This window comes from Ranitomeya imitator, chromosome 6 (genome assembly GCF_032444005.1).
Source record: "Ranitomeya imitator isolate aRanImi1 chromosome 6, aRanImi1.pri, whole genome shotgun sequence".
Classification (NCBI taxonomy): domain Eukaryota; kingdom Metazoa; phylum Chordata; class Amphibia; order Anura; family Dendrobatidae; genus Ranitomeya; species Ranitomeya imitator.
The window spans coordinates 149365251-149509429 of record NC_091287.1 but is presented as its reverse complement, the minus strand read 5'-3'; positions in this window follow the sequence as shown (position 1 = coordinate 149509429).

Sequence of the window (144179 nt, the reverse complement as noted above, 5' to 3'; positions counted from 1 at the left end):
AAGGAGGGGAGTGAGAGTCGAGGATATGCACTGTGCATGCCCATGGTTCCAAGGCCCGCAGTGGGATTACGTTAGATGAGACTGCGAGGTGGGATCTGGAGCAGCGTGGACGCACAGGCACTGACAGCCTGACACCAAATTATGTCAGAAGACAGGCAGCGCTAATTGGGCATGGCCAAGGGCTAACAGAACAGCGCAGGCTCCGTGGCAGCTTAAAACAACGCTGAGGAGGCAGCGCACGGCATCAAGGGGATAGGAATGACAGCTGTGCTGTGTCCCATTACGAAGGAAATTCGCACCTCCGGAACGGTTTAACGGTATAAAGGGACACATTTTTAGTGTTTACTTCGGTGTTTGCAAGGAGCATAATTAAAAGAGCAACCTTTTCCTTTTGCATCCTTAGTGCTGCACAACATGGCTCTTTCAGCTACAAACGTCTTGGGGGGGGGGGGGTTAAAGGTTTCCTTTCAACTTGCTCCAATCAGGCTTCGGCCTACACTCTGTTCCTCTGCTCCTCCTGCTGTCCCTGGGCTCTAACACCGCCAGTTGGTGCCTGGAAGTGCTGTGTGCACAGTCAACAGTCGCTCCTCTGTTATTGGGGTTCAGTAACGTCAGCTGATCCCCAGCTGTGTGTGCGGCAATACCTCCAATCTGCTCCTCCTGCTGTCCCTGGGCTCTAACACCGCCAGTTGGTGCCTGGAAGTGCTGTGTGCACAGTCAACAGTCGCTCCTCTGTTATTGGGGTTCAGTAACGTCAGCTGATCCCCAGCTGTGTATCCGGCAACGTGTCATGCGACCGCCACGCTGGCACAACTAAAATGTAAGGGGACCTGTCCCCCCCCCCCCCTAGGCGTTTGTTACTGAAAGAGCCACCATGTGCAGCACTAATACTGCACAAGGGAAAGGTCGCTCTTGAAATTATGCTCCTTGCAAACGCTGAACTACACACTCATGTAATGTGTCCCCTCACACCGTCCAACCGTCCCGGAGGTGGGACTTTCCTTTGTAATGTGACGCAGCACAGCCGTCATTGCTACCCCCTTGGCACCGTGCGCTGCCTCCTTAGCGTTGTTTGATTCCGTCATGGACCCTGCGCTGTTATGTTATCCCTTGGCCATGCACAGTTTGCGCTGCCCGTCCTCTGACATCATTTGTTGTCGTCCTGGCTGCGCCTGTGCGTCCACGCTGCCCGAAATCACACCTCGCAGTGTCGTCTAATGTGATCCCACAGTGGGCCTGGTATCCATGGCCATGCGCAGTGCATATACTAGCCTCTCACTCCCCTTCTTCACGCTTCTTCAGACTAGGCGGCGTCAGCTGATCCCTAATAGCATGCCACGGCCGTGACGCCGCACAGTCTGAAGAAGCAGGAAGGAGGTGAGTGAGAGGCGATGATATGCACTGCGCATGCCCATGGATCCCTGGCCCGCAGTGGGACTACATTAGATGACACTGCAAGGTTGGATCTCGGGCAGCTTGGACGCACAGGCACTGCCAGCCTGACACCTACATGATGTCAGAAGACGGGCACCGCTAACTGTGCATGGCCAAGGGATAACATTACAGTGCGGGCTCCGTGACAGAACCAAACAACGTTGAGGAGGTGGTGCCCGGCACCAAGGGGGTTGGAATGACGGCTGTGCTGTGTCACATTACAAAGGAAAGTCCCACTTCCGGGATGGTTTGACGGTGTGAGGGGACACATTATATGAGTGTGTACTTCAGCGTTTGCAAGGAGCATAATTTTCGGAGCCACCATTTTCCATGTGCAGTATTACTGCTGTACAAGATGGCTCTTTCAGCAACAAATGCCTGGGGGGGGGGGTTAAAGGTTCCCTTTCAACTTGCTCCACTGCAGGCTTCGGCCTACACTCTGCTCCTCTTTGATTCCCTGGGTTTCAACACTGTCAGTTGCCACCTGGAAGTGTTGTCTACACAGAAAAAAACACTAGGTGATGTGTCAGTGGGGTTCAGCACCGCCAGCTGTTCCCCTGCTGTGTAGTCGGCAACGTGTCCAGCACAAGCCACGCTGGCACAACAGAACAAAAGCTGCCACCAGTGCAGGCTTCGGCCTACACTCTGCTCCTCTCCTCCTCCTGCTGACCCTGGGCTCAAACACCGCTAGTTTTTGCCCGGAAGTGCTAGCTGCACAGAGAAAAACACCAGCCAATGTGTTAGTGGGGTTCAGCAACGCCAGCTGTTCCCCTGCTGTGTAGCCGGCAACGTGACCTGCAAACGCCATGCAGGCACAGGAACTGAAATTAAAAGGGAACCTGGCCCCACCCCCCAGGTGTTTCTATGTATAACAGCCACCTAGTACAGCAGTACTGCTGCATTTGTACAAGGTGGCTGACTTTTTCTCCTTGCCCACGTGGAACTCAACACGTACAAAATGTGTCTCATTGAGACCATTCCACTGTCCCTGAGGTGTGACTTTCCTTTGTAATGATACGCAGCACCCCCCTTGGTAGCGTTTCCCGTCTTTTGTCATCATGGTTAGCTGGCTGCGCCTGTGCATCCGCCCTGCTAGAAACAACGCCCCTCGTTGTCATATTTATTTTGTCAGCGAGGGTGTGGTTTATGGGCACGAGCAGTGCATATGTTCGCCTGTCTTAACTCATCTCCTTCCGCCTTCTTCAGACTGTGCGGCCTCCTGGCCGTGGTAGGCGATAAGGGATCAGCTGAGGCCGCCCAGTCTGGAGCAGGTGTAAGGACATGTGTAAGCGGCAAACCTATTTACTGCACAAGGCCACGAATCCCAGCCACGCAGTGTGATTTTTTGAAAACACACTGTGGGTCTGGGATTCATGTCCATCGCTAACCGCAACGGCCGACATGAAATGAGGTCAGAAGACAGGAAGCGCTCACAGCGCATGGCCAAGGGATCACAATAGCGCAGACTCCTGTACAGCAAATAACAACGCTCAGGAATCTGCGCCCAGTACCTAGGTGCAAATTTTGACACCTGTGCTGCGTCTCGTTAAAAAGACAAGTCACGCCTCCACAACTGTTTGACAGTATAATGGGCTAAATAGTGTACGTGTTTTAGTCAGCGTGTGCAAGGAGCAAAACAAATAGAGCAACCTTTTACTTGTGCAGCATTAATGCTGCACAAGGTGTGGCTCTTGTACCTTGCAACACCTGAGGGGGGGGTTAAAGGTAACCTTTGAAATTGGTTCAACTAGGCTTCGGCCTACACTCTGCTCCTCTACTCCTCCTGCTGACCCTGGGCTCAAACACCGCTAGTTTTTGCCCGGAAATGCTAGCTGCACAGAGAAAAACACCAGCCAATGTGTTAGTGGGGTTCAGCACCGCCAGCTGTTCCCCTGCTGTGTAGTCGGCAACGTGTCCAGCACAAGCCACGCTGGCACAACAGAACAAGAGCTGCCACCAGTGCAGGCTTCGTCCTACACTTTGCTCCTCTCCTCCTCCTCCTGCTGACCCTGGGCTCTAACACCGCTAGTTTTTGCCCGGACATGCAATCTGCACAGAGAAAAACACCAGTCAATGTGTCAGTGGGGTTCAGCAACGCCAGCTGTTCCCCTGCTGTGTAGCTTGCAACGTGACCTGCAAACGCCACGCAGGCACATGAACTGAAATTGAAGGGAGCCTGCCCCCCACCCCCCCAGGTGTTTCTATGTATAACAGCCACCTTGTACAGCAGTACTGCTGCATTTGTACAAGGTGGCTGACTTTTTCTCCTTGCACACGTGGAACTCAACAAGTACAAAATGTGTCTCATTACAGACCATTACAATGTCCCTGAGGTGTGACTTTCCTTTTTAATGACACGCAGCACCCCCATTGTTAGCGCTGCCCGTCTCCTGACATCATTGGTTGGCTGGCTGTGCCTGTGCGTCCCCCCTGCCCGACACAACGCCCCCCGTTGTCTCATATATTTTGACTGCGAGGGTGTGATTGATGGGCACGAGCAGTGCATATGTTCCCCTGTTTTCACTCCCCTCCTTCCGCCTTCTTCTGACTGTGCGGCCTCATGGCCGCGGCATGCGATAAGGGATCAGCTGAGGCCGCCCAGTCTGAAGCAGGTGTAAGGACATGTGTGAGCGGCGAACATATTTACTGCACAAGGCCACGAATCCCAGCACCGCAGTGTGACTTTAGGAAAAGCCACTGTGGGTCTGGGATTTATGGCCATCGTTAACCGCACCGGCCAACATGAAATGAGGTCATGAGACGGCCGGCACTAACAGGGTATTGCCAAGGGATAACACAAGAGCGCAGTTTCCTGTACTGCAAATAACAACGGTAAGGAATCTGCGCACAGCACCTAGGTGTAAATTTGTACACCTGTGCTGCGTCTCCTTAAAAAGACTAGTAGTCACGCCTCCACTACTGTTTGACAGTATAATGGGCTAAATAGTGTACGTGTTTAATTCAGCGTGTGCAAGGAGCAAAATTAAATAGAGCAACCTTTGACTTGTGCATCATTAATGCTGTTCAAGGTGTGGCTCTTGTACCTTGCAACACCTGAGGGGGGGGTTAAAGGTAACCTTTGAAATTGGTTCAACTAGGCTTCGGCCTACACTCTGCTCCTCTACTCCTCCTGCTGACCCTGGGCTCAAACACCGCTAGTTTTTGCCCGGAAATGCTAGCTGCACAGAGAAAAACACCAGCCAATGTGTTAGTGGGGTTCAGCACCGCCAGCTGTTCCCCTGCTGTGTAGTCGGCAACGTGTCCAGCACAAGCCACGCTGGCACAACAGAACAAAAGCTGCCACCAGTGCAGGCTTCGGCCTACACTTTGCTCCTCTCCTCCTCCTGCTGACCCTGGGCTCAAACAACGCCAGTTTCTGCCCGGACATGCTAGCTGCACAGAGAAAAACACCAGCCAATGTGTTAGTGGGGTTCAGCACCGCCAGCTGTTCCCCTGCTGTGCAGCTTGCAACGTGACCTGCAAACGCCACGCAGGCACATGAACTGAAATTGAAGGGAGCCTGGCCCCCACCCCCAGGTGTTTCTATGTATAACAGCCACCTTGTACAGCAGTACTGCTGCATTTGTACAAGGTGGCTGATGTTTTCTCCTTGCCCACGTGGAACTCAACACGTACAAAATGTGTCTCTTTGAGACCATTCCACTGTCCCTGAGGTGTGACTTTCCTTTCTAATGATACGCAGCACCCCCCTTGGTAGCGCTTCCCGTCTTCTGACATCATTGGTTGGCTACTTGCGCCTGTTCGTCCGCCCTGCCTGAATAAAATGCTCCTCGTTGTCTTAATTATTTTGACTGCGAGGGTGTGATTGATGGGCACGAGCAGTGCATATCTTCGCCTGTCTTAACTCATCTCCTTCCGCCTTCTTCAGACTGTGCAGCCTCATGGCCGCGGCATGCGAGAAGGGATCAGCAGAGGCCGCCCAGTCTGAAGCAGGTGTAAGGACGTGTGTGAGCGGCCAAAATATTTACTGCTCAAGGCCACGAATCCCAGCACCGCAGTGTGGCTTTATGAAAAGACACTGTGGGTCTGGGATTTATGGCCATCGTTAACCGCACCGGCCAACATGAAATGAGGTCATAAGATGGGCAGCGCTAACAGGGCATTGCCAAGGGATAACACAAGAGCGCAGACTCCTGTACAGCAAATAACAACGCTCAGGAAGCTGCGCCAAGCACCAAGGCGTTATTTTGGACACCTGTGCTGCGTCTCATCAAAAAACCAAGTCACGCATCCACTACAGTTTGACTGTAGAATGGGGTAAATTGTGTATGTCTTTCATTCAGCGTGTGCAAGTAGACAAATTAATAGAGCAACCTTTCACTTGTGCAGCATTAATACTGCACAAGGTGTGTCTCTTGTACTTTGTAACACCTGAGGGGGGGGTTAAAGGTTTCCTTTGAAATTGGTTCAACTAGGCTTCGGCCTACACTCTGCTCCTCTCCTCCTCCTCCTGCTTCAACACGGGCTCTAACATCGCTAGTTTTTGCCCGCAAGTGCTAGCTGCACAGAGAAAAACACACGCCATTGTGTTAGTGGGGTTCAGCAACGCCAGCTGTTCCCCCAGTGTGTAGCCGGCAAAGTGTCCTGCAAACGCAACGCAGACACAAAGCTGCCTCCAGTGCAGGCTTCGGCCTACACTCATCTCCCCCTGCTTACCCTTTGCTCCAACACCGCTAGTTGGGGCTCTAGGAAGACAATCTTTAATAGGCAAGGCAACGCATCCGGGTTCCAGCACCGCCAGCTGGTTCTCGGCAGTGTTCTTGTCACAGGTACTCCCTCGTGCCAAGCCTGGTTTCAGCACCGTCAGCTGTTTCCGGGTTGTGTCAACTTCACTGAGACGCCTATGCTTGCCCCGTCGTGGGGCGGTCGAGTTAGCCAACTCCAGGGTGCCTCCAGTTTAGGAGCTTCCTATGTGGGCTGCGTGAACTGGTAGTCAAGGCTGGTTCTGTAGTGCCAGTAGGCCCAGCTCCCCCTGTAGGACTGTTGGGGTTCGGTAACTGCGGCTGCCTCGCGGCCTAGCTGTTCTCTCCTCTCCTGTGGGCCTTGGGGTCCACCACCTGGTTCCAGCACCGTCAGCTGGTTCCGGGCCGAGCCTTTGGCTTAGGTGCCTCCTCCTGGGTATCCGAGTTCCGCCAACGCCAGGCGGTCCTTGGTAGTGCTTTTAAGCGCGGGCACCTACAGCTTAGTAACCGGGTTCCAGCACCGTCAGCTGGTCCTCGGTCGTGCCATTGGCTCTTGCACACTGGGGCAACGCATCCGGGTTCCAGCACCGCCAGCTGGTTCTCGGCAGTGTTCTTGTCACAGGTACTCCCTCGTGCCAAGCCTGGTTTCAGCACCGTCAGCTGTTTCCGGGTTGTGTCAACTTCACTGAGACGCCTATGCTTGCCCCGTCGTGGGGCGGTCGAGTTAGCCAACTCCAGGGTGCCTCCAGTTTAGGAGCTTCCTATGTGGGCTGCGTGAACTGGTAGTCAAGGCTGGTTCTGTAGTGCCAGTAGGCCCAGCTCCCCCTGTAGGACTGTTGGGGTTCGGTAACTGCGGCTGCCTCGCGGCCTAGCTGTTCTCTCCTCTCCTGTGGGCCTTGGGGTCCACCACCTGGTTCCAGCACCGTCAGCTGGTTCCGGGCCGAGCCTTTGGCTTAGGTGCCTCCTCCTGGGTATCCGAGTTCCGCCAACGCCAGGCGGTCCTTGGTAGTGCTTTTAAGCGCGGGCACCTACAGCTTAGCAACCGGGTTCCAGCACCGTCAGCTGGTCCTCGGTCGTGCCATTGGCTCTTGCACACTGGGGCAACGCATCCGGGTTCCAGCACCGCCAGCTGGTTCTCGGCAGTGTTCTTGTCACAGGTACTCCCTCGTGCCAAGCCTGGTTTCAGCACCGTCAGCTGTTTCCGGGTTGTGTCAACTTCACTGAGACGCCTATGCTTGCCCCGTCGTGGGGCGGTCGAGTTAGCCAACTCCAGGGTGCCTCCAGTTTAGGAGCTTCCTATGTGGGCTGCGTGAACTGGTAGTCAAGGCTGGTTCTGTAGTGCCAGTAGGCCCAGCTCCCCCTGTAGGACTGTTGGGGTTCGGTAACTGCGGCTGCCTCGCGGCCTAGCTGTTCTCTCCTCTCCTGTGGGCCTTGGGGTCCACCACCTGGTTCCAGCACCGTCAGCTGGTTCCGGGCCGAGCCTTTGGCTTAGGTGCCTCCTCCTGGGTATCCGAGTTCCGCCAACGCCAGGCGGTCCTTGGTAGTGCTTTTAAGCGCGGGCACCTACAGCTTAGTAACCGGGTTCCAGCACCGTCAGCTGGTCCTCGGTCGTGCCATTGGCTCTTGCACACTGGGGCAACGCATCCGGGTTCCAGCACCGCCAGCTGGTTCTCGGCAGTGTTCTTGTCACAGGTACTCCCTCGTGCCAAGCCTGGTTTCAGCACCGTCAGCTGTTTCCGGGTTGTGTCAACTTCACTGAGACGCCTATGCTTGCCCCGTCGTGGGGCGGTCGAGTTAGCCAACTCCAGGGTGCCTCCAGTTTAGGAGCTTCCTATGTGGGCTGCGTGAACTGGTAGTCAAGGCTGGTTCTGTAGTGCCAGTAGGCCCAGCTCCCCCTGTAGGACTGTTGGGGTTCGGTAACTGCGGCTGCCTCGCGGCCTAGCTGTTCTCTCCTCTCCTGTGGGCCTTGGGGTCCACCACCTGGTTCCAGCACCGTCAGCTGGTTCTCGGCAGTGTCTTTTGCTCTTGTACCTTCTGCTCCCCATCCTGGTTCCAGTACCGTCAGCTGGTTCCGGGCAGAGCCTTTGGCTTAGGTGCCTCCTTCTGGGTATCCAAGTTCCACCAATGTCAGGTGGTCCTTGGTAGTGCTTTCAGGCACGGGTACCTCCTGCTTAGTAACCGGGTTCCAGTAACGTCAGCTGGTCCTTGGTAGTTCCATTGGCTCTTGGACATTCGGCTACCCATCCGGGTTCCAGTACCGTCAGCTGGTTCTCGGCAGTGTCTTTTGCTCTTGTACCTTCTGCTCCCCATCCTGGTTCCAGTAACGTCATCTGGTTCCGGGCAGAGCCTTTGGCTTAGGTGCCTCCTTCTGGGTATCCGAGTTCCGCCAACGTCAGGCGGTCCTTGGTAGTGCTTTTTAGCACGGGTACCTCCTGCTTAGTAACCGGGTTCCAGTAACGTCAGCTGGTCCTCGGTAGTTCCATAGGCTCTTGAACCTTCGGGTAGCCATCCGAGTTCCAGTTCCATCAGCTGGTTCTTGGCATTTTCTCAGCCTTCTTGTACCTTCTGCTACATTTCCAAGTTGAAGACCCTAACGTCGACAACCCGGAAGACCACCCCGATGACGACGACCCGGAAGACCACCCCGATGACGACGACGACGACGACGGCGGAGACGACGACGGCTGAGACGACGACGGCGGAGATGACGACACTGGAGACGAAGACCCTGGAGACGACAACATGGAAGACCGAGAAGCAGAAGAACAAGAGGCTGCAGAACAAAGAGCAGAAGAACATTAAGCATAAGACTTAATATCAGAGCAAAAGATATTATCTAAATTATATGCAGAAGAAGACTAAGCAGTGTATGGGGGTGAGTCCGTTCCTCCTCGTGGTGCCCCTGGATAAAGCCTGATGCTGCAGGCCAAACTGAACGCGGACAAATGTAACTTTTGTGACTGGCAGAACGGAAGGTGTAATCTTCCAACTTTTATAGATAACAACTACGGGAATGCCTGTCACAAATGAGAATATGATGAAGAAGTAGAATAGGAAGAATAATAACAGTGGAATAAAAAGAATATGTAGAATAGGAAGAATAATAATAGTTGAAGAAAATGAATATGAAGAATGTAATAAAAAAAAAAAATAGGTAGAAGATGAAGAAGAAGATGAATAAGGTGAAGAAGTTGATGTCAAGGATGCTGATGATGATGAAGATGAAAGTGTGGGAAAAGAAAAAAAAAAAAGAAAAAAAAGAAGGGGAAGGGCGTGGAATAGTGAAACATCAATATCTGACAAAATAAAAAAAATTTACATACTCAATATCTTTTTCAATCCGAACGTCTTTAAAAAAAAAAAAAAAACATGCTATTCTATTTGATTGGACTAATCCTCATTGCCTTTAATGTCTCCGCCACCTCCCCCATACATCCTACATTATTCTTAGTTGTTTTCCTTCAGGTAGAATGAACCTACAAGGAAAGAAAGGGTTTATTTTAATTCCGATATTTTGGTCCCATTGACTTGCATTGGGATCGGGTATCGGTATCGGCGATATCCGATATTTTTTGAATATCGGCCGATCCAAACCGATACCGATACTTTCCGATATCGGAAGGTATCGCTCAACACTAGTGATGAGCGAACGTGCTTGCCACTACTCGTTACTCACCCGAGTATCAGTGTACTCGGCAAGCACCGAGCATTTCCAGGATTATTCGGCGGTAACTGGTGTCTCCACCCACCATTTTTGGTGAGCTTTAGAGACCCAATCACGCTGCAGGGATTGTCTGCCAGGCCATGAAACGCCGCAGTCCTCTTTGTTGTGGTCGTGCAGTAATTGGCTTGGCTGCACAGCATCATCACGAGTATAAGAGACCTGATGCCACCCTGCTCGCCGCATTCTGCTCCGGACTTAGCTAGTGTAGGGAGAGCTGCTGCCGTGATTGGGTCAGAATCGTGGTTTTAATAGTTAGTGTAGGTCTGTAACTGTTATTTCCACAACTCCTGAGAAACCGACTGTCCTTTTTAGGGCTAATTCGTGAGTTCCGAGATTGCAGCGCTAAGTAGGCAGGGCACAGCATAGTCACATCAGTGCAAGGCCTACAGCCACTGTATTTGCGTGCAAAGCTCCCACTGCATCCCTCCCATAGCTCCATAACTGTCTGCTGCTGCTTATTTACTATATACCTAGTTGAAGTTTTCATTTTTTTTTTTCTTTTTTTAAAACATTCACCCCCCAAAAAAAAAAAATTACAGTCTGTTATGTCAGACTGAGTCCTGGTGCATCTGTAGAAAAATCATAGTTTGGCCGGCATATGAAAATCATAGTTTGGCCGGCGTATGAAAATACGGTCCATTTTTTACGGCTGTAGTATGCAGAAATGTTCCCAAAATAGTGATCCATATGTCATCCGTAGGCAGGGTGTGGCAGCGTATTTTGCGCATGTCATCCTCCGTATGTAATCCGTATTGCATCCTTACAGCGAGAGTTTCTCGCCGGCTTGCAAAACTGACATTCAATGGATCCATGGGCTCAAATATTCGTTAAAACATATATACAGTCTCTGTCTCTGTCTCTCTCTCTTTCTCTATATATATATACTGTATATACTGTATTTTCTGGTGTATAAGACGACCCCAACTTTTCCATATAAAATATGGAATTTGGGATATACCCGCCGTATAAGACGGAGGTCATCTTATACGCCCAGTCATCTTATACGGCGTGTGCGGTGCATATGGTTCCCAGGGTCTGGAGGAGAAAAGACTCTCCTTCAGGCCCCGGGATCCATATTTATGTAAAAAATAAAGAATAAAAATTAAAAATATGGATATACTCACCCTCTGACGGCCCCTGGCTCTGAGCGTTGCAAGCAGCAACCTCCGTTCCTAAGAATGCATTGAGCGCAGGACCTGCGATAACGTCGCGGTTGCGTGACCGATCGCGTAACCGCAACGTCATCACAGTTCATACGCTCAATGCATTCTTAGGAACGGAGGCTGCAGCTTGCAACGCTGAGAGCCAGGGGCTGTCAGAGGGTGAGTATATCCATAATTTTTATTCTTTATTTTTTACATGAATATGGATCCCAGGGCCTGAAGGAGAGTCTCCTCTCCTTCAGACCCTGGGAACCATCCAGGATCGCTCCCTGCACACGCCGTACCCGGCGTATAAGACAAAAGTCGGGGGTGACTTTTGAGACGATTTTCAGGGGTTAAAAAGTCATCTTATATGCCGGAAAATACGATATATGTATATTTCATACAGCGCTAGATAGCAGAAAAGCCGGTAATTCAATTGCCGGCTTTTGCTATCTCCTTCCCAAACCCGACATGATATGAGACATGATACAGTAAACCATTTCATATCCCTTATTTTTTTACATATTCCTCATTAGTAACGTTACAAGTGTATGTGTGTAAAATATGGGGGATCTAGCTGTTAAAATAAAGGGTTAAATCATGAAAAAAATTGGCGTGGGCTCCTGCGCAATTTTCTCCACCAGAGTGGGAAAGCCAGTGACTGAGGGCAGATATTAATAGTCTAGAGAGGAACCATGGATATTGCCCCCCCCCCTCCCCGGCTAAAAACATCTGCCTCCAGCCACCCCAGAAAGGCACATCTGTAAGATGTGCCTATTCTGGTACTTAGCCTCTCTCTTTCCACTCCCATGTAGTGGTGGGATATGGAGTAATAAGGGGTTAATGTCACCTTGCTATTTTAAGGTGTCATAAAGCCAGGTTAATAATGGAGAGGCGTCAATAAGACACCTATCCATTATTAATCCAATAATAAAACACACACTCATTAGGAAAAAAAGTATTTTATTAAAATAAAGACACAGGGTGTTGTAATAGTTTATTATACTCTCAATCCAATTGAAGAACCTTGTCACCTGAAACAAAGTTAAAATAAAAAAACAACAATATCCCATACCTTTCGTCATTCAGTCTTGTCCCATGATGTAAATCAATCTGTAGGGGCTAACTAATTTTACAAGCAGGAGCCTGCTAATGCAGCCACCCCTGCCTGTAAAAACCCGGGGAATGAATGGAAAGCAGGGGAACGTAGCTACCTAGACTGGAGGTGCTGCGCCCACTGCTGGCATAACCTCAGATGAACTCGAGCGTGAGAAAATATTCAGAAAAATTCCCACGCTCGAGTTCATCTAAGGTTATGCCAGCAGGGGGCGCCACTGTTTTTTTTTTTTTTTTTTTGTTTTAAATTCACCAAAAAACAAAAAAGGCCTCATATATCGTCGTGCTCCAAGTTTGAGCATTTTAGGCCGGTGTTCCACTGTTTTTGCTGTCTGTGACTGTTAGGGCTGGCGGAACGCACCGTGTATATTTAGATATTATTATTGGTGCGTTCGCAGCCTGGGGTCCACCGTGCAGGAGACCAACCTGCTGCTAGCAAATGGTGGCACAATATGGCGGTAGAAGCGAACTCTGTTACTTCACAGAGTCGAACAGAAGGGAAAACGCTGTGCCCTGTTAGGGTCACAGGGGAACACAGCTGCCTAACAGAGCAAAAGCAATCAGTGGTCAGGGAGTAGCAAGCAAACAAACACCTCCTCTCCGGTGAAGCCGGAATTCTAATGGCTTTACGTCAGCCCTGAATTCAAAATACAAACTCCTCACCGGAGGTGCCGGTATTCTAGTGGCTTATTTCAGCTGGACCCTGACCACAAGCAGACAAGACTGCTGGGTAGCTGAAGCTCATAACATAAGCTGATAGTAGCGCATGGCCGTGCGGCCATGCAAACCTTTTATAGCTGCAGCAACTTCAGGACCTTCCTAGAGGACCGATGGGAGCTGCTACAGTACCTGAGCAACTTCAGTACCTTCCTAGAGGACCATTGGGAGCTGCCACAGTACCTGAGCATGTGACCCCCGACCTCCAATGAGAGGTCTTACATCGGGCATGCTCAGAACCGGAAAAGCAGGACTTAGTCCCAGAGACGTCTGCTCGCCGCTGACCAGCACTGGCGATAATGGCTGAGACTGGAAAGGCAGCAGTAACCATCCACACAGTATCAGGCTGAGCCAGATGCTGGGACCGACATCTCTGCTGAGCGCTGAGCAGGCTCCACTGCGGCTGGAGAAGAATGCGAGACCGCAGCGGAGATGGTTTGAGATTCCCCCTATTGCAGAGGTGGGAACTCGACCCCTAACATTACCCCCCTCCTAAGGCCCCCCTTGGGCCTCGCTACGCTCGAAAGCAGCAATGAGCTGCGGAGCTTGATTGTGCTCAGCAGGCTCCCAGGACCTGTCCTCTGGGCCATAAACCTTCCAGTCCACCAAATAGATTTTTTTTGCCACGTACCACCTTGCACTCCAAAATAGCGTTCACCTCATAATCGTCCATAGACAAACCCGATGTCCCGGCAGATGACTCGAAAACAGGGACATGTATTCGGGCTTCAAGATGGACACATGAAAGGTGTCATGAAAAGGCCAGACCGTAGACCACAGGGTTAACCTGTTCGAGGACCTTGAAGGGACCCAAGTAGCGAGGTGCAAACTCAGTGGACTCAACTCGCAGCCTAATGTCACGGGCGGGGAGCCACACCAAGTCACCAGGAGCAAAGGTCGGAGCGGGGTGCCGATGTGCATCGGCGGAGGACCTCATTCTCTCCTTGGAGGCCCGAATGGCATCCTGAGTGCGATCCTAAATGTCCCGTGCCTCCACAGCCCAGTCTGCCACCCTGGAGTCGGCAGAAGACACGGGCATGGGCACAGGGACACGTGGATGCTGGCCGTAATTTAGGAAGAATGGAGTCTGACTGGTGGAGTCGGCTATGGCGTTGTTAAGAGCAAACTCCGCCCACAGTAGCAAGGATGCCCAGTCATTCTGCCTGGCAGAAACAAAATGTCATAAATATGTGACCAGGGTCTGGTTGGCCCTCTCAACCAACCCATTCATCTCGGAATGATATGCCGAGGAGAGATTCAACTCAATACTGAGTAGACGACAAAGCTCTCTCTAGAATTGAGACGCAAAGTGGGGACTCCGGTCACTGACAATTTTGTCCAGAATACCGTATAGGCGAAAGATATACTTGATGAACAACGCCAGACGCCAGAGGCCGTGCAGAAGGTAGCCGTGGAAGAGGTACCAAGTGCACCATTTTGGTCAGTAATCACCCAGATAATGGCGCAGCTACGAGACTTGGGTAAGCCCACCACAAAATCCATCCTGACCATATCCCAGGGCCTGTCCGCCACCGACAGGGGGTAAAGCAATCCAGCTGGCCATTGCCAAGGAGACTTGTTCTTGGCGCAAGAGACACACGCCCAAACATAGTTTGCAACGTCACGAGCCATATGAGGCCACCAGTATGTCCTTGCCAGTAGCTCAGATGTCCTTTTGGACCCAAAATGTCCACCCACCCTGGATGAGTGAGCCCAAGAGAGAACCTCCGGATGCAGACTGGATGGTACAAAAGTCTTGCCCGAAGGCACAGACTCTAGCGAAACCGGGGCCACAGTTCTCAGGCTGTTGGTGGGGACAGTAAGCCGAGGCTCCTCTTCCTCCTCATCAGATGATACAACGGAGCGAGAGAGAGTGTTGGCACAAATGTTCTTCTCCCCGGAAAGAAAATGGAGGGTGAAATGAAACCGGGAGAAGAACAAGGACCATCTGGCCTGGTGAGAATTTAACCGCTGGGCTGTCTGCAAGTACACCAAATTCTTGTGGTCTATGAAGACTTGGAAGGGAAAACAAGCCCCTGCAAGAGACGTCTCCACTCTGAGAATGCCATCTTCATTAGGGTTGAGCGAAACGGATCGGACAAATTAAGAAATCGCCGACTTTCGGCAAAGTCAGGTTTCATGAAACCCGACCCGATCCTAGTGTGGGATCGGCCATGAGGTCGGCCATCTTCACGCCAAAGTTGCGTTTCGTATGACACTTTCAGTGCCATTTTTCAGCCAATGAAGGAGGACGCAGAGTGTGGGCAGCGTCATGACATACGTCTCGGTCCCCACCATTTTAGAGAAGGGATGACAGTGATTGGCTTGCTTTCTGCGGCGTCACAGGAGCTATAAAGGGGCACACACGCCGACTGCCATCTTACTTCTTCCGATCGTAGCATAGGGAGAGGTTGCCGCAGCTTCATCAGAAGAAGGGATATAGTTAGGGAGGGAAAATTAGCCCCCGAAACTGCTTGTGCTGTAGCGATTTCCACTGTCCAACACCACCGTTTGTTTGCAGGGACAGTGGACGCTATATTTTTGTGCATCAGCTCTGTAGCTTATTAGGCTGCCTTATAAGGCTCCCTGATAGCTGCATTGCTGTTTGCACGCCGCTGTGCAAACCAACTGCTTTTTTAAAAGCAAAAATCCTGTTGCTCCTTTCTGCACAGTTATCTTGTTTATTTGTCCACACTTTTGCGTGCAGCAGTGCTTTTTATTTCTGTCATACTGTTCCTGCGATTATTGTAGGGAGATTGAAATTGTACAGTCCTTGTATTTTTTCATATATCTTCCAGCCACTTTCTGCCACTTAGATTGCATTGTTTTATACACTGGGCCTGAGTTTTGGGTCAGTCTCCCCAAAAAAAGGGAGTTTCAAATTCTCACAAAGTGGATCTACTGCAGTCCTGTTAGTTTGGTGTATGTCAGCCAGCCACTTTCTGCCACGTAGATTGCGTTGTTTTTTTACACTGTGCCTGAGTTTTGGGTCAGTCTCCCCAAAAAAAGGGAGTTTCAAATTCTTACAAAGTGGATCTACTGCAATCCTGTTCGTTTGGTGTATGTCAGCCAGCCACTTTCTGCCACTTAGATTGCATTGTTTTATACACTGGGCCTGATTTTTGGGTCAGTCTCCCCCCAAAAAAGGGAGTTTCAAATTCTCACAAAGTGGATCTACTGCAGTCCTGTTAGTTTGGTGTATGTCAGTCAGCCACTTTCTGCCACTTAGATTGTGTTGTTTTTTTACATTGTGCCTGAGTTTTGGATCAGTCTCCCCAAAAAAAGGGAGTTTCAAATTCTCACAAAGTGGATCTACTGCAGTCCTGTTAGTTTGGTGTATGTCAGCCAGCCACTTTCTGCCACTTAGATTGCATTGTTTTATACACTGGGCCTCATTTTTTGGGTCAGTCTCCCCCCAAAAAAGGGAGTTTCAAATTCTCACAAAGTGGATATACTGCATTCCTGTTAGTTTGGTGTATGTCAGCCAGCCACTTTCTGTCACCTAGATTGCGTTGTTTTATGCACAGGGCCTGAGTTTTTGCTCAGTCTCCCCCCCCCCCCCCAAAAAAAAAGGAAGATTCAAATTCTCAACAAGTTTATATACACCTTCTACCTTGTTTTACAGTACCATATAACGGTTGTTATTTTGGTTAGATTTTCCAAAAAATTAGAAGTCTTGTGGAAGAGGCCATGGGCGGTGGTTGCCAGCTGGTACTGATGGTGGTGGTGGTGCATCTGGTGGTAGTGGCAAAAGCACAATAGCACCTAAGGCTGGAGGTGTTGAGCCAGCCTCTAGCTCTTTCGCCTCCTCTTCAGAAAGTTCCAAATATAAAAGTAGCGAGACGTCAGTGGTTGCCGGTTCCCGGTCAGGAACAAGACGTTTCCTTGTGTCCTTCACCCAAACCAAAAGTGAAGGATGCTTCAGATGACACTACAGGTTACTCCATGGAGCTCTTTACACATACCGTGCCTGGGTTAGAAAGGGAAATTGTTAACTGCCCATTACAAGATGAATCGGACATGGAGTGCACTGATGCACAGCCACAGCTAGATTATAATGCTGTTCCATTGACTCAGATCACTACATTGCCTTCACAGTGTACTGAGCCAGAATCTGACACTGATGAGACTATGGTGCCCCGTCCCAAACGCTATAGCACCTTACACAGTGACACAGAGGAAGGTGCACATGACATTGAAGAGGAGGTGATAGATGACCCAGTTGTTGACCCAGATTGGCAGCCATTGGGGGAAGAGGGTGCCGCTGCCAGTAGCTCAGAAGCGGAGAAGGATAATCCGCAGCAGCCATCTACAATGCAACAGCTGTCATCTGGCAGGCCCGTATCAAGCCAAAAACGTTTTTCAAAAACAAAAACAGTTTTAGGACAGCGTAGCCATCCGGTGAAAGTAGCACAGCGTGCAGTGCCTGAAAAGGTATTCCATAGTAGGAAGTGTGCAGTGTGGGAACCAAGATCCGAATGATCAGTCCGTTATCTGTAAGAAATGCTCAAAGACCTTTAGCAGAGGGAAGAATCTTCAAAATTTAAATACAATGTGCATGCTTAGACATTTAACCAGCATGCACTTGCAAGCCTGGACTAACTACCAAATGTCTTGTACCGTTGGTGCACCTGCTCAGAATGAAGGTAGTCAGCAACGCTACATTGCTTCCCTCACTGTTAGCCCACCAGTTAGGATACCACCAGCAGCAAATGTGGAGGCATCGTCGCAATGCCAAAGCAGTCAAGGAATTACAACGTTATTGGTAGGAAACACTGTATGTAGGCCAACATCGAGAATACCATCACCAACCCTCTCTCAATCCGCCATGTCCACTACCACCACCACCGCTGGTTCCACCATATGCACCTCTCCAGTCCAGCTCACCCTACAAGAGACTCTCATTAGGAAAAGAAAGTACTCATCCTCTCATCCGTGTACACAGGGTTTGAACGCCCACATTGCTAGACTAATCTCATTAGAGATGATGCCCTACCGGTTGGTTGAAAGCAAAGCTTTCAAAGCCCTGATGGCCTACGCAGTACCACGCAATGACCTACCCAGTCTACACTTCTTTGCGAGAAAAGCCATCCCAGCCCTCCACCAGCATATCAAAGACCGCATTGTCCATGCACTGAGGGAATCAGTCAGTAGAAAGGTGCACCTCACAACAGATGCATGGACCAGTAGGCCTGGCCAGGGACGTTACGTGCCCATCACGGTGCACTGGGTTAATGTGGTGGATGCAGGGTCCACAGGGGACAGCCATAGTGGGACAGTTCTACCTAGCCCACGGTCTATGAAACAGTTGGCTGTAGGTGTTCGCAACCCCTCCTCCTCCTCCTCCTCCTCCAGAAGCGAAAGCTCGTCCATAGAGCGCAGTCGCATGACCACTCCATCCGCAGGTGTCAGTGTTGCACACAAGGTGTCCCATTATCGAACAGCTAGTGGTAAGCGTCAGCAGGCTGTGTTACAAATGAAGTGTTTGGGCGACAACAGACACACCGTGAAAGTACTGGACGAGTGCTTGCAGCAACAAACTCAGTCATGGCTGGGCAGTGTACATCTTGAGGCAGGCAAGGTAGTCAGTGATAACGGAAGGAATTTTATGGCTGCCATAGCCCTTTCAGAACATAAACACATACCTTCCCTGGCTCACACCTTGAACCTGGTGGTGCAGTGCTTCATCAAAAATTATCCGGAGTTACCAGCCCTGCTCCTGAAGATGCGAAGACTTTGCTCGCACATCCTCCGGTCGCCCGTACACTCCAGCCGTATGCTGAACCATCAGCGATCGCTGAATCTTCCCCAGCACCACCTAATAATCGACGTTGCAACAAGGTGGAACTCCACACTGCACATGGTTCAGAGGCTGTGCGAACAGAGGCATGCTGTGATTAATTTGTGGGAGGATGCACATACACGGGCAGGCAGTTGGATGGCAGACATGGAGTTGTCTGGTGTGCAGTTGTCGAAGCTCCAAGACCTCCAAGTCCTTCAGTGTTTTGAGGAATGCACATGGCTGGTAAGTGCAGACGTCGCAATCATAAGCATGAGCATCCCACTAAGGCGTCTGCTGATGCAAAGTTTGACGCACATTAAGGAGCTGGCGTCTGCAGCCAAGGAGGAGGAAAGCCTTGATGACAGTCAGCCATTGTCTGCTCAGGGAACTCTCCTCGACGAGTTGGCGGACAAAGAGGAGGAGGAGGAGGATGACGGGGATGAATATTTATGGGAGGAGGATGCTTCTCAGGGGACAATAGAAACTGATGCCATTGCAAGGTCAGGCACAGGTTTTTTGCGGGACACAAGTGATGTTGATTTGCAAAAAAGTGCTCCTCAACCCAGCACAAGCAGTGAATTGACACCTGGAACAGTGGCCCACATGGCTGAGTATGCCTTGCGTATCATAAAAAGGGACCCCCGCATTATCAAAATGATGACTGATGATGATTACTGGTTGGCCTGCCTCCTGGATCCACGATATAAAGGAAAATTACAAAATATCATGCCACATGAGAACTTGAGCAAATATTGGCTACTAAAAAAGTAACTCTTGTAGACCGTTTGGTTCAGGCATTGCCAGCACACAGCGGCGGTGATGGTTCTCACACGAGCCGTAGGGGGCAACATGGCAGAGATATTAGAGATGCACAAATTTGAAGTGGCGTTGGACAGAGGGGTTTTATGACCAGGTTGTGGAGTGATTTTGCAATGACCGCTGACACGACAGGTAATGCTGCATCGATTCAAAGTGACAGGAGACAGCATTTGTCCAGTATGGTTACAAACTACTTTTCCTCCCTTATCGATGATCTCCCCCACAGGTCATTCCCCTTTGATTACTGGGCATTTAAAATAGACACCTCTCCTGAATTGGCAGAATATGCATTATAGGAACTCGCTTGCCCTGCTTCTAGTGTGTTATCAGAAAGAGTCTTCATTGCTGCTGGTTCAATACTGACCGAAAATAGGACACGTCTGGCTACCCAGAATGTTAATGATCTAACCTTCATTAAAATGAACCAATCATGGAATTCAAAATATTTTGCCCCACCTTCTCCTGCTGACACGTAGCTTGCCTGAAAAATGTCTTGCTTTTGGCCTCCTCTTACTGACTTCCCCAATTCTTCCATTTGCAGCTGCTGAATGTCCACCATAGGCCATTTTTATACCTCCCTAAATGGGCTGACTCCCCCCACAGGGCCGTGGTCACCACCTGGCGCAAGCACCCGTGCGAGTGCCGTTTGCCTGGACAGGTGGGTGCGCCCACTCTTGGGTGACGGCACTGGCATAGGGTCCCTTGTAGTACAATGAAGTGTCTCTGATGGTGGTGGTGCACAACCAACGTCAGACACACCGTCGTAATATAAGGGGCCCTGTGCCAGTACCGCCGCCCACGAGAGAGTGTTCCCCCCAGCTCGAACAGTGCTCTACCACTTGCAATACTTACCTCTCCCTGCTCCACCACTGTGTAGTCTGTGCTGTTAAATCCTTCAATGGCACTGCCAATACAAATTTGTTGAAATGATAGATGATAGTTAAAATATACAGGGGCCCTAGCCTCCATTTAGACCAGTTAATACTTTGCGCCTACTACCACTCTCTGCTTCTCAGCAGAGGAGCCCACCCCAGTACCTAGCTATGCCACCTGTTTAATCCTGTTACCAATTTTGAACTGCTTTTAGCCTACTTTTGTATTTTGGGCCTACTAACTGTGTCTGCGCCACTCATTACAATTGTCCTCCACTTAACAAAGCTATGCCGCCTGTTTAGTCCTGTTACCAATTTTGAACTGCATTTAGCCAACTTTTTTATTTTGGGCCTACTAACTGTGTCTGCGCCACTCATTACAGTTGTCCTCCACCGAACAAAGCAATGCTGCCTGTTTAGTCCTGTTACCAATTTTGAATTGCTTTTAGCCTACTTTTCTATTTGGGCCTACTACCTGTGTCTGCACCACTCATTACAGTTGTCCTCCACTGAACAAAGCAATGCCGCATGTTTAGTTTTGTTACCAATTTTGAACTGCATTTAGCCTACTTTTTTATTTTGGGCCTACTAACTGTGTCTGCGCCACTCGTTACAATTGTCCTCCACTGAACAAAGCAATGCCGCCTGTTTAGTCCTGTTACCAATTTTGAACTGCTTTTAGCCTACTTTTTTATTTTGGGCCTATATCTGTGCTTCCTCCTCATCCTGCCCATTGCCCAGCCACTGCTTGATGAGTCTGCTGGTACATTGACCCAGACCACTACATTCCCCTTGCACTCTACACAGCCAGAATCTGACCCTGCTGAAAGTCAGGTTCCCCTTCCCGCACACTAGGGTTGAGCGAAATGGGTCGAAAATTTTCAAAAGTCGCCGACTTTTGGCAAGGTCGGGTTTCATGAAACCCGACCCGACCCCTGTGTGGGGTCGGCCATGAAGTCGGCGATCTTTTGAATCTAGAATCGGAATTCCGATACCGATTCCAGATATGTTTAAGATATCGGGAATTGGTATCGGAATTCAGATTTAAGTGTAAAATAAAGAATTAAAATAAAAAATATCGCAATACTTACCCTCTGACGCGCCCTGGTACTAACCGGGAACCTTCCTTCATTAGAATCAGCCTTCCAGGACCTTGCGGTGATGTCGCGGTGACGTCGCGGCTTGTGATTGGCCGCGCGGCCGCCCATGTGACCGCTCGCGCGACCAATCACAAGCCGCGACGTCACCGAAGGTCCTGGAAGGGCTGATTCTTAGGAAGGAAGGCTGCCGGAAAGAAGCAGGGCGCGTCCGAGGGTGAGTATATACCTAATAGGAATATACTCACCCTCGGACGCGCCCTGCTTCTTTCCGGCAGCCTTCCTTCCTAAGAATCAGCCCTTCCAGGACCTTCGGTGACGTCGCGGTGATGTCGCGGCTTGTGATTGGTCGCTCGAGCGGTCACATGGGCGGCCGCGCGGCCAATCACAAGCCGCGATGTCACCGCGACGTCACCGCAAGGTCCTGGAAGGCTGATTCTAAGGAAGGAAGGTTCCCGGTTAGTACCAGGGCGCGTCAGAGGGTAAGTATTGCGATATTTTTTATTTTAATTCTTTATTTTACACTAAAATATGGATCGCAGGGCCTGAAGGAGAGTTTCCGCTCCTTCAGACCCTGGGAACCATGGAAACCCAATGCACTGCATTGGGTTTCAGCTTTCGTCCGACCCCGACTTTTTTATAGGATCGGCCGATTTCACTCGACCCGACTTTTGAAAAAGTCGGGTTTCGTGAAACCCGACCCGATCCTATAAAAGTAAAGGTCGCTCAACCCTACCGCACACTATACCTTACACGGGGACAAAGAGGAAGGTGCAGATGAAAGTGCAGGTTCCTTCATCAGGTAGGGGGGCATACTCGTTGGAACTGGCACAGGGCCCCTCATAGTATGCAAAAGTGTCTCTGCCAGTGGGAGGCGCCACCTGCAGTCAAACACACTGCCGTACTATGAGGGGCCCTGTGCCAGTGCCAACTAGTGGGCCCCCCCTGCTTGCTTAGGATCACAGCACTTGCAAAGTTGAAATACTTACCTCTCCCTGCTCCACTGCTGTGACGTATTCCGCGTTTCCTGGGCCCACGAAAATCTTGAGCCAGCCCTACCCCCCCACAACTTTAGCCAAATGACCCCCTGTTTTCAATGCCTAACTATTCATATAAGGTAAATTAAGATTGACAAGCTTAAGAAATGCGAATTGATGTTTTTGGCATTAAAATGGGCACTGTAGGTGTTTTCCTGTCCTCCACTCACTGCCGACTTTGATTCCCCATTGACTTGCGACTTTTCGCAATAATCGGCCGATTTCAACCGACCCGTCTTTTGAGAAAGTCGGGTTTTGCAAAACCCGACTCGATCCTAAAAAAGTAAAAGTCGCTCAACTCTAGTGAGGAGGTAGAGTTATATGTTTCGAAATCTTAACCTCGCTCCTAGAACGAGGTCTGTCATTCTGCCCTGACTCTCCTTTGAATGTGTTTAACCTTTATCTTGATCTTAATGATTTTATGCAAAAACTTACGGTGCAACGACATTTTTTGTTAGAGGGTGATAAATGTACAAAAAATTCCACAATTGAAGATTCTTCTCTTGAACCGGACCAGTTTTTACATGTTGCCCCTAAAAATGCTAACAGTAAATTTTATCCTATTCACCACAAAGGGTCGCATCTAGAAACATTCCAGCAACTCATACTCAAGGAAATTCGTTCTTTACCCTTGACTAGACAATATAATACAAACTTGAGTAGTGGTGAGAATAAGGGGATTATTATAAAAAATGCAGATAAAGGGGGTGGGGTAGTAATAATGAATAGGGGGGCCTATATCACAGAAGCCCTCAGATTTTTGAGCGACACAGACTATTATTTAAAACTTGACCGTGATATCTCTATTGATATATTTGTTGAATATAATACACTCATTAAAGCAGCCCACTCCCTCGGGATTTTGAACAAAAAAGAGTTTAAATTTCTTAATATTTCACGATTTAAAACCCCGTTCTTTTATTTTTTACCCAAAATCCATAAAAATCCGATTAATCCACCTGGTCGTCCAATTATTGCTGGGATTGGCTCAATCACCAGTAATCTTTCTCACTATGTGGATTTGTTTTTGCAGAAGTATGTTGCGGCTTTAGACTCTCATCTTAAAGATTCATCCCACTTGATTGATTTGATTTTACAACTACCACCGATTCCTAACTGTTTTTTTGATTACTATGGACGTTCAAGCCCTTTATACCAACATCCCTCATGATAAGGGTATTGAGGCAGTCTATGAATTTCTTTTAAACGATTATTCTTTTCCTTCCCAGCAGAAAGACTTTTTGATAAATGCCATTCTATTTGTACTCGAAAATAATGTTTTTTCCTTTGAACAAACCTTCTACCGTCAGGTCAAAGGCTGCGCGATGGAGATGAGATTCGCCCCCATTTATGCAAATTTATTTATGGGGCGTTAGAGTCCATCCTCATTGCGCAGCCAGGCCTGACATCTGGGAAATTACATAGTTACATAGTTACTAAGGTTGAAGGAAGACTATAAGTCCATCTAGTTCAACCCATAGCCTAACCTAACATGCCCTAACATGTTGATCCAGAGGAAGGCCAAAATATCACATGTGGCAAAGACTAAGCTCAACATTGGGGAAAAAAATTCCTTCCCGACTCCACATACGGCAATCAGACTAGTTTCCTGGATCAACGCCCTATCGAGGAATCTAGTATATATACCCTGTAACATTATACTTTTCCAGAAAGGTATCCAGTCCCCTCTTAAATTTAAGTAATGAATCACTCATTACAACATCATACGGCAGAGAGTTCCATAGTCTCACTGCTCTTACAGTAAAGAACCCGTGTCTGGTATTATGCTTAAACCTTCTTTCCTCCAGACGGAGAGGATGCCCCCTTGTGCCTGTCTCAGGTCTATGATTAAAAAGATCATCAGAAAGGTCTTTGTACTATCCCCTCATATATTTATACATTAAAATAAGATCACCCCTTAGTCTTCGTTTTTCCAAACTAAATAGCCCCGAGTGTAATAACCTATCTTGGTATTGCAGACCCCCCATTCCTCTAATAACCTTGGCCGCTCTTCTCTGCACCCGCTCTAGTTCAGCTGTGTCTTTCTTATACACCTGAGACCAGAACTGTGCACAGTATTCTAAGTGTGGTCGAACTAGTGACTTGTATAGAGGTAAAATTATGTTCTCCTCATGAGCATCTATGCCTCTTTTAATGCATCCCATTATTTTATTTGCCTTTGTAGCAGCTGCCTGACACTGGCCCCTGAATATGAGTTTGTCATCCACCAATACACCCAGGTCTTTTTCATTGACGGTTTTGCCCAGAGTTTTAGAATTAAGCACATAGTTATACATCTTATTACTTCTACCCAAGTGCATGACCTTACATTTATCCCCATTAAAGCTCATTTGCCATTTATCAGCCCAAGCTTCTAGTTTACATAAATCATCCTGTAATATAAAATTGGCCTCCTCTGTATTGATTGCCCTGCAGAGTTTAGTGTCATCTGCAAATATTGAAATTCTACTCTGAATGCCCCCTACAAGGTCATTAATAAATATGTTAAAAAGAAGAGGGCCCAATACTGACCCCTGTGGTACCCCACTGCTATCCGCTACCCAGTCCGAGTGTGCTCCATTAATAACCACCCTTTGTTTCCTATCCCTGAGCCAGCTCTCAACCCACTTGCACATATTTTCCCCTATCCCCATTATTCTCATTTTATGTATCAACCTTTTGTGTGGCACCGCATCAAAAGCTTTTGAAAAGTCCATATACACTACATCCACTGGGTTTCCTTGGTCCAATCCGGAACTTACCTCTTCATAGAAACCAGTATAGATACTCCAGTATAGCATCTATTATAATGCCCTCCAGAATTTTACCCACAGTAGAGGTTAAGCTTACTGGCCTATAATTTCCGAGTTCAGTTTTTGTCCCCTTTTTGAATATTGGCACCACATTTGCTATACGCCAGTCCCGTGGTACAGACCCTGTTATTTAGTCTTTAAAGATTAAAAATAATGGTCTATCAATGACTGTACTTAATTCCTGCAGTACTCGAGGGTGTATCCCATCCGGGCCCGGAGATTTGTCAATTTTAGTGATTTTTAGACGACGCCGCACTTCCTGCTGGGTTAAGCAGTTGACATTTAATTGGGAATTTATATCACTAGTCATTTTGTCTGCCATGGGATTTTCTTGTGTAAATACTGATGAAAAAACGTCATTTAGCATATTGGCTTTTTCCTCATCCTCATCCACCATTTCACCCAGACTATTTTTAAGGGGGCCAACACTATCATTTTTTAGTTTCTTACTTTTTATGTAGTTAAAGAATATTTTAAGATTATTTTTACTCTCTCTGATTTTTTTACCGACGTTTTATACAGTTAGGTCCATATATATTTGAACAGAGACAACATTTTCCTAATTTTGGTTATAGACATTACCACAATGAATTTTAAACAAAACAATTCAGATGCAGTTGAAGTTCAGACTTTCAGCTTTCATTTGAGGGTATCCATATTAAAATTGGATGAAGGGTTTAGGAGTTTCAGCTCGTTAACATGTGCCACCCTGTTTTTAAAGGGACCAAAAGTAATTGGACAATTGACTCCAAGGTTATTTCATGGACAGGTGTGGGCGATCCCTTTGTTATGTCATTCTCAATTAAGCAGATAAAAGGCCTGGAGTTGATTTGAGGTGTGGTGCTTGCATTTGGAAGGTTTTGCTGTGAAGTAAACATGAGGTCAAAGGAGCTCTCCATGCAGGTGAAACAAGCCATCCTTAAGCTGCGAAAACAAAAAAAACCATCCAAAAAATTGCTACAATATTAGGAGTAGCAAAATCTACAGTTTGGTACATCCTGAGAAAGAAAGGAAGCACTGGTGAACTCATCAATGCAAAAAGACCTGGGCGCCCACGGAAGAGAACAGTGGTGGATGATCGCAGATAATTTCCATGGTGAAGAGAAACCCCTTCACAACAGCCAACCAAGTGAACCACACTCTCCAGGAGGTAGGCGAATCAATATCCAAATATACCATAAAGAGAAGACTGCATGAAAGTAAATACAGAGGGTTCACTGCACGGTGCAAGTCACTCAAAAGCATCAAGAATAAAAAGGCTAGACTGGATTTTGCTAAAAAAACATCTAAAAAAGCCAGCACAGTTCTGGAAGAACATTTTTTGGACAGATGAAACCAAGATCAACCTCTACCAGAATGATGGAAAGAGAAAAGTATGGGGAAGGCGTGGTACAGCTCATGATCCAAAGCATACCACATCATCTGTAAAACACGGCGGAGGCAGTGTGATGGCTTGGGCATGCATGGCTGCCAGTGGCACTGGGTCACTAGTGTTTATTGATGATGTGACCCAGGACAGAAGCAGCCGAATGAATTCTGAGGTATTCAGAGCCATACTGTGTGCTCAAATCCAGCCAAATGCAGCAAAACTGATTGTCCATCTGTAGTATGAAACGACGACCAATGACCCAAAACATAAAGCCAAAGCAACCCAGGAGTTTATTAAAGCAAAGAAGTGGAATATTCTTGAATGGCCAAGTCAGTCACCTGATCTCAACCCAATTGAGCATGCATTTCACTTGTTAAAGACTAAACTTCAGACAGAAACGCCCACAAACAAATAGCAACTGAAAACCACCGCAGTGAAGGCCTGGCAGAGCATCAAAAAGGAGGTAACGCAGCATCTGGTGATGTCCATGAGTTCAAGACTTCAGGCAGTCATTGCTAACAAAGGGTTTTCTACAAAGTACTAGAAATGAACATTTTATTTAAAATTATTTAATCTGTCTAATTACTTTTGGCCCCTTTAAAAACAGGGTGGCACATGTTAAGGAGCTGAAACTCCTAAACGCTTCATCCAATTTTAATGTGGGTACCCTCAAATGAAAGCTGAAAGTCTGAACTTCAACTGCATCTGAATTGTTTTGCTTAAAATTCATTGTGGTAATGTCTATAACCAAAATTAGAAAAATGTTGTCTCTGTCCAAATATATATGGACCTAACTGTAGATGACCTGTTTTGTATGTGGTCCTCCACGGAGGAGGAAGCGTCGGAGTTTATTTCTAATCTTAATAAGAACATGTGGCGGTTAAAATTTACAGCTAATATCTCAAATGTTTCCATCCAATTTCTAGGTCTTGTGGTTCATGTCGATGCATCCGGCTGCTTTTCTACTACGACCCATTTTTAAGAAGTAGATGTAAACAGTTATCTTAGCTTTGATAGTGGCCATCTGCCTAAAGGTACCTTCACACTGAACGATATCGCTAGCGATCCGTGACGTTGCAGCATCCTGGCTAGCGATATCGTTCAGTTTGACACGCAGCAGCGATCAGGATCCTGTAGTGATGTCGATGGTCGCTGCAGAAAGTCCAGAACTTTATTTCGTCGCTGGACCTCCTGCAGACATCGCTGAATCAGCGTGTGTGACCCTGATTCAGCGATGTCTTCACTGGTAACCAAGGTAAACATCGGGTTACTAAGAGCAGGGCCGCGCTTAGTAACCAGATGATTACCCTGGTTACCAGCGTAAAAGTTAAAAAAAACAAACACTACATACTTACCTTCGCTGTCTGTCCCCGACGCTCTGCTTCTCTGCACTGGCTGTGAGCGCCGGCCAGCCGTAAAGCACAGCGGTGACGTCACAGCTCTGCTTTCCGGCCGCTGTGCTCACAGTCAATGCAGGAAAGCAGAGCGCCGGGGACAGACAGCGAAGGTAAGTATGTAGTGTTTGGTTTTTTTACTTTTACGATGGTAAAAGTAACCCGATGTTTACCCTGGTTACCAGCATCGTTGGTCGCTGGAGAACTGTCTGTGTGACAGCTCTCCAGCGGCCAAACAGCGACGCTGCAGCGATTGACATCGTTGTCAGTATCGCTGCAGCGTCGCTTAGGCTACTTTCACACTAGCGTTAACTGCAATACGTTAAAATGCGTCGTTTTGCCGAAAAAACGCATGCAGCAAAATATTTTGCTGCATGCGTTTTTTCCCCATAGACTTGTATTGGCGACGCATTGCGACGAATTGGCATTCGTCGGTATACGTCTTTCGACTGATGCGTCGAAAAGAGGCGACACGTCGTCTGGAAAAACGTAGATTGTAACGTTTTTTGGCTCCGACAATAAAACGTGTCTCGGCGCATCCGTCGGCATGCGTCTTTTGCTACAATGAAAGTCTATGAGCGACGGATGCGTCGAGACACGTCGTACGACGCAATGCAGCGCTGCAATACGTTTTTTTCTACTGAGCATGCTCAGAAACAGGATTTTTTATCTAATTGGCCAGACATCCCCAAATCTATATAAACCTGGTCTGGGCCTTCAACCCCCACATATGCCAGCAAGACCCAGAGAAAGAAGAAGCCTCCAGCCAGCCGGACACCAAGACCCCAGCCAGAAACCAAGACCCCAGCCTGGACACAAAGACCCCAGCCAGAAACCAAGACCCCAGCCTGGACACGAAGACCCCAGCCTGGTCACCAAGACCCCAGCCTGGACACCAAGACCCCAGCCTGGCAGCAAGACCCCAGCCTGGCAGCAAGACCCCAGCCGGACACCAAGACCTCAGCCGGGCAGCAAGACCCCAGCCGGACACCAAGACCCCAGCCTGGACACCAAGACCCCAGCCTGGCAGCAAGACCTCAGCCGGGCAGCAAGACCTCAGCCGGACACCAAGACCCCAGCCTGGCAGCAAGGACCAGACACACTCCAACAGTGTGAGTATATTGCCATTTTTGTGTGTGTGTGTGTGTGTGTGTGTGTGTGCGCGCATTTGTGTATGCCGTACTTACTACAGCAACAGCTTTTAAAACCTGAATCCAACCTGAGGCCTGCCGTCGTCCTGCAACAGCCAGTGCCCGGCTACAGTCCAGATCTACCCTGAGGCCTGCCACTGTGAAGACATCAAGCTCCAGCCGGAGGACTGATGGCCGTGTGTGTGTGTGTGTGTGTGTGTGTGTATTTTTGTACTGCTGTGTGCTTTTGTATGTATGTGTTCATGTGCCTGCACCTTATTATGCCTTCGTCAATATTACGCCTGTTCATGTGTTATGCTTGCGTTACGATTCTGCTTGCAGGTATGTTTGTGTGCGTCTTGTTGGTTGCATGTGCATTTGTCAATGCTATATTGGTTAATGTTGATTTTTGATGTATTTACTAAAGGTACCGTCACACTGAGCGACGCTGCAGCGATACCGACAACGATCCGGATCGCTGCAGCGCCGCTGTTTGGTCGCTGGAGAGCTGTCACACAGACAGCTCTCCAGCGACGAACTATGCCGGTAACCAGGGTAAACATCGGGTTAAGCACAGGGCTGCGCTTAGTAACCCGATGTTTACCCTGGTTACCATCCTAAAAGTAAAAAAAACAAACGCTTCATAGTTACCTTCCGCTGTCTGTCCCCGGTGCTCTGCTTCTCTGCTCTTGCTGTGAGCACAGCTGCCGGAAAGCAGAGCGGTGACGTCACTGCTCTGCTTTCCGGCCGCTGTGCTCACAGTGAGTGCAGGAAAGCACAGCGCCGAGGACAGACAGCGGAAGGGAAGTATGTTTGTTTGTTTTTTTGTTTTTTTTTACTTTTACGCTGGTAACCAGGGTAAATATCGGGTTACTAAGCGTGGCCCTGCGCTTAGTAACCCGATGTTTACCCTAGTTACCAGCGAACACATCGCTGAATTGGCGTCACACACGGCGATTCAGCGATGTCTGCAGGAAGTCCAGTGACGAAATAAAGTGCTGGACTTTCTGCAGCGACCAACGACATCACAGCAGGATCCTGATCGCTGCTGTGTGTCAAACTGAACGATATCGCTAGCCAGGACGCTGCAACGTCACGGATCGCTAGCGATATCGTTCAGTGTGACGGTACCTTTAGTATAGTGGTTTGTGCAGCATGTGGTTTTGTTTTTTTTTTTAATTGGATGTATTATTGCAAAGCCTATTGGTCTGCAGCTTGTGGTTAGAATGTGTGAGTGTTTTTTTTTTTAAAAAGTGTTGATTTTTTTAATTAACTGTTGAAACCATTCCCAGTTGATGTACTTGTATTTAAAATAAAGAGCATTTCTGCTCCATTGTGATTTAAAAAAAAAAACAAAACCAAAAAAAAAATTATTAATAAAATGTTTATTAAAAAATTGTCCGTAGTATAATTTCATAAAGGTAAATTTAAAACAGGTGTATGTACCAATGGTTACACATGCAAGACACAGTGGGTTGAGGGCTCACTTTTTACTAAAGGTTATCCTTTGAAAGGTTTTTTGGGGGAGGTAATTTTTTTTTTTTTAAATAACTGAAAAATATTTTTAAAGGTGTCTCACTTTTAAAACATTTCTTTTTTTTTGGGACATGGAAAAGAATGGTATAACGTGCACCTGTTTTTGGGTTTTGTTGTTCACCTATTTCTCACATTTTAACAGGGTGTTTATTGGTAAACATTACCTATTTCTGCGGTGGTCTAACTATAAATCCATTATACTTATTATACCGCCCGTAGCCACCAGGACCGCATCAAGAAATTCTTAAAAGTAAGTTTTGAAGACCCCAAATCTGCTACTTCAATGTGTAGAGCAGATTGCAAGTGTCTTTTAACTTACAGACCCACCAGGACCACAGCTACCAGGACCACAGCTACCAGGACCACAGCCACCTGGACCACAGCCACCTGGACCGCATCAAGAAATTCTTAAAAGTAAGTTTTGAAGACCCCAAATCTGCTACTTCAATGTGTAGAGCAGATTGCAAGTCTCTTTTAACTTACAGACCCACCAGGACCAAAGCTACCAGGACCACAGCTACCACGACCACAGCTACCACGACCACAGCTACCAGGTACAAAATGTCCTCTTCTGACAGCCCTCCTCCACAGCAACAGCGCATATCGGTAAGTAAATATTTTTTTTTTTATTTTTTTATTTAAATTTACATCTTTTTTTTCACTACATGCATTTATTATGTTTAAACAGGAATCAGAATCCGATGAGGAGCTGTCAGAAGGGACCGAGACGGGTGGAGACATGCAAGTGGAGGAGGAACCAAGTGTAAGTAGTGGTGAAACACTTGCTTCACACATCACACTGCACCATACACAAAACATAAGTTCATATATAACGTAACACAGAAAACATATTCATACATTAAAGCTAATTTTTTTTATCCTTTATTTCAGTCTCCTGCTGCTGCTGCTGCTGCTGAACTTCCAGCACAGCATGAAGGTTCTCCCAGGCGCTCCCAGAGTCGGCGGAATCGACGCCGCGGTCGGCCATCAGTGAGTTGGTTTTTTGGGGGGCTTCGATTGGTAATTATTTTGTTTCAGTCTACTAATTTTTAGTTTTATTTTTTTTTTTCTCACAGGCTTCACAGTGTGCTCCCGAAGAAGATTCGGACATTGAGATCGAAGCCCTCATCAAGGAGGTCCGAGAGCGGGAGCCGCTGTGGAACATGGCTGACCGAAGGCATGCTGATACCAGTGTCACCCTTCGGCTCTGGTTGGAAGTATGCCGAAACATCTTTCCGAGGTGGTAGGACCTTCTTCCACAGCAGCAGAGCAAACTATGTAAGTATTCACTTTTCAGTGATGTTTAGAGCTGAATGTAATGTCTTGTATTTACCTTTTTTTTTTTTCTTCATTCCTGTCTTCACAGGTTGCAAGGTTAGGAAGCGGTGGCGGTCACTGAGGGATCGTTTTAAAAGAGAATTTAACCAGGAGATGCAGGCCCCGAGTGGCTCAGCAGGAAGGAAGAAGAGGAGGTACAGATACGGCCCTGCCCTCTCCTTCCTGAGGCAAACCATGCTGAGTAGAGTGTAAGTATTCATAAATAACGAAAAATGTCGGGAGCACTACCAATAGACACAAAAATATATATATATATATATATATATATCAAATAGGGTGCTACGCAATGCATGAAAAATATAGCTACCAAACAAAAAAGAGGAAAGACATTGCATAAAAAGCATGCACACCTATATATATGAATAATATACAGTTTTATTAGAAAAACCAGCACATATAGAACATAAAAACATTTAAAAACATATCCAATAAGGATCAGAAAAATACAACACACCAACCACTTATATAAAGATCCACAACATAATGCAATTAAACGATGTAAATCTAAATGAGTCAAATATCCGCTGTGGTAAATAATCAGACCAAAAACTCCTAATAGCATAAGGGCGTCCCCAGAGCTATCGTGGAACCAAGGTAAATGGAATCAAAAACCTGAGATAACACCTAATCAATACAGACCAGCAGAGGGGGAGATAGTCTGAAAGGCAATGAATATATGCCCTGCAGCTAACACTAATTTATATAAAGACAGTAACTGAAACGTGAGATAACCCAGAATAGCAAAGAAAATTCACCCATGCAAAAATAACTAGGTAAAGAAGCATGGAGAAAAAAATCAGGTCTGCTCACCAGTTACATAAACGGAAGCCACAGTAATGATGTGCCCATAGCTACCATGGAAGTAAACCCCATGCTGGCAGGTCTGAACGAAATAAGTAGGAAGATGTGGGAGAATCCCACGCGTATCGCTGCGCTTGGCAGCTTCGTCAGGGAGCATAATTCCCCTAGTATATGACCGCTATATATAGCGGTATTAAAGATCCTATGTGTTACCGGTGTGTAATCCAGACGACCGGACCGGAAGTAGCAGGAAACCAGGAGGCGCAGGCGCAGTCGTATGCAGGAGCCAGGTAGCAGTGCGCATGATCCAAAAGTAAGGATCCAAGCGATATAGAAATATGCGCTCCCTAACGGCACTGCCGAGAGCAGACAAGGCGCAGGCGCAATAGCCTGCAGAAGTCTAACCGCAGTGCTTACAATCCAAAATATAGGATCCTGGCAGCACCAGGAGGCATGTCAAAGCCCTCCCCACCAAGAGGCAATAAGTACTACATTTGCCAAACAAGCCACATGAAAGCAGAGGGGGAATGCGTATGCGCCAAAAGATAAAAAAACGCGCAAAAGCGCAATGTGCAGCCGCACAAGGAGCCCAAAGGCAGAAAAACTATAAATCCGACGCATAAATAACGAAACCCACGAATAGTAAATAGTAGATGGATAATAATCCACCAAATCTAATAGAAATGAGTAGATGAATGTAAAATAAAGAGAATAAACCTGCAACCAAAAGAGAAAACCATGCACAATATTATTACAATACCTACGTCAAAGTAACATATATAGTGCTAACAGAAAATAAATGACAAATAATAAATGAATGAAACAACCGAATAAACACAAAATACGGGAATATAAAAAATAAACTATTACTAAATAATCAACAGAAAAATACTAAACAAAAAAATAATAAAATAATAATATATATGTAAATATTGACAAAAAATAATAATAATAACGAAAAAGCAATTTGTAAACAAAACACATATATAATGCACATATGAGTCCAAACAACCGTAATGTCAAAAGTTCATATATCAAAGTCCCATCAGGTAATAGGGCATACGTAACTCCGTTCCATGTATTGAAATATAGTGGGAGACCCACCGATGAGGAGCCAGCAGAATGTTCCATAAAACATTAAAGTTAATTTCCTTTTCCGGAAACAATTCACCAGGTCTCAAAGTCTCCAGATTTCACCAGTTCATGTATAAAAGTCCCAACAGGTGATAGGGCATATAGGACAGGTGATAGATAGCATATATCGCTCTGTTCCATTGTATGAGATATAATGAGAAACACACAGGTACAGAGCCAGCGGGATGTTCCATTTAAAGTTTATTTCCTCTTCCGAAATTACTACAATCACAATGTCTCCAATCATGAGAGAGGTACCCCTCATATCCCATAATGTCCGAAGCCAATCCCGGGATTGACATAAATATAACAAAAATCCCCCCAGACCAATAGGGTAGTTGTTCAACCCAGGAAACCAGTGTAAAGGAGTTCCTCGTTCAAACCAAGGGGTGAAAGGGTTTTTAGACGAAAAATCCAACGAGCCTCATGTTGCAGCAACCATTTATGCCGATCCCCACCCCTTTCGTTATACATAATCCTCTGCAGACCAAAAAATTGGGTGTTCTTAGATTTTCCTCCATGCACTTTCAGATAATGTGCTGCAATCGGGGTTAAGACTTTACCCTTTTTCCTATCAGAGTGAGCCAGATGAATTGTTGATAGATGTTTTTGCGCTCGTTTCCGTAATTGTTGCGAAGTCTGACCGACATATACCTTGTGACATGGACAAATAATAGCATAGATCACATAACTGGTTTTACAGTTGATGTATTGGTGAAGTCTATGGTCACAGTTGTCTGAGGGATTATGAAAGACATCTTTGGTGGGGGGCATATGGGGGCAGATGGTACAGTCTCCGCAGGGAAACGAGCCCCTCAGTCGGAGCCCCCGATTTAAACTAACAACAGGTCGTGAAAAATGACTTCTGGTGAGTATATCACGCAGACTAGGTGCTCTCTTTGCAGTCATTAAAGGCTTAGAACTGACACAGGCCACAGTCTGGGCATCGGATGTTAAGATATTCCAATTGTCACTCAGGATATGTCTCACCTGATTCCAATTTGTACTGTACTCCGTGATAAACCTGATGGTAGAGTCTTGTAGTCGAGGACGTGACTCCAACAAAGAGGCTTGGTCCGATGCCTGGGCTCGTTGGAAAGCCTGAGAGATGACACTCCGAGGATATCCCCGCTGCTGAAACCTTGAGGTAAGATCCCTAGATTGCTGTCTGAAACTTTCATCAGTGGTGCAGTTCCGACGAGCCCGAAGGAACTGTCCTGTTGGAATTCCGCTTCGGGTATGCTGGGGGTGAAAGCTCTGATACTGCAGCAAATTATTCGTGGCCGTAGGCTTACAAAATAAATCCGTAATCAGTCTATCGCCCTCCGTAGAAAGCCGAAGATCAAGAAACACTGCTGAAACCGGAGAACACGAATGAGTAAGAAAGATATTGAATACATTGTTATTAAGCTCCCCAAGAAATTGTAGACAAGATGCCTCAGAACCAGTCCATATAAAAAAAGACATCGTCTAAGAAGCGATGCCAATGCTTGACATAGTCATGAAATGCCTTTGACCGAAAGACCACCGTTTCCTCCCACCATCCAAGAAAAATATTTGCATAGGCAGGCGCACAACGTGCGCCCATGGCCACGCCCGAAACCTGTTTGTAGAAGGTCCTATCAAACAGAAAATAGTTGTGGTGTAAGACAAAACTCAAAAGATCCACAATAAAAGAATCATGCAGGTGATCTGTGCCACCCAAACGATCGAGGAAAAAAGAAAGCGCCTGAATACCATGGGCATGACTTATATTAGAGTATAGCGATTCAACATCGCAAGTAATTAATAACTCCTGACCTGTAAGGGTAATGTCTCGACAAACACAAATAAAATCAGCCGTATCCTTAATAAAGGAAGGTAAGGAGGACGCTATAGGCTGTAAGAAAAAAATCAATATATGTACATGCCCGTTCACAAATACTACCAATACTTGATACAATAGGCCTGCCAGGTGGTTTGCAGGTGTTCTTATGCACCTTTGGTAAAAGGTAAAAGGTGGGAATTATGGGGTTTTCCACCAACATGAATTTCTTTTCATTAGTGGAAATAGTACCCATAGCCGCAGCCTGATGAATGAGCCTATGAAGTTTAGATACAAAAACTTCAGTGGGATCTGAGGGCAATTTGACATAAAAGTTAGAATTATTAAGCTGCCTATTAGCCTCTTCAAGATAAAGGTGGGTGGGCCAAAGTACCACATTCCCACCTTTATCTGCCTCCCGGATGATAAAGGAGCTGTTGTTTTTCAAGGCAGCCAGTGCCTTTCTTTCCTCAAAGGAAAGATTGTGAGTATTACCAATAGGTACAGGAAGCCGCAAAATATCCCTTTTGACAGACTCAAAGAAAAATTTAACTGCAGGGACCAATGAGAAGGATGGTGCAGTAGAGGATTTATTCCTAAGTGGGAAATGCTTCCTACCTGATGAGGTAACATTTTCATCCAGTAGATCAATCAGATCTTGAAGTACTTGTTGATCTCCATAAGCCGAAGCTTGAAATGCATCTGGTTGTTGATGAATAACCTGCAACACCACCTTTCTACAAAACAAATAAAGATCTTTAATAAGGTCAAACTTATCTGTAGTCTGGGTGGGTGAGAAGGACAAACCTCTCTGTAATACCGATTGCTCAGCTGGTGAAAGAACATAGTCAGATAAGTTAATAATTTGCAAAGTGGATGGATGTACCTGTGTGGATCCCATATATAGAGTGTAAGTATTCAACATCCCAGTAAGAACCTGTCTAATCACAAAACTTTTGTTTCAGTCCGGGCTTTTCCATATCAATATATTAATTGTTTTTGTTTTTTCTTTCACAGCACCTACTCCAGCCACCGTGCGCCTGCATCTACCTCTGCGCCCTCTGAAGCGATCCCTCCTGAGTCCGCCACCGGGGACCACGTCGGTAGGCCCCACACCTATCACCCCTCTGTCCCCTCCACTTCATCCACCTCAACCACTGGAGCGCAGCCTTCAATACTCGCATCTGATGGTCAACAGATAGCGTTCCCTTTACCCCACCCCTCTGACCCTGCCACCTCTACACCACCGTTAGGTTCGTGGCGGCAGCGTCAGAGGGGTCAGGAAAGGAGCTATGCTCCTGAGTTCTTGCATCTAAATGCAGGCTTCCAAAATTCTTTTAAAATTTTGGGAGAACAAGTGACTGCTGGTTTCAGCATGGTGCAATCACGCATGAGTGAAAACCACCATGAAATCAGCAGTCGCTTGGATAGGCTGCATTTAGATGTAAGTCAAGCTCCAGCAAATCTTTTTTTTCAGTCCATGCTCAGGAGCATGGAAAAGCTTTCTTTTGATCAGCAGATGCGGGTAATGAATAGCTGCCATAACGCTCTTCTGAAGGTCATCAACGAACCACAATCTACCCCCACACCTCCCCACACATCCCAGTCCCAATTTCAACACCATGCCCCCCAATATCACCGCCAGTCCCAATATCAACATCAGTCCCAATATCAACATCAGTACCAATACCCAACCCGGCCCACAACCCAAATGTATTCCCCCGTGTTTTCATCTTCCTTGCCCAGCTTTCCTTCCCCAGGAAGTTTTCCACCTACCCCAACACAACCCCCCTCTGGTCAGCCTCCTGCTTTTCACCCCCCTTCCACTGCAGACCAAACAGGTAGGGTTTCCCCAATCCCACCTACCGACGTGGTCCAACCTTCCAGCCCCTCCTCCCATAGTTACTCCACCCGACACTACCAAGACCTGTAAACTTTTGTATTTTCCTTGTTATTACAAAATTATATTTTGACAAGAAAAAAATTTTTTTTTTGAAAATTACAAAAAAAAAAGAAGGCTTGAAATAAAAATATTTCTGGTTTACAATCTACTGTGTGTGTGTGTTGATTCATTAAGGTTAATATTAAAGGGAACCTGTCACCCCGTTTTTTGAGATTGAGATATAAATACTGTTAAATAGGGCCTGTGCTGTGCGTTACTATGGTGTATGTAGTGTACCCTGATTCCCCATGTATGCCGAGAAATACATTACCAAAGTCGGCGTTTTCGCCTGTCAATCAGGCTGGTCTGGTCAGGTGGGCGTGTTCACAGCGTTCTTTTCTTCCCCAGGTTTCCGTTGGTGGCGTAGTGGTGTGCGCATGTCCAAGGTCCGGATTCCCTGTGCCCACGTGAAGACACAGCGCGCGATCTGCGCTGTCATTCCTTTCATCGGTGCGGGCGGCCATCTTCCTGGGGCCGCGCGTGCGCAGATGTAGTGCTCTGCTGCACGGGGCTTCAGGAAAATGGCCGCGGGATGCCGCGCGTGCGCAGAAGAGATCGCGGCGGCCATTTTCCCAAAGCCGAGATGCAAACTCGGCTTTGGGAAAATGGCCGCCGCGATCTCTTCTGCGCACGCGCGGCATCCCGCGGCCATTTTCCTGAAGCCCCGTGCAGCAGAGCACTACATCTGCGCACGCGCGGCCCCAGGAAGATGGCCGCCCGCACCGATGAAAGGAATGACAGCGCAGATCGCGCGCTGTGTCTTCACGTGGGCACAGGGAATCCGGACCTTGGACATGCGCACACCACTACGCCACCAACGGAAACCTGGGGAAGAAAAGAACGCTGTGAACACGCCCACCTGACCAGACCAGCCTGATTGACAGGCGAAAACGCCGACTTTGGTAATGTATTTCTCGGCATACATGGGGAATCAGGGTACACTACATACACCATAGTAACGCACAGCACAGGCCCTATTTAACAGTATTTATATCTCAATCTCAAAAAACGGGGTGACAGGTTCCCTTTAAAGGTTAAGTGAAAAGAAACACCAGACGTTTTAAAGGTATAACAAAATTGTTTTATATTAGCAAGCAAACCACACTTTGTGGATTTTTTTTTTTTTGGTTGCTACAAACACAATTTTGACAAACAACAAAAGCCAAGAAAAACATGTCACACAATCATGTCTTGCCATGGAATCCGCCCAACAGGTGACAAAAAATAATCCGCAAACTGGTCCCTCATCATAGTAACAGAACTGGTGGAGCGAACAGAGGCACTGCGGTAATCCCACAAGGATGTCTCCAATTGTTCGTCATCCAAGGTAACGGGCTCCTTTGAAATGACAAAATTATGGAGCACCACACATGCCTTGACAACATCGTCTACAGTTTTTGTTTCCAGTTTTATTGCCGTCAGCAGAACTCTCCACTTTGCCATCAATATACCGAAAGAGCACTCTACCACTCTTCTTGCTCTGGTAAGACGGTAAATAAATACCCGCTTGGTACGGTGTAATTCACGGCTGCTGTATGGTTTCAGTAGGTGCGGCGACAGTTGAAAGGCTTCATCACCTACACACACATATGGCATGGCTGGTTCACTTGTTCCTGGGAGCGGTCTTGCTGGCGGGAAATTGTATGTATCTCCATACAGGCAGCGACCCATCAGAGAGTTTTTAAACACTTGTGAGTCGTTGGACCGGCCATACGCTCCTATGTCCACAGCAAGGAATCGGCAGTTGGCGTCAGCAATAGCCATGAGTACAATGGAGAAGTATTTTTTATAGTTATAGTACTCTGATCCTGTTCCTGCCGGTTTAGCAATCCTTATGTGTTTGCCGTCCACGGCACCAACACAATTTGGGAAATTGCAAATTCTCTCAAATTGTTTGGAACTTCTCAACCAGATTTCCATTGTTGGTTGTGGGATATACTCCGGCTGTAAAGTGTCCCAAATCGCACGACATGTGTCCTTCACAATTCCGCCAATAGTGGAAATCCCCAGCCTGAATTGGAAATGGAGTGAAGTCAAAGACTCACCCGTGGCTAGGAAGCTGCAGAAAAAAAAAAAAAAAGTAAAAAAAAAAAATTGCACAGACCATCAACCAAAAAAAACCAGTGGAATGGCCTCAAACAAACCAAAAAATTACATGCTGCAGAAAATGCTGCGCAATGTGTCAGCGCAGTTTTCTCTGCAGCATTTAATAACATTCAATATGAGCAATGACACAAGAAAAAAAAACCAGTGGAATGGCCTCAAACAAACCAAAAAATTACATGCTGCAGAAAATGCGTCGCAATGTGTCAGTGCAGTTTTCTCTGCAGCATTTAATAACATTCAATATGAGCAATCACATAAAAAAAAAAGATGCTTACCGCAGTGTCACCAGGAGCCGCTCCGCCGGTGTGATGGCAAGCCTCATCCTTGTGTCCTGCCTTTGGATGACATCCTCTAGTTTTCCAACCAAATAATCGAAATGTTCCATCCTCATCCGTACATAATTGTAGAATTTCAGTGGGTTGCACCGCAACTCCAGATAGAGAGTGGACTGGACACCCCTGGTCATCCGCAGCTCATTGATTGGATGTATCCAGAATCGTCGCACTCTCCGTTGCATCCTCCGTCTTTCTGCTGCCGCCTCCTTCTCCCGCACTATGATATCCAGGCAATTCGTCTCAAATATAACTTCAGTAACCAAACTCGAAATCCTCCCAAGTACACCATCCATCCTTGCCACTAAACTAAAACCCTCAAAGATGGGCTGTAAATACAGTCAGTATATAGATTTCCCTTAGTTTCCAGTAGCCAATCAAATTTTGGTGCCTCCCATTTTAACAACGTTAAACATTCGTAAAAACGGATGCAACGGATGGTAAAAATGTATGCAACGTATGCAACGCATCCAGCGTTTCAACGCAACCGTTTATCGGATTTGCGACGTATCCGTCGAAATGCTGTATGCGTTGCATACGTTTTGCAGTATTTAGACGCATCCGTTTTTTCGGGAAATAGACGTTTTTGTGACGGTTTGCAGTTAACGCTAGTGTGAAAGTAGCCTTAGTGTGAAGGTACCTTAAGTGGATCCAGAATGTCCCCTATGGACAATACTGGCGAATACGCAAACATTGCAAATATGACTCTGATTTTCTTAAGGAGGCTAAAATTTTGGATCATAGGTTCCATCAGAGAGGGTATCCAAAGAAACTTATTAAGGACGCTTGTTTGAGAGCCAAATCCCTTACCCATAAGGATTGTATCAACAGCATCAAAGCGAAAGCCACAGAGTCATCCTCCACTAAGATGTCATTTAGTAGGTGGAGTTTTATCACCACCTTTAATCAATCCCATGGAATTGTTAGCAAACTACTGTCAAAATATTGGTTTATTCTTAAAGGGGATCCAGTACTTTTGAAACATATACCTCCTCACCATATAACAATATTCCGTAAGAATCGAATCTTAGGCAATAGGATTGCACCCAGTAATACTACATTAGCTCCATTATACTTAGGTCCTCAGTTACCTTCTAACTATGGTTGCTTTGCATGCGGGAATCCTAAGTGCCTTTGCTGTGCTTCCATATTAAATGGAGCACGGGAATTTAAATCAAATACAACAGGCACCCTTTATAAAATTCACTCAACTGTTAACTGTCAGTGTACTTACGTAGTCTACCTGATCGAGTGCGGTTGCAGTCTACAATATGTGGGCCGCACCATACAAACGATGCACGCCAGATTGAATAAACATCGACAGAACATAAAAAATGGTTTCTTATTACACAGTCTGTCCAAACACTTCTTGCTAATGCACCAAAAAAAATTGGAAATCTTTGAAATGAATAATTATTGATCACATATCCGGTAATGTGGCAGATCGGTTCAGTAGCCTAATAAAAAAACAAAGTTTCTGGATATTCAAACTGGGTACTGTCATGCAGCAGCAGTGCAGTACAGCGCAACCTCCACCAGGGGGAGCCTGGTAGTGAAGCCAGACTGCACACACAGAGCAACTGAACAGACGCCACCTAGTGGCGAGAGCGAGGTCAGGAAAACCAAGTCAGAGCACAACAGTACAAACGGATTTCGACAGAATGGATGGTCAGGACATAGCAAGGGATCAGTAAACCAGGATGGGCAAAATACGGTACCATAGGAATAAACTGAAACAGAGTCAAAGAACCAAGCCAAGATATCATAACCAGGGAGTCAAGCAGATATACAGACAAACAAAGAGACACTGGGAAAGGGCAGGCAGGGGGAGATAACAGACACAGGACAAGTCAGGGTTCACAGGAGGACAAACCAAGGGCTTCCAGAGTCAGGTTCACACGCCAAAGACAGAGCTATAACTGACACCACCCTCAGGATACCTGGGAGCTAAATAGCAAACCGTAGCCCAGAATGAGGCAGATCAAATTTAACCCTTAACATGATCCACCCAGAGAAAAAGCAGACAGGACTAAACTCCGGAACGGATCATGACAGGTACGTTGGCTCCTGAAGGATTGAATCTTATGATTGATAAAGTGGCAAGCTAGATATGGTTCTCTTCTCCTTATTTTTTTAACATATATATATAATTTTTTTTTCATGCTTATTTTTTATGATTAATTTTGCTGTTTTGTTTATTTTTTATCCTAGGTTGTTTTTATTATGTTTTTATGATGTGATAGCTCGTTTGCTCGGCTGTCTCTTAAATGCTCTGTGTATGTTTTTAATGATCTATTATACCTACACATTAACATATGTAATTGTAATAGCTTTGTGATTGGTTGTTGTTTATTTAAATACTGCCTCTTTGTCACCACTAATAAACTGCCCACCTGATGAAGTCGGTGTTATCCGTTGAAACGCATTGTGGTTCAAATACAACCTGGTGTTCGAGTCTTCTTTCTGCGCTCCTGAGACTGATCTTCATTTTCCCTGTTAATATTATGATTGACAGCTCAGCTGTCCTATTTGGTTGAGTATGTTGGATTTTCTGTAGGTGTCATACATTCTCGGTTATTACGGGGCTATTTAGCACTCTGTCATTTGTCAGACCTTGCCAATTGTAGCTTTGCTCAAGTAGTGCATTTGTGCTTGCTCTGTACTTGGAGTTGTATTCTGATCTCCGTTGCCATCCTGGGATTCACCTTTTTGACCATCCATCTGACTTACCCCTTTATTTTGATCTGCTACTTTCCTGTTTCTCTAACCTTGGACTGTTACCTAACTACGCTTTTGTGTGTTCCCTTCACATTACAATAGGCCCAAATACTTTTTTTCCTTTCTTCTCTCCCATCAGTATGTATTTAATGAGATCAGTTGATGAACCTGAACCAGGTGATTCAGGATCTAGCCAGTGAGCACCAGAAATTAGAAGCGTCACAGTCTCAGCTGCAGGGTCAGTTTTCCAGCATGATGGGTATTACTCACAAGTTAAAATACGTTATTTCAATCATTTAAAAAAAATGGCGTGATGACCCCTCCATACATGATAACCAGCCTTGAAAAAAGTTGCCAGCTGAAGGTTGCAACACGCAGCTGTCAGTTTTGCCATGCTGATTATCAAAAATAGAAGAGATTCCATGTCGTTTTTTAAATTTATTTATAGTGCAGGTGCAGGCTGTTGAATACTCCTATCAGCTGGTGCTTGCTTTCGCTGATATCACAAACAGCAGTTGTGGGCTGATTGGAGTAGCACTCGCATCAGTCGACGCCTGTGACCGGAGGTAAACTTTTTACTGCCGGTCACAGCTGCTGGCTCACGCTGTCATCTGACAGTGGGGGAAACGCAGCACTCTGACCAGTAGTAATAATCTTACCACCAATCAGAGCCACCAGTTTTTCTTGCATATAACAGTGTGGGAAATACCCGATGTTTGGGGTGCCGAACCCAAACTGTAACATGGACTTCCTGGAGAAGTCCATATTTGGGGTCCATGACCAAACAGTAGATGTTCAGTACGGAACCCGAACTTTACTGTTTGGGTTTGCCCATCTCTACTCAGAACCCTCCACTGCAGGCAGTAGTTAGGAAGCCGATTCCTTCTGATACCTTCTCCCGAATCAGTAGTTGCTCTCCCTGATTAATTTTCATGGGAGGAAATATCAGTTCAGGGTGTTTACGGAGAGCTGTAGGTTATTTTTTTCCCCTGTTTTCAAGGGATGAGTCTCAGCAGGTGGGAATAATCATGCACTATTTAGGAGGCCCTCAGATTTGGCATTGTCTCAGCTCACAGGTACCAGTTCCATAGATGCCTTTAAGATATTCTCAAGGACTCCCTGGGTTTCCACATGCCACCTTGCTACTTGGAAGAGACAATGACCCAGGATATTCAGTAGTATTCCAGAATATTTGAGAGGTGTGATGAGTGAGAGGGGGGTTTGGTCATTCCTCCTTAACCTTTCCACTTACCTGAGGAGGAACAGTTGGAAGTTGGAGCTGCCAGTGCTCAAGTTGTTGAGAAAAAAACGTCAGGTCAATCTTTGACTCTGCTTTTACTGTGGTTGTGATGAACATTTTCTTTGACACTGCCCTATACACCCTCAGACAAGCAAGCCGGCAGGAAACCCATAAGTCGTGGTGATTGTCAAGGAGGTCACCCAGACTTTCAGGCATTTTTTTACTCCTCTGACAAAATGCTGTTAAACGTGGAACTACGTTTTCATAACCTGTGAATGTCTGCATTTGCTTTCATTGACTGTGGGTCTGTAGCCAATTCATTGATTCAGGGCTGGATGTTAAATTAGGTTCATGTATAAAGATGGACGAACCCGAACAGTAAAGTTTGGCATCCATACCGAACATGTACTGTTCGGACACGGACATGGAAAATGGCCTTCACTGGGAAGACCGTGTTACTGTTCGGGATTGACCCCCCAAACACTGGGTGTTTGTCGCGCTGTCATATGCATAATAGCGCAGCAAACACTGCTTCTAATCAGCATTAACATCATCACAGCTGGCCAGATAGCTGCGGTTACCACACTGTGAAATGACAGTGTGAACACTGTTGTGAATTCTGTGGCTGAGTTCACGTCTGTGGTCACAAGTGGTATTGCAGTCTCTGGGCTTCCTCCCTCAGGTGTTTTGGTGAGCTCGTTGGCTGCCTTGCTATTTAGCTCCACCTGAGTCTGTCTTCCTTGCTCCTTGTCAATGTTCCAGTGTTGGATCTGAGCTACTGCATCTTTCCTTGGGCCTGCTGCTCTGCTAGATAAGTGCTTCTAGTTTGTTTTCTGTTTTTTCTGTCCAGCTTGCTATTAACTTTTGCTGGAAGCTCTGAGAAGCAAAGGGGTGCACCGCCGTGCTGTTAGTTCGGCACGGTGGGTCTTTTTGCCCCTTTGCGTGGTTTTCGTTTTAGGGTTTTTTGTAGACTGCATAGTTCTCTTTGCTATCCTCGCTCTGTCTAGAATATCGGGCCTCACTTTGCTGAATCTATTTCATTCCTACGTTTGTCTTTTCATCTTGCTAACAGTCATTATATGTGGGGGGCTGCCTATTCCTTTGGGGTATTTCTCTGAGGTAAGTCAGGCTTGTATTTCTATCTTCAGGCTAGTCAGCTCCTCAGGCAGTGCCGAGTTGCATAGGTAGTGATAGGCGCAATCCACTGCTGCTTATAGTTGTGTGAGGATAGGTTCAGGTATTGCAGTCTACAAAGATTCCACGTCTCAGAGCTCGTCCTATTGTTTTTGGTTATTGCCAGATCTCTGTATGTGCGCTGATTACTGCACGCTGTGTTGCCTGATTGCCAGCCATAACAGTACAAGGAGCCCCACCAATGATTCCCAATAGAGGGAAAAAAGAAATCCTGACATCATTTTTTTTTTCTTAGCTCTGTCTTCAGTCTTTTTTTTCCCCTAGACATTAGAGTGCTTCAGGACACAGCTGTGGACATGGATATTCAGGCTCTGTGCTCCTCAATGGATAATCTCGTTGTAAATGTACAAAAGATTCAAGATACTATTGATCAGAAATCGATGCTAGAACCAAGAATTCCGATTCCTGATTTGTTTTTTGGTGACAGAACTAAGTTCCTGAGCTACAGAAATAATTGTAAGCTATTTTTGGCCTTGAAACCTCATTCTTCTGGTAATCCTATTCAACAGGTTTTGATTATTATTTCTTTTTTGCGCGGCGACCCACAGGACTGGGCGTTTTCTCTTGCACCAGGAGATTCTGCATTGAGTAATGTTGATGCATTTTTCCAGGCGCTGGGATTGCTTTACGATGAGCCTAATTCAGTGGATCAGGCTGAGAAAAATCTGCTGGCTTTATGCCAGGGTCAGGATGATGTAGAAGTATATTGTCAGAAATTTAGGAAGTGGTCAGTACTCACTCTGTGGAATGAATCTGCACTAGCGGCTTTGTTCAGAAAGGGTCTCTCTGAAGCTCTTAAGGATGTTATGGTGGGATTTCCTATGCCTGCTGGTTTGAATGAGTCTATGTCCTTGGCCATTCAGATCGGTCGTCGCTTGCACGAGCGTAAATCTGTGCACCATCTGGCGGTATTGTCTGAGAGTAAACCTGAGCCTATGCAGTGCGACAGGACTATGACTAAAGTAGAACGGCAAGAACACAGACGTCTGAACAGACTGTGTTTCTATTGTGGTGATTCTACTCATGCTATTTCTAATTGTCCTAAACGCACTAGGCGGTTCGATAGCTCTGCCGTTATTGGTACTGTACAGTCCAAATTCCTTTTGTCCATTACCTTAATGTGCTCTTTGTCATCGTATTCTGTCATGGTGTTTGTGGATTCAGGCGCTGCCCTGAATCTGATGGATTTGGATTATGCTAAACGTTGTGGATTTTTCTTGGAGCCTTTGCGGTGTCCTATTCCGTTGAGAGGAATTGATGCTACACCTTTGGCCAAGAATAAGCCTCAGTACTGGGCCCAGCTGACCATGTGCATGGCTCCTGCACATCAGGAAGTTATTCGCTTTCTGGTACTGCATAATTTGCATGATGTGGTCGTGTTGGGGTTGCCATGGCTACAAACCCATAATCCAGTATTGGATTGGAACTCTATGTCGGTAACCAGCTGGGGTTGTCAGGGAGTACATGGTGATGTTCCATTTTTGTCTATTTCGTCATCCATTCCTTCTGACATCCCAGAGTTCTTGCCGGACTTTCAGGATGTATTTGAAGAGTCCAAGTCTGATGCCCTACCTCCGCATAGGAATTGTGATTGTGCTATCGATTTGATTCCTGGTAGTAAATTCCCTAAGGGTCGTTTATTTAATTTGTCCGTACCTGAACACACCGCTATGCGCAGTTATGTGAAGGAGTCCCTGGAGAAGGGACATATTCGCCCATCGTCGTCACCATTGGGAGCAGGGTTCTTTTTTGTAGCCAAGAAGGATGGTTCGCTAAGACCGTGTATTGATTACCGCCTTCTTAATAAGATCACTGTTAAGTTTCAGTATCCCTTGCCATTGATTTCTGACTTGTTTGCTCGGATTAAGGGGGCTAGTTGGTTTACTAAGATTGATCTTCGTGGTGCGTATAATCTGGTGAGAATCAGGCAGGGAGATGAATGGAAAACGGCATTTAATACGCCCGAGGGTCATTTTGAGTATCTGGTGATGCCGTTCGGACTTGCCAATGCTCCATCTGTTTTTCAGTCTTTTATGCATGACATTTTCCGTGAGTATCTGGATAAATTCTTGATTGTTTACTTGGATGACATTTTGATCTTCTCAGATGATTGGGAGTCTCATGTGAAGCAAGTCAGAATGGTTTTCCAGGTACTGCGTGCTAATTCCTTGTTCGTGAAGGGATCAAAGTGTCTCTTCGGTGTGCAGAAAGTTTCATTTTTGGGGTTCATCTTTTCCCCTTCTACTATCGAGATGGATCCGGTTAAGGTTCAGGCCATCCAGGATTGGACTCAGCCGACATCTCTAAAAAGTCTGCAGAAATTCCTGGGCTTTGCTAATTTTTATCGTCGCTTCATCTGTAATTTTTCTAGCATTGCCAGACCATTGACCGATTTGACCAAGAAGGGTGCTGATTTGGTTAATTGGTCTTCTGCTGCCGTAGAAGCTTTTCAGGAGTTGAAGCGTCGTTTTTGCTGTGCCCCTGTGTTGTGTCAACCTGATGTTTCTCTTCTGTTCCAGGTCGAGGTTGATGCTTCTGAGATTGGTGCAGGGGCGGTTTTGTCACAGAGAGGTTCTGGTTGCTCAGTGTTCAAACCATGTGCTTTCTTTTCCAGGAAATTTTCTGCTGCTGAGCGTAATTATGATGTGGGCAACCGAGAGTTGCTGGCCATGAAGTGGGCATTCGAGGAGTGGTGTCATTGGCTTGAGGGTGCTAAGCATCGCGTGGTGGTTTTGACTGATCATAAGAACCTTACTTATCTTGAGTCTGCCAAGCGCTTGAATCCTAGACAGGCCCGTTGGTCGTTATTTTTTGCTCGTTTTGATTTTGTGATTTCATACCTTCCGGGCTCTAAAAATGTGAAGGCGGATGCTCTGTCTAGGAGTTTTGTGCCCGACTCTCCGGGGTTATCTGAGCCGGCGAGTATCCTCAAGGAAGGAGTCATTGTGTCTGCCATCTCCCCTGATTTGCGGAGAGTGTTGCAGAAATTTCAGGCTAATAAACCTGATCGTTGTCCGGCCGAGAAACTGTTCGTCCCTGATAGGTGGACTAGTAAAGTTATCTCTGAACTTCATTGTTCGGTGCTGGCCGGTCATCCAGGAATCTTTGGTACCAGGGAGTTGGTTGCTAGATCCTTCTGGTGGCCATCTCTGTCACGGGATGTGCGTGCTTTTGTGCAGTCCTGTGGAATTTGTGCTAGGGCTAAGCCCTGCTGTTCACGTGCCAGTGGGTTGCTTTTGCCCTTGCCGGTCCCGAAGAGGCCTTGGACACATATTTCGATGGATTTCATTTCTGACCTTCCCGTTTCTCAAAAAATGTCGGTCATTTGGGTGGTCTGTGATCGCTTTTCTAAAATGGTCCATCTGGTGCCCTTGGTTAAATTGCCTTCCTCCTCTGATTTGGTGCCTTTGTTCTTCCAGCATGTGGTTCGTTTACATGGCATTCCTGAGAATATTGTTTCTGACAGAGGTTCCCAGTTTGTCTCGAGGTTCTGGCGAGCCTTTTGTGGTAGGATGGGCATTGACCTATCTTTCTCCTCGGCCTTCCATCCTCAGACTAATGGCCAGACCGAACGAACCAATCAGACCTTGGAAACATATCTGAGATGTTTTGTTTCCGCTGACCAGGATGATTGGGTGTCTTTTTTGCCGTTGGCTGAGTTCGCCCTTAATAATCGGGCCAGCTCGGCTACCTTGGTCTCTCCATTTTTCTGCAATTCTGGGTTCCATCCTCGTTTCTCTTCAGGACAAGTTGAGTCTTCGGACTGTCCTGGTGTGGATTCTGTGGTGGACAGGTTGCAGCAGATCTGGACTCAGGTAGTGGACAATTTGACCTTGTCCCAGGAGAAGGCTCAGCTTTTCGCTAATCGCAGACGCCGTGTGGGACCCCGACTTCGTGTTGGGGATCTGGTTTGGTTATCTTCTCGTCATAATCCTATGAAGGTTTCCTCTCCTAAATTTAAACCTCGTTTTATTGGTCCGTATAGGATTACTGAGATTCTCAATCCGGTGTCTTTTCGTTTGACTCTCCCAGACTCCTTTTCCATACATAATGTATTCCATAGGTCGTTGTTGAGGAGATACGTGGCACCTATGGTTCCATCTGTGGAGCCTCCTGCCCCTGTTTTGGTGGAGGGAGAATTGGAGTATATTGTGGAGAAGATTTTGGATTCTCGTGTCTCTAGACGGAAACTCCAGTATCTGGTCAAATGGAAGGGTTATGCTCAGGAAGATAATTCCTGGGTTTTTGCCTCTGATGTCCATGCCCCAGATCTTGTTCGTGCCTTTCATGTGGCTCATCCTGGTCGGCCTGGGGGTTCTGGTGAGGGTTCGGTGACCCCTCCTCAAGGGGGGGACACTCTTGTGAATTCTGTGGCTGAGTTCACTTCTGTGGTCACAAGTGGTATTGCAGTCTCTGGGCTTCCTCCCTCAGGTGTTTTGGTGAGCTCGTTGGCTGCCTTGCTATTTAGCTCCACCTGAGTCTGTCTTCCTTGCTCCTTGTCAATGTTCCAGTGTTGGATCTGAGCTACTGCATCTTTCCTTGGGCCTGCTGCTCTGCTAGATAAGTGCTTCTAGTTTGTTTTCTGTTTTTTCTGTCCAGCTTGCTATTAACTTTTGCTGGAAGCTCTGAGAAGCAAAGGGGTGCACCGCCGTGCTGTTAGTTCGGCACGGTGGGTCTTTTTGCCCCTTTGCGTGGTTTTCGTTTTAGGGTTTTTTGTAGACTGCATAGTTCTCTTTGCTATCCTCGCTCTGTCTAGAATATCGGGCCTCACTTTGCTGAATCTATTTCATTCCTACGTTTGTCTTTTCATCTTGCTAACAGTCATTATATGTGGGGGGCTGCCTATTCCTTTGGGGTATTTCTCTGAGGTAAGTCAGGCTTGTATTTCTATCTTCAGGCTAGTCAGCTCCTCAGGCAGTGCCGAGTTGCATAGGTAGTGATAGGCGCAATCCACTGCTGCTTATAGTTGTGTGAGGATAGGTTCAGGTATTGCAGTCTACAAAGATTCCACGTCTCAGAGCTCGTCCTATTGTTTTTGGTTATTGCCAGATCTCTGTATGTGCGCTGATTACTGCACGCTGTGTTGCCTGATTGCCAGCCATAACAGAACACGCAGCGATGATGGGAGGTATAAAGTTTACCTCTGGTCATTGGTGTAGGCTGATGGGACTACTGCTCCTGTCAGCCCAGGCCTGCTGCCACTAATAACAGTGAGAGCAAGAGGCTGGTACCTGCGCTGTAAATAAATAATAAAAAAAAATGGTGTGGGAACCTCAGCATTTGTGTTAACCAGCCAGGCAAAACTCACGACTGGGGGCTGCAGTCCTCAGCTGTCAGCATTAGCAAGGCTGGTTATCAAGAATAGAAGGGTCCACATGCCATATTTTTTCATTATTTAAATTAATAAATTAAAAAAACTGCGTAGGGTCCCCCCCATTTTTGACAACCAGCCTTGCTAAAGCAGGCATATGGGGGCTGGTATTCTCAGGCTGGTAAGGGACCATGGATATTGCCCCCCCCCAGCCTAAAAATAGCAGCCCGCAGCCCCCAGTATAATATCCCCCAAAGTTTCCAATATAATATGATGGCCCCCACAGCCACTCTTGCAATTTCCCTATAGCCAGACAATCTTGATAAATTCCTGCAACCCAGGAATAGTAAAAACAAGCAAAAACAATCTTACGCTCACCTAATCAAAAATCTCTGTCCAGCAAAGCTGCTATTTTTTCATCAATATGCAGCAATGGACTCTACGTGTGCTGTCTCCAACAGGACCCAGGTCGGAAATGGCCTGCGCTCTGATGGAGTTCCCAGCAGATCACAGCTATTACTCCTATTTATTATAATGATGGCTGTACCATATATGACAAGTAGTTTTTACCTATTATGTTCCCTTCTATTTCCTTATAGATTGTAAGATTACAAGCAGGGCCCTTACACCTCTTGCAACTGTCGAGCTATGTGTTACTCTGTTATTACTTTATTATCTATATATTTCACTGCTTAATTGTAAAGTGCTGCGGAATATTTTCACACTATATAAATAAAATTATTATTAACCCTTTAATATACAAAGTCCAAGTCATTTTGGTACCTGTGTAGCTTTTTACATCTCTATCTTCCCCTCTGTGTATTCAGCTTTACATAACAGAATGGAAGGTTTTATTGTTATACTGCTACATTTCCCAGTAGTTCTCTGATTATCTTAAGTACGGCAGTCCCCTACCTTCCATTCATGTGGGCTTTTGAGAAGCCCCGCTTCACTAAGTTGATGATTTAGAGGATTGCCCTCTGCCATTTGCAGCAACAGAGCAAAATTTGCAGCTTCACATTACTTTGATTTGTCCTCTTCAGGCATAAAACACAGTTATCTATTTAATGCCATAATCTCAACAATTTTTTAATATACCTTAATTAAAAATTTCCCATCCTTCTCTAACTAAACTATCTAATTTTCTCTGTTTTCCTTCTTTCTTCATTTGAGGGGTGGTGGCACTGGTCTCTGCATGTCGGGCAGTCTGACACTGCGCACTGACAGTGCGCTCTGTTGCTGGCTCATAGCTGCTGATCTGAGCTGGTGAGAATGTGCAGTGTTATTGGGCACATCACACAGTGCATATCATGCAAAGACTAGTCCATTTCCTAAACCGAAGGTCACCGAGGATGCTTCATTTCAGGGAGGGGGCAAATCTGACGCAGGAGCACAGCTTCTGACACCTGATGATGCTTTGTTTGAATATCCCAACATGCACTGGGATTCTCAAATGAACTGTCATGAAAAAAAAGCAGGAAAAAAAAGTAGTTAAATAGTGTTGCTAGGGAAGGATAGGCAATGTTTAATTCTAGTGTATTAGAACATAAAATGCCCAAAACTAAATGGAAGCTACAAAGACTCAGATGAAAATAACTTAACAAGCTTTCTTAATTATGCAAATAGGCGTAATAAAATTGGTAAAAATCATAAACAGAGAGTAGAACACAGAAATCCGTTCTACCCACAGCCATGGTATATAAAATAATAGATATATGATGTATATATGTCAGAAATGATTTTGTAAATAAAGGACCAAGTGGACCCAGGTCCAGTCACAATGTGGATGAAAATAAATATACATAGAATTAAAAGACTTGTAAAATACTTGGTAGGAGAAGGACAAAAACCTCAAAGAGCGTTTTGTGTTAGATTCTTCCTGGAACATAGTTTAGGATATGGCATTAAATAGATAGGTATTTAGGAGGAAAATTAATTTGGATTTCAGACCACCCCTTTAAGCCCTTTTATGATCTTGGACGTAACCATATGTCCAGGTTGTCTGGCACGTACTGACCTTGGACATATGGATACATGATGGCGATTTTGCGAGCACAGAAGCTGTGCGAGTGCGATTGTTGATTCTGACAGCTGACACCCGGTACTCAGCACAAGGAGTGGTGCCCCCAAAGTCCCAAAACATCACTCATTCCATTTCAAGCACCCAAATAGTGGTTTTCGCCCACATGTGGTGCATCAGCATACTCAGGAGAAATTGCACAACAAATTTCAGGATCCATTTTCTCCTGTTACCTTTGTGAAAATGCTAAATTTGGTGCTAAAAGAACATTCTTGTGGGAAAAATTTGATTTTTTTTTTATTTTTATAGCTTAACATTATACATTTTTGTGAAGTACCTGGTGGTTCAAGGTGCTCACCACACATATAGGTAAGGTCCCTGAAGGGTCTAGTTTCTAAAATGGTGTGATTTGTTGAGGGTTTCCACTGTTTAGGCACATCAGAGGCTCTCCAAATGCGACATGGCATCCGCTAATTATGCCAGCAACTTTTACTTTCAGAAAGTCAAATGGAGCTCCTTCCCTTCTGAGCCCTGCCGTGTGCCCAAACAGTGGTTTCACCCCATATATAGGGTTTCAGCATGCTCAGGAAAAATTGCACAACTCATTTTGGAGTCCATTGTTTCCTGTTAACATTGAAAAATTAAAAAAATTGGACCTAAAGTAAATTTTTTGTGAAAAAAGTTAAAGGGAACCTATCACCAATGACAATTTGCTGGAAATTGCAAATTTTGTTTGAAAAAATGAGAAATCGCTGATCAACTTTTAACCCTTATAACTTCCTAAGAAAAAAAATATTCTTCAAAAACTGTGCTGCTGTAAAGTAGACATGTGGGAAATGTTATTTATGAACTGATTTGCTTGACAAAACTCTGTGATTTAACGGCATAAAAATTAAACTTTTGAAAATTGCAACATTTTTGAAACTTTCGCCAAATTTCCGTTTTTTTTTTCACAAACAAACGCAAGTTACATCTCAGAATCAGTGGGATCCGTTGAAGCATTCCAGAGATATTACCACATAAAATGACACTGGTCAAAATTGTAAAATTTTACCTGGTCATGATGGTCCAAACAGGCTTGGAGTGGTAAAGGAAGCATTTTTCATTTGTTCAAATTAATGTGAAAAAAGTGCAAGTTACGACACATCAAAAATGCCTGCAAAAATGGCTGAAAAGCATTAAAAACGCATGTGTTTTACACAGCGTTTTTCCTTTTAAAACTGTTTTTTACTAGAAAAAATCTTATTGCCAACACTCCAAACTACAAAAAAATCTTGTTGCCAACACTCCATTCAACGTTTGCGTCAAACTATTTCATAGTAATCTTTAGAGCAATCTGTACAATTCTTACCATATTGACACTACTAATACGCCGCAGTAAAGAGCCGTATTCAGGCTGTGTGCACACATTGCTGATTTTTCACGGTTTATTCGTGATAAAACCACAAAAAACAGCATACAATATGTATCCCATCATTTTGAATGAATTCTGCATGTTTTAATAATAATAATAATAATAATAACACAGGTCAACAAAAAAAAAATTTTTTCTGGTGTCCAAAATATTTTAATGAATTTGGGGTATTTTTGGGGTGCTGATTCTGAATATGCTATCAGTTTTGCCAGATTGGCTCAAGTTTTTGAGATTTTTGGTATCTTATTTATAGCACTTGTTGGTAAATGCGACGCATCATCTCATTAATTTCTTTGGATTAGTACTTGAACTGAGCAGTTCTCAATATAGTTTTGTGTTAATTAGTGTTCTAAAAGTTTGTTCATAGCTTGATTTTTGCACTAACTTTATGTTGTTGTCTGTTTTCCAGTGAAAAGCATGAACTCATCAAGAAGAAGTTATCTTAACGATCCAGACTCATTCTGTTACATTTGTGGTGAATACACACTGCCAATACACACTTCATCATCATCAGGTGGGGGAAGGTCAGGTAACATGGTAAACACAGGTACAGGCACATCTTCACAATGAGGGACAGGCCTTCTTGCAGATTCCATGTTAGGATACTCCCATTTTCGTTTCTTATGCTTATTGAATCCTTGCACTTGCACTGCACAGAAATAACAGTCATCATGATGATTTTTTTGCTCTCTCCACACCATTGGAACACCAAATTTGAAGCTTTTTCTTTGTCCTTTGCTCCATTTTCGTAATAATTCGATACATGCTTTGCACACTATGTGTGGTGCCCAAAACTTGTCTTGGTCCCCAAGCATAACCCCAAAATAGGCAAAATACACTTTTTTTACGAACTCTGTTATGTTTCTTCTATGTTTTGGCAGTGTGTATTCACCACAAATGTAACAGAATGAGTCTGGATCGTTAAGATAACTTCTTCTTGATGAGTTCATGCTTTTCACTGGAAAACAGACAACAACATAAAGTTAGTGCAAAAATCAAGCTATGAACAAACTTTTAGAACACTAATTAACACAAAACTATATTGAGAACTGCTCAGTTCAAGTACTAATCCAAAGAAATTAATGAGATGATGCGTCGCATTTACCAACAAGTGCTATAAATAAGATACCAAAAATCTCAAAAACTTGAGCCAATCTGGCAAAACTGATGACATATTCAGAATCAGCACCCCAAAGTTACCCTAAATTCGATGAAATATCTTTGGCACCAAAAATGCTGTTGACCAGTGTAATAATAATCTTTATTTTTATATAGCGCTAACATATTCCGCAGCGCTTTACAGTTTGCACACATTATCATCGCTGTCCCCGATGGGGCTCACAATCTAAATTCCCTATCAGTATGTCTTTGGAATGTGGGAGGAAACTGGAGTGCCCGGAGGAAACCCACGCAAACACGGAGAGAACATACAAACTCTTTGCAGATGTTGTCCAAGGTGGGATTAGAACCCAGGACTCCAGCGCTGCAAGGCTGCTGTGCTAACCACTGCGCCACCGTGCTGCCCATGCGCACATGATGCGTTTTTTCCGTGAAAAAAACGCATCGCGGTATAAAAAACGCAGCTTGTTCATTAATTTTGTGGGTTTTTTTGCGGATTTCCCACCATAAAAAGCATTGGGAAATGTCCGGAAAAAAAACGCATCAAAAACACAGCAAAAACGCGCAAAAAACGCATGCAGATTTCTTGCAGATATCTTGCAGAAAATTTCAGGTTTTTCTCAGGAATTTTCTGCGAGAAATCCTGAACGTGTGCACATAACCTCAATGTTACTGAATACTTTAGTATTATTCCTTTTTATTTTCTCACACTCACTTTATTGCAATTTTACTTTCTTATTTCCGTGGTTATTGGCAGCCTATTGCCATTAACTGTATTAGGTAAATCTTTAGCAGACAATTATAAACAGGTGGATGTCTCATGAGAGGGTGAAATGTGATGTTGAAAGGTGTGATGACAACCCTGTATCCTCTATATATGTCTCCCAATTGGCTTTTTTTTAGCCCTCAACTTATTATTTTTCTCCTTTGTTAGGCAAAAGACATTAAGTACAAAAACCTAGGCAGGTGTTCAGCTATTAAGGATACAGAGAATGGGGAGGAAGTTCAGAATACGCTGTTAAAGTGGCTCAGAAGGACAAGGGTGGCAAAACTTAGTCCCATGCTGAGCCCTTGTATTTTAAGACTTTGTTGAAGATATGACTGTTGAAGTGCTAAGAATCCTCCAAGGTATATAAATGGAATATGCTACGTATTAAGGGCTTTCTGAGGCCATTTGCTGTCTCCTTGTGGAAAGTGATAGATAAATCTATGTTGTAGCAGCCATGTTCATAACCCTACTTTCTCAGGCTTCATCAACCTTAGTGCTCAAGAAAGATAAAGTAGAGGCCATATGTTTTTTCCAAATGGAATTAAATGCATATTACAATATCCTTTTCTGGGGACCAGACGAATGTACAATATAAAACATTGTTTGTTCACAAGACTTGCCATGAATGTAATTGTAATTTGCATCCAGACTTCATAATAGCAGTGTTGCCTGAGGTCTGGAAAAGACAATTTCATGATTCATAGTATCCGATGATCTCAAGGTTTTAACACCCAATTTAATACATTTCTGGAAAGGCATATAGAGATAATCTTTCTCAAGTAGCAATTACCCCAATGCGTTAAGGGTGTGGCATATACCAGTAGAGTCTGTCTTTACCTATTGTTTTTTCTATTTTAAGAAATTTTAAGTTCATTGGCAACTGGTTCTGAATAGAAAACTGTAATTTATCAGAGCGACAGGAAACTAAAATGGTCAGCTTCTTGTCATTTAAAGCAAACCTGTCACATTGAAATTTCAGTCCATTCTGCAGGAAGTGTGGTATACAGCAGAATAGTTTTGTAGGAACTTGCATTTTATTCATTTAAAAACAAAATGTAAGAAATTTCAACTTCCTGAAATCATTCATATCACCTTGTAGCCCTTTAAAAAATACAGCGGCATGTAAAAGTTTGGGCACCCCTGGTCAAAATTACTGCTATTGTGACCAGTTAAACAAGTTGAAGATGAAATGATCTCTAAAAGGTGCAAAGTTAAAGATGACACATTTCATTTGTATTTTAGGCAAAATATATATATACAGTGGGTACGGAAAGTATTCAGACCCCTTTAAATGTTCACTCCTAGTTTCATTGCAGCCATTTGGTAAATTCAAAAAAGTTCATTTTTTCACATTACTGCACACTCTGCATCCCATCTTTACTGAAAAAAAAACATAAATGTAGAATTTTTTGCATATTTATTAAAAAAGAAAAACTGAAATATGACATGTTCATAAGTATTCAGACCCTTTGCTCAGACACTCATATTTAAGTCACATGCTGTCCATTTCCTTGTGATCCTCCTTGAGATGGTTCTATTCATTCATTGGAATCCAGCAGTGTTTAATTAAACTGATAGGACTTGATTTGGAAATGCACACACCAGTCTATATAAGATCTCACAGCTCACAGTGCATGTCAGACCAAATGAGAATCATGAGGTCAAAGGAACTGGACAACGAGCTCAGAGACAGAACTGTAGCAGGTTCACACATCTGGCCAAGGTTACAAAAGAATTTCTGCAGTACTCAAGGTTCCTAAGTGCACAGTGGCCTCCATAATCCATAAATAGAAGAAGTTTGGGACCACCAGAAGTCTTCCTAGACCTGACCGTCCAGCCAAACTAAGCAATCGTGGGAGAAGAGCCTTGGTGAGAGAGGTAAAGAAGAACCCCAAGATCACTGTGGCTGAGCTCCAGAGATGCAGTAGGGAGATGGGAGAAAGTTCCACAAAGTCAACTATCACTGCAGCCCTCCACATGGTGGGCCTTTATGGCGGAGTGGCCAGACGGAAGCCTCAGCCCAGTGCAAGACATATGAAAGTCCACATAGAGTTTGCTAAAAACCACATGAAGGACTCCCAGACTATGAGAAATAAGATTCTCTGGTCTGATGAGACAAAGATAGACCTTTTTGGTGATAATTCTAAGCAGTATGTGTGGAGAAAACGAGGCACTGCTCATCACCTGCCCAATACAATCCCAACACTGAAACATGGTGATGGCAGCAGCATGCTATGGGGGTGTTTTTCAGCTCCAGGGACAAGACAACTGGCTGCCATTGAACGAAACCCAAATGTGGCCAAGTACAGAGATATCCTGGATGAAAACCTCTTCCAGAGTTCTCTGCACCTCAGACTTGGCCGAAGGTTCACCTTCCAACAAGACAATGACCCTAAGCACACAGCTAAAATAGCAAAGGAGTGGCTTCAGAACTACTCCGTGTCCATTCATGACTGACCCAGCCAGAGCCCTGACCTAAACCCAAATGAACATCTCTGGAGAGACCTGAAAATGCCTGTCCACCAACGTTCACCATCCAACTTGACGTAACTGGAGAGGATCTGCAAGGAAGAATGGAAGAGGATCCCCAAATCCAGGAGTAAAAAACTTATTGCATCATTCCCAAGAAGACACATGGCTGTACTAGCTCAAAAGGGTGCATCTACTCAATGCTGAGGAAAGGGTCCCAATACTTATGACCATGTGATATTTCAGTTTTTCTTTTTTAATAAATTAGCAAAAATTTCTACATTTCTTGGGTGCTTTTCAGTCAAGATGGGGTGCAGAGTGTACATTACTGAGAAAAAAAATGAACTTTACTGTATTTACCAAATGGCTGCTATGAAATTAAGAGTGAAAAATGTAAAGGGGTCTGAATATTTTCCGTACCCACTGTATATCTCTACTTGAGTAAAGCAATTGATAAAGTATATCATACTATCCTTATTGAAAAAATAGCCAATTATGGGATTGACAAGTCTACGGTTAAGTGGATTCTTAATTGGTTCTGTATTCGCTCTCAAAAAGTGGTAATAAGTGGTTACACATCCATTTGGAAGAGTGTTTTAAGTGGGGTACCACTAGGCTCTGTCCTAGCTCAAGTGCTGTTAAATATTTTTAGAAATGATCTAGATAATGAAACTGAAGTAACACTAATCAAATTTTCAGATGATGCAAAGCTAAGAGGGATAGCTAACGCTAGAGAAGACAGAGAAAGGATTCAGAAGGATCCAGATAAGCTTGAACAATGTTTAGTGACTAACAGAATGGTATTTAACAGGGACAAATTAAAGATTATACATCTGGGCAAGAAAAATGAAAATGACTTCTAAAGAATGGGAGGAATAGAACTAACAGCACATGTGAAAAAGACTTAGGTATACTAAAAGATTGCATATGAGTCAACAATGTAATACAGCAGCAAAAATAAGTAAAAAAAATTTGGGGCTGTATTAAGAGAAGCATAAATCTAGATCACCTGAAGAAATTATCCCCCTTTACTCCTCCTTGCTTCAGACCTCATCTAGAGTGTCAGTTCTGGGCACCGCATTTTAATAAAGACATTGAAAAAGTTTATGCAGGTTCAGAGAAGAGCTACTAGGATGGTGAGCGGACTGCAAACTATGGCCTACAAGGAGCAGTTAAAGGATCTGGGAATGTTTAGCTTGCAAAAAATAAACCCTAAGAGGAGACATAATAGCTGTCTACAACTATACGAAGGGATATAATAGGGAAAAGATTGGATCAAAATGTCAAAAATAATCATAAAATTTGAAAAATTGTATACATTTATTACAGAAAAGTATATTAACATCAACAATTGAAATTTACATATGATCAGATTTAGCAATAAAGTACAAGAGACACTCAAGGATTGAAATCAGGTGGGTGGCGACATATGCACCCAAAACATTAGACAATTATATGGTAAAGTGCATAGTGCAAATTTTAGACCTTGGGTGTTGTCTGGGGTGTTGTCTGGGGTAATAGGCCGGTAACGATTATTGCAGAATGAAAATAAAGTGCAAAATGCATACCGCCCCAAAAACATATACACATCCCTTGTCCTCCAGGTTCTTACCAATTGTCTGGTGCTTTAAGGTGCCACTGCACAGAGCCCCAACACGCGTTTTGGCTATTCCCCGTGAAGAAGCTAATGCGAAACGTGCGTTGTGCCTCTGCGTCATGTCTAATGTTTTGGGTGCACATGTCGCCACCCACCTGATCTCAATCCTTGAGAGTCTCTTGTACTTTTTTGCTAAATCTGATGACCTGTAAATTTCAATTGATATATATATATATATATATATATATATATATATATACTAGATGGAGGCCTGATGCTATCACACCGGGTGGGCGGAAATGTTACAATGGGGGCAGGCATGCAGCGCTGTTGTTGCCTAATGGAATCCTATGATAATCTAATGACTTTTGCAGCAGGGGACTCATGTGCTTGATGCCTATGCTTATATGCATTGTTTTTGTCCCAGCGATGCTGTTGCTCTTCAAGAGTCTCAGTTGCCCTTTGTTGTCTTTGACGTTGTGCCTTTGCTGCTTTCCTTTCATTGTCATTGGTGTACTTTTTAGGAGGAGCCATGTTGGCATTGATATTTGCTTTTTAAAGGGGTTTTCCCACGAACAAAAGTTCATTTTAAAAATTGTCTGTGTCTGACCGTGTACCAACATACCACAGCTCCTGGGCAGGGGAGGAAGCAAAAGACAATACTAACATTACAGCAGGAGATCGCAGAGGATACATTTTGTGAGGTAAAATATTTTTAAAAAACAGTCAGTGAAATATTTTACCTCACAAAATGAATCCACTGTGATCCCCTGCTGTAATGTCAGCATTGTATTTTGCTTCCTCCCCTGCCCAGGAGATGTGGTATGCTCTGTACACAGTCAGACGCACTCACCCCTGCCTCTTACTGTGTATAGAACATACCGCAGCTCCTGGGCAGGGGAGGAAGCAAAAGACAATACTGACATTACAGCAGGAGATTGCAGAGGATACATTTTATGAGGTAAACTATTTTATAAAAACAGTGAAATATTTTATGTTGCAAAATGAATCCACTGTGATCCCCTGCTGTAATGTCAGTATTATCTTTTGCTTCCTCCCCTGTCCAGGAGATGTGGTATGCTCCATACACGGTCAAACACAGTCAATTTTTAAAATGAACGTTCGTTCATGGGAAAACCCCTTTAATGTGACCGGCTTCCTCTGCCTGTAGACACATCGCACGTCTGCAGCCGGGATCAGCCAAATTACTCACTGTACCTGTGCATAATTCGAGCAGGCGCAGTAAGTCAGACTGATGCCATCTTTGTGCAGACCGATAGTGTTGGTCACATTAAAACTGTACATGCATTCCTCCTGTACAAAGATTGCAGCAGTCAGTGAATCATTTGACTGTTCCCAGCGGCGGTGTGTTTGCGATGGTGTACCACTGGTGGTACCATGCAAGAGGCTTCGTGAGAGTGTGAGAGTGTGAGAGTGTGAGTGTGTGTGAATGTGTGATTGTGAGTGTGTCAGTGTGAGTGTGTGAGTGTGATTTGTGTTTGTGATTGTGTGAGTGTGTGTGTGGTGTGTACGGCGTATAGAGTGTGTGTGTGGTGCAACGATGTTCCGCTGATGGTACCGTGCAATAGGTTGGTACCAGCAGCAGTTTCCATATTGAGACACCCATCACTTGGGTCTCCCAATATGGCGGTCGGTGAACTAACTTCCTCCGCTTGCAATTCTGGGATACGGTAACATCTGGACAGAACAGGAAATAAAAACATTACAAGACAATATTATATATATGTATGTATATAATTTTCTGTAATAAACATACAATTTTTACAGTTTTTATGAATGTTTTGAACATTTTGCTCCAATCTTTTCCCTATTATATTGTGTCCCGGAGCATCCCCTTTCTCATGTTCTGATAAGGCACCACCACAGTAGGTACAACCCTTGGTGCAGACAATATTTTTGGTTCATTGTATGGTGTTGGTTCAAAATATCTGAAGGTATGTCACAGTGTAGAGGGATCATCCTTATTCTGATTTGTGATTTGCACATCGAAACACGAGAAGCAATGGAATGAAACTGAAAGGGAGAAAATACAGACTAGATATTAGAAAAATTTTGGAACATGCTGCCATGAAAAGCGGTGGGTAGACATCTGTCTGAGGTGGCTTAGTGAATCCTGCATTGAGCAGGGGGTTGCACATGAAGACACTGGAGCTTCCTTCCAACTCTAACATTCTATGATTCTATGTTTCCTAATGCAGTTCCAGACGCCACTTCAAAACGTGAGTACTCACTGTTCAAATATTGCTTTGGGGAGATAAAAGAATTGACTGACTTATTGTTTAAAATGCTACACAATAATATTAATCTAAGATAGAAACAAAATTAACATATACCCTACTATAAGTAAGGGTACCGTCACACTATACGATTTACCTACGATCACGACCAGCGATATGACCTGGCCGTGATCGTAGGTAAATCGTAGTGTGGTCGCTGGGGAGCTGTCACACAGACAGCTCTCCAGCGACCAACGATGCCGAGGTCCCTGGGTAACCAGGGTAAACATCGGGTAACTAAGCGCAGGACCGCGCTTAGTTACCCGATGTTTACCCTGGTTACAAGCGTTAAACTAAAAAAAAAAAAACAGCACATACTTACATTCTGGTGTCCGTCAGGTCCCTTGCAGTCTGCTTCCCGCATTCACTGACTGCCGGCCGTAAAGTGAAAGTGAAAGCACAGCCGCTGTGCTCTGCTTTCACTTTACGGCCGGCAGTCACAGTGCGGGAAGCAGACGGCAAGGGACCTGACAGACACCAGAATGTAAGTATGTGCTGTTTTTTTTTTTTTAGTTTAACGCTTGTAACCAGGGTAAACATCGGGTAACTAAGCGCGGTCCTGCGCTTAGTTACCCGATGTTTACCCTGGTTACAAGCAAACGCATCGCTGGATCGCATCGCTAGATCGGTGTCACACACACCGATCTAGCGATGACAGCGGGAGATCCAGCGATGAAAGAAAGTTCTAAACGATCTGCTACGACGTACGATTCTCAGCAGGATCCCTGATCGCTGCTGCGTGTCAGACACAGCGATATCGTTACGAATCGTACCGTCGTAGCGATCGAAATGTTATAGTGTGACGGTACCCTAAGTAAAAAGCAATAGTGCATATGAATAACATAGGGTACTTAGTAAACGCTGTTGTAGATATAAAAAAGAAAAGCCATCCCACCAGTGCCAAGGTGTCCTTGGGACGGTCCTAACCTCTAGTAAAAAACCTTATCATGTGTCAAAAATTACCTTAATGTGAATAAGGGCTGAGCAGGACAGGGGCCCAACTGTGGAACTCAACGATGGAAAGCTATATAAACGTAATGCCCAAGTCAAAAAATGGAGACCACGGCCCTGGAGTGCACTGGAGTGAAAAAAAACTAAAGCAAAACGGCAAGAAATGAAAGGGAGTATAAGTTGGCACACATGCCATGCGAAGGAGCATGTTCACACTGGCCATTAAACAGACAAAACCTAAGATAGAAAAAAAAGTACGAAGCAAATAGTGCATATAAACAACATAGATTATATAGTAAATACCATTTTTTGTCGCCCCTTATTCACATTGAAGTCATTTTTGACACATGGTAAGGTTTTAATACTAAAGCTTAGGACTGTCCTGACTGGCTACACCTTGGCGCTAGTGGGATGGCTTTTACACTTTTTTTTTTAATCCCATACAGTGTTTAATGCTGATGTTCAGATTGGAGGACTATATTATATGATGTTCCCATTTCCAGATGTATTTTACATCTTTCTTCACTGTGGGAAAAAAAGGCAACTCTTTGGCCTAGACATCAAAAAGTGAGAATAAAATCCTGAAAATCAAATAGAACATTTCAGATCTGTAATATTTGGCATGGATAATGCCAAACGCAGCAGATGTTTCTTTCTGTTATTCTGACAGAACTTTACTCCTTACTATTGCTTGGACATTGGTACAACCAATTTTGATAATAAAAAAGATAGGATTACTACTTCATGTAATTATTACCTTAAAACGTGTTCCCTTAGTTCTTACCTTAAGACCATGTGAGAGGATGAAGAGTGATGTACCACTCTAAATCCTTAGAATATATGAAACAAACATGCAAAAAACTTTTTCTAGCTTTTTCTAGCTACTGTGTTTAACCATAGTTGGTCACATTTGCTTGTGTATGACAAAGTACAGGCTTAGATCTGCAAACTTGCAGTAACAAGAGGAACATCAGCCTCAGGATTTCAAACATTTGCTGACGTGAGTACATAAATAGTACAACTTGTGAAACTCCAAAGAACTCTGTCTCGCACTGCAAACAGCAACATTCAAAAAAGCACACATACATGCTAAAGAACGTCCTAAGTCATCCTTTCTTTATCTATCCATCTTCATTCAGCTTAGCGCCAATGACAGATGTCTCTGGAAACTGTTACAATTCAGATGCATTGAAAATAAAAATATATACCGGGATAATTTCACAAAACCAATTATTGTTGGCATAGTCAACAAAACATGCATTCATAAAATCTGATACCCTTTCTAGACCTTGTGGGGCAACATGAGGTCATTGTCAAACCAAAGTTATTTTTCCAATTTGAAGCTATGCCATAAATTTCTAGTCATAAGCACAATGTTAGTTGTTAGGTCTCAGTCTTTCAATTTCTGCTTGGTGTCTATTATTTTCATGTTTCGCCTCAAAGTACCGTAGATTATTTTAAATTCGTATATTAAACACTAAGCTGCAAAAACTCTTTTTTGCCCTTCACCAGAAAAGTTACATATTTTTCTTTTAAAATATTATAAAGTTTTTGGAGAAGTAAAAAAAGGACAAATAATCCATACTGTATTACTTGAAGTAGAATAATTGGGTCTGTGGCTTAATAATATAAAGACTCCCATACATATTAGATTAAGCGAGTTGGCAAGGCTCGCAATATTGACTTATCCTAAGCACTATCGGGAGCTTGGTTTTAAGGTGCCATCACCAGCAGCCAGGAAGCTAAACATTCTTAGGGACACATGAAGGAAAGGTTCATCCTTGGTACTCATTGTAGGCCCTGCCTTGTTTTCTCCCTTTACCCATCACCTCATTCTTTTGCTCCTATGCTCTGAGAACACGACAGCAGCCTAATATTGTACTACTAATGCCAGGCTACTGAGCTGTTCTCACCACTTGAAGAAGGTGCCGCTATAGCACTGCTTTCACCGCTCAGAGCATTACTCCGGCAGTGACCTCTTACAGTATTAGAAACAGTTTTGGTAGCCTAGTATTAGTAGTGCAATGTCAGATTGGCCAACCTATACTCACCGCCGCTGCCCAATCTGTGCTCTTATAACCTCTGCATCCACGATTTCCTGTTACCACTCACCACTGAACATTGTGTGAGTGGTTACAGGGGGAAATTTTAGATGAGAACACAGTTCTTAGCTTCAAAAAAATGACACCTACCTCCCCTCACAGCTGTGAACAGGACAGAAAATGGGGTATGCCCAGTCCACAACTAAGCAGCCACAATATAGGAGATATAAAGCATATAAAGAACCAAAAAAACCAATGTATAAAGGGTAACATTTTATTGAAACATACTAAAACATATTAAAAAAATCAATGCAGAGCATGAAGGTAGGGTGATGAACAGAACCGACCAACCTACCAGTAATCAGTAGTATGTATATGATAACAACTTAATTAAAATGAAGCTTGTAATCATGAAGATGGTAAAATACTGCAGCTTTCAAGTGGTACTATGCCATCTACATGAATACATGCTTTATTTCAATTATATTGTTATCATATACATACTACTGATTACCGGTGGGTTGGTGGGTTCTTCCCCTTGATTGAATACGTTCTCACTCTAGGGATTAACCTGATTATACTCTGATCCGGCTGTATTACTTTAGTACTACCCTACATACTTGTCTCACTACTTGTACTTTTGACTTGCGTTTCCACATAACTGATCTTTTTTCTGTTCATCTCCCTACCTTCATGCTCTGCATTGATATTTAATATGTTTCAATAGAATGTTACCTTTTATGATTATACATTGGTTCCTTTGGTGCTTTTTTTCTTTATATGCTCTATAATGCTCTGCTTTATTGCACTGAATCTGTTTCAGAAATCCTCTTGGATTCACTTAGTGGTCAATAGACCTGTCTTTATTACTAGTACTGTTTATTGTCGCCTCTATAGGATTTACGATATAGGAGACGCGGTCTGACACCAACCGCAGTCTCCTATGCCCAGTGACTGCTTGTTTATCATGTGTAAGTGTCGTGTTCGGGCACCAACACTGGCAATACAAACAACAGCCAGAAGCGACTGCAGAGAAAATAAACAACAAAATTAATGTGAAACCAGTATATTTCATTTTGATCTAAAACATAAATGATCACATATTTAACATTTCTTAAAAGAAAAAATGCAACACATTCCTTTTAAATATAATTTATAGGTTGTTTAGTATCTTTGTGGTGGTCATCCCATATATTTTGATACATACAACTGATCATACCTATAAACTTGAAAATAATTTCTTATTGGAGTCTGTACATAACTTTAAGTAATTGCATTTTTCTTTTATATTGCTACCTATTTCTAGTTTGATATTTCATTGTTATAGTAATCAATACAGTTATATTTTAAAGGGTTTTTTTTTTGGTAATTAAATTATCTGGCCATTTTTAATTCAGTTGGTATAGAAAACAATCAGAGGTGTTAGGTTGCAACTTACAGTCTTCTTCATATTCAAAATACAGTTGTGATCAAAAGTTTACATACCCCGGCAGAATTTTTGCTTTCTTGACATGTTTTCAAAGAATATGAATGATAGCACAAAAACCATGGTTTTTGGTTGTGTGAAGCCATTGATTGTCAAACTACTGTGTTTTCTCTTTTTAAATCATAATGGCAACCCAAAACATCCAAATGACCCTGATCAAAAGTTCATATACCCCATTTCTTAATACCATGTATTTCCCCTCTAACATCAAGGACACCTTGAAGTCTTTTGTGGTAGTTGTGGATGAGGTTTTTTATTTTCTCAGAAGGTAAAGCTGCCCATTCTTCTTGGCAAAAAGCCTCCAGTTCCTATAAATTCCTGGGCTGTCTAGCTTGAACAGTGCGCTTGAGATCTCCTCAGAGTGGTTCAATGATATTGAGGTCAGTAGACTGAGATGGCCACTCCAGAACCTTCACTTTGTTCTGCTTCTGCTGTAGCCAATGACAGGTCTACCAGGCCTTGTGTTTTGGATCATTATCATGTACGTCCCATGTGCAGCTTCCAGCCTGCTGAGTGCAAATTTGCCTTCTGTATTTGCTGATAGCGTGCTTGATTCATCTTTCCTTAAACTCTGACACAGTTTCCTGTGCCTTTGTAGCTCACACATCTCAAAAAAATCAGCATTCCACCTCCGTGCTTTACAGTAGGAATGGCGTTCCTTTCATTATAGGCCTTGTTGACCTCTCTCCAAACGTAATGTTTATGGTTGTGGCCAAAAAGTTCAATTTTGGTGTCATCTCTCCAAATTACCTTGTTCCAGACGTATTGAGGCTTGTCTCTGTGCTGTTTTGCACATCATAGGAGAGATACTTTGTGGCGTTTGCGCAGTAATGGCTTTCTTCTGGCGACTCAGCCATGCAGCCCATTTTTCAAGTGCCTCCTTATAGTTTATCTTGAAACAGCCAAACTGCTAGTTTTCAGAGAGTCCTGTACTTCAGCTGATGTTATTTGCGGATTTTCTTTTCATCCCAAACAATTTTCCTGGCAGTTGTGGACAACATTTTTGTTGGTCTAACTGACCATTTTTTTTGTTTTTACAGAGCGCCTGATTTTCCATTTGTTAATCACAGTTTGAACGCTGTTGACTGGTATTATCAATTCCTTAGATATATTTTTGTATCCCTTTCCTGTTCTATTCAGTTCAACAACATTTTGCCATAGATCTGATGAAAATTCTTTTGCTTTCCCCATGACTCACAATCTAGAAACGTCAGTGGCTGGATGAAAGATACAAGAGTCTGTCTGGATCCCAGAAACTCACTCAGCTGTTATGCATATACACTGATTACAAGCAAACAGGTCAAGTTGATGATGTTATCTTTAGCAGCCATTCAAACCCACTTCTGTGCATGTTATCAGGCCAAAATCACCAGGGTATGTGAACTTTTGATCAGGGTCATTTGGATGTCATTATGATTTAAAAAGAGAAAACACAGTAGTTTGACAATAAATTGCTTCACTCAACCACTAACCATGAGTGCAGAAAAAGTTTTGGTGTTATCATTCACATTCTCTAATAAAAGGCCAAGAAGGCAAAAATTCTGCTAGGGTATGTAAGCTTTTGAGCACAACTGTACATGAATGCTCACTTGAGTTAAGTATTCATGCATATGAGGAAATCAGGAGGCATAGCAGGTGATTGAACAAGTGCTGATGCAACAGCTTTCTAAGGTGTATGGTCACCACCAAATTTCAAGGCTAAACTGATTTATTTGTAGCAAAGGCCAATAGAGATGAGCGACATTTGAGTGGAATTAAATTCTTCATGAAGTAAAGAAAAATTCGCATTCACAAAAATGCAGATTTTTTGTAATTTGCTTCTAAGTGGATATAGTAATCTGGCGAGCATTGGTCACAATATTTCTGAACTGAAAAAGTAAGGAAAAAAAAATACTTAGACCTTATGGCTCACCTCTCCGGCTCATCTGCTCCTCGCCATCACCTGTCCAGCCTTTGTCATATCTTCTGATCACCATCACATGTGCAGGACTGTCCCAGGCCTCTCACATTAGACCTGGACTTGTGAACGTAACATCCTGGCACACGTTGTTGTGACCCTATGTGCACAAGTCCTGGTCTAACATTAGAGGCCTGGGACAGTTCTGCACATGTGATGGTGATCGGAAGATGCAACAAGTGTCGGATGGATAGTGATGAGGAGCAGAAGGGCCTGCATATAAGGATTTTTTTAATTTTTACATCTCATGTTATTTATACTCTGGGGTCTGAAAAGATCCCAGAGCATTATAAGAGAGATTCACTTTGTGGAGAATAACTTCGCCATAAATCAAATTTTCCAGTAAATTCGCATAAACTGTCAATTTCAACTTTTGCATGATCTGATTATCTCTATAGACCAACAACAATGCTTAATTGAGACTATTAGCTAAAACAGTGCTCATTTAAGACTTCCAGGCTCAAACATTCCTGAACTTCACAATTGTCCAATTTTGGGGATAAACACAGAATAAAGTACCACACAATCTCATTATCGTGCTCATGGCAGAACTCCAGTCATCCAGAAACTCCCTTGACTGCTAAATGATATAAATATGACTTTTCGTTCCAGTCTTGTTTCTTCTAGAACTCATCATGTTTTATTTGGCATATGAAAATTCCATCATTCTAGTTTAGGAGAGCTGTAGGAGATCTGAGACTCCCTGCCATCTTCAGATATAGACTGTTATTCTTTACTAGATAACTAGAAAATTTATAACAAATACCATTTTTCTCAAGCCTATTTCCAGCGATGTATAACTTACTAATCTGCTGAGTGTAGCTTTTATAAAATCATTGTTTTATCAGCAGGAAATTAATACTGCAGGACAACTTGAATCAGGGTCACTGCCCCTAGATCATGCTGTTCTCAGATGGCATATCAAAAATCTGGTGACAAATTCCCTTTAACGAAGTAGCATTTTATATACCGCTTGCCCTGATATTTTCTCACATTATCACCTGTATAAACTAGGTATTAGGATATTTAAGGGGTTAACCGTTAAAGGTTTCCCTCTGTCGCACTTATTTCTACATGTCTCCTAAACTCATCTAATGATGCCTCTCACATATTTACACCATTATTCACTTCCTATGTACATTTAGAATCTTTTTTATTTGATTTAGTAAATCTGACCACGAAAAAGCTAATCAAACTGTCTACTTTCTGTCACATTTTTCATAGCTTTTGGCAGCCAGATGATATTAAACTTTATGATCCCAGAATGGTTATTATTCTGGTGTCTTATGACATGGAAAAGAACATATCTTGGTTCCAAAATTCCTCTCCAATTCCTGAGTGGAATACCCATAGATACACGGAAAGCCTTATGACTTTTTTGCAAGGTCTTGTATTATTTTAATGATGACAATGTCAAGTTCACAATATCGACAAATCCCCATCCAGGGGCAAAATTAAAAGATTTGTGCTAATAATGCAAATGTGTCAAACTTCTAAGATCAAGGCATTCAGATAGTAGTGTCCAATAGTAATAAAATGGGTCAAGTCACAGTCCTATGGTTCTGACTCTAGTTCTAATTCTATGACATTTCTGAAATGATGGAGCTACTGTACAAATTTGAAGACAGGAGCTGCATGACTCTAATTCCGTGTTTTGGAATATGTTTACTTTGGTGGAAAAATAAAAAAATGTATGTGTTACATTGGATGGTAGGCACTTTATGGGGCAGCATAACATGGAAGAGAAGAAATCTGCTGCAGATTTTGTTGCAAATTTCGTTGTGTATCTGTTTTGAAATGTGAATTTTAATTCAGATTATGCTGTATAAAATCCATACCACATGTCAATTTTTTTAAATCTCTTCCACTTTGTTGCAACTGTATGCCACTGCAGATATCCCCTCCCTGTAAATCTGGATGGAAAATCCACAGCATTTTCACAACATGTGACTTTATTCACATCCTACTTAATTGTGAAACTGACTACCATAGTAGTGGACTTCTAATACAACAAATATGGGTAATACCAGCTGATATGTGTTATGAATTTGCAAAATTGTGTTTGATCATGTGCTTTGTTCTTCATTATTTATAGTATTTAATAGAGTTAAGAGAATCTCCAGAATTTTTAATTCAGTTAGGTTTGCCCAATTCAGACAGGTGATGGGGAGGGATTAGATTAGATATGATCAATTCAGCAAAGAGAGTAGGTACCTAGGTCTAATGAATAGCTGAGGAAGTTTTAGTGGTCTGGACAGGTCAAGGTGTTTGTCCTAAGCAGGGATATTAGAAGATATGCTCTGGCTGCATGGTGTAGGTAACAGGTTACCATGACAATACCAGAGAGCTGTGGAAGCAAAGAACTGTGGCTGGCTGCTACAAGGAGTTGGCTGCACGGAAGGGTGACTTGTTGAATTAGAAGACTGTATCCTTGACTGCATCAATCTGGAACCAGGTCCTTCCCCATATAGAGAGCAAATGCATTCTGTAACTGGAAGTGAGAAAAAAGCACCTTGAGAGGCTTCGAGAGAGGCTACCCCAGAGGGTCGGAGGTATGTCCTGACCTCAACTATATCTTTGTCTTCAAGACACACTTCAAGACACATGTCCAATTGAATATATGATGGAGCAGAGAGCCATCTAACATTCTGTCTGAGTAGAGACTGAAGGACCTTCAAGTCACAAGACTAGGCAGCAGGGACTGGCTCAGATGTAGGGGAGCAAGGATGTGACAAGACACACAGGCAGGTGGGATACTTGTGTAGGGGTCATTGTGGGAACTTCATATAGTGAGTATGAGGGGACTGTGAGCATCATCATACTATGAATGTGTACTGGAGGTATAGCAACCAGTGTGGGGGTGACTGTGGGGGGCATCATACTATATGTGGAGATTGTGGAAACAATGTTTGTAGTGGGTTGTGGTGGCATCATACTGTGTGGATGAGGGCTGTGGGGACTGTTTGGAATCACTGTGAGGTAATCACATTGTGTAGGGGAATGTACTGTGTAACATCGTAGTTTGTAGGGATGTTGATTGCTGAGCATCATATATGATGAAGAGAATGTACTGAGGTGCATTATACTGGTTGGGGAGCAAAATTGAGTCATTACACTGTGTGAGGGATATGCATTTTGTTGGGGGATGCTATTGTGTGGAAGTAATTTATTACTGTGGAATCATACAGTGTGGAAGGACACTGTGAACATTATACTGTATATTGGAGGCAGTGTGTGGGACATGAAAGTGGCATTTTACTGTAAGGGAGCATTAATGGGCTTCACTTGGAGCAATAATTCTTTATTGACACTTATAAACAACTGAGATGAGGGAAGTGGCTTAATGTAAAATAAAAATTCTTGTTCCACTAAATATGTCCCTCTTTCATATGTTGCAAAGTTGGAAGGTATTTGTTCGTAAGAACAAGTTATCAGAGATTGTTTGTGAGTTCTACCTATTATGAGTTTGTTTCATAAGCAGTTTATCCTAGCAATATAGAGAATAACCAGGATTAACAGCTAAAATGTTAAATAAAAAAATTTTTTTAGTACTAGTTGTGTAATGTTTGAAGATACACTTGCTTTATTATTTTTGAATATTGCAATCTTCCTGACTTCAGTTATCAGTAAAGTTGAGTTAAATGAAATCCTGTGTCACTGATACTGTCACCTATCCACCTGCAATTTTCACTTGATGTACACAGCAGGATTGTATCAAGTATTGCAACAGAAAGAGCAGTGGAGTTAACACCAGATTGTGCTACATGATCATCTGTTTTTAGACTTAAGGGACCAGCCTTATGGAAAACCCAAAAGAGAGACTCAAACTTGAACCTGACATGTTATTACACTGTGTGCTGAAGAAAGCTGGCACTTTAGAGAAAAAAGTATGTGTGGCGCCCCTGAGGTCTGGTCACCACAAAGGTACTGCACCTCATCCAGAGGTGTGGGATTCCGCTCTCGGGTAAGGAGGGGGCACTAACCAGGACTCCACACCAGCATCCAACACCACAACACTCCAGTCAGGGCATCTGGGTGTCTGGGTGTACACTAAGGGAGGAAGGCCTCATCCCAGTCTGGAGAGGGTAACTAGGTAGGAGGGTGTGGTTGAAGCTAGTATTTAGGGGAGGAGCTAATTAGGAGGGAAAGCAGTTAGTCAGTGAAGAGGAAGAGATGAAGTGAGACGTGGAGAAAGGATCTCCCTGTCAGAGGGAGCTAGAGAGAGAAAGAAGCTTCAGAAGCAAGAAGGGGTCCTAGGCGCACCGGTAGTGAGCAATCCACCCGTGGGGCCTGCATCCACACTGACGATCACCAGGTGGAGGTACCAGGTCACAGTGGGGAACCGGCCCTCAAGACTAGTGGACTACTACAAGACTCAGCTAGCCAGCTGAAGGCTGCAGCATCTGCCTGTGCTACAGCCACATCCAACACATTTGCTGAAAAGGAAGCCACATAGGATCCAGGGGACCAACAGAGAGGCTACTGGATTAGGACACTGTGTGAAGAAGCAGGGCAGAAGGGTGAGAGCCAGCATAGTGTGACATCCAGGAAAGGAACATAGAAAGGGGGTTCTGGAAGGTGCACCCAATTTACTTGAGAGCTGGCTGGACCACAGACCCAGAAGACACAGCACCCCAGCTGGGGACTACAACTAAGAACTATGAGTAAACGTGTGGAAACTGCACCCTGCTGTGTCCTCTGAATTATTACTGCGTCACTTGCCCTCCACTGCAACCATCATCATCACCTTTAACACCATCACTGCCCTGGGGTGTAGCTCTACCTGTGGAGAGCTGTAACAACACTGCTGCAACACCATCAGCCCCAGAGGTCTCTTCAAGCAGCGTCGGCTAACTTCTCCTATTTGCCAAATACCGCAGGTGGCGTCACAAACAATTCCCCTTTTCCCATAAACTTTATTCCACTTTTCATCATCGCTCTTTTATTGGACGCCTAGGGCCATGGACCGGGTCACTGCTGCCATGACACATCCCTTTAAGAACTGTCCCGGTACCGAGTATCCCCACGGCCCTGGCGGGCACTCCATTTTGGCGTCATAAACAGGATGGATTAACCCGATATTGGGTCCCGTGAGCCATAGACTTTGTTGAACTGCTTAATAACCACCATGTTCATGCCATGCGGTGTGCAAGGAGAAGAAAAAGGTATTGTCATGGGCGGGAGCCCACCGTGAGGTGCGAAGAAATGCCCGCCCACTGCAAATACTACCATAACGAAAAGACATGTTTGTCAGCAAGAGAGATCCGCCTCCTGATTTGGTATTGTGGGAAAGGAAAGAAAAAGAAGGCCTGCCTATGAAGGAGAGAGCGGGAACAAAACATGGACACGATGGCAGAAGGAAGTGAACCAGCGCCTGTACGTGGGGTGGAAACCAAGGATTCCCCCAGCCAAGACACCAGTCACCTGCAGTGGATCCGGACCTCATGGACATGGAGATAGAGGAGCTGGCACGCCAGATCATGCAGACTCAGCTGGCAGCGGTGAACAGATGGAAATCAGCCCTGCAGAAGAAGATCAAGCTGGAGGAGCAGCGTCCCGCTCTGTGGCCAATGTCTCCAACCGCAGTGGAGGAGGAGACCGGCACCGAAGAGACACCAGCAGCAGGTAATGTGACCAACTCTGCCTTGGTGACCACCTGCGCTTCAGCAACCGATCCTGCTATGGTAACCGACGGCACTTTAGCAGTCCCAATTCCCTCCCCAACAGCCCCTAGGCCTGGCTGAGCATCCAGAAATTCATCCTGGGACCGGACGCCAGACATCTTGGACGCGATGCAAGCCCCACTGACACCAATGAGTGGGCCTCAGGAGGTGCATGTTGAGCCAGTGGTATTTAAAGGGGACCCCAGGGGGCTGATATGATTGAGCTCCAGGTGGATAGCCCAGCCATCACTTAGGAAGAATATCGCAGGCAGGGGGCAGCAAAATATGATGCAGAAAGGAGGGTCCGGCAGGAGGAGAGGAGAAGAGGAACCTGCAGGCTAAAGCCCGAGCCCATAAGAGCAAACACATTGACCAAGGCCCATTGCAGCAAGGGATGGTGGTTGCCTTTCATCAGAAAAGGGGGTGGTATGTTTTGAACTTTAAAAAATGTACCGCCATGTCACTGAAAGTGCAGCCCAGTCAGCCACCCAGTGCACAAAAGCCACTCAGACACCTGTGGTGGAATCAACTATCCTGGCATTATACGAAGTACCTGTGGAAACATATGACCCAGAGTTTTCCTGGCCAGGGAGCGGCTGTCTTCAGATCCAGCCTTGGAAAAGAAAGTAGACTGTTCCAGAAATCATAAAGTAGAATGTAAAATGTTTGAAAGATGCCTTTGGTGTTAACCAGTTTGAAAGACAATATGATCATGGGCAGTGAATGATCAGAACTCTTTACTGTAAATAGTTAGCACATCTTAGTGTGCTCTTTGTTGGTTTTATATCACCCCTTTAAGAGTGCAAATGAAACACTCTATTTTGCACTTGACCAAAGAACAAAAATCGTATGGCGTGGCTGAAAAAGTGGCCCAACGAGGTGATCAGCTATGCCTTGTAGTCACGCCCAAACCCTACGTTAGGGGATGGAGACGGGTCCCCCATATTGCACTTAAGAAAAGAAACGTACTTCATCAGTTTGGGAATATACTGACTCCATTGTGCTTGATAGGAAAAAGTTTTAGTAAATGTATATTTCATATTGCTAGGAAAAGTTTAATTGATAGTGAAGTTATATTTCTACTCATGATGAAGCTATTTTTCATAGTTACAGATGGTAAAATAAGGTTATTGGACTTTGTCGCACCCGATAGGAAAAAGTTTTATTGAAAGTATAGTTATATTCTATGTGCAGATAATTTCTATGGCAAAAGAAGTACGAGGGGCGATCCAAAAGTAATGATAATCGGTTATTTCTATTGCACACAGAAATTAAAATAAAATGTTTTCTTCTCTCTTAGGTACCCACTAGTCCAGGAAAAAAAAATTACTTAAATAGACCACGATTCCCGGGAGCTACATTCATTTGAATATGAACTGCCGAGGAGTGAACATCAAAATGGAAAAAAACGAGCTCAGAGCTGTCATCAAATACCTCTGCTTGAAAAAAATGACTACCAAAGACATACACAGCGACTTGGTGGAAACATTGGGGGACTCTTCTCCTCCATATTCCACAGTTGCACGCTGGGCCTAGGAATTTAAGCTGGGAAGAACATTGACGGAAAATGAACATCGTAAAGGACGCCCATCCACGTCCCTCAATGAAGAAAACATGAAAAAAGTTGAAGAAGTTGTATTGGCAGATCGAAGAGTGACTATCAGGCATGTAGCTGAGGTCACAGGGATCTCATGGCAGTATTCAAAGAATCCTTGCAAAAGAATTGCATATGAGAAAGGTCTCCGCGCGTTGGGTGCCAAGAATGTTAACCGACGAACAAAAGAAGAAACGAGTTGACATTTCAATAGCAAATCTCGAAAAGTTCCAAGCAGACAAGGAAAATTTTTTGCCATGTTTTTTGACCATGGACGAGACCTGGATCCACCACTTTGATTCCGAAACTAAACAACAATCGATGACATGGAAACGGGCCGACGAACCGACGCCGAAGAAATTCAAAGTGTCAAGCTCAGCAGGGAAGGTTATGGCGTCCGTTTTTTGGGACGCTGAAGGAATTATTATGGTGGACTATTTGGAGAAGGGAGCCACTATTACGGGCTCTACTACGCAGAACAAATTAGAAGATTGCGGGAGGCTATCAAGGAGAAAAGGCGCGGCAAACTGCGGGCTGGAGTGTTGTTTCACCAAGATAACGCGCCGGCTCACAAAGCTGCTGTTGCCATGGCTACCATTCAAGAAGCGGGCTTTGAACTGGTGGAACACCCCCCCTATTCACCAGATCTAGCCCCCAGTGACTTCTTTCCCTTTCCTTGGCTCAAGGAACACCTCCGGGGCAAGAAATTTGACGACAATAGCGACGTGATAACCGCTATTGGGGATTTTTTTGAGGGTCAAGATCAAGAATTTTTTTCTAAGGGAATTCTAAGTTTAGAAAAGAGATGGACTAAATGTATAGACTTGTTAGGAGACTATGTAGAAAAATAAATTTATTTTTTTACTATATTCATTGTGTTTAGTATTGATTATCATTACTTTTGGATCGCCCCTCGTATATTTCATATTTTGGATAGTTTTCAAAATGGTAAAGCTAATTAAGTAATAACTTTATTAACCCCTTCACCCCAAAGCATGTTTTCACCTAAGTGACAGGGCCAATTTTTACAATTCTGACCACTGTCACTTTATGAGGTCATAACTCTGAAACGCTTCAACGGATCCTGGTGATTCTGACAGTGTTTACTCGTAACATATTGTACTTCATGATAGTGGTAAAACTTATTCGATGTGACTTGCATTTATTTGTGAAAAAAACAAAAATTTGTCGGAAATTATGAAAATTTAGCAATTTTCAAACTCTTAGTTTTTATGCCCTTAAATTAGAGAGTTATATCACATTATATAGTTAATAAACAACATTTCCCACATGTCTGCTTTACATCAGCACAATTTTGGAAACATAATTTTTTTTGTTAGGGAGTTATAAGGGTTAAAGGTTGACCAGCGATTTCTCATTTTTGCAACAAAATTTGCAAAACCATTTTTTTTACGGACCACCTCACACTTGAAGTGACTTTGAGGGGTCTATATGACAGAAAATGCCCAAAAGTTACACTATTCTAAAAACTGCACCCCTCAATGTACTCAAAACCACATTCAAAAAGTTTATTAACTCTTCAGGTGCTTCACAGGAATTTTTTGAATGTTTAAAAAAATTGAACATTTAACTTTTTTTTCACAAAATTTTTACTTCAGGTCCATTTGTTTTCATTTTACCAAGGGTAACAGGAGAAATTGGACCACAAAAGTCGTTGTACAATTTGTCCTGAGTACGCCGATACCCCATATGTGGGAGTAAACCACTGTTTAGGCACATGGCAGAGCTCGGAAGGGAAGGAGCGCCATTTGACTTTTCAATGCAAGATTTGCTGGAATTGAGATTGGAGCCCATGTCACGATTGGAGAGCCCCTGACGTGCCTAAACAGTGGAAACCCCCACAAGTGACACCATTTTGGAAAGTAGACCCTCTAAGGAACTAATCTAGATGTGTGGTGAGCACTTTGAACCTCCAAGTGCTTCACAGAAGTTTATAATGTAGAGCCGTAAAAAAAAATTCATAATAATTTTCACAAAAAATGATCTTTTTGCCCCAATTTTTTTATTTTCCCAAGGGTAACAGGATAAATTGGACCACAAAAGTTGTTGTGCAATTTGTCCTGAGTACGCTGATACTTCATACATGGGGATAAACCACTGTTTGAGCGCATGGCAGAGCTCGGAAGGGAAGGAGTGACATTTGACTTTTCAATGCAAAATTGGCTGGAATTGAGATCGGACGCCATGTCGCATTTGGAGAGCCCCTGACGTGCCTTAACAGTGGAAACCCCCCACAAGTGACCCCATTTTGGAAAGAAGACCCCCTAAGGAACTTATCTAGATGTGTGGTGAGCACTTTTAACCCCCAATTGTTTCACTAAAGTTTAGAATGTAGCATTGTGAAAATTAAAAAATCATTTTTTCTTTCTACAAAATGATGTTTTAGCCCGCAATTTTTTTTCCCCAAGGGTAACAGGAGAAATTGGAACACAAATGTTATTGTCCAATTTGTCCTGAGTACGCTGATACCCCATATGTGGGGGGGAAACACCGTTTGAGTGCATGGCAGAGCTCGGAAAGGAAGGAGCACCGTTTGAAATGCAGACTTAGATGAAATGGTCTGCAGGTGTCATGTTGCATTTGCAGAGCCCCTGATGTACCTAAACAGTAGAAACCCACCACAAGTGACCCCATATTGGAAACTAGACCCCCAAGGAACTTAACTAGATGTGTTGTGAGAGCTTTGAATCAACAAGTGTTTCACTACAGTTTATAACGCAGAGCCGTGAAAATAAAAAATATTTTTTTTCCACGAAAATGATATTTTAGCCCCCACGTTTTTATTTTCCCAAGGGTAACAGGACAAGTTAGACCCCAAAAGTTGTTGTCCAACTTGTCCTGAGAACGCTGATACCCCATATGTTGGGGGGAACCACTGTTTGGGCGCACAGGAGAACTCGGAAGGGAAGGAGAACTGTTTTACTTTTTCAAAGCAGAATTGGCTGGAATTGAGATCAGACGCCATGTTGCGTTTGGAGAGCCCCTGATGTGCCTAAACAGTGGAAACCCCCAATTCTAACTGAAACCCTAACCCCAACTCTTACCCTAGCCCCAACCCCAACCCTAACCCTAGCCCTAACCCTAGCCCTAACCCTAGCCCTAACCCTAGCCCTAATGGGAAAATGGAAATAAATCAATTTTTTTACATTTTATTATTTTTCCCTAACTAAGGGGGTGATGAAGGGGGGTTTGATTTACTTTTATAGCGTTTTTTTGGCGTATTTTGTAGGGTTGGCAGCTGTCACACACTAAAAGACGCTTTTTATTGCAAAAAATAGTTTTTGCATCACCACATTTTGGGAGCTATAATTTATCCATATTTTGGTCCACAGAGTCATGTGAGATCTTGTTTTTTGCGGGACGAGTTGACGTTTTAATTGGTAACATTTTCGGGCAGATGACATTTTTTGATCGCTTTTTATTCCGATTTTTGGGAGGCGGAATGAACAAAAACCAGCAATTCCTGAATTTCTTTTAGGGGGGGGCGTTTATACCGTTCCACGTGTGGTAAAATGGATAAAGCAGTTTTATTCTTCAGGTCAGTACGATTACAGCGATACCTCATTTATGTAATTTTTTTTATGTTTTGGCGCTTTTACACAATAAAAACTATTTTATATAAAAAAATAATTGTTTTTGCATCGCTTTATTCTGAGAGCTATAACTTTTTTATTTTTCTGCTGATGATGCTGTATGGCGGCTTTTTTTGCGGGACAAGATGATGTTTTCAGCGGTACCATGGTTATTTATATCCGTCTTTTTGATCGCGTGTTATTCCACTTTTTGTTCGCCTGTATGATAATAAAGCAATGTTTTTTGCCTTGTTTTTTTTTTGCGGTGTTCACTGAAGGGGTTAACTAGTAGGACAGTTTTATAGAGCGGGTCGTTACGGACGCGGCGATACCAAATATGTGTACTTTTATTGTTTTTTTTTAATTTACATAAATAAATGGATTTACTGGGAAATGTTTTTTTTTTTATTTGGGGATTTTTTTATTTTTTTTTATGCATTCTATTTTTTTTTAAACTTTCTACCATTGTCCCAGGGTGGGACATCACTGTATTAGATCAGATCGTTGATCTGACACTGTGCATAGCACTCTGTCAGATCAACGATCTGACAGGCAGTTTAGCTGGCTTTCCGGCGCCTGCTCTCAGCAACTCTCAGCAGGCGCCGGCTAGCCAGGTCATTTCATGACCCGGAAGGAGTCCGGCGGCCATCTTAGATCTGGGGACTCCTTCCGGGTCACCGGAGCAACGCGATCTCATCGCGTTTCTCTGTTGGGAGAGCGCAGGGAGCCCCCGTCCTTGCGCGATCCCCCTCTATGCCGCTGTCACTACTGACAGCGGCATCAGAGGGGTTAAATGCTCACGATCGGCGATAGTGCCGATCGTGGGCATTGCTGCGGGGTGTCAGCTGTCATATACAGCTGACACCCGCACCCGATCACCGTGGCGCTCAGCGCGAGACCGTGGTGATCGGTGCGCCGTACTAGTACTGCTGCTGGCACAAATGCAGTGCCGGCAGTGCAGTACTAGTACGGCGCATGTCACGAAGGGGTTAAAGTTTTATATATATATATATATATATATATATATATATATATATATATACACACAGTACTATATGTATATATATATATATATATATATATATATATATATATAATAGTTATATGCAATGTTCAAGTGAAAGTGCCTTCCATAAATGGAAGAAGAGCTGCCTGGTTAACTGTAAAATTTGTTGAAATGCATTTCACAAGGAAATTACATGTTTTAACATTGTATTTTACTCTGTTCCAGCCCTAGGACGTGCTGTGTTTAATGTATGGGTATGTGGCGCCCTTGAGGTGTGTGGCGCCTCATCCAGAGGTCTGGGACTCCGCTCTGGGTAAAGAGGGGGCACTAACCGGGACTCCACACCAGCATCTAAGGGAGGATGGCCTCATGCCAGTTTGGAAAGGGTAACTAGGTAGAGGGTGTGGGTGGAGCCAGTAGTTAGGGAAGGAGCTAATTTGGAGGGAAAGTAGTCAGTCAGTGAAGAAGAAGAGATGACAGGTGGGTCACAGACTTTTATACCATTAGGCCATTAGGCCATCAAGAAGAAAATAATGGCATTTTTACCACCAATATTTTCTTCTAGCCCCAGATTTTACATTTTCACACTGACAAATGGGTAAAAATGACACCAAAATGTGTCCCACAATTTCTGCTGAATGTAGAAATACCCCATATAAAATATATCTTGATGACATCGGGTCACCATGGAAATGACTGAACCCCAACGATGACATCACGAGGGCTCCATTTAAAGTGCCTCCGCATGCCTGCTAAATGCTGCGAGTGATAGCGGTATTTAGAGTGTTAAAGTGTCGGGAGCGGTGCAGGCATTGTGATATGTGATGCATTTATGTAAACAATAATCAAACTGCTTTGTCTTTGAAGCTTCTGTAGCACATTTGTTAGATGCAAATTCTAATAGACTGCTGTACTTGCCGTATTACAGCTCAATGCACAAGGAGAGTCAATACAATACACTGCACTGCAAAACACTTAGGCTAGGGTCACATTGCGTTAGTGCAACCCGTTTAGCGCTAGCGGGTTGCGCTAACGCAATGTTTTTAATGGGGCCGCGTCCCGGGGTCGCAGTAACGTCCCCGCTCTCGCAGATCCCCGATCTGCGAGAGCGGGGAACGGACCACGGGCGCGCCTCGGACGCTGCAAGCAGCGTCCGCGGCGCACCAGGAAACACCGGCGCGTCGCTAGCGTGTGCCGAACATGGCACGCGCTAGTGCTGCGCGTTCACATTGCTGTGAATGGGTGCGCTAATGGACGCGTTGCACGGCGTTAATTTCGCCGTGCAACGCTGTCCGTTAGCGCTTTCCCATTAACGCAATTAGGCCTAATTAACTGTATTAGGCCTAATATTTCTTTTTTAACCCTCCGTCACATACAACTGATCTGACAGGCGCTTCTCTTTTACTTTCATTTCTCCTTCCTCACCAGATTGTGAGGAAACCCCCTCCCTCCAGGTAGTCTCCTGTCTCTTGAAGGTCTGTGAAACCTGATATTACAGTTGGATTTCAGAGCTTCAGGGGAGAGGATATAGCTGCACAGATCTCTCAGGCTCATTGTATGTGAATACGTCACATTCAGTAAGGTTGGTATTTTATGTTTTTATTCATCACAATAGTTTATTTAGCTTGTTTTATGAATGTATAGCACAAAATGTGAGGATATTTCATAGAAATAAGGGAGATTTTATAAAAGAAAGTGTGCTGCTCAGGCATATACAGTAGTTCCCTAACATATTCCTTCTCTTGCTTCAGATTATCTGCTGAAATGGAGAGGAAAATGTACAATTTATCCAAACAACTTGATGTTGAGGAAGTAACAAACATGCTGTTAGATGATAGAGACCTTACACTGAATGAGGATTTAGGAGAGGAAAGTGAGATTGATACTCATGATGATGTGGAAGAATGTGTCCTGGATTCTGAAACAGAGCAAGATGGTGACAGTGGTGAGGATGAAGAAGTTGGATCATATTATATTGGAAAAGATAAAAATACTAAATGGAACAAGAAGCCATTCCAGAAAAAACGTAGGGAACCTTTAAACATTATTACTCACCTTCCTGCAGTAATAGGAACTGCACGTAATGCAAAAACTGCAGTTGAATGCTGGAACAGTATATTTACAGATGACATTCTGGACTCTATTGTCACATATACCAACCAATATATAGACATTATAAAGGACAAGTACATCTGCAACAGAACCATCAAGCCCACAGATGAAATAGAACTGCGTGCTTTTTTTGGATTACTGTACCTTGCAGGAGCTTATAGGGCAAACAGACAAAGTTTGGAGGAACTTTGGGGTAAAGATGGGGATGGAGTTGAAAAATTTAGCCTTGTTATGTCCATAAACAGATTCAAGATTCTAATTCGTTGCCTTCGGTTTGACGACAGAACTACCCGAACCGAACGCAAAACACATGACCGACTTGCTCCAATTCGTGATATATTTCAAAGATTTGTTGTAAACTGTAAACAAAGTTATTACCCTGGAGAGAATCTCACTATTGACGAAATGCTCCCTGGTTTTCGTGGTAGATGTGCCTTTCGTCAATATATTCCATCAAAGCCAAACAAATATGGAATAAAAATGTATGCCCTTGTTGATGCCAGTAAGACCTACACTTACAACCTGGAAGTTTATGCAGGAAAACAACCAGAAGGTCCTTACTGTGTGAGCAACAAACCCATTGATGTTGTAAAAAGACTGGCTGAACCCTTATTTGGATCGGGTCGCAATATTACAGCTGACAATTGGTTTACAAGTTGTGATCTGATTGATTATCTGAAAATTCAGAAGCTGTCATATGTGGGAACTGTAAGAAAAAACAAAAGGGAATTGCCGCCACAGTTTGTAAGTGTGAAAGAGAGACAACAGTACAGCAGTATGTTTGCATTCCATAATGGAAAGGCTTTAGTTTCCTATGTACCACATGCCAAAAAAATCGTACTTCTTCTATCAACACTTCATGATGATGCTGCCATCGATCCTGGGACTGGGGCAGAAAAAAAACCGGAGATAATTACATTTTACAATGCCACCAAAGGGGGTGTGGATACAGCAGATCAGATGTGCTCCACTTTCAACGTCAGCAGAAACATCAAATGCTGGCCAATGGTCATATTTTTTGCTATGTTGAATTTGGGTGGTATAAATTCACAAGTAATTTATCTTGAAAACAAGCTTGAACCACTCCGTAGACGATTGTATCTGAAAAAATTGGCCCATGAACTAGTACTTGGAGAGCTACGCAGGAAAAGCGTGAAAACAATCGGTATCCCCTCTCGCCTTCAAGTTCAGCTCAAAAGGTTCCGCCCAGAAGATGATGGTGAAAAGTCACCATCTGCACCACCTCACAAAAGAAGGAGATGCACCACCTGCCAAACGGAAAGCGGAACCAGAAGGCTTTCAAATTATGAATGTCTCAAATGTCATAAAGCAATTTGCCTGACACATGCAAAAATGGTGTGTAATTCTTGCTATTTGCTCTGCAAGTGTGACTTTTCTGGGGAAACCTCAGCATCTACTTCTGATTGAATATGTTTTTAATAGTACTTAAGGTACCTTAAAATTAAGTTTGTGTTCAAAAATTTTCTTTGTACATTTTTTTTGAGAGAGTCGAACTGGGGACTATTTGGCGGGAGTTTTGAAAAGTTTGTATTTCATAGTTATTAGTTTTATGTTAAGTAAATGTTTTTTTTTGCAACTGATTATGTGTAGTCTCTTTTATTACATCCCTATGAAGGTCACTGATCACTTTTAGAGCACTGAAATTGCAAACATTAGATATTATAGGTATTTTTACAGCAGGCGCCTGACAGGCACATTGTATGTGAACTCGTTAGTCCGAATATTGTATGTGATGGAGGGTTAAATTAATTTTTTACCTGTATTAATTTCAAGATCATGCAAAGTGGGTACGGAAAGAATTAATACCCCTTTACATTTTTCACTTTTTGTTTCATTGCAGCTATTTGGTAAATTCAAAAAAAGTTCATTTTTTTCTCATTAATGTACACTCTGCACCCCATCTTGACTGGAAAAAAAACTGAAATGTAGAAATTTTGGCAAATTTATTAAAAAAGAAAAACTGAGATGTCACATGGTCATAAGTAATCAGATCCTTTGAAACAAAGAGTATATATATATATATATATATATATATATATATATATATATATGTATATATGTATGGATATATTTTTCTTAACAATTCTTTCACTTCAGCCTTGTATAATCTTTACCAATAATAGTGTGTCACTGCCCTCTATTGGTACTGCCCTCTATTGGTTCTGCCGTACCTGTTAGTGTGCAATAAAGCTTGTAAAGTAAACACATGACCTGTAATATATGTTTATTTTTGTCCTAGAAAAATGACATATTTCAGAAGGAAGCAGAAATAGGGTTCCATAATCTCTGTAATTGAAATATGTATCAAAAACAGACTCTTCAGACAAATGATTTACTCCAGACAACTAGACTTGGTTTAACTCATAACAAGTGATAAACCATAAACTTTTCATATGACTATGGACAAGAGATGAACAAATCAATTTGATGTTTATCAAATTTGCATAAAATGTTATGATATTGACAGGTCATGACAAATTCAAACACTTTGGTATTCAGAGAGACCTCACTTGACCTCAGGCATGGCTGTGTGCCCTTCCCCATAATGCCATTGCAGCTTTCACATCATATAGTATAGTGCAGCCAACCAAAAAGGACAATCATAGCCACAATAAAAAGCTGAAGCAAGGAATGCAGCAGCAATGTTTTGAGTGTAGTGGAATGAGACGGGGATTTTAGAGTTTAATACAAGGTATAGAAAATACCTCTGAACACACAGCTCAGCATTAGATACAGTGAGAGCTAAAATATTGCACAACTACTCCAAATAGAGAGTTGTGTTTATGTGCAGAGCTGAAGATGAGACATAAGCGCAGTAGTCTGAAAAATGCATGAATTCAATATATAGGGGGAGAGAGAAATTGGTGACATGCCAATAGTAGCTGACTGACAATAGTAGTGTGATATATCAGTGATACATTGAAGAAGGGTTTGAACCTTGTCCTGCTTTCTGTGGGTTGTGGATTTTTTTTAGAAAGCAGTGCAAGTCATAGAAAGTGTGTTTGCTTGCTGAAACCAATAATCACATTTTCTGGGGTTTTGGACATTTTTAGCAGTCCTTTCTGTAAAATGGGTATAAATGTAAAATTCCCAATAATCCAGACATTTAAATATGACCATCTATCTCACAGCGAGTGCGTGTTACAACAATTTAGTTTTAAAATTATTTTAAAAATGTACAAAATATACATAGATGTTTATCTTTTTTCGTAGCTGTTTTACCAGTCCAATTTCACAACCATAACCAATATAACAAATATAATAATTTATTAGACAAATATTAAAAACACTAATCGGAACAGGAGCACAAGACAAACGACAGGGAACACATCACAAGGGGTGGCAACATGGTGACCACTAGGCAACCCTATGTATAAGAATAACAAACATAGCACACCTATAAGTATGTAAGAATGTTTTTTCATTTGGGTCATACATACTTACAGGTGTGCTATGGTTGTTATCCTTGTACTTATAGGTGTGCTATGTTTGTTATTCTTATACATAGGGTTGCCTAGTGGTCACCATGTTGCCACCCCTTGTGATGTGTTCCCTGTCGTTTGTCTTGTGCTCCTGTTCCGATTAGTGTTTTTAATATTTGTCTAATAAATTATTATATTTGTTATATTGGTTCTGCTGGTGCTTCTTTTTCTTTTTGGTTATTTGTATTTATATGCACTGAACCCTTATATGTGCATCCTGGCATCCCTTCTATTTTAGTGTTGGTTGCCTTATATGTTTTTGGGTTAATATCCAATTTCACAACCATACACGCCACAATAGGCTGTTGTTGTATTTGGATTTCTGAGCATGTACCTGCTCTACCGACGTTGCATTTTTTGTAAAATATATGCCGGTTTTACATACATAAAGTTTCTGGTAAAAAAAAAAAAATATATATATATATATATATATATATATATATATATAATTAACTTTTTGCAAACCTGTTTTAATTGTCCAATTCTACAACCATACACATCACAACAGTACTTTGGCTCTTTGCTGCATTTTGCTTTCTGAGTATATAATTACTAGTGTTGAGCGATACCTTCCGATATCGGGAAATATCAGATCGGATTGGATCTAACCGATACCCAAAAAATATCGGATATCGACGATTCCGATACCGGAAACCAATGCAAGTCAATGAGACACAAATATCGGAATGAAAATAAACCCATTCTTTCCTTGTAGGTTAATTCTACATGAAGGAAAACAACTAAGAATAATGTAGAATGTATTGGGGGAGGTGGAGGAGACATTAAAGGCATAGAGGTTTAGCCCAAGCAAATGGAATAGCAGGAATCAACATTTTTTTTAAGACATTCAAAGTTACAAAGATATTGACTATGTTAAGCTTTTTTATATTTTGTCAGATATTTATGTTTCACTACTTCCATGCTTTTCACCTTCTTTTTTACTTCTCCCACACTTTCTCCTTCATCATCCTCAGCAGCAGCATCCTTTTCATCAACTTCTTCACCTTATTCATCTTCTTCTTCTTCAACTTCTTCCTATTATTCTTTTTTTTACATTCTTCATATTCTTCTTATTCAACTATTATTCTTCTTCCTATTCTACTTCTTCATTTTCTTCATATTCTTCTTCATCATATTCTTATTTGTGACAGGCATTCCTGTAGTTGTTATCTATAAAAGTTTGAAGATTACACCTTCCGTTCTGCCTGTCACAAAAGATTTACAACAGGATTTGTCCGCGTTCAGTTTGGCCTGCAGCAGCAGGTATTTTCTAGGGGCAATACACGAGGAGCGGACTCACCCCCATACACTGCTTAGTCTTCTTCTGCTTATAATTTAGATAATATCTTTTGCTCTGTTTTTTAGTCTTATGCTTAATGTTCTTCTGCTTTTTGTTCTGCAGCTTCTTGTTCTTCTTCTTCTTGGTCTTCTGTCTCTTGTTCTTCTGTATCTTGGTGGTTGTCTTCTTGTTCTTTGTCCTCTTGGTCATCTTCAGGGTCATCTTCTTGGTCTTCTTGGGGTGGTCTTCAGGGTCATCGACTTCAGGGTTGTCTTATTCGGGGTGGTCTTCAGGGTCGTCGTCTTCATGGTCGTCATCTTCAGGGTCGTCGTCTTCTTCGGGGTGGTCTTCAGGGTCATCGTCTTCTGGGTCGTCATGTTCGGTGTCATTGTCTTCCTCGGGGTGGTATTCAGGGTGGTATTAAGGGTCGTCATCTTTAGGGTCGTCATCAGGGAGATCCAGAGTGTTTACCAAAAACCATTTCAAAAAGCTTGAACTTGGAAATGTAGCAGAAGGTACAAGAAGGCTGAGGAACTGGCAAGAGCCAGCTGACGGTATTGGAACCCGGATGGGTAGCAGAAGGTACAAGAGCCAATGGAACTACCAGCTGATGGTACTGGAACCCGGTTACTAAGCAGGAGGTACCTGTGCCAGAAAGCACTACCACAGACCAGCAGATGTTGGTGGAACTCGGATACCGAAAGGGAGGCACCTAATCCAAAGGCACTACCTGGAACCAGCTGATGTTACTGGAACCCAAGGGGACATATTCAAGATTTACTTCCAAAGAACTAGCTAATGGTACTGGAACTCAGATAGGCAGCAGAAGGTACACATGAAAAAAAAAAGTTGCAAGACCGCAAGCCGGCCGGAGTTAACAAAACCCACAGTCCTACAGGGGGTGCTTGTCATATTGGCACTATGGAACCAGCCTTCATTGCCAGATCCCGCAGCCCACATAGGAAGCACCTAAACTGCAGGCACCATAGAGTCGGCTAACCCGACCGCAACATGACAGGGCAACGTATTGGAGGCAAAGTGATGTTGACACTACCCGGAAACAGCTGGCGTGCTGGAACCAGGCTGGGCAGGAGGGAGTACCCATGCCAAAGACACAGCCGGGAAACAGCTGGCGGTGCTGGAGCCCAGGGTAAATACTAGAAAAAAAGTGGAGGCAGAGGCCTAATTGGAGCAAGTTTAAAATCAGTAGCAGTGTGAATGTGGACAGAGCAGGAGAAATTGCCGGACACACAGCAGGGGATCAGCTGACGTTACTGAACCCCAATAACACTGGAGCATATGTTGACTGTGCAGACGGCACTTCTGAGCAGCAACTGGCGGTGTTGGAGCCCAGGGTAAATACTAGAAACAGAGTGGAGGCAGAGGCCTAATTGGAGCAAGTTTAAAATCAGTAGCAGTGTGAATTTGGACAGAGCAGAAGAAATTGCCGGACACATAGCAGGGGATCAGCTGACGTTACTGAACCCCAATAACACTGGAGCAAGTGTTGTCTGTGCAGACGGCTCTTCTGAGCAGCAACTTGCAGTGTTGGAGCCCAGGGTAAATACTACAAACAGAGTGGAGGCAGAGGCCTAATTGGAGCAAATTTAAAATCAGTGGTATTGTGAATGTGGACAGAGCAGGAGAAATTGCTGGACACACAGCAGGGAATCAGCTGACGTTACTGAACCCCAATGACATTGGAGCATGTGTTGACTGTGCAAACGGCACTTCTGAGCAGCAACTGGCGGTTTTGGAGCCCAGGGTAAAAACTAGAAACAGAGTGGATGCAGAGGCCTAATTGGAGCAAGTTTAAAATCAGTGGTATTGTGAATGTGGACAGAGCAGGAGAAATTGCCGGACACAGAGCAGAGGATCAGCTGACGTTACTGAACCCAAATAACACTGGAGCATGTGTTGATCGTGCAGATCACACTTCTGAGCAGCAACTGGCGGTGTTGGAGCCCAGGGTAAATAATAGAAACAGAGTGGAGGCAGAGGCCTAATTGGAGCAAGTTTAAAATCAGTAGTTGTGTGAATGTGGACAGAGCAGGAGAAATTGCCAGACACACAGCAGGGGATCAACTGACGATACTGAACCCCAATAACACAGGAGCAAGTGTTGACTGTGCAGACGGCACTTCTGAGCAGCAACTGGCGGTGTTGGAGCCCAGGGATTACAGTTCAGGTGGTAGAAACATGAACACAACAGGAGAGCTGGATACTGTTGCAAACAAATTATTTATTCTGGAAGAGAACTGGCAAATTCCTGCAAGATCCAGGCCTTGTTCATTTTCAGAAAAATAAGCCGGTCAATGTTATCAGAGGATAGTCGCATGTTAGTACACCACCTGCGGCACTAAAGATGTGTTCCGATAATACACTAGCAGCAGGGCAAGCCAGCACCTCCAATGCATACTGGCTAAGCTCTGGCCATGTATCCAGCTTAGAGACCCAAGCTTGAAGGGGGAAGAGCCGTCTGGGAGTACACTGAGAGGGCAAGACATGTAGCCTGTCACCATCTGACGGAAACGTTGCCTCCTGCTGACTGGAGCCGTCTGTGATGGTGTAGACATTTGTTGCGGGGACACAAAACTTGCCACATTTGGGCTATACTGGTCTTGCCTTGTACTGAGGCGTTGCTTCTGCTCGCTCTTTGTGCAGAGCTTCCTCCACTGCCTCGACGCACTGAGCTGCTTAGTAAAGCACTATCAGCACTGCTCTCGAGTAGAATGGAGAACATGATGGAATGCACCAGTGCGTCTTGGTACTCTCGCATTTTACGCTCCCGGTTCAACGGTGTTATGAGGCTTTGTAAGTTGTCCTGGTATAGGAATCTAGGAATGTGGACACCCAATAATCAGCCGTGTTGAGAATGTGGGCGATGTGGCGGTCATTTCTCAGGCACTGCAGCATGAAATCAACCATGTGTTGCAGACTGCCAACTGGCCAAGGAATGCTGTCCCCTGCTTGAGGCGTGATATCTGCCTGCTCTGCATCACCCCACCCTCGCTCTACATACTGACTACTAGAGCATTGTGTAACTAACTTCTCTGGACAGATGTCTTCCTCCTCCATTGACTCCTCCTCATCCTCCTCCCAAAGTGTCCCCTGCCTAGGCCTTTGTGAGGAACCATGTTGCACAGACTGTCCAGAAGCAGATGGCATTTGTGACTCCTCATCCTCCATCTCTTCGAAAACCTCCTCCCTTAGTGCTTGCAGTGTTTTTTCAAGCAGGCAGATAAGGGGGATAGTCGTGCTGACTAGTGCATCATCTGCACTTGGCATTGGCGTGGAATCATCAAAGGTACGCAAAACATGGCAGATGTCCTTCATAGAGGCCCACTCAGTGGTGGTGAAGTGTGAATGGCGCACAGTGCGACTTGTTTGCGCCTGATGCAGCTGGTACTCCATTCCTGCTGCCTGCTGCTCACACAACCTCTCCAACATATGTAACATTGAATTCCACCTGGTTGGTAGGTCACATATGATGCTCCAGAAGGCAGAATCAGTGCTGCAGAGCTGCAATGCGCGATCTTGCCATGCTGGAACGCCGCAAGTGAGCGCACTCTATGCAGACCTTGTGCAGCAGTGCATCAAGATCCCTCAAAAAACTCTGCACGACCAAGTAGAGTACATGTGCCAGACATGGGATGTGAGTGAGGTTACCTAGGCCCAGAGCTGTCACCAGATTTTGGCCATTGTGACACACTACCATGCCTCGCTGGAGATTCGCTGGCACAAACCACACGTCGCTCTGCTTCTTGATGGCATTCCAGAGCTCCTGCGCTGTGTGGCTTCAATTCCCCAAAGAAATTAATTTTAATACGGCTTGTTGACGTTTGGCCATGGCTGTGCTCATATTGGTTGTAACAGGTAAGCGTTCACGGGTCCATGTGGAGGTAGACCGTGACAGCTCCTGCAGCGCTGATTCAGAGGAACTGGAGTATGAGGAGGAGTCAATGTGTACAGACTGGATTCCTGCAATCCTTGGAGTTGGCAGAACACGTACAATGCCACTCTCAAGATCTGTACCCGGCTCCACAACATTTACCCAATGGGCAGTGAGGGAAAGGTATCGCTCCTGTCCATGCTTACTGGTCCACGCATCGGTGGTCAGGTGGACCTTGCTACTGATGGTGTTTAGTAGTGCATGTTTAATTTTTCCCTCCACATGCTTTTGCATGGCAGGGACGGCTTGCCTGCTGAAATAAAAGCGGCTGGGCACGTTGTATTGTGGGACTGCCAATGCCATGAAGTTACGGAAGGTGTCAGTCTCCACCAGCCTGAATGATAGCATTTCAAGGGACAGTAGTTTTGCAATGCCAGCATTCAGAGCCTGTGCTCGGGGGTGGTTTGCCGAGTATGGGCACCTTTTCTACCATGCCTGTGCTACCGATGTCTGTAGACTGGCCTGGGAGTGTGAGGATGACAGGGAACGTGGTGCTCTGGGTGGAATGACACTGTGTCTCTGTACAACAGTGCCAGAGGTTCTTCCATGGCGATCCTGTGAGGAAGCCGAACCAGCTGTGTGTGAGCTGGAGGAAGAGGCTACAACACGAGCTGAAGAGGTGGTAGGTGGCACTGTAGATTGGCCAAGGTCTTCAGTGTGTCTTTTTAGCTCCACACTTGCTTGGTCTGCACATGTTTCTACATATTTGTGGCATTAAGGTTGCTCACACTTTTCCCTCTTTTCACTTTCTGATTGCACAGCTTGCATTTGACAAAGCAAATGTCATCTGCAACTGTGTCAAAAAAGGACCAGGCACTACAAGTCTTGGGAGCAACCATTTTGGGTTTTGGAAGATGCATGCTCCTAATGGGTGCCGAAGTGGAGGCTACAGGCAACCGGGTCTGCCCCCTCCCTCTCCCTCACTCCTTTTTTGGCCATTCGGGGAATCTCTTCCTCAGAGCAGCTCCCACCACCTACCTGTATCTCACGCCATGATGGGTCAAGGACCTCATCATCTACACTACCCTCTTCAAACAACTGCTTCTCTTGGGTAGTCTCAACAGCACAGTACACACCAGAAAGTGGCACCTGAGTCTCATCATTAGATGCGTACTGAGGTGTGCTGACTATAGGCACTGGCCTACCCGCCTCTTCAGATTCAGAGAGACAAAGCTGTTGTGCATCACTGCATACTACCTCTTCTTCAAATTCTAGAATGCTGCTTGGCTGGCCTCCTCTTTCCAAGTCAAGAGATTCAGAGAACAGAAGTAGAGATGGCTCCTGTCCAGGGCTCTCTGACTGCCTGGGCAATTTGGCAGGTGGTGAAGAGGCAGATGAGTGCTCTTCAGTGCTCAGGACCTGAGAGAATCTGGAACTAATTGAAGTCGATGCATTAGCTGCCATCCATCTGACATCGGCTTCAACTTGGTCCTCCCGCAGCAGTGGGCTACGGCAAGCTCCTACAAAGCTGCACATAAAGGACTTCCCTGGTAAAACTGGGGGATGCTGAGTCACTGGTGCCCGCAGCAGGCACAGAATCCCCACATCCTCTCCCTGCAGAAACTCCACTCCCACGACCACTTGCCTTACTTCCTGCCTTCATCATTTTTGTAGACTGATAAAGATAGGCAGAAAAGTACCAAGGGCTTAGTGTGCTTATTCCTGAATAGCTGCTAACAGGTATAAGAAACACTAATTTTATAAAGTGTGGACTAGACTTTTGTTATGATCTGGTGGCCTTGGAGCAGCATGAGACGTACTCTGGAGAAGGTGGTCCCTGTACTGACCGCAAACCCTGAACCTAGTAGCGCAACTAGAAGTAGCCATGGGGGGTACCTAACACTCCCTAGACCCCTCGGCACAGCCTAAGATCTAACTACCCCTAAAGACAGAAACAGGAAACCTATCTTGCCTCAGAGAAAATCCCCAAAGGATAGATAGCCCCCCACAAATATTGACTGTGAGAGGAGAGGGAAATAACATACGCAGATATGAAATCAGATTTTAGCATAGGAGGCCATACTAGCTAAAAAGAAAGAATAGAACAGAGTACCATGCGGTCAGTATAAAAACACTAGAAAATATCCACCGCAGAAAATACGGATCACCACATCTGACTAAAGACATGGGGGGTATATCTGCATCTCCAGAGAAATAGCTAGGCAGCAAAAAATCCTTCACAGACCAAGCTGGACAAGACAAAAACATGAAAATGCACAGAACTATAAGTTCCACTGCAGGTGGACAGCAAAAACAAAGCCAGGACTTATCTTTGTAGAAAAACACAGCAAACTGGAGAGACCAGAAGGGAAATGAATCCTTCAAGAACAATGGACAACTGGCACTGACTAAAGGATCCAGCCAAGCTATATGCCCCAGTCAGTTTTGCAATTAGTAGTTACACCTGTCCACTCCTGCAGTCCAGGCACAACTGCATTACCCTCTACAACCACCGGAAGGAGCCCAAAAGCTGAATTCACAACAGACTTTAATATGAGCTAATGTGGCCTACACAACTGTAAAGTGGAGTGTTTGGTGAACTTTATTTCCTTTTTTTTTCACAAAAAGTCACTGGATGTGCCCAAAGATGTAAAACCGATAGTATTACAAACTTTTTGTAGCTATTACAATGCAGGAAGGTAACCTACAATGCAATAGATGAGTGTTGTGAATTCTGTGGCAGAGCTCCCTCCTGTGGTCACAAGTGGTACTTCGGCTGGTTCTCTCTGTGAGCTTCCGTTGGTGGAGGAAAGTTTTACTGCGGCTTCTGAGTTTCCTTCCTCAGGTGATGTGGTGAAGTCGTTAGGTGCTGCTCTATTTAACTCCACCTAGTGCTTTTATCCTGGCCTCCAGTCAATGTTCTAGTATTCTAGTATTGGACCTGTTTCCTCCTGGATCGTTCCTGTGGCCTGCTGCTCTGCATAGCTAAGTTCCTCTTTGCTATTTGTTTGCTGTTTTTTTCTGTCCAGCTTGTCAATTTGTTTTTTACTGCTTGCTGGAAGCTCTGGGACGCAGAGGGTGTACCTCCGTGCCGTTAGTTCGGTACGGAGGGTCTTTTTGCCCCCTTTGCATGGTTTTTGTAGGGTTTTCTGTTGACCGCAAAGTTACCTTTCCTATCCTCGCTCTGTTCAGAAAGTTGGGCCTCACTTTGCTAAATCTATTTCATCTCTACGTTTGTCTTTTCATCTTAACTCACAGTCATTATATGTGGGGGCTGCCTTTTCCTTTGGGGTATTTCTCTGAGGCAAGGTAGGCTTATTTTCTATCTTCAGGCTAGCTAGTTTCTCAGGCCGTGCCGAGTTGCATAGGGAGCGTTAGGCGCAATCCACGGCTGCCTTTAGTGTGGTTTGGAGAGGATTAGGGATTGCGGTCAACAGAGTTCCCACGTCTCAGAGCTCGTTCTTGTTTTTTGGGTTATTGCCAGGTCACTGTATGTGCGCTGACCTCTATGTCCATTGTGGTACTGAATTACCTTTCAGAACAGATGAGGCTCCAAAAAATAGGCTCATACTAATCTGGCTGGGGCTGCAGGGCAGAAGCCAACAGAAAGGCTCCTCTATCTACTCCTATATAGTGTTTGCAAGCAATCTAGCTGGATACGGATGGAACCACACTAATAGGAGAAATCAGGAAAAATGAGCAGCACTAATGCAAAAAAGGACAATGTATGAGGCATTGACACATGCTGAGCGGACTACAACCGGAGGTGGCTGCAGAACACACTACAGCGTGAACTGCAATCACACACAGAGACCTCGCAGGCAGCCATGAACAGCGCTGCAAGGCAAAAGATAGCTTCTCACACAGCGGTTGCTAAAGTAGCCTGGGTAAAGCACAATAAAGCAAATTGCTAGCTCAAACTGTCCTTCAGAGACGGACCAGCAGTGTCCTGTCCCTAAGTAAATTCACAGCAGAGTGAACCCATAAAGGCGGCGGTGGCTTTTATAATGCATCACAACATCATTTCAGCAGCCAATCACAGCCATGCCATTAATTAACATGCCTATCATACCTAACAGGATGTGCTCACACTTCTTAGGATCCTCATTGGCTGAATAAACTCAAACTGGCTCATTGCATTATGGGAACTTCCGATTCCGGTATTCGATATTCTAAAAGTATCGAAACTCAGTATCGGAACTCCGATACAGCGAATATCGGTCGATACCCGATATTTCAGTATTGGAATGCTCAACACTAATAATTACAGTTTCTGGCATTTTTATGTCCTTTTTGGGAAAGAACATTTACATTTGTTAAAGCGATAGAAAAATAGAAAAAAATGTAACAAACATCTACACATTTCACTTTGCTGGTCTTGTTTTGCACACATGTCTAAGTGGTCAAATTTGATATTCAAACTTTCCACACCAAAACTGTGGGCTGTTGTTGAATTAGGCTATTGTGGCATCTCATGAACCTATCTAGCACTTCTTGATAAATCCTTTTGTCAAGGACTGTGGTTCAAAATGTATGACAACTTTATTTGTTATTGTGTAAAAAAATTATTGTAAAGGAAAAAAATTGCAATCGCAGTAAACTGGGTAGAGTGATAGAAAAAAATACCAACACCACAGCTAAGAATGTAGGCACCGCAAGGCAAGAGCATCCTCGTCACTACCACTAGCACCAGCTGACGAGGCAGTACTGCTACCAAACTCAGGTCACAATTGGCCTTCTTTGTGCTGCCCAGAGTATTAACGCGGAGCAAATGGAGTACGTAATTAAATATATGGCACCTAACTTGTCTCAGTCTCAACATGATTATGTTACCTCTGACAGTGATACCGTTAGAGTCAGTGTTCTGCACATTCCACCACCTTTGCCTCCATAACATTTAATCTTCTACATTGCAGAATGTCAATTCCGTCAACTGCAGACACCTGTATCTGTTCTGACCCTTAGTACAGTAAGCTACAGCACTTTCAGGAATTATATTTAACAGCATCTATGTCATGCTGCTGCACTGCAGTATAAAGCAACCTCCACCAGAGGGAGCTTGAGAGGGAAATGAGACTACTTACACAGAGAAGCACCACAGATCAGCAAAATAGGCGCCACCAAGTGGCGAGAGAGTGGTCAAACAAGCCAAGTCAAAAAAGAAAAATAGGCAAAAGTACTAAAGGGATCAGCAATACACGTGGTCAGGAACAAGCCAGGAGGTTCAGCAACAGTCAGAAGCGGATAAGACAAATTCAGAAGGCAGAAGAGAGTCCGAATACAAGCAAGTCAGAAACCAGAGAATCAAAACCGAAAAACAGGAAATCGCTGGGAAAAGGGCAGACAGAGGGAGTCAACAGACACGGGGCAAGTCAGGGATCACAGCAGGACAAACCAAGAGCTACCAGAGTCAGGTTCACATGCTGAAGGGAGAACTATTGCTGACACCGCCAGCAGGATGCAAGGGAGCTAAATAGCAAACCAGAACACAGAATGAGGCAGAGCAAAGTTAACCCTTGACATGATCCACCCGGAAAAAGGGCAGACAGGATTAAACTCTGGAATGGATCATGACAGTACCTTCCTCTCAATAGGGGGCCACCGGACCCCCAGGTTTCCCAGGATAACATGCGTGAAATGCCCAGACCAATCGATAAGCATGGACAGATCGCACTGTGACACAAGAACGATCCTCAGGACCATAACCTCTCGAATGGACCTAATAATGAAGTGAACTACAGACCATGTGAGAATCCACAATCCGTTCCACTTCATGCTCGGTCTGACCATCCACAGACACAGGAGGCAGAGGGGATGGAAGCCCAGCAGAGGATGGTACCAATGACTTAAGAAGGGACTTATGGAACACATTGGGGATCCAAAGCAACGGAGGAAGCCGTAAGTGAAAGGCAACTAGATTGACCACCTCAATGATCTCGTAAGGACCAATAAACCTGTGACCTAGCTTAGCAGAAGGAGCCTTAAGATAAATGTTCTTGGTAGACAACCATACTTTATCTCCTACCAGGAATATAGGTCCTACAGACCGTCGCTTATCTGGTAAAATAAAAAAAGTTTATGTTTGCCCTGAGCCTCCTCAATGTTGTTCTGGACCTTCCTCCACACCACCCCAATCGTTGCACTGCCATATCAGCCCCTGGACATCCTGAATCCAGCCTAGAAAATTCACCAAAATGGGGTTGAAAACCATAGTTACAGAAGAATGGAAAGGTGCCCGTAGACTGGTTAATCCGATTCTTAAATGCAAACTCAGCCACGAACAATGAAGAACACCAATCATCCTGCTAAGACATAGCAAGACACCTCAAAATCTGTTCAAGAGACTGATTGGTCCTCTCTGTTGGTCTCAGGATGGTAAGCAGAGGAGAAGGTCAAACAAATACCCAATCTTTTACAAAATGCCCTCCAAAATTTGGACACAAATTGTACCCCTCTATCAGAAACCACATTCAAAGGCATGCCATGCAGCCGTACAACGTGCTCAACAAAAAGCTTAGATAATGTTTCAGCTTTAGGCAATCCTGCCAGAGGTACAAAATGTGCCTGGTTACTGAATCTGTCAACCATTACCCAGATTACAGTTTTGCCATTAGCAGGAAGGAGATCAGTGATAAAATCCATGGACAAATGAGTCCAAGGTCTATCCGTAATTGCCACTGGTACCAATTCCCCTGCCGCCCGGTTATGGGAGCTCTTAGCATGGGCACAGGTATCACAAGCAGACACAAACACAGTGATATCAGAGGTCATGGAGGACCACCAAAACAGCCTAGCAATGGCTTTCTGGGTGGCTGAGATCCCCAGGTGTCCACTGAGAGCAGAATCGTGGAACTCCTGGAGAACCCTCAACCGGTACTGAACCAGGACAAAGATCTTATTGTTTGGCAAAGAGGAAGGAGCAAGAGCCTTCCAAATCTACTGCTCCAATTTAGAGGATACCCCTGTAACAACCAACCCAGGCTGAATAATGGAGGAAGGAGGTTCGGGGGTGATATCGAATCAAAACTGCGAGATAAGGCATCAGCCTTGACATTCTTGGAACCAGGCTGAAAAGTGATTGAAAAATGAAAACGAGAAAAAAAAGCGACCACCTAGCCTGTCTAGAAATTAACCGTTTGGCATTTTCAGTATAAGACAAGTTTTTATGGTCAGTAATCACCGTGATCCGATGAACCACCCCCTCCAAAAAGTGCCTCCATTCTTCAAAATCAAATTTTATGGCCAATGACTCCAGGTTACCAACGTCATAGTTCCTCTCTACAGAAGAAAACTTCTGGGAGAAAAAGCACATAGTCTTAAATTGGTCAAAGTAACGGGTCCCTGAGACAACACCGCCCCTACTCCCACCTCTGTTGCGTCCACCTCTACAATGAATGTTTCAGATGGATTGGGCTGCACTTATACAGGAGCAGACATAAAACATTTTTTAATGTAATAAATGCTTCAACTGCCAAAGGTGACCAAACTTTGAGATCAGCCCCCTTGTGAGTGACATCGATGAGTGGCTTGACCACATGTGAAAACCACCTGATGAATTTTCAATAATAATTGGCAAAACCCAGAAAAAGCTGCAACCCCTTGAGATCTCTGGGTTGCACCCAATCAACAATGGCCTGTACCTTTCCAGGATCCATCCGAAACCCATTGGCAGAAAGGATGATCCCCAGAAAGAAAGCTCTTGGACACAAAATAAACATTTCTCGGGTTTAGCGAACAGAGAATTCCCCCGTAACCTGTGAAGAACAGCATGTAAATGACCAATGTGGGATTCCTTGTCAGGCGTGAAAACCAGGATATTATCCAGGTATGCATAAAGCGCCCGATAAAATCAGAAAAAACATCATTCATGGAGTTCTGAAACACTGCGGGTGGGTTCTTGAGACCGAAGGGCATGACCAAAGTTTCAAACCGACCCTCGGAGGTGAAAAATGCTGTTTTCCATTCATCCCCTTCCTGAATGCGGATAAGGTTATATGCTTCCCTGAGATCAAGTTTGGAAAACCCCTTAGCCCCAGACAACTGGTTATAGAGATCAGGAATTAGTGGGAGAAGGTAGGTATTTCTCACCATAATTTTATTTAGTTCACGGAAATCGAGGCATGGGCGTAAACCACCATCTTTTTTCTTGACAAAAAGAAATCCCGCGGCCACAGGTGAGACAGAGGGACAGATGTGACCTTTTCGTAGACTATCAGAGATATAGTTTTTCATAGCAGTATGTTCCAGGCCAGAAAGATTGTACAAATGGGTTTTGGGCAATTTAGAACCCGGAATAAGATTGATGGTACAATCATAAGGACGATGGGGTGGTAAGACCTCAGCCTCTTTTTCGGAGAACACATCCCCAAAGTCCTTTAGGTACTCCGAAATACCCTCCGGACTAATGGCAGACACAAAAACAGTAGAAAGACAACCATTGGAACAATTAGGACCCCATTTAACAATATCATGAGATCCCCAGTCTATAACAGGATTATGCCTCTGCAACCATGGGGACCCCAACTGTTATGACCTGGTGGTTAGGACAATAATGGACCTGGTGGTTAAGGGCACACGGAATGACCTGATAGTTACTAATATTATAGGACGAGCTCTGAGACGTGGGAACTCTGCTGACCGAAATCCCTAATCCTATAACACAAACTAGAAATAGCCGTGGATTGCTCCTAACGCTCCCTATGCAACTCGACACAGCCTAAGAAACTAGCTAGCCCTGAAGATAGAAACATAAAGCCTACCTTCCCTCAGAGAAATTCCCCAAATGAAAAGGCAGCCCCCCACATTTAATGACTGTGAGTAAAGATGAAAATTACAAACACAGAGATTAAATAGATTTAGCAAAGTGAGGCCCGACTTACTGAACAGACTGAGGATAGGAAAGGCAACTTTGCGGTCAGCACAAAAAACTACAAAAGACCACGCAGAGGGTGCAAAAAGACCCTCCGCACCGACTCACGGTGCGGAGGCGCTCCCTCTGCGTCCCAGACCTTCCAGCAAGCAAGACAAAAATCAAAATAGCAAGCTGGACAGAAAAACAGCAAACAAAGAAAAACAAGCAGGAACTTAGCTTCTGCTGGGAAGACAGGTCACAAGAACGATCCAGGAGTGAACAAGACCAATACTGGAACATTGACAGGTGGCATGGAGCAATGATCTAAGTGGAGTTAAATAGAGCAGCCAGCTAACGAATTAACCTCGTCACCTGTGGAAGGAAACTCAGAAGCCGCAGCCCCACTCACAACCACCAGAGGAAGCCCATGGACAGAACCAGCCGAAGTACCATTCACAACCACAGGAGGGAGCTTGACAACAGAATTCACAACAGTACCCCCCCTTGAGGAGGGGTCACCGAACCCTCACCAGAGCCCCCAGGCCAACCAGGACGAGCCAAATGAAAGGCACGAACCAGATCGGCAGCATGAACATCGGAGGCAAAGACCCAGGAATTATCTTCCTGACCATAACCCTTCCACTTGACCAGGTACTGGAGTTTTCGTCTCGAAATACGAGAATCCAAAATCTTCTCCACCACATACTCCAACTCCCCCTCTTTGAGAATACCCGCCGGCTCAGGAACACCCGGAGAGTCGGGCACAAAACTCCTTGACAGGGCATCAGCCTTCACATTCTTAGAGCCTGGAAGGTACGAAACCACAAAATCAAAACGGGAGAAAAATAGCGACCAACGAGCTTGTCTAGGATTCAACCGTTTGGCAGACTCGAGATAAGTCAAATTCTTGTGATCCGTCAAGACCACCACGCGATGCTTGGCTCCTTCAAGCCAATGACGCCACTCCTCGAATGCCCACTTCATGGCCAACAACTCTCGATTGCCAACATCATAATTGCGCTCAGCAGGCGAAAACTTTCTAGAAAAGAAGGCACATGGTTTCATCACCGAGCCATCAGAACTTCTCTGCGACAAAACAGCCACTGCTCCAAACTAAGAAGCATCAACCTCGACCTGAAATGGGAGCGAAACATCTGGCTGGCACAACACAGGGGCAGAAGAAAAACGACGCTTCAACTCCTGAAAAGCTTCCACAGCCGCAGAAGACCAATTGACCACATCAGCACCCTTCTTGGTCAAATCAGTCAACGGTTTAGCAACACTAGAAAAATTACTGATGAAGCGATGATAAAAATTAGCAAAGCCCAGGAACTTTTGCACTCTTCACAGATGTTGGCTGAATCCAATCATAAATGGCCTGGACTTTAACAGGGTCCATCTCGATAGTAGAAGGGGAAAAAATGAAACCCAAAAATGAAACCTTCTGAACTCCAAAGAGACACTTTGACCCCTTCACAAACAAGGAATTCGCACGAAGGACCTGGAGCACCATTCTGAACTGCTTCACGTGAGACTCCCAATAATCCGAGAAGACCAAAATATCATCCAAATATACAATCAGGAATTTATCCAGGTACTCTCGGAAGATGTCATGCATAAAGGACTGAAATACTGATGGAGCATTGGAAAGCCCGAATGGCATAACCAGGTACTCAAAATGGCCCTCGGGCGTATTAAATGCCATTTTCCATTCATCGCCCTGTTTAATACGCACAAGATTATACGCACCACGAAGATCTATCTTGGTGAACCAACTAGCCCCCTTAATTCGAGCAAATAAATCAGACAGCAGCAGCAAAGGGTACTGAAATTTGACTGTGATCTTATTAAGAAGGCGGTAATCAATACAAGGTCTCAAAGAACCATCCTTCTTGGCCACAAAAAAGAACCCTGCTCCCAATGGTGACGACGACGGGCGAATATGACCCTTCTCCAAGGATTCCTTTACATAACTCTGCATAGCGGCGTGCTCTGGCACAGATAAATTGAACAGTCGGCCCTTAGGAAACTTACTACCAGGAATCAAATTGATAGCACAATCGCAATCCCTATGAGGAGGTAGGGCACTGGATTTGGGCTCATCAAATACATCCCGGTAATCCGACAAAAACTCCGGGACTTCAGAAGGGGTGGATGACGAAATAGACAAAAATGGAACATCACCATGTACCCCCTGACAACCCCAGCTGGACACAGACATAGATTTCCAATCCAATACTGGATTATGGACCTGTAGCCATGGCAACCCCAAAACGACCACATCATGCAGATTATGCAACACCAAAAAGCGAATATCCTCCTGATGTGCAGGAGCCATGCACATGGTCAATTGGGTCCAGTACTGAGGCTTATTCTTGGCCAAAGGCGTAGCATCAATTCCTCTCAATGGAATAGGATACTGCAAGGGCTCCAAGAAAAAACCACAGCGCCTAGCAAACTCCAAGTCCATCAAATTCAGGGCAGCGCCTGAATCCACAAATGCCATAACAGAATAGGATGACAAAGAGCAAATCAGAGTAACGGACAAAAGAAATTTCGACAGTGCCATACCAATGGTGGCAGACTTAGCGAAACGCTTAGTGCGCTTAGGACAATCGGAGATAGCATGAGTGGAATCACCACAGTAAAAACACAGCCCATTCCGACGTCTGTGTTCTTGCCGTTCAGCTCTGGTCAAAGTCCTATCACATTGCATAGGCTCAGGTCTATGCTCAGATAATACCGCCAAATGGTGCACAGCTTTGCGCTCACGCAAGCGTCGATCGATCTGAATGGCCAAAGACATAGACTCATTCAGACCAGCAGGCATGGTGCGATGATCAAGGATGTGACCGATAGGATACCAAAGCTCTTCAGCTCCAAGGACGTCCACCCATTTCTTCTGATACATGTTGGCACCAATGACACGGCAAGGAAAGACCTACCGACAATCTGCAAAGACTTTGAAGAGTTGGGGAAGAAAGTAAAGCAACTGGATGCACAGGTAGTTTTTTCTTCTATCCTTCCAGTAGACGGGCATGGCACCAGGAGATGGAACAGGATCCTTGATGCAAACAACTGGCTAAGACGATGGTGCAGACAACAAGGATTCGGATTCCTGGACCACGGTGTGAATTACTGGTACGATGGACTCCTCGCCAGAGATGGACTACACCTCAACAAACCTGGGAAACACACATTCGCCAGAAGACTCGCTACACTCATCAGGAGGGCGTTAAACTAGAAGAAGAGGGGACGGGAAGAAAAACATTAGACTTGAACAAAGAAGACCCAGGAAAACATACTCAGATGGGAGGTAAGAACATTTCTAAAGCAATCCACAGCGAGGAGATTGGAACAAAACAAAATCCTCTATACTGCATGCTCGCAAACGCCAGAAGCCTGACAAACAAGATGGAAGAACTAGAAGCAGAAATATCTACAGGTAACTTTGACATAGTGGGAATAACCGAGACATGGTTAGATGAAAGCTATGACTGGGCAGTTAACTTACAAGGTTACAGTCTGTTTAGAAAGGATCGTAAAAATCGGAGAGGAGGAGGGGTTTGTCTCTATGTAAAGTCTTGTCTAAAGTCCACTTTAAGGGAGGATATTAGCGAAGGAAATGAGGATGTCGAGTCCATATGGGTCGAAATTCATGGAGGGAAAAATGGTAACAAAATTCTCATTGGGGTCTGTTACAAACCCCCAAATATAACAGAAACCATGGAAAGTCTACTTCTAAAGCAGATAGATGAAGCTGCAACCCATAATGAGGTCCTGGTTATGGGGGACTTTAACTACCCGGATATTAACTGGGAAAGTGAAACCTGTGAAACCCATAAAGGCAACAGGTTTCTGCTAATAACCAAGAAAAATTATCTTTCACAATTGGTGCAGAATCCAACCAGAGGATCAGCACTTTTAGACATAATACTATCTAATAGACCTGACAGAATAACAAATCTGCAGGTGGTTGGGCATCTAGGAAATAGCGACCACAATATTGTACAGTTTCACCTGTCTTTCACTAGGGGGACTTGTCAGGGAGTCACAAAAACACTGAACTTTAGGAAGGCAAAGTTTGACCAGCTTAGAGATGCCCTTAATCTGGTAGACTGGGACAATATCCTCAGAAATAAGAATACAGATAATAAATGGGAAATGTTTAAGAACATCCTAAATAGGCACTGTAAGCAGTTTATACCTTGTGGGAATAAAAGGACTAGAAATAGGAAAAACCCAATGTGGCTAAACAAAGAAGTAAGACAGGCAATTAACAGTAAAAAGAAAGCATTTGCACTACTAAAGCAGGATGGCACCATTGAAGCTCTAAAAAGCTATAGGGAGAAAAATACTTTATCTAAAAAACTAATTAAAGCTGCCAAAAAGGAAACAGAGAAGCACATTGCTAAGGAGAGTAAAACTAATCCCAAACTGTTCTTCAACTATATCAATAGTAAAAGAATAAAAACTGAAAATGTAGGCCCCTTAAAAAATAGTGAGGAAAGAATGGTTGTAGATGACGAGGAAAAAGCTAACATATTAAACACCTTCTTCTCCACGGTATTCACGGTGGAAAATGAAATGCTAGGTGAAATCCCAAGAAACAATGAAAACCCTATATTAAGGGTAACCAATCTAACCCAAGAAGAGGTGCGAAATCGGCTAAATAAGATTAAAATAGATAAATCTCCGGGTCCGGATGGCATACACCCACGAGTACTAAGGGAACTAAGTAATGTAATAGATAAACCATTATTTCTTATTTTTAGGGACTCTATAGTGACAGGATCTGTTCCGCAGGACTGGCGCATAGCAAATGTGGTGCCAATATTCAAAAAGGGCTCTAAAAGTGAACCTGGAAATTATAGGCCAGTAAGTCTAACCTCTATTGTTGGTAAAATATTTGAAGGGTTTCTGAGGGATGTTATTCTGGATTATCTCAATGAGAATAACTGTTTAACTCCATATCAGCATGGGTTTATGAGAAATCGCTCCTGTCAAACCAATCTAATCAGTTTTTATGAAGAGGTAAGCTATAGGCTGGACCACGGTGAGTCATTGGACGTGGTATATCTCGATTTTTCCAAAGCGTTTGATACCGTGCCGCACAAGAGGTTGGTACACAAAATGAGAATGCTTGGTCTGGGGGAAAATGTGTGTAAATGGGTTAGTAACTGGCTTAGTGATAGAAAGCAGAGGGTGGTTATAAATGGTATAGTCTCTAACTAGGTCGCTGTGACCAGTGGGGTACCGCAGGGGTCAGTATTGGGACCTGTTCTCTTCAACATATTCATTAATGATCTGGTAGAAGGTTTACACAGTAAAATATCGATATTTGCAGATGATACAAAACTATGTAAAGCAGTTAATACAAAAGAAGATAGTATTCTGCTACAGATGGATCTGGATAAGTTGGAAACTTGGGCTGAAAGGTGGCAGATGAGGTTTAACAATGATAAATGTAAGGTTATACACATGGGAAGAAGAAATCAATATCACCATTACACACTGAATGGGAAACCACTGGGTAAATCTGACAGGGAGAAGGACTTGGGGATCCTAGTTAATGATAAACTTACCTGGAGCAGCCAGTGCCAGGCAGCAGCTGCCAAGGCAAACAGGATCATGGGGTGCATTAAAAGAGGTCTGGATACACATGATGAGAGCATTATACTGCCTCTGTACAAATCCCTAGTTAGACCGCACATGGAGTACTGTGTCCAGTTTTGGGCACCGGTGCTCATGAAGGATATAATAGAACTAGAGAGAGTACAAAGGAGGGCAACAAAATTAATAAAGGGGATGGGAGAACTACAATACCCAGATAGATTAGCGAAATTAGGATTATTTAGTCTAGAAAAAAGACGACTGAGGGGCGATCTAATAACCATGTATAAGTATATAAGGGGACAATACAAATATCTCGCTGAGGATCTGTTTATACCAAGGAAGGTGACGGGCACAAGGGGGCATTCTTTGCGTCTGGAGGAGAGAAGGTTTTTCCACCAACATAGAAGAGGATTCTTTACTGTTAGGGCAGTGAGAATCTGGAATTGCTTGCCTGAGGAGGTGGTGATGGCGAACTCAGTCGAGGGGTTCAAGAGAGGCCTGGATGTCTTCCTGGGGCAGAACAATATTGTATCATACAATTATTAGGTTCTGTAGAAGGACGTAGATCTGGGGATTTATTATGATGCAATATAGGCTGAACTGGATGGACAAATGTCTTTTTTCGGCCTTACTAACTATGTTACTATGTTACTATGTTACTATGTAGGCATGGGAAATCCCACCATGACATCCTTAAGGGCTTCAGAGAGACCCTTTCTGAAAATTGCTGCCAGGGCACATTCATTCCATTGAGTGAGTACAGACCACTTCCTAAACTTCTGACAATATATCTCTACCTCATCCTGACCCTGACATAGAGCCAGCAGGATTTTCTCTGCCTGATCCACTGAATTAGGATCATCGTAAAGCAATCCGAGCGCCAGAAAAAACGCATCAACATCACGCAATGCCGGATCTCCTGGCGCGAGGGAAAATGCCCAGTCTTGAGGGTCACCACGTAACAAAGAAATAATGATTTTCACTTGTTGAACAGGGTCACCTGAGGAGCGAGGTTTCAAAGCAAGAAACAATTTACAATTATTTTTGAAATTCAGAAACTTAGATCTATCCCCAAAAAACAAATCAGGAATAGGATTCCTAGGCTCTAACATCGGATTCTGAACCACAAAATCTTGAATGTTTTGTACCCTTGCAGTGAGATTATCCATACAAGAGGACAGACCTTGAATGTCCATATCTACACCTGTATCCTGAAGCACCCAGAGGTAAAGGGGAAAAGAGAGACAAAACACACTGCAAAGAAAAAAAAAATGGTCTCAGAACTTCTCTTATCCCTCTATTGAGCTGCATTAGTACTTTCGGCCACCTGTACTGTTATGACCTGGTGGTTAGGACAATAATGGACCTGGTGGTTAAGGGCACACGGAATGACCTGATAGTTACTAATATTATAGGACGAGCTCTGAGACGTGGGAACTCTGCTGACCGCAATCCCTAATCCTATAACACACACTAGAAATAGCCGTGGATTGCTCCTAACGCTCCCTATGCAACTCGACACAGCCTAAGAAACTAGCTAGCCCTGAAGATAGAAAAATAAAGCCTACCTTGCCTCAGAGAAATTCCCCAAAGGAAAAGGCAGCCCCCCACATATAATGACTGTGAGTAAAGATGAAAATTACAAACACAGAGATGAAATAGATTTAGCAAAGTGAGGCCCGACTTACTGAACAGACTGAGGATAGGAAAGGCAACTTTGCGGTCAGCACAAAAAACTACAAAAGACCACGCAGAGGGCGCAAAAAGACCCTCCGCACCGACTCACGGTGCAGAGGCGCTCCCTCTGCGTCCCAGAGCTTCCAGCAAGCAAGACAAAAATCAAAATAGCAAGCTGGACAGAAAAACAGCAAACAAAGAAAAACAAGCAGGAACTTAGCTTCTGCTGGGAAGACAGGTCACAAGAACGATCCAGGAGTGAACAAGACCAATACTGGAACATTGACAGGTGGCATGGAGCAATGATCTAAGTGGAGTTAAATAGAGCAGCCAGCTAACGAATTAATCTCGTCACCTGTGGAAGGAAACTCAGAAGCCGCAGCCCCACTCACAACCACCAGAGGAAGCCCATGGACAGAACCAGCCGAAGTACCATTCACGACCACATGAGGGAGCTTGACAACAGAATTCACAACACCCAACACCAGTCCCGCAGGAAGATAATTCATAACAAAACATGAAATTCGTTCCTGGTGCAAGGAACCCACCTTGAAGAGGAACTCCTCAGAGACAAATTTAAGGACAGTTTGAACCAACGGTGTCTTATCAATGGCAACTATATGAATGGGAGTCTCTAGCCTAACTGTCCCTAAGTTTAACTTAGACACCAGACTAGAGTCAATGAAGTTCATGGAAGATCCACAGTCTACAAACGCTGAAGTGGATGCAAAACCACCTCCATAACACAGTTCCACCTCTAACAAAACTTTTTGAAATGAGGAAAATGGTACATGAGAGTCTAAATGACCTCCTAGACCATCACCCAGGCTTGGCAGCTTCTTACTCAATTGACAAGAGGCGCAGTCCTTCTTCCAATAACCTGGATCTCCACAATAAAAACATAATTTCCCATCATTTCGTTGTTTCCTCTCTTTCTCCTTGAAGTTGGTGGCACCAATTTCCATAGTCTCCTTGAATGACATCACCTCAGACTTGGCAGGCAATACAGGAATCTCACGCTGGATAATTCCTCTCTCCTTTAACCTCCAGTCCATACGAATGGCCTGGGTCATGGCCTCCTCCAGGGATCTGGCTGGCGTATGAAGGGCCAGCATGTCCTTGAGATGATCAGAAAGTCCTCTCTTAAACAGGCATCTCAGAGCAGAGTCATCCCAAGACACCTCAACGGACCACCGCCTAAACTCAGAACAATACCGTTCAGCAGTAGGCTCATTCTGGGAGAGACTCATGATCATGTCCTCTGCTACCCTGACCCAGTCTGGTTTGTCATCAATCAGTCCCAAAGCCTCAAAGAATCTGTCCACAGACACACGTTCAGGGGCAGAAGCAGGTAAAGAGAAAGCCCACAACTGAGGTCCCTCCCACAGTAAGGAAATGATTACCAGCGGGATCCCCACCAGCTGACTCTCATCTCCAGAAGATTGGGGTCCAAGAGAAAAAAAAGCTTGCAACTCTCCTTAAAAGTATGGAATCTCTCCCTCTCCCCAGAGAAGGTATCTGGGAGCTTGTACATTCAGGAGAGTGCAATGAGACAATAACAGTGTTAGAGTGCTTACAGTCAGTCTGCAATGATTTAACTATGTCAGAAAGCTCCCTTTGCATGTGGTTATGAGATGAGGACAAGGCCCTCTGTCCACAAACAGGTCTTTTATCATCACTGTCAAACTGTCCATTTGATCCGCCAAGGTATGGTGAGGATCGATAGCAAACAGAGCAGAGAAAAAAATGCAGAAATCCCTTTAAAAGCATATGGTCAGCTATAATGTCATGCTGATGCAGTAAAGTATAACGCAACCTCCACCAGAGGGAGTTTGAGAGGGAAGTGAGACTGCATACACAGAGAAGCACCACAGAGCAGCAGCATAGGCGCAACCAAGTGGCGAGACAGTAGTCAAACAAGCTGAAGTCAAAAAACAAGAATACAGAAGTACTAAAGGGATCAGCAATACACATGGTCAGGAACAAGCCAGGAGGTTCAGCAACGGTCAGAAGTGGATAAGACAAAGTCAGAAGACAGAAGAGAGTCTGAATACAAGTCAAGTCAGAAACCAGAGAATCGAAACCGAAACACGGAAACACTGGGAAAAGGGCAGACAGAGGGAGTCAATAGACACGGGGTAAGTCAGGGATCACAGCAGGACAAACCAAGAGCTACCAGAGTCAGGTTCACACGCCGAAGGCAGAACTATAGCTGACACTGCCAGCAGGATGCATGGGAGCTAAATTGCAAACCGGAACCCAGAATGAGGCAGAGCAAAGTTAACCCTTGACATGATCCGCCAGGAAAAAGGGCAGACAGGATTAAACCCTGGAATGGATCACGACAAACTATTTCCAGTTGTTATTATGGATGAGATGAATAGTCAGCCTTTGTACACAAATGACATGAGCCAGAGGAGATAGAAGACATAATTCAAATGTCTAGTCATGTTGCTGGCTCTGTCAGCTGGAGTCTCGGTTGGAACAGGCAGTGATTATGGCACTCTGAGACATTCCAAATCTAGAGGCGGGAGCAAGGAGCTTAGGACATATCCCACACTGATGAAATTGAGTTGGGTCAGAGATGATAATGACGACGACGACAATAATGATTGTGTGATGGACAAGACCTTATAAAAGGAGGAGGGTGGTGTCATTACACATAAAGAGGTAAGTACACTTCCAGTCAAAAGAGCTTCCAGAGGCAGATCTGTTTTTCCTTCGGTGACCTCGCAAAAAGATGAAGCCATGACTATTGTTGGTGTAGGAAGCTCAACATTGCTTGAAACTTCTGATGGTAGTCGTGGTAGTAGCATGTCATATGTGCAAGCATTTCTGTTATGGAAATTCTTTTCCATGTTTTCAAAGGACAAATTAATTTCACTATGCATTCTCTGTGTAAGGGTTAAGCACAGTTTACTGTATTGGTGGAGATTTGTAATATACGTAAAACAATGTAAATCTTCAATGGAAGTCTTCAAACAGAGGCTGGACAGACATCTGTCTGAGATGGTTTAATGAATCCTGCACTGCATTGAGCAGAGAGTTGGACACAATGATCCTAGAGGTCCCTTCCGACTCTAACATTTTATGATTCTATGATATGACCTGGCCAGTAGAGGGCAACAGAGATGCCAGAGTTGCAGCACAGGGATTTGGCAGTTGGTGATGTTTGCTAGGGGAGTTCAAGGAAAAAGTGAAGCTGCACATTGTTGGAGAAAGGTCTGGATAGAGCGATGTGACTCTGGATCTGTTCCTGATGACCCTGGGGGGCATTGTTCTGCTTGACATGAGCTGACTCAGTGAGGACAACCAAGGTCACAGCATCTTGTGCTCGGCCACATGAGGCCTTATTTTTAAGAACTTAGAGAAGCCCTGCATTAGAGAGATCGGAATTCTCTAAAACCTTCAAATCAGCGTTTTTGATTATTCAAGACTCAGCCCAACAAGGACCCTTCTACGTCATCGTCAAGATGTACCGGTACGATCTTACATCTGAATATATATGCACATATATAAATAACTTCATAGAGGTCTAGTTAGTTAAGAGAAAAAGTCTCTTCAAAAACTTCTCTGAGTAGGGGATTACTAAAGTACTGGCTCAACTCTGTCATTTAATGGATTTATACATCGAAAGGATTAATTGTGTGTATTTTGCTTACATATAACTGTTAATTATGTTAACTGTACCTGTCTATACTCTCAGCCGGTGTTATTTGGAGTAGTTACTGTCATTTATTTATACACTGTTAACCAACCATTCTTTCCTTTCTTTTTAGAAACTGACAAGCAAATATTTATATTATATTACTGTATATACTTGAGTAAAAGCCGAGCTGAGTATAAGCCGAGACCCCTAATTTTGCCACAAAAAACTGGAAAAACTTATTGACTCGAGTATAAACCTAGGGTGGGAAATGCAGCAGCCACTGGTAAATTTCAAAAATAAAAGTAGATACCAATAAAAGTAAAATTGATTGAGACATCAGTAGGTTAAGTGTTTTTAAATATCCATATTGAATCAGGAGCCCCATATAATGGTCCATACAGTTCATTATGGGCCCCATAAGATGCTCCATACAAAATACGCCCCATATAATGCTCCATAAAGTTCATGACGGGCCCCATAAGATGCTCCATGTTAAAATATGCCCCATATAATGCTGCATAAAAGATTAATGATGGCCCCATAAGATGCTCCATAGAATATTATGCCCCATATAATGCTGCATAAAGGTTGATGGCCCCATGAGATGCTCCATAGAATATTATGCCTCATATAATGCTGCACAAAGGTTGATGGCCCCACAAGATGCTCCATAAAGGTTGATGACCCCATAAGATGCTCCATAGAATATTATGCCCCATATGCTGCTCCGTAAAGGTTGATAGCCCCATAAGATGCTCCATGGAATATTATACCCCATATAATGCTGCTGCAATTTAAAAAAATGACATACCTCTTATCACCAATATTCACCTGTTCCCGTTTCACAGCCATGCTCCGCTGTGTCTTCCGGGTCTCTGCAGTGACTGTTCAGGCAGAGGGCATGCACTAACCACGTCCTCGCACCCTCTGACCTGAACGTCACAGCCAGAGGACGCAGAAGACAGAGCCCGGCGGTGGAATGTGGACAGGTGAATATCGCATGGCTCACCCTCCCCCGTCATACTCACCCCATCCTGGCACAGTCTCTGCTTCTCAGATGGTCTCTGGCTCTGGCAGCTTGTTCCTGTGTTCAGCGATCACATGGTACCGCTCATTAAAGTAATTAATATGTGCTACATGCCTATGGGAGTGGAGTCGCATCCATATTCATTACTTTAATGAGCGGTACCACGTGACCGCTGAACACAGAAAGAGCTGCCGGTGCCAGAGACCATCAGAGAAGCAGGGAAGCGCAGAGACTGTGCAGGGAGCAGGGGAGTATAATGTGACAGATGCCACTCCTGCCGCTCCCCCGCTGACCCCCTGGGACAATGACTCCAGTATAAGCCAGGAGGGACACTGTTAGCCTACAAAAATGGACTGAAAATCTCGGCTTTTACTCAAGTATGTATGGTATCTAATCTTTGTACGTGTCTGCTGATTCGTGCTGTACTCCTCATCCTGTGGCTGTCCCTCATCCTGTGGCCAACCCTCGTCCATGTTACACTATGCAGCAAGAAGATATATTGTGGATGTCCAGGTGCAAATCAACTCAAAAGTACAGCTCTCTATTAGAACATAAAACAATATTGCCTGCTCTTGCGGGAAAAGCAAACTCACCAGCATTGTGAGCAAGCTGTCTTTCTTCTCATAATCATCTTTTAGCAGTCATTTTGTCATCATCATCGTCATCTAATGTTTTCTATAACCTTTCTTGTTCCTCATCCTCCTAAAATTTTTGGCTTGCATCAAGTGGGGTAACTTCCCCCATTATGACCCTGGGATGAATTGGGCCCCTAATCAGGGCTGTGCAAAAAGGATGAAAATTTCTTGAAACAAAAATTTTTGTTATTCGACTTGTGTGAAGTTTTCTGATGAAAAACATTGTTGCAATGGGGTTTTTTGTCATTAACTCACATGGTTGGAGAGAGTTATAAGACTGGAGTTGAATACTCATTATGTTTCTTGCAGTTAAGAAACCATGTTAGACACAAAAAGTTATAGAAAACATTAATAGACACACAATGTCTGTGACAAAAAAACTGATGGTTTTCACTATATTCAGGACTCTATGTGCATTGTTTTGAAAATGCTTGTTCTACCAGGTTTGGCGAGGACTATATACTAGGCAAGTAAACTCTTAGTAGGCCCCAGTGAAGAAAATTTTAGGCAGTCTCTTGGATTTTCAGGCAGTGAAAGAACAGTCTACCTGATCACAAAAACATGAGTCACTAACTACCTACGATGCTCTTTGCTTAAAGTACTCTAAAGTCATATGCCATGTCATGTATTTGATTGTTTTCTTTTTATTTGTAGATTAAAATGTTAGATTGCTTAAAGTTAGTGCTTGCAAAATTAAGGACTTGTTTTACCCTAGCATCCTTGTTATGTTCTGAACAGACAAGGGCTCCAATATGGTGGCATTGAGCCAGCTGCGGTAGAGATCTTGGTTGCAGTTGAATAACCGCCTTTCTGCTGAAATTGCATTATTACTCATGTTGAATTATAATGTTTGTAGATGCCTTTTTTATGCAGCTGTATTTCCATGCTCTATATTTAATACCATGCCAATTAGTCCAATAATTAACTCCAGCAGTCACTTGCTTTTGATGAGGCATCCTCACTGCAGCCATCTCAACAAAGACCAGCAGTAATGCGGCACTAGAGTGGCAGAGTCTTGAGAAGGTAACTATTGCTTGTTCTGGTACTTTAAAGAAGATGAAACCTTTTGTGATATTTTCTATGAAACCTATCAATCTCTTTAACCCATCTAAACAAACTGTGTAAATGAAACCAAATTTGGTAGGAATGGTTTCATAGGAACAGCCCAACTGTGTAAATGCTGATCCCATTTGTTTGTTAATCTTGGTGAAGGGCTTTCCTTAGTGTTTAGCAGCATTTTTTCTCCCTCCCAACATTGAAATAAACATTTACACTCAGCTCAGCAGATTCCAGCATGAATTTTAAGTAAAAGTTTTAGGCAAGTGTGGAAAAATTGCTACAAAGTAAGAATGCTTTCAGTTGGAAATTTGAACAGGATTAATATTGTCCTCAATGCCCATACATTCAGTCAATGTCATTAAAGGGGATCTGTGTCATGATCCCAATGGCAGGGGATCACTAAAGGACAAGCACAGATACAAACAAGCTCTAGGGCGATGGAACCTGAGCTGACCGCGACCCTGAACCTAACACACAAATAAAAGTAGCCGGGGAACGTGCCTACGATGATCCTAGACGTCTCGCTCCAGCCGAAGATCTAACTTCCCCTATTAGAAGAAACACAGACCTCTCTTGCCTCCAGAGAAATCCCCCACAGAAATAGCAGCCCCCCACATATAATGACGGTGAAATGAGAGGAAAGCACATACGCAGTATGAAAACAGTTTCAGCAAAATGAGGCCCGCTAAAGCTAGATAGCAGAGGATACAAAAGTGAACTGCGCGGTCAGCGAAAAACCCTTCAAAAAACCATCCTGAAATTACTTGAACTCATGTGCCAACTCATGGTACATGAGGAGCAATTTCAGCCCACTAGAGCAACCAGCAGCAAGAATCACATATCTGCAGGCTGGACTAAAAACCAAATAAAGCAAAACACCAAAACAGGAAAATCCAAACTTAGCTTGACCAGAAGGTTCTAGGAGCAGGGAGCAGAGGTAACAAGACACACTGGATACATTGATAACCGGCGAGGAAATGCCAGCAAAGCCAGGTTAAATAGGAAACTCCCATATGCTGATGGAACAGGTGGAAACCAGAAACCCAGGAAAGACAAGTCACGCAGTACCATCAGCAACCACCAGAGGGAGCCCAAAAACAGAACTCACAACAGTACCCCCCCCTTGAGGAGGGGTCACCGAACCCTCACGAGAACCACCAGGGCGACCAGGATGAGCCCTATGAAAAGCGCAAACCAAATCATCAGCATGAACATCCGAGGCAACCACCCAAGAATTATCCTCCTGACCATAACCCTTCCACTTGACCAAATACTGGAGTTTCCGTCTGGAAACACGAGAATCCAAGATCTTCTCCACAACATACTCCAATTCTCCCTCCACCAGCACTGGAGCAGGAGGCTCAAGCGAAGGAACAACAGGTACCTCATACTTCCGCAACAACGACCGATGAAACACATTATGAATAGCAAACGATGCCGGGAGATCCAAACGAAACGACACAGGGTTAAGAATTTCCAAGATCCTATAGGGACCGATGAACCGAGGCTTGAACTTAGGAGAAGAGACCTTCATAGGAACAAAACGAGAAGACAACCACACCAAGTCACCAACAAGAAGTCGAGGACCCACGCGGCGACGGCGATTAGCAAACTGCTGAGCCTTCTCCTGGGACAACTTCAAATTGTCCACCACATGACTCCAAATCCGATGCAACCTATCCACCACCATGTCCACTCCAGGACAATCAGAAGGTTCCACCTGACCAGAGGAAAAACGAGGATGAAACCCCGAATTACAAAAGAAAGGAGAAACCAAGGTAGCAGAACTAGCCCGATTATTAAGGGCAAACTCGGCCAGCGGCAAAAAGGTAACCCAGTCATCCTGATCAGCAGAAACAAAACACCTTAAATAAGTTTCCAAGGTCTGATTAGTTCGTTCAGTCTGGCCATTCGTCTGAGGATGGAATGCAGACGAAAAGGACAAATCAATGCCCATCTTAGCACAGAACGTCCGCCAAAATCTAGACACAAACTGGGATCCCCTGTCAGAAACGATGTTCTCCGGAATCCCATGCAAACGAACCACATTCTGAAAAAACAGAGGGACCAACTCAGAGGAGGAAGGCAACTTAGGCAAGGGTACCAGATGAACCATTTTAGAAAAGCGATCACACACAACCCAGATGACGGACATTTTTTGAGAGACAGGGAGATCCGAAATAAAGTCCATGGAAATGTGCGTCCAAGGCCTCTTCGGGATAGGCAAAGGTGACAACAATCCACTGGCCCGAGAACAGCAAGGCTTAGCCCGAGCGCAAACCTCACAAGACTGCACAAAAGAACGCACATCTCTCGACAAGGAAGGCCACCAAAAAGACCTGGCCACCAAGTCTCTAGTACCAAATATTCCAGGATGACCTGCCAACGCAGAAGAATGGACCTCGGAGATGACTCTACTGGTCCAATTATCCGGAACAAACAGTCTCTCAGGCGGACAACGATCAGGTTTACCCGCCTGAAACTCCTGCAAAGCACGTCGCAAGTCTGGGGAGACAGCAGACAAAATCACCCCATCCCTAAGGATACCAGAGGGCTCAGAATTTCCAAGGGAGTCAGGCACAAAACTCCTAGAAAGAGCATCCGCCTTCACATTCTTTGAACCTGGCAGGTATGAAACCACAAAATTGAAACGAGAGAAAAACAGTGACCAACGAGCCTGTCTAGGATTCAGACGCCTGGCAGACTCAAGGTAAATCAAATTTTTGTGATCAGTCAAGACCACCACACGATGTCTAGCACCCTCTAGCCAATGACGCCACTCCTCAAATGCCCACTTCATGGCCAAAAGTTCCCGATTACCAACATCATAATTCCGCTCAGCCGGCGAAAACTTTCTAGAAAAAAACGCGCATGGCTTCATCACTGAGCCATCGGAGCTTCTCTGTGACAAAACCGCCCCCGCTCCAATCTTGGAAGCATCAACCTCAACCTGAAAAGGGAGCGAAACATCAGGCTGACGCAACACAGGAGCAGAAGAAAACCGGCGCTTAAGTTCCTGAAAGGCCTCCACAGCCGCAGGAGACCAATTAGCAACATCAGCACCCTTCTTAGTCAAATCCGTCAAAGGCTTAACAACACTAGAAAAATTAGTTATAAAACGACGATAGAAATTAGCAAAGCCCAAGAACTTCTGTAGACTCTTAAGAGATGTAGGCTGCGTCCAGTCACAAATAGCCTGAACCTTGACGGGATCCATCTCAATAGTAGAAGGGGAAAAAATATACCCCAAGAAAGAAATCTTCTGGACTCCAAAGAGACACTTTGAGCCTTTTACAAACAAGGAATTGGCCCGCAGGACCTGAAACACCTTCCTGACCTGCTGAACATGAGACTCCCAGTCATCAGAAAAAACCAAAATATCATCCTAATACACAATCATAAATTTATCCAGATATTCACGGAAAATATCGTGCATAAAGGACTGGAAGACTGAAGGAGCATTAGAAAGTCCAAAAGGCATTACCAAATACTCAAAATGGCCCTCAGGCATATTAAATGCGGTTTTCCACTCATCACCTTGCTTTATTCGTATAAGATTATACGCACCCCGAAGATCAATCTTAGTGAACCATTTAGCCCCCTTAATGCGAGCAAACAAATCAGTCAACAATGGCAAAGGATACTGATATTTTACGGTAATCTTATTCAAAAGACGATAATCTATACAAGGCCTCAAGGAACCATCTTTTTTGGCCACGAAAAAAAACCTGCTCCCAAAGGGGACAAAGATGGACGGATATGTCCCTTTTCCAAGGACTCCTTAACATAATCCCGCATAGCAGTATGCTCTGGCACTGACAGATTGAACAAACGACCTTTAGGAAATTTACTGCCTGGAATTAAATTTATAGCACAATCGCAATCCCTGTGAGGAGGAAGCGAACTGAGCTTAGGCTCCTCAAAAACATCCCGATAGTCAGACAAAAACACAGGAATCTCAGAAGGAGTAGATGAAGCGATAGAAATTGGAGGTGCATCATCATGAACCCCCTGACAACCCCAGCTTAACACAGACATTGATTTCCAGTCAAGGACTGGATTATGAGTTTGTAACCATGGCAGACCAAGTACTAGGACATCATGCAAATTATACAGTACCAGGAAGCGAATCACCTCCTGATGAACGGGAGTCATACGCATGGTCACTTGTGTCCAGTACTGAGGTTTATTCATAGCCAAAGGTGTAGAGTCAATTCCCTTCAAAGGAATAGGGACTTCCAGAGGCTCCAGACTAAACCCACAGCGATTGGCAAATGACCAATCCATAAGACTCAGGGCAGCGCCTGAATCCACATAGGCATCGACGGAATTGGATGATAATGAACAAATCAGAGTCACAGACAGAATGAACTTAGACTGTAGAGTACTAATGGCAACAGACTTATCAACCTTTTTTGTGCGTTTAGAGCATGCTGATATAACATGAGCTGAATCACCACAATAAAAGCACAACCCTTTTTTCCGCCTATACTTTTGCCGTTCACTTCTGGACTGAATTCTATCACATTGCATTATCTCAGGTGACGGTTCAGACGACACCGCCAAATGATGCACAGGTTTGCGCTCCCGTAAACGCCGATCAATCTGAACAGCCATAGTCATAGACTCATTCAGACCAGCAGGCGCAGGGAACCCCACCATAACATCTTTAATGGCCTCAGAAAGGCCATCTCTAAACTTTGCAGCCAGAGCGCACTCATTCCACTGAGTAAGTACCGACCACTTCCGAAATTTTTGACAATTTCTGCTTCATCTTGCCCCTGAGAGAGGGCCAACAAAGCTTTTTCAGCCTGAATCTCTTGGTTAGGTTCGTCATAGAGCAAACCCAATGCCAGAAAAAACGCATCCGCATTAAGCAACGCAGGGTCCCCTGGTGCCAATGCAAATGCCCAATCCTGAGGGTCACCCCGCAGGAAAGATATAATTATCTTGACTTGCTGAGCAGGGTCTCCAGAGGAGCGAGATTTCAAAGAAAGAAACAACTTGCAATTGTTCCTAAAATTCAGAAAACGAGATCTATCTCCAGAAAAAAACTCTGGGACAGGAATTCTAGGTTCAGACATAGGAGCATGTACAACAAAATCCTGTATATTTTGAACCTTAGTGGCAAGATTATTCAGGCTGGAAGCCAAACTCTGGACGTCCATGATAAACAGCTGGGATCAAAGCCATTCAAAGATTAAGAGGAGGAGGAAGTAGCCAGGCTGCAATAAGGCTAGGCAGCAAACTCTGAGGGAAAGAGAGAGAAAAAAAAAAAAACTTCCTCAGACTACTTATCCTCCTACTTCAGCCAATACAATTAACACTTTGTGGGCCGGTTATACTGTCATGATCCCAATGGCAGGGGATCACTAAAGGACAAGCACAGATACAAACAAGCTCTAGGGCGATGGAACCTGAGCTGACCGCGACCCTGAACCTAACACACAAATAAAAGTAGCCGGGGAACGTGCCTACGATGATCCTAGACGTCTCGCTCCAGCCGAAGATCTAACTTCCCCTATTAGAAGAAACACAGACCTCTCTTGCCTCCAGAGAAATCCCCCACAGAAATAGCAGCCCCCCACATATAATGACGGTGAAATGAGAGGAAAGCACATACGCAGTATGAAAACAGTTTCAGCAAAATGAGGCCCGCTAAAGCTAGATAGCAGAGGATACAAAAGTGAACTGCGCGGTCAGCGAAAAACCCTTCAAAAAACCATCCTGAAATTACTTGAACTCATGTGCCAACTCATGGTACATGAGGAGCAATTTCAGCCCACTAGAGCAACCAGCAGCAAGAATCACATATCTGCAGGCTGGACTAAAAACCAAATAAAGCAAAACACCAAAACAGGAAAATCCAAACTTAGCTTGACCAGAAGGTTCTAGGAGCAGGGAGCAGAGGTAACAAGACACACTGGATACATTGATAACCGGCGAGGAAATGCCAGCAAAGCCAGGTTAAATAGGAAACTCCCATATGCTGATGGAACAGGTGGAACCCAGAAACCCAGGAAAGACAAGTCACCCAGTACCATCAGCAACCACCAGAGGGAGCCCAAAAACAGAACTCACAACAGATCTGTCAGCAGGTTTAGCTATACATTCTGAGTATAGCATGAGGAGGGGATAAAACACAGAATTTACTTAGACTGAAGGTTTTATTACCTTGTGAGTATCATTGCTTGGCTACAGAAGAATGGTAGCACTGGTCTGACTCCATGAACTCCTTTGATAAGAAGCTTACTGTTTATATCTATGTACATAGTGAGCCTGGTGCAGGCGGGTTCAGCTTTCACAGCTCTGCTGCATTGCTGAATCTGAACAATCTGATTGTGTCACAACAACTGCTGTACTCAGCAAACTAAGGGTACCGTCACACTATACGATTTACCAACGATCACGACCAGCAATACGACCTGGCCGTGATCGTTGGTAAGTCGTAGTGTGGTCGCTGGGGAGCTGTCACACAGACAGCTCTCCAGCGACCAACGATGCCGAGGTCCCCAAGTAACCAGGGTAAACATCGGGTTACTAAGCGCAGGGCCGCGCTTAGTAACCCGATGTTTACCCTGGTTACCAGCGTAAAAAAAAAAAAACAGTACATACTTACATTCCGGTGTCTGTCCCTTGCCGTCTGCTTCCCGCACTCACTGACTGCCGGCCGTAAAGTGAAAGCATAGCACAGCGGTGACGTCACCGCTGTGCTCTGCTTTCACTTTACGGCCGGCAGTCAGTGAGTGCGGGAAGCAGACGGCAAGGGACCTGACGGACACCGAAATGTAAGTATGTACTGTTTGTTTTTTTTTACATTTACGCTGGTAACCAGGGTAAACATCGGGTTACTAAGCGCGGCCCTGCGCTTAGTAACCCAATGTTTACCCTGGTTACAAGCGAACGCATCGCTAGATCGGTGTCACACACACCGATCTAGCGATGACAGCGGGAGATCCAGCGACGAAAGAATGTTCCAAACGATCTGCTACGACGTACGATTCTCAGCAGGATCCCTGATCGCTGCTGCGTGTCAGACACAGCGATATCGTATGGATATCGCTGGAACGTCACGAATCGTACCGTCGTAGCGACAAAAGTGCCACTGTGTGACGGTACCCTAAGAGATACATCTTTGGATTAAGGGTCTCTTTGATGAGGTAGCAAAAACCTGCTAACAGATTCCCTTCAACCCCTTCATGACTGGAGCTTTTTTCGTTTTTGCGTTTTCATTTTTTGCTCCATTCCACCCCAGAGCCATAACTTTTTATTTTTCTGTCAATATGACCATGTGAGGGCTTATTTTTTGCAGGACAAGTTGTAGTATTGAACTACATAATTGGTTTTACCATGTCGCATACTAGAAAACAGGAAAGAATTCCAAGTGTGGTGAAATTGCAAAAAAAAAGTGCAATCCCACACTTATTTTTCGCTTGTTTTTTTTGCTAGCTTCACTAAATGATAAAACTAACCTGCCATTGTGGTTTTATAGGTCATTACGAGTTCATAGACACCAAACATGTCTAGGTTCTTTTTTATATAAGTGGTGAAAAAAAATCCAAACTTTGCTAAAAATAAAAAAAATTGCACCATTTTCCGATGGCGTCTCCATTTTTCACGATCTGGGGTTAGATGAGGGCTTTTTTTTTTCACGCCGAGCTGATGTTTTTAATGATACGATTTAGATACAGATATGATCTTTTGATCGCATTTTAATGCAATGTTGCGGCGACCAAAAAAACCTAATTTTGGCATTTTGACTTTTTTCTTGCTACGCCATTTAGCGATCAGGTTAATCCTCTTTTATTCATAGATTGGGCAATTCTAAATGCGGTGATACTGAATATGTGCATGTTTGATTTTATTTTTATTGTTTTTTTTATTTAGTTTGAATGGGGCAAAAGGGGGGTGATTTGAACTTTTATATTTTTTTATTATTTTTTTATTTTTAAACACTTTTTTTTTTACTTTTGCCATGCTTCAATAGCCTCCATAGATGAACTAGAAGCTGGCACAACTGGATCGGCTCTGCTACATAGAGGCAATGGTTAGATCGTCTCTATGTTGTAGAATTGCTCACTTGCTATGAGCGCCGACCACTGGGCGGTGCTCACAGCAAGCCGGCAGGGACAACCATAGATATCTCCAGGAGACCTTAGGTTGTCATGCCGACACACCGGTGACCCGCAATCACGTGACAGGGGTCACCGGTACTAGTTAATGGCTGCGGGTGGATTGCGATTCCACCCGCAGCTATTGCTGGCACATGTCACCTGTTCAAAACAGCTAACATGTCTTCAGAAAAATGTGGGCTCAACGCTGGAACCCGCATCAAAGGGAGGATATCCGACATCGGAGTACTATTGTCAGAAAGGGGTTGAGAACTATTTTCAGAGTAAAGAAGAAAAAGAAGTCCTGGAAACATGGGGTGTATTTTCTATAGTGCAATCCCACGCCACCATTTGGAACCCATGATTCAGTGGGCCCTGGCACCGTTCTGCACTGGCTCCCTTCTCCTCAACCCATCAGCACAATTTCAGTGATATGCACATGCTTAGAAGGCAGATAACGTTGAATAGAATGGTGTGTCAGAGAGCTGAAGAAGTCTCAGCCAGTGCTGGTGTCACCATATCACAACTGCTGTGCTGAAGCCTCAGTACTCCCAATGCGCAGACAGGTGCAGTACTCTCGAGAGGAACAGAGTGAGGTGAGTAGGGTTTTATTTTTCAGTAATTTTGGAATCATCATACTAACTGGAGTACTAGTGGGTAGGGTTGAGCGAAACGGGTCGTTCATTTTCAAAAGTCGCCGACTTTTGGCAAAGTCGGGTTTCATGAAACCCGATCCGACCCCTGTGCGGGGTCGGCCATGCGGTACGCGACTTTCGCGCCAAAGTCGCGTTTCAATGACGCGAAAAGCGCCATTTCTCAGCCAATGAAGGTAAACGCAGAGTGTGGGCAGCGTGATGACATAGGTCCTGGTCCCCACCATCTTAGAGAAGGGCATTGCAGTGATTGGCTTGCTGTCTGCGGCATCACAGGGGCTATAAAGGGGCGTTCCCGCCGACCGCCATGTTACTGCTGCTGATCTGAGCTTAGGGAGAGGTTGCTGCCGCTTCGTCAGAAGCAGGGATAGCGTTAGGCAGGGTCCATTAACCACCAAACCGCTTGTGCTGTAGCGATTTCCACTGCCCAACACCACCTTCGGTGTGCAGGGACAGTGGGAGCTACTTTTTTTTTTTTTTTTCCCCTCAGCGCTGTAGCTCATTGGGCTGCCCTAGAAGGCTCCCTGATAGCTGCATTGCTGTGTGTACGCCGCTGTGCAAACCAACTGCTTTTTTCAAAGCACAAATCCTCTTGTTCCTTCCTTTTTGCACAGCTATCTTTTTTGTTTGTCCACACTTTTTATTTAATTTGTGCATCAGTCCACTCCTTATTGCTGCCTGCCATACCTGGCTGAGATTACTGCAGGGAGATAGTAATTGTTGGACACTCCCTGTTTTTTTTTTTTTTTTGTGGGAGATTAAGATTGACATTTCTGCTAGAGTGCCATCCCTGTGTGTGCCATCTCTCACTCAGTGGGCCATAGAAAGCCTATTTATTTTTTTGCTTGATTTGGGTTATAAAATCTACCTGAAAAAATCACTACATCAATCAGTGGGAGAAAAATATTGGCCTCAGGGCTTGTGTGCCACTCTTGACTCCTGTGTGTGCCATCTCTCAGTCAGTGGGCCATAGAAAGCCTATTTATTTTTTTGCTTGATTTGGGTTCTAAAATCTACCTGAAAAAATCACTACATCAATCAGTGGGAGAAAAATATTGGCCTCAGGGCTTGTGTGCCACTCCTGACTCCTGTGTGCATCATCACTCACTCAGTGGGCCATAGAAAGCCCATTTTTTTTTTTTTTGCTTTATTTGGGTTCTAAATTCTACCTGAAAAAATCAATAAATCAATCAGTGGGAGATTAATATTGGCCTTTGGGCTTGTGTGCCAGTCCTAAGCGTGCCATCTCTCTCTCTCAGATAGTGGGCCATAGAAAGCCTATTTATAATTTTTTTTATTGGGTTTATAAATTTTCCCTGGAACAAAAAAAAAAAAGTAGGAGATTAATATTGACCTCTGGGCTTGTGTGCCAGCCCTGAGCGTGCCATCTCTCTCACAAATAGTGGGCCATAGAAAGCCTATTTATTTTTTTGCTTGATTTGGGTTCTAAAATCTACCTGAAAAAATCACTACATCAATCAGTGGGAGAAAAATATTGGCCTCAGGGCTTGTGTGCCACTCCTGACTCCTGTGTGCATCATCACTCACTCAGTGGGCCATAGAAAGCCCATTTTTTTTTTTTTTTGCTTTATTTGGGTTCTAAATTCTACCTGAAAAAATCAATAAATCAATCAGTGGGAGATTAATATTGGCCTTTGGGCTTGTGTGCCAGTCCTAAGCGTGCCATCTCTCTCTCTCAGATAGTGGGCCATAGAAAGCCTATTTATTATTTTTTTTATTGGGTTTATAAATTTTCCCTGGAACAAAAAAAAAAAAGTGGGAGATTAATATTGGCCTCTGGGCTTGTGTGCCAGTCCTGAGCATGCCATCTCTCTCACAAATAGTGGGCCATAGAAAGCCTATTTATTTTTTTTTTTGGGTTTTATAAATTCTCCCTGAAAAAAAAAAGGGAGATTAATATTGGCCTTTGGGCTTGTGTGCCAGTCCTAAGCGTGGCATCTCTCTCTCTCAGATAGTGGGCCATAGAAAGCCTATTTATTTATTTTTTTATTGGGTTTATAAATTTTCCCTGAAAAAAAATAAAAAGTGGGAGATTAATATTGGCCTCTGGGCTTGTGTGCCAGTCCTGAGCGTGCCATCTCTCTCACAAATAGTGGGCCATAGAAAGCCTATTTATGTTTTTGGTTGATTTGGGTTCTAAATTCTACCTGAAAAAATCAATAAATCAATCACTGGGAGATAAATATTGGCCTCTGGGCTTGTGTGCCACTCCTGACTCCTGTGTGCGTCATCTCTCACTCAGTGGGCCATAGAAAGCCTTTTTTTGTTTTATTTGTTTTCCAAATTCTCCCTGAAAAAATCATTTTATTTTATTTGGTTTCTAAATTCTTCCTGAAAAAATCATTTTATTCTATTATTTTTTTTTCCTAAAGTCTCCCTGAAAAAAAACAAAAAACAAATCAGTGGGAGATTAATATTGCCCTTTCTGCTTGTGTGCCAGTCTTGACTCCTGGGTGTGCCATCTCTCTCTCTCTCTCCAATTGTGGGCCATAGAAAGCCTATTATTTTTTTAGCTTGATTTGGGTTCCAAAATCTACCTGAAAAAATCACTACATCAATCAGTGGGAGATAAATATTGGCCTCTGGGCTTGTGTGCCACTCCTGACTCCTGTGTGCGTCATCTCTCACTCAGTGGGCCATAGAAAGCCTTTTTTTGTTTTATTTGTTTTCTAAATTCTCCCTGAAAAAATCATTTTATTTTATTTGGTTTCTAAATTCTTCCTGAAAAAATCATTTTATTCTATTATTTTTTTTTCCTAAAGTCTCCCTGAAAAAAAACAAAAAACAAATCAGTGGGAGATTAATATTGCCCTTTCTGCTTGTGTGCCAGTCTTGACTCCTGGGTGTGCCATCTCTCTCTCTCTCTCCAATTGTGGGCCATAGAAAGCCTATTATTTTTTTAGCTTGATTTGGGTTCCAAAATCTACCTGAAAAAATCACTACATCAATCAGTGGGAGATAAATATTGGCCTCTGGGCTTGTGTGCCACTCCTGACTCCTGTGTGCGTCATCTCTCACTCAGTGGGCCATAGAAAGCCTTTTTTTGTTTTATTTGTTTTCTAAATTCTCCCTGAAAAAATCATTTTATTTTATTTGGTTTCTAAATTCTTCCTGAAAAAATCATTTTATTCTATTATTTTTTTTTCCTAAAGTCTCCCTGAAAAAAAAAAAAAAATCAAATCAGTGGGAGATTAATATTTACATTTGTGCTTCAGTGACAGTCCTGCGTGTGTGGCATCGCTCTCATTTGTTGCCACCAACAACAGAGTGTGTAACATTGTGCCTGATTTTCGTTGTGGTCTCACTCACCTGTAAAGGGGTAGCTAAATCATACTGAAGTTATAGCTCACCGTGTAAGTTGTGTGACAGCAACAAATACCGTTAGTTTGTTTACGTTTTTAAAACAATGAGGAAGTATGGTGGAAGAGGTCGTGGCCGGGGGCGTTCATTGTCAGCTGGTAATGAGGGTAGTGGTAGTGGTGGAGCATCAGCTGGTCGTGGGAAAAAAAATATTGCACCTAAGTCTGGAGCTGTGGAGCCAGGTTCGTCGTCTGGCTACACAAGGCCTCGAACGCTCCCTTTTCTGGGAGTAGGAAAACCGCTTTTAAAGCCGGAGCAGCAAGAGCAAGTTTTGGCTTATCTTGCTGACTCAGCCTCTAGCTCTTTTGCCTCCTCTCGTGAAACTGGTAAATGTCAAAGCAGCGCGTCGTTAGTGGATGTTCACGGTCAGGGACAAGTCGCTTCCTTGTCCTCTTCAGCAAAAACAACAACAGAGAAGAATGCAGCAGGCGACACAACGGGTTACTCCATGGAGCTCTTTACACATACCGTCCCTGGCTTAGAAAGTGAAGCAGTTAACAGTCCATGCCCATTACAAGTTGAATCTGACATGGAGTGCACTGATGCACAGCCACAGCCAGACTACTATGCTGGTCCTTTGACTCAGACCACAACATTGCCCTCGCAGGGTAATGATCAAGAATCAGACCCTGATGAGACTATGTTGCCCCATCACGAACGCTATACCACCGACCGACACGGTGACACAGACGAAGTTGCACACGAGCTACAAGAAGAGGTAATAGATGACCCAGTTCTTGACCCCGATTGGCAGCCATTGGGGGAACAGGGTGCAGGCGGCAGCAGTTCTGAAGCGGAGGAGGAGGGGCCGCAGCAGGCATCAACATCGCAACAGGTTCCATCTGCCGGGCCCGTATCTTGCCCAAAACGCGTGGCAAAGCCAAAACCTGTTGGAGGACAGCGTGGCCATCCGGTTAAAGCTCAGTCTGCAATGCCTGAAAAGGTATCCAATGCTAGAAAGAGTGCAGTCTGGCATTTTTTTAAACAACATCCAATTGATCAGCGCAAAGTCATCTGTCAAAAATGTTCAACTACCTTAAGCAGAGGACAGAATCTGAAAAGTCTCAATACAAGTTGCATGCATAGACATTTAACCACCATGCATTTGCAAGCCTGGACTAACTACCAAACGTCCCTTAAGGTTGTAGCACCCTCGGCCAATGAAGCTAGTCAGCAACGCAACATCCCTTCCGGCAGTGTAGGGCCACCATTTTCCGCACCACCTGCAGTATCTGTGCAGGTTTCTTTGCCAGGCCAAAGCAGTCAGGGTCAGGGAATCACCAGTTTCGTAGTAGGAAACACTGCATCTAGGGCACCGGCGGCAACAATACCATCTCCCACCGTCTCTCAGTCTGCCATGTCCACCGGCACCCCCGCTAGTTCCACGATCTCCAGCTCTCCAGTCCAGCTCACCCTACATGAGACTATGGTTAGAAAAAGGAAGTACTTAGCCTCGCATCCGCATACACAGGGTTTGAACGCCCACATAGCTAGACTAATCTCGTTAGAGATGATGCCCTACCGGTTAGTTGAAAGCGAAGCTTTCAAAGCCCTGATGGACTACGCTGTACCACGCTACGAGCTACCCAGTCGACACTTTTTTTCCAGAAAAGCCATCCCAGCCCTCCACCAGCATGTTAAAGAGCGCATCGTCCATGCACTCAGGCAATCTGTGAGCACAAAGGTGCACCTGACAACAGATGCATGGGCCAGTAGGCATGGCCAGGGACGTTACGTGTCTATCACGGCACACTGGGTGAATGTTGTGGATGCAGGGTCCACAGGGGACAGCAAGTTTGGGACAGTTCTGCCTAGCCCACGGTCTAGGAAACAGTTGGCTGTAGCCGTTCGCACCCCCTCCTCCTCCTCTTCATCCTCCTGCAGAAGCGAGAGCTCGTCCACAGACCGCAGTCGCACAACCACTCCATCCGCAGCTGCCACTGTTGCACACCAGGTCTCCCATTATGGGGCAGCTACTGGCAAACGTCAGCAGGCTGTATTGGCTATGAAGTGTTTGGGCGACAACAGACACACCGCGGAAGTTCTGTCCGAGTTCTTGCAGAAAGAAACGCAGTCGTGGCTGGGCACTGTAGATCTTGAGGCAGGCAAGGTAGTGAGTGATAACGGAAGGAATTTCATGGCTGCCATCTCCCTTTCCCAACTGAAACACATTCCTTGCCTGGCTCACACCTTAAACCTGGTGGTGCAGTGCTTCCTGAAAAGTTATCTGGGGTTATCCGACCTGCTCCTCAAAGTGCGTGGACTTTGCTCACATATCCGCCGTTCGCCCGTACACTCCAGCCGTATGCAGACCTATCAGCGTTCTTTGAACCTTCCCCAGCATCGCCTAATCATAGACGTTGCAACAAGGTGGTACTCAACACTGCACATGCTTCAGAGACTGTGCGAACAGAGGCGGGCTGTTATGTTTTTGTGGGAGGATACACATACACGGGCAGGCAGTAGGATGGCAGACATGGAGTTGTCAGGTGTGCAGTGGTCGAAGATTCAAGACATGTGTCAAGTCCTTCAGTGTTTTGAGGAATGCACACGGCTGGTTAGTGCAGACAACGCCATAATAAGCATGAGCATCCCCCTAATGCGTCTGCTGATGCAAAGTTTGACGCACATAAAGGATCAGGCGTCTGCAGCAGAGGAAGAGGAAAGCCTTGATGACAGTCAGCCATTGTCTGGCCAGGGCAGTGTACAGGACGAGTTAGCGGGCGAAGAGGAGGAGGAGGACGAGGAGGATGATGGGGATGATTATATTTTTAATGAGGAAGCTTTTCCGGGGCCACTGGAAATTGGTGGCACGGCAAGGCCGGGATCTGGTTTTTGGAGGGACACAAGTGACGTGGATTTGCCTGAAACTGCCCCTCAACCAAGCACAACCGCAGATTTGAGAACTGGAACTTTGGCCGACATGGCAGATTATGCCTTACGTATCCTCAAAAGGGATACACGCATAACTAAAATGATGAACGATGACGATTACTGGTTGGCCTGCCTCCTTGATCCTCGCTATAAAGGCAAATTGCAAAATATAATGCCACATGAGAACTTGGAACTAATATTAGCAACCAAACAATCAACTCTTGTTGACCGTTTGCTTCTGGCATTCCCTGCACACAGCGCCCGTGATCGTTCTCACACGAGCTGCAGGGGCCAGCAGACCAGAGGAGTTAGAGGGGCAGAAATCAGAAGTGGCGTTGGCCAGAGGGGTTTTCTGACCAGGTTGTGGAGTGATTTTGCTATGACCGCAGACAGGACAGGTACTGCAGCATCAATTCAAAGTGACAGGAGACAACATTTGTCCAGTATGGTTACAAACTATTTTTCATCCCTTATCAATGTTCTCCCTCAACCGTCATTCCCATTTGATTACTGGGCATCAAAATTAGACACCTGGCCAGAATTGGCAGAATATGCATTGCAGGAGCTTGCCTGCCCGGCAGCTAGTGTCCTATCAGAAAGAGTATTCAGTGCTGCAGGTTCAATACTAACAGAAAAAAGGACTCGTCTGGCTACCCAAAATGTAGATGATCTAACCTTCATTAAAATGAACCACAACTGGATTTCGAAATCTTTTGCCCCACCTTGCCCGGCTGACACCTAGCTTTCCTATGAAAAGGTCTTGCCTGTGGACTATTCTGAATGCCTTTTCCAATCTCGTAATTTTCTGCACCTGATTGTCCAGCATACAACATGTTTACACCTCACTAAATGGCCAAACTCCCCACACGGGGCCGTGGTATCGACACTTGGCGACAGCACCCGTGAGAATGCTGTTTGTCTGAAGAGGTGGGTGTGCCCGCTTTTGGTCGACGGCACTGCCACTGGGTCCCTCCTAGTACAATAAAGTGTCTCTGGTGGTGGTGGTGCGCACCCAACGTCAGACACACCGTTGTAATATGAGGGGCCCTGGGCCTGTACCGCCGGCCACAAGACAGTTCCCCCCCCCAGCTCAAACAGTGCTTTACCACTTGCAAAATTATCTCACAGCTCCACCAATGTTTAGTCTATGCGCTGACATCCTTCAATGCCTGCCACTGACAATACCATTGTATTGACATTTTTGTTATGTTAGGCCTTCGAAGCCTGTCTGCGGTCACTCCTTCCACTATGCCTCCACTGACCACACCACTGCTGCCCGTGTACCCCTGGAACCAATTTAAAATTGCCTACAGCCAGCCCAATTTTTTTATTTTAGGCCTTCGATGCCTGTCTGCGGTCACTCCTTCCACTAGGCCTCCACTGACCACACCACTGCTGCCCGTGTACCCCTGGAACCAATTTAAAATTGCCTACAGCCATGTGTTATTATTTTAGGCCTTCGATGCCTGTCTGCGGTCACTCCTTCCACTAGGCCTCCACTGACCACACCACTGCTGCCCGTGTACCCCTGGAACCAATTTAAAATTGCCTACAGCCAGCCCAATTTTTTTATTTTAGGCCTTCGATGCCTGTCTGCGGTTACTCCTTCCACTAGGCCTCCACTGACCACACCACTGCTGCCCGTGTACCCCTGGAACCAATTTAAAATTGCCTACAGCCATGTGTTATTATTTTAGGCCTTCGATGCCTGTCTGCGGTCACTCCTTACAATATGCCTCCACTGACCACACCACTGCTGCCCGTGTACCCCTGGAACCAATTTAAAATTGCCTACAGCCAGCCCAATTTTTTTATTTTAGGCCTTCGATGCCTGTCTGCGGTCCGTTCTTTCTACTACTACTACACTGACCAGGCCACTGCTGCCCGTGTACCCCTGGAACCAATTTAAAATTGCCTACAGCCATGTGTTATTATTTTAGGCCTTCGATGCCTGTCTGCGGTCACTCCTTCCACTAGGCCTCCACTGACCACACCACTGCTGCCCGTGTACCCCTGGAACCAATTTAAAATTGCCTACAGCCATGTGTTATTATTTTAGGCCTTCGATGCCTGTCTGCGGTCACTCCTTCCACTAGGCCTCCACTGACCACACCACTGCTGCCCGTGTACCCCTGGAACCAATTTAAAATTGCCTACAGCCAGCCCAATTTTTTTATTTTAGGCCTTCGATGCCTGTCTGCGGTTACTCCTTCCACTAGGCCTCCACTGACCACACCACTGCTGCCCGTGTACCCCTGGAACCAATTTAAAATTGCCTACAGCCATGTGTTATTATTTTAGGCCTTCGATGCCTGCCTGCGGTCACTCCTTACAATATGCCTCCACTGACCACACCACTGCTGCCCGTGTACCCCTGGAACCAATTTAAAATTGCCTACAGCCAGCCCAATTTTGTTATTTTAGGCCTTCGATGCCTGTCTGCGGTCCGTTCTTTCTACTACTACTACACTGACCAGGCCACTGCTGCCCGTGTACCCCTGGAACCAATTTAAAATTGCCTACAGCCATGTGTTATTATTTTAGGCCTTCGATGCCTGTCTGCGGTCACTTCTTCCACTAGGCCTCCACTGACCACACCACTGCTGCCCGTGTACCCCTGGAACCAATTTAAAATTGCCTACAGCCAGCCCAATTTTTTTATTTTAGGCCTTCGATGCCTGTCTGCGGTCACTCCTTCCACTAGGCCTCCATTGACCACACCACTGCTGCCCGTGTACCCCTGGAACCAATTTAAAATTGCATACAGCCATGTGTTATTATTTTAGGCCTTCGATGCCTGTCTGCGGTCACTCCTTCCACTAGGCCTCCACTGACCACACCACTGCTGCCCGTGTACCCCTGGAACCAATTTAAAATTGCCTACAGCCAGCCCAATTTTTTTATTTTAGGCCTTCGATGCCTGTCTGCGGTCACTCCTTCCACTAGGCCTCCACTGACCACACCACTGCTGCCCGTGTACCCCTGGAACCAATTTAAAATTGCCTACAGCCAGCCCAATTTTTTTATTTTAGGCCTTCGATGCCTGTCTGCGGTCCGTTCTTTCTACTACTACTACACTGACCACACCACTGCTGCCCGTGTACCCCTGGAACCAATTTAAAATTTCCTACAGCCATGTGTTATTATTTTAGGCCTTCGATGCCTGTCTGCGGTCACTCCTTACAATATGCCTCCACTGACCACACCACTGCTGCCCGTGTACCCCTGGAACCAATTTAAAATTGCCTACAGCCAGCCCAATTTTTTTATTTTAGGCCTTCGATGCCTGTCTGCGGTCACTCCTTCCACTAGGCCTCCACTGACCACACCACTGCTGCCCGTGTACCTCTGGAACGAATTTAAAATTGCCTACAGCCATGTGTTATTATTTTAGGCCTTCGATGCCTGTCTGCGGTCACTCCTTACAATATGCCTCCACTGACCACACCACTGCTGCCCGTGTACCCCTGGAACCAATTTAAAATTGCCTACAGCCAGCCCAATTGTTTTATTTTAGGCCTTCGATGCCTGTCTGCAGTCTGTTCTTTCTACTACTACTACTACACTGACCAGGCCACTGCTGCCCGTGTACCCCTGGAACCAATTTAAAATTGCCTACAGCCATGTGTTATTATTTTAGGCCTTCGATGCCTGTCTGCGGTCACTCCTTCCACTAGGCCTCCACTGACCACACCACTGCTGCCCGTGTACCCCTGGAACCAATTTAAAATTGCCTACAGCCAGCCCAATTTTTTTATTTTAGGCCTTCGATGCCTGTCTGTGGTCACTCCTTCCACTAGGCCTCCACTGACCACACCACTGCTGCCCGTGTACCCCTGGAAGCAATTTAAAATTGCCTACAGCCATGTGTTATTATTTTAGGCCTTCGATGCCTGTCTGCGGTCACTCCTTCCACTAGGCCTCCACTGACCACACCACTGCTGCCCGTGTACCCCTGGAACCAATTTAAAATTGCCTACAGCCAGCCCAATTTTTTTATTTTAGGCCTTCGATGCCTGTCTGCGGTCCGTTCTTTCTACTACTACTACACTGACCACACCACTGCTGCCCGTGTACCCCTGGAACCAATTTAAAATTGCCTACAGCCATGTGTTATTATTTTAGGCCTTCGATGCCTGTCTGCGGTCACTCCTTACAATATGCCTCCACTGACCATACCACAGCTGCCCGTGTACCCCTGGAACCAATTTAAAATTGCCTACAGCCAGCCCAATTTTTTTATTTTAGGCCGTCGATGCCTGTCTGCGGTCACTCCTTCCACTAGGCCTCCACTGACCACACCACTGCTGCCTTTGTACCCCTGGAACCAATTTTACAGTGTCTACAGCCTAATTTTGTTATGTTAGGCCTACTACGCCTGTCTGCGGTCCCTCCTTCCAATACTCGTCCACTGACCACACCACTGCTGCCCGTGGACCCCTGGAACCTATTTTTAATTGCATAGAGCATCCTTTTTTTAATAGTAGGCGTACAAAGTCTGTCTGCGGTCCACTATTGAAATTGTCCTCCACTGCCCAGAGCACTGCTGCTTGTGTACCCCTGTAACTTTTTTAAGCTGCAGTGAGCCACATTTTTGGGTTAAGTCCTACTACCTGTGTCTGTCTGCGCCACTCAATTCAGCTGTGTTCCTTTGAAAAAAGCTGAGCGTCAATAGTCTTGTTTTCAGCCTCTAGGAATTTTAAAACTGCATTGGGGGTACAACTTTGGTAGGGCCTACTAACGGTGTCTGCCTCCCCAAGGTGTGCCCCAGGTTTCCTCGCCATTGCTTCGATCTTAATGCTCTCGTTTAGTAGTTGTTGGAAACTACACTGCATTAGGCCTACAAATTGGGTATGGGGTGTAGAGAGATGGTGTGTTCCACTCCAAGGTGTTCTCCAGGTTACCTTTCCTGAGCTCCGATCTTCCGGCTCTCGTTTAGTAGTTGTTGGAAACTACACTGCATTAGGCCTACAAATTGGGTATGGGGTGTAGAGAGATGGTGTGTTCCACTCCAAGGTGTTCTCCAGGTTGCCTTTCCTGAGCTTCGATCTTCATGCTCTCGTTTAGTAGTTGTTGGAAACTACACTGCATTAGGCCTACAAATTGGGTATGGGGTGTAGAGAGATGGTGTGTTCCACTCCAAGGTGTTCTCCAGGTTGCCTTTCCTGAGCTTCGATCTTCCGGCTCTCGTTTAGTAGTTCTTGGAAACTACACTGCATTAGGCCTACAAATTGGGTATGGGGTGTAGAGAGATGGTGTGTTCCACTCCAAGGTGTTCTCCAGGTTGCCTTTCCTGAGCTTCGATCTTCCGGCTCTCGTTTAGTAGTTGTTGGAAACTACGCTGCATTAGGCCTACAAATTGGGTATGGGGTGTAGAGAGATGGTGTGTTCCACTCCAAGGTGTTCTCCAGGTTACCTTTCCTGAGCTCCGATCTTCCGGCTCTCGTTTAGTAGTTGTTGGAAACTACACTGCATTAGGCCTACAAATTGGATATGGGGTGTAGAGAGATGGTGTGTTCCACTCCAAGGTGTTCTCCAGGTTGCCTTTCCTGAGCTTCGATCTTCCGGCTCTCGTTTAGTAGTTGTTGGAAACTACGCTGCATTAGGCCTACAAATTGGGTATGGGGTGTAGAGAGATGGTGTGTTCCACTCCAAGGTGTTCCCCAGGTTTCCTCGCCAATGCTTCGATCTTCATGCTCTCGTTTAGTAGTTGTTGGAAACTACACTGCATTAGGCCTACAAATTGGGTATGGGGTGTAGAGAGATGGTGTGTTCCACTCCAAGGTGTTCTCCAGGTTACCTTTCCTGAGCTCCGATCTTCCGGCTCTCATTTAGTAGTTGTTGGAAACTACACTGCATTAGGCCTACAAATTGGGTATGGGGTGTAGAGAGATGGTGTGTTCCACTCCAAGGTGTTCTCCAGGTTGCCTTTCCTGAGCTTCGATCTTCCGGCTCTCGTTTAGTAGTTCTTGGAAACTACACTGCATTAGGCCTACAAATTGGGTATGGGGTGTAGAGAGATGGTGTGTTCCACTCCAAGGTGTTCTCCAGGTTGCCTTTCCTGAGCTTCGATCTTCATGCTCTCGTTTAGTAGTTGTTGGAAACTACACTGCATTAGGCCTACAAATTGGGTATGGGGTGTAGAGAGATGGTGTGTTCCACTCCAAGGTGTTCCCCAGGTTTCCTCGCCAATGCTTCGATCTTCATGCTCTCGTTTAGTAGTTGTTGGAAACTACACTGCATTAGGCCTACAAATTGGGTATGGGGTGTAGAGAGATGGTGTGTTCCACTCCAAGGTGTTCTCCAGGTTGCCTTTCCTGAGCTTCGATCGTCCGGCTCTCGTTTAGTAGTTCTTGGAAACTACACTGCATTAGGCCTACAAATTGGGTATGGGGTGTAGAGAGATGGTGTGTTCCACTCCAAGGTGTTCCCCAGGTTTCCTCGCCAATGCTTCGATCTTCATGCTCTCGTTTAGTAGTTGTTGGAAACTACACTGCATTAGGCCTACAAATTGGGTATGGGGTGTAGAGAGATGGTGTGTTCCACTCCAAGGTGTTCCCCAGGTTTCCTCGCCAATGCTTCGATCTTCATGCTCTCGTTTAGTAGTTGTTGGAAACTACACTGCATTAGGCCTACAAATTGGGTATGGGGTGTAGAGAGATGGTGTGTTCCACTCCAAGGTGTTCTCCAGGTTGCCTTTCCTGAGCTTCGATCTTCCGGCTCTCGTTTAGTAGTTCTTGGAAACTACACTGCATTAGGCCTACAAATTGGGTATGGGGTGCAGAGAGATGGTGTGTTCCACTCCAAGGTGTTCTCCAGGTTGCCTTTCCTGAGCTTCGATCTTCCGGCTCTCGTTTAGTAGTTCTTGGAAACTACACTGCATTAGGCCTACAAATTGGGTATGGGGTGTAGAGAGATGGTGTGTTCCACTCCAAGGTGTTCCCCAGGTTTCCTCGCCAATGCTTCGATCTTCATGCTCTCGTTTAGTAGTTGTTGGAAACTACACTGCATTAGGCCTACAAATTGGGTATGGGGTGTAGAGAGATGGTGTGTTCCACTCCAAGGTGTTCCCCAGGTTTCCTCGCCAATGCTTCGATCTTCATGCTCTCGTTTAGTAGTTGTTGGAAACTACACTGCATTAGGCCTACAAATTGGGTATGGGGTGTAGAGAGATGGTGTGTTCCACTCCAAGGTGTTCTCCAGGTTGCCTTTCCTGAGCTTCGATCTTCCGGCTCTCGTTTAGTAGTTCTTGGAAACTACACTGCATTAGGCCTACAAATTGGGTATGGGGTGCAGAGAGATGGTGTGTTCCACTCCAAGGTGTTCTCCAGGTTGCCTTTCCTGAGCTTCGATCTTCATGCTCTCGTTTAGTAGTTGTTGGAAACTACACTGCATTAGGCCTACAAATTGGGTATGGGGTGTAGAGAGATGGTGTGTTCCACTCCAAGGTGTTCTCCAGGTTGCCTTTCCTGAGCTTCGATCTTCCGGCTCTCGTTTAGTAGTTCTTGGAAACTACACTGCATTAGGCCTACAAATTGGGTATGGGGTGTAGAGAGATGGTGTGTTCCACTCCAAGGTGTTCTCCAGGTTGCCTTTCCTGAGCTTCGATCTTCCGGCTCTCGTTTAGTAGTTGTTGGAAACTACGCTGCATTAGGCCTACAAATTGGGTATGGGGTGTAGAGAGATGGTGTGTTCCACTCCAAGGTGTTCCCCAGGTTTCCTCGCCAATGCTTCGATCTTCATGCTCTCGTTTAGTAGTTGTTGGAAACTACACTGCATTAGGCCTACAAATTGGGTATGGGGTGCAGAGAGATGGTGTGTTCCACTCCAAGGTGTTCTCCAGGTTACCTTTCCTGAGCTCCGATCTTCCGGCTCTCGTTTAGTAGTTGTTGGAAACTACACTGCATTAGGCCTACAAATTGGGTATGGGGTGTAGAGAGTTGGTGTGTTCCACTCCAAGGTGTTCTCCAGGTTGCCTTTCCTGAGCTTCGATCTTCATGCTCTCCTTTAGTAGTTGTTGGAAACTACACTGCATTAGGCCTACAAATTGGGTATGGGGTGTAGAGAGATGGTGTGTTCCACTCCAAGGTGTTCTCCAGGTTGCCTTTCCTGAGCTTCGATCTTCCGGCTATCGTTTAGTAGTTCTTGGAAACTACACTGCATTAGGCCTACAAATTGGGTATGGGGTGTAGAGAGATGGTGTGTTCCACTCCAAGGTGTTCTCCAGGTTGCCTTTCCTGAGCTTCGATCTTCATGCTCTCGTTTAGTAGTTGTTGGAAACTACACTGCATTAGGCCTACAAATTGGGTATGGGGTGTAGAGAGATGGTGTGTTCCACTCCAAGGTGTTCCCCAGGTTTCCTCGCCAATGCTTCGATCTTCATGCTCTCGTTTAGTAGTTGTTGGAAACTACACTGCATTAGGCCTACAAATTGGGTATGGGGTGTAGAGAGATGGTGTGTTCCACTCCAAGGTGTTCTCCAGGTTGCCTTTCCTGAGCTTCGATCTTCCGGCTCTCGTTTAGTAGTTCTTGGAAACTACACTGCATTAGGCCTACAAATTGGGTATGGGGTGTAGAGAGATGGTGTGTTCCACTCCAAGGTGTTCCCCAGGTTTCCTCGCCAATGCTTCGATCTTCATGCTCTCGTTTAGTAGTTGTTGGAAACTGCACTGCATTAGGCCTACAAATTGGGTATGGGGTGTAGAGAGATGGTGTGTTCCACTCCAAGGTGTTCTCCAGGTTTCTTCGCCAATGCTTCGATCTTCATGCTCTCGTTTAGTAGTTGTTGGAAACTACACTGCATTAGGCCTACAAATTGGGTATGGGGTGTAGAGAGATGGTGTGTTCCACTCCAAGGTGTTCTCCAGGTTGCCTTTCCTGAGCTTCGATCTTCCGGCTCTCGTTTAGTAGTTGTTGGAAACTACGCTGCATTAGGCCTACAAATTGGGTATGGGGTGCAGAGAGATGGTGTGTTCCACTCCAAGGTGTTCTCCAGGTTGCCTTTCCTGAGCTTCGATCTCCATGCTCTCGTTTAGTAGTTGTTGGAAACTACACTGCATTAGGCCTACAAATTGGGTATGGGGTGTAGAGAGATGGTGTGTTCCACTCCAAGGTGTTCTCCAGGTTGCCTTTCCTGAGCTTCGATCTTCCGGCTCTCGTTTAGTAGTTGTTGGAAACTACGCTGCATTAGGCCTACAAATTGGGTATGGGGTGTAGAGAGATGGTGTGTTCCACTCCTAGGTGTTCCCCAGGTTTCCTGGCCAATGCTTCGATCTTCATGCTCTCGTTTAGTAGTTGTTGGAAACTACACTACATTAGGCCTACAAATTGGGTATGGGGTGTAGAGAGATGGTGTGTTCCACTCCAAGGTGTTCTCCAGGTTGCCTTTCCTGAGCTTCGATCTTCCGGCTCTCGTTTAGTAGTTGTTGGAAACTACGCTGCATTAGGCCTACAAATTGGGTATGGGGTGTAGAGAGATGGTGTGTTACACTCCAAGGTGTTCTCCAGGTTGCCTTTCCTGAACTTCTATCTTCAGGCTCTCATTAAATTGTGGTTAAACGGAACAACTGCATTTGGCGTACTAGTTGGTTTGGGGCCTACTATCGGTGTCTGCCACTCCTTGCTGTTCTCCTGGTTTCCTGTCCTGACATTCCATTTTCAGGCTCTCGTTAAGTAGTTGTTAATGTTAGACTGCATTTGGCCTACTAGTTGGGTTGGGGCCTACTATCGGTGTCTGCCACTCCTTGCTGTTCTCCTCCACTGAACAAAGCTGTGCCGCCTGTTTACTACGGTTGCCAATTTTGAACTGCATTTCGACTACTTACTGATTTGGGCCTACTCTCTGTGTCAGCCTCTCATTCCAGTTGTCCTCCACTGCAATGCCCCCTGGTTAGTCCTGTGTTACCAATTTTGAACTGCATTTAGCCCACTTTATTCTTTGGGCCTATATCTGTGTTTCCTCCTCATCCTGCCCATTGCCCAGCCAGTGATAGATGAGTCTGCTGGTACATTGACCCATAACGCAAAATTCCCCGTGCACGCTACACAGCAAGATTGTGACCCTGCTGAAAGTCAGGTTCCTCTTCCCGCATACCATACCACCTTACACGGGGACAAAGAGGAAGGTGCAGATGAAAGTGCAGGTTCCTTCATCAGGTGGGGGGAGGAATACTAATTGGCGACGTCACTGGCACAGGGCCTCTCATAGTACGCAAAAGTGTTGCTGCCGGTGGGAGGCGCCCCCGCCATGCAAACACACCGCTGTACTTTGAGGGGCTCTGTGCCAGTGCCAATGCCAACGAGTGGGCCCCCCCTGCTTGCTCAGGATCACAGCACTTGCAAAGTTGAAATACTTACCTCTCCCTGCTAGGGTTGAGCGACCTTGACTTTTTTAGGGTCGAGCCGGGTTTCGCGAAACCCGACTATCTCAAAAGTCGAGTCGAGTGAAATCGGCCGATTATGGCGAAAAGTCGAGGATCGACCGAAACACGAAACCCAATGCAAAGCCAATGGGAATTTTTTTTTTTTTCTCTCTCTCTCTCTCTATCTATCTCTCTCTCTCTCTCTCTCTTCATTGGCTGAAAAAAAATGGCGCCAAGCGCGTCATACGAAACGCGACTTTGGCGCGAAAGTCGCGTACCGCATGGCCGACCCCACACAGGGATCGGGTCGGGTTTCATGAAACCCGACTTTGCCAAAAGTCGGCGACTTTTGAAAATGAACGATCCGTTTCGCTCAACCCTACTCCCTGCTCCACTGCCGTGACGTGGTCCAGATTTACTGGGCCCACTAATTACTTGAACCAGCCCTACCCCCCACAACTTTAGCCAAATGACCCCCAATTTCAAATGCCTTCCAATTATTATAAGGTAAATTATGATTGACAAGCTTCTTTAACAAGAATGGATGTTTTTGCCATTAAAAAGGGCAGTGTAGGTGTTTTCCTGGCCTCCACTCACTGCCGACTATGCTCCCCCATTGACTTGCATTGGGTTTCGTGTTTCGGGCGATACCCGACTTTTCGCGATAATCGGCCGATTCCACTCGACTCGACTTCTAAGATAGTTGGGTTTCGCGAAACACGGCTCGACTCTAAAAAGGTCAAGGTCGCTCAACCCTACTAGTGGGGGCTAATCATTCTTAATGATGGAATGTGGGGGCCAATAATACTGAATAGGGCTATTTATACTTATTGGGGGGCTGGTGGGGGTCAATCATACTGAATGTGTGGCTGGTGTGGGGAAATCATTCTGAATAGGGGACTTGTGAGGGCTTTCATACCAAATTGGGGGCTGGTAAGGGCCAATGATACTGAATGGGAGCCTGGTGGGGGTAATTATAATGATTGGGTGGTGGGGGCCATAATACTGAGTAAGGAGTTGGTGTGGGCATTAGACTGAGTGAGGGCCATCATTCTATGTCGGGACCTTCATACTGTGTGAGGGGCTGTATTTATTCTGAGTATATTTAAGTATGTTTTTTCTGAGTAGGAGACTGTAGATTCCCTCATACAGACTAGAGGGCTGTTTGGGCAGCATATTGACAGGCCATCATACTGTGTGGGGCATGATAATCTGTGTGTGTATGGGACTATGTGGATATCATACTATTGGGTGCACATTAGGTGCTTCGTGCTGTGGGGGTATTATACTATGTTGATGTCACTGTGAAATTATGCTCTTTACTGTACATGTGGGTTAAAACTGTGGGGGAGATTTACTGTGGGGATGCCATACTCAGTGTGTGTGTGGGTGGGATGATTTTTGAGAGCATAATACTCTATTCTACTGGAATTTTAAAAAATCTGCATTCACAAAAATGAATGAACAGATTTCTTGCAATTCGTCATCATACAAAACAGTAAAGGATCATTCAAAATACTTGCAGCTCATGTCTCTGACCCCCTTTCTTGTCACCATCACCCATTTAGCCCTCATAGCATCTGCTTATCACTTGCAGTTGAGTGCTAAATCATTGGGCCATTTCTGAAATAGTATTGAGTCCATATTTCAAACTATCTTTAGGAAGCTGTCTTCCTACCGATATATATCACTGTACCCATCATGTTATGTCTCAAGGTCTTACAATGTCTGTGGGTGATGTGCCCTTCCAAGCTCAAGGGGCAGTCCTAGCACTGTGTTGAACATGTGATGCAGAACTTTGTCCAGGCTCTGCAGCTACATTGTTTGTGTGAACCATCAGGTTCAAATATTATTACATACCTTTATTTTCAAAATTATCCAGCAAATCTGTTAAATATATAAGATGATGTCAATGAGAAGGCAATATTTGCTCATGAGAGGTCAGTTTTGGGGCCAAAGTGGTGGTAAATGATTCTATAATATGCACTCTCTCATCCAATTGTTGCACCTCAGAATTGATGGAAGCAGGTTCAGCTTTATATAGATTTTCCAATCTAGAGACATAATTTTCCATGTCCTCCCTAGTGGGTATATACCGAATAGGCGATTTCAGGTCGGCCCATACACTCTCATGTTAAGGAAGGTAATTTTGATGGTTGACAGTGAAGTGTGGAGGGTCCGGTGAACAGGAATATACTGTAAATATAACTTTTTTTTTACATTTTCCTCATATAAAGTTTATCATGACCTGAGGTCTGAAATGACCCCAGAGCATAATAATTGACATTCATTTCATGGAGAATAACTTTGCAGCAAATCCAATTTCCCAGGAAAATCTATGCAAATAGGTGAATTTGAAGATTACCTGATCTACTCATCTCTCATGGTTAGTTCTTCAAGATGTTTGGAAAATGTTTCTACTGAGTTCCTTTAAAAAATGTGTGCAAGTGTACCAAGAATAATTGATGCTATTTTAAAGTTAAAGAGTGTTCACACCAAATATTTTTTTGATTTAGGTTTGTTTTTTGGTTCATTAACTATACATTTTGTTAATGGATACAAATAAGTTATTAACACTTCTAATTTTGAAAGCATCCTTACTCTGCAGCATTTTTTTCACATCTGCCTCAAACTTTTCCACAGTGTTGTAGCTGTGGTCCAAAGACAGCAAATCTATATATTCAGTACTGTGCAAAAGTTTTAGACATGTGTGGAAATAATTCTGCAAACTACGAGTGCTGTAAAAATAGAAGTGTCAATAGATTATTTTTATCAATTAACAAAATTCAAGTTAATGAAAAAAGAGAAATCTAAAGCAAATCAATATTTGGTGTGACCACCCTTTGCCTTCAAAATAGTATCAGTTCACCTAGGAATTCTTGCCGCCCACTGTCTGCAGGGTATCTCAGAAACTAGGTTGTTCAATAATCTTTTTTTAAACTTGTTGTATTGAAGATTGAGCAAATATATAGAAAAACAATTACTGCTCACTTTTTTTTCATAGAATATATAGGACATCAGCATTAAGTTGTTCCATTATCTTGGATGCCTAGCAGAGCTCTTTTCTGTGGATGTAGGCTTACCCAAATTCTTCTCACTTCATGTAGTCCCAAACGCAATTATGTTGAGATTAGGGCTCTATATAGCCAAATCATCCCCCCTTGGAATCCTTGTTCTTCTTTTTGCTGAAGTTAGTGCTTATTGACATTGTCAACATGTTTGGTGTTGACTTTCTTTAGAAATTTGAAGCCATTCAGATAGCTCCCTTATGCTATTATATGATGGATAAGTATCTGTCTTTATTAGTGTTGAGCGATACCGTCCGATATTTGAAAGTATCGGTATCGGATGGTATCGGCCGATATCTGAAAAATATCGGATATCGCCAATACCGATATCCGATACCAATACAAGTCAATGGGACACAAATATCGGAAGGTATCCTCTATGGTTCCCAGGGTCTGAAGGAGAGAAAACTCTCCTTCAGGCCCTGGGATCCATATTCATGTGTAAAATAAAGAATAAAAATAAAAAATATTGATATACTTACCCTCGGACGCGCCCTGGTTGTAACCGCTGCATCCGCCATGATTCCCTTCCTAAGAATGAGCGCGTAAAGGACCTTCGATGATGTCGTGGCTTGTGATTGGTCGCGTGACCGCTCATGTGACCGCTCACGTGACCAATCTCAAGCCGCGACGTCATTGAAGGTCCTTCACGTGCTCATTCTTAGGAACAGAAGCATGGTGGTTGCAGCGGTTACAACCAGGGCGCGTCCGAGGGTAAGTATATCAATATTTTTTATTTTTATTCTTTATCCCGATACCGATTCCCGATATCGCAAAAATATCGGAACTCGGTATCGGCCGATACCCGATTCTTGCAGTATCGGAATGCTCAACACTAGTCTTTATTTCTCCGTATTGAGGACACCAATAATCCTGACCAAATCCCCAACTCCATTTGCTGAAATGCAGGCCCAAACTTGCAAGGAGACTCCAGCATTCAACAGTATTCCCTGCAGACACTCATTGTGCTGCTCTCCAGCACTTGAAATTAACAAATTACTTTTAATTTTTTAATTGATATTGTAATAATAATAACTATAATAAACTATTAATACCTCTATTTTTAAAGCATTCTTAATTTGCAGCATTTTAACACCTGTCAAAACGTTTGCACAGTACTGAATGTCCTACAGTATAACTAAATCCAAGCTTTTTGGACATTGCCTAATGATTCTGACTAGGGTTGAGCGAAACGGGTCGTTCATTTTCAAAAGTCGCCGACTTTTGGCAAAGTCGGGTTTCATGAAACCCGATCCGACCCCTGTGCGGGGTCGGCCATGCGGTACGCAACTTTCGCGCCAAAGTCGCGTTTCAATGACGCGAAAAGCGCCATTTCTCAGCCAATGAAGGTAAACGCAGAGTGTGGGCAGCGTGATGACATAGGTCCTGGTCCCCACCATCTTAGAGAAGGGCATTGCAGTGATTGGCTTGCTGTCTGCGGCGTCACAGGGGCTATAAAGGGGCGTTCCCGCCGACCACCATGTTACTGCTGCTGATCTGAGCTTAGGGAGAGGTTGCTGCCGCTTCGTCAGAAGCAGGGATAGCGTTAGGCAGGGTCCATTAACCACCAAACCGCTTGTGCTGTAGCGATTTCCACTGCCCAACACCACCTTCGGTGTGCAGAGACAGTGGAAGCTACTTTTTTTTTTTTTTTTTCCCCTCAGCGCTGTAGCTCATTGGGCTGCCCTAGAAGGCTCCCTGATAGCTGCATTGCTGTGTGTACGCCGCTGTGCAAACCAACTGCTTTTTTCAAAGCACAAATCCTCTTGTTCCTTCCTTTCTGCACAGCTATCTTTTTTGTTTGTCCACACTTTTTATTTAATTTGTGCATCAGTCCACTCCTTAT